The following is a 144,179-nucleotide window of genomic DNA, read 5'->3' on the forward strand; positions in this document are numbered from 1 at the left end:
CATTACACTTGACACAAAATGACTGGGAAAAGAGCTGAAAATGTGCTTGAAATTAGGGCCTACATAAAAGGTAGGTCGCTACTCGGCATGAAGCTTGTAGATATTCACCGTGAGGTGTGCGACATTTATGGGGAAGGTCAAATGTCTCATAGGACTATTTGTAGGTGGGTAGCTAAATTTAGGACCGGACAGCAGCAACTCAAAGATGCTGCTCGCACAGATCGTCCTGCAACAACTACGTCGAAAGGTAACATCGAAAAAATCCTCAGTTTGCTAAATAAGCATGCCCGATTCACCGTAAGGCAATTGGCCCGACTGACAAACTTGTCGTTAGCACGAGTTCATGGAATTTTGAAGAAACACCTAAAACTTAGAAAAATAAATGCAAGATGGATACCCAATTTGTTAACAGATGAACAAAAGAGGACCCGTGTAACAATGGCAAAAAAACTTCTGAACATGTACCTAAAATACAGCAAAAAGGTTTTTGAAAATATAGTTACTGGTAATGGAACCTGGGTTTATTATTTTGAACCAAAGCGGAAGTATTTCAACCGAATTTGGGTCACCAAAAATGCGAGACGCCCAAGTATTGCCAAACGAATACGAACGGTGAAGAAGGTTTTGTATGTATTTTTTTCACTCACAAGGGTCCAAATCATTCAATTTCCGGTACCAAAAGGCAGTACGGTCATAGGAAAATTCTATAAAAAAGTTGTTCTAAGAAAATTGAAGAACTACTACAAAAGTCGCCGCCCCAAAACAGGACTTAAGTACCTCCGACTTTTGCATGATAATGCACCCGCTCACAAGGCACGCATTGTGACCGAGTTTTTGGAGTCAGAGGTTACCGTCCTTCCACACCCTCCGTTTTCGCCAGACCTGGCCCCCCTGCGACTATTTTCTGTTTCCCAAACTTAAATATCATCTGTCTGGAAAGAGATACAAATCGAGAAATGCCCTTGGATCTGCATTTTATCAGTATCTGATGGGTGTTCCCATAGAAGAGTATGAACAATACTTCCAAAAGAGGATTGACCGGCTCAAAAGGTGTATTCAGGCTGACGGAGAGTATTTTGAAGGGCAGAGCAAGTTAAAATGATCAGAACATTTGCAATATAGGAGAACCGATGCAAGTGACATTACTTTTGGAACACCCCTCGTACATATACAATGACTAAAGCTGAAAATAGAATCACAAGCCAAGTTAAAATTTACTAGGGACATATTGATAGATGGGAAAAATACTTAGATATACGCCTAATACTGGGTGTTGTTAAACTGGGTAAGGGAATTAACTTATGTTCACCCGTACTTCGACCTTAGACTAAGATATCGATAGTTATTGGACTTGCCACATAGTAATGAATAAAATTGACGATATAGTAATATCCTTGAATTACGAAGTTGTTAAAAGTTTGAACAAAAAAAAAATCATCTACAAATCACTTACAATTTCAAAACTTGGAGAAGAGTGGCCAGTGGATATCTCAGTTAGTGTGACTTTTGATGAAATCGCTAAAAAGTGCGTTTCAATCTTAGGATCCTGCTATTTCTGAATTATGTCCGACGTTTTGGCTTGTATGCAGAATACCAAATATGGGCTGTGAGGTATTTTCTGGTATAAAACGCGGCTTAATGTTAGTAACACAGATAGTTTTATTTTGCTGCATTGAAAGCTGTCACATATCCAGTGTTCCAAATAGACATAAGTATGAAGGGACATGCCTTAAGAGGTACATCACAATGTCATTTAGGTTTAAAAAGATAATAACGTCTATAAAATATCATATGTCTAAAATATTTATGTTATTAGATTCCTTATGTTTCACATCAAATCTTACCGCATGACTAACGCAGAGGAGGATTTAGATTACACAGTTATATTTAAAGGGAGGTAATTCAGTCATAATGAATTCAATAGAAATGTCTAATCCAACAAGCGATTACCTCCCATAGCATTACACTAGCGGGAAGGTGCGGCCACTGGCACCAGATCAGAAAGAAAATGCCTCCGTACGTGTTATACCCTACCCCTAGGTATTCTATAAGAACCATGGTCATGAACGGGAAAGTGCACTAACCCGTTTCAATCGTACATTTCTCAACTTAAACGCGCAGTTCGGTGAATGGGTACCTAGTATATTGAACAAGCGATAATTTATCTTCCATCGTGCACCAGTCACATTGTCTCAATATTCCATATTGCTGAGATTATAAACATATTTTATGCTTTCGTCAACGTTACAGAAAAAACTTGCTTGAACTTCCCTAATGAACATCCGGTCTAGAGGTCACGGCAGTGCGCACATGTTTGGCGAAACGTAAACAAACAAAAACAGATTTTTCAAAAATCACAATTTTACACTAAAACTCGAAATGATGAATGAAATTCATCTTGTATATGATCTTTAATTTGAAATCGTACATTGGTCTGCATCTGTTCTTTATATTTTATTCATTTTGCACATTTTGCTGCATTTTCACATTTTAGCGAACACGTGTAGTAAAATGACGATTGACATACATTTTTACAACAGCCAATCAGAATCGTTTTATAATCTAGAACGGAACTTCACCAGGGAAGTTCAAGCAGGTTTTTTGTGTAATGTTGAAATTACTATAAACTACGCGTTGTTTTTCTAAGATAAAATGTATTGAAAAAATGTGACCGGTACACAATGGAAGATAAATTACCACTTGTTTGATATCCATAGTACACATTTACCCCACTGCGTGTTTAAAGTATGAAATGCGCGATTGAAACGGGTTAGTATATTTTTCCGTTCACGACCATGGTTCTTATAGAATACCTAGGGGTAGGGTATAACACGTACGGAGGCATTTTCTTTCTGATCTGGTGCCAGTGGGTGCGGCGAAGTTAATAATTCATAAACACTGGATAAATTGCAAGTTCCAAACTTCGCTTGGGGTGTATAATTCTGTCATGCGAGGAAGTTCTACACATGCGCCCTATCTTGATTAAATATTGCTAGGAGGGGCACCTGGGTTTTTCTCCTCCATCAAAAGCTTGAATGTCGCCACATGCCCCTCGCCGTTGTGGGTTTGATACAAAGCTAGAGGTATAGACCTCTTTCTTACGAGGAAGCTTTACGGTTGGCCTAGTGATGTATATGCTCGCCCGTGCCTTATAAATGCTCGCCCGTGCCTAATTCGTGTTCGCCAGTGCCTAATTAATGTTCGCCCGTGCCCAAATAAATGTTCTGAAAGATATCTGTGGTCTTCTTCAGCCAATACCGTCCTTGTAAGTGTAGCGTGATATTGATAGACTTGAATGGAAAATATACGAGACCAACTCATGCTGCAGAAATTTTCACAAAATTACATCACATCACCCACTCCCTCTCACAGAATGTTTTTCTTTATGCATTTCTGTAAAACCCTCAAATAACTTCACAGGCCTGGTATTTTTATACGTTTTAACACCAATGTGAAAATTGCTCGCCATTTAAACACCAACTTTAATGTCTAGTCGAGATATCGCACATCAGTAACACGTACTTGCTAAAATGTTTGCCATTTTTCGATTCATAAATTATGCACCTAACTGTATGGATGACATGACGAGCTTATTTTTCTTATTTTTAGAAATAAACGAGTGTGTTTTACGGCCTGTAAAAGCCATAGATCATAGACCAACATTAAGACGAAGCAATGTTTTAGTTTTGGACACTGACTTGGGTTAAGGCTTTATGTCTCTACATAAGCACCAAATATGCATACAGCAATGTGTATTGTATAGAAAAAAATTACAAGCAGGCAGTATATAAGCATGGCGAGGAGTAAGGCTATTACTTAAATTTTACTGCTTATTTCACAGAAGATTTCTGTCACATGCCTTACAGTTGATTTCTGTTGCATGTTTTAATTTTTCTGTTGCGTATTCTAAATTTGATTTCTATTGCTTGGCTAACAACTCTTTAAAGGAAGTTTCTTCATAGTTTACTGTCTGCATGATCCACTAGACTTGCTGAAAAAACAGTCTAAACTTCGAAAAGTGGCATGTCCATTATCACGCTGATTCTTTGAATAACACAGAATGTACACTACTTTTTACTTGGAATAGTAGACCATTTTACAAAAAAAAAAAATCCAAAAGGTTTAATATTTTTGCCGTGTACCACAAAATGTTAAGATGCAATTACTAGTATTTATGTGTAAGCAGTATTCAGATATATCCTTTGTGTAAACTAGTCATTTTTATAATGATTTATAATAACATCACTTGTGTAATAAAACATAAATATGAAAGTGGATTTAAACTTTGTTTCAATTATTCTAGTATTTGACGGGCAGCTAACTGAACCGGTATAGATTCCTCACCAGCACTAATCTGTGCCCGACACCAGCAATAATCTGTCCCTGACACCAGCACTAATCTGTCCCCGACACCAGCACTAATCTGTCCCCGACAAATATCTTACAACTTCCCCACATTAATCAAAAGTGGTGGATAAATGACCTTAGATGTTATTTGTCTTCAGGTCATACGTCTCGTCCGGAATTCGACCCTACAACCTACACAGTGGAGGTATTATGCTCTACAGATTTAGCTTAACGTTAGTATGCTGGATGCAATACGTAAATGAATAATATTCACTCAAATATTTGTCACGGAACTAGATCTGATTACAGTAATGGGACAGGCTCGAGTCTTGGTCTAGTAGGAGTTTCTTCAGAGCACGTGTGTTTGGTACAAATATTAAATAACTGGTCCAATCGCACACTTGCATCACGACTTTTTCCCTTATTAACAAGGCTAAATGTATTCACCACCCAAGTTTGATCAACGAACGAAAAAAAATATATGAGCCGTGCCATGAGAAAACCAACATAGTGGGTGTGCGACCAGCATGGATCCAGACCAGCCTGCGCATCCGCGCAGTCTGGTCAGGATCCATGCTGTTCGCTTTCAAAGCCTATTGGGATTAGAGAAACTGTTAGCGAACAGCATGGATCCTGACCAGACTGTGTGGATGCGCAGGCTGATCTGGATCCATGCTGGTCGCACACCCACTATGTTGGTTTTCTCATGGCACGGCTCATATACAGACAGATAACACACTACTTTCGAATCTACATGTGAAATTTCAATCTAAGAGAACTTTATAATCTGCTTCTTTGATCATAATTATTTCATTTGCATAATTGAATCTGATAAGCAGTTTGGTACATCATTTCATTAAAAGGACACCCCTTGGAGTGTTTTTAACGTTACTCGTGTAAGCGTATTTCATTGATAAAGCACTACACGAACTGCTTGATGAATAGAATTAATCTTGGACAGATTTCTATATCATTTTCAAAAGACGTTTCACTAATTTGTCTTCCTTTTTGAAATTTAATCTACCCGAAAATAAAAACAGCACGTCTTGTGCACAGCGTTGAATTTTTGATTGGCATAACATATTAATCATCTATTTATAACTGTAAAATATGTCATATTTTAATCTAGCATTGCACCCTGCAGTTGAAAAGTCGGGTTTAAACCCTTTGTTTTTATCATCCCATGCACCCGTGATTTATAGTACATTGAACCACGCATAAGTGGGAGGAAGGACACGTAACTTCCCTGGTGGTTTCATTTTTTTTCACTTGAAGTGACTGTACATTTTTCCTTTTTTTTTTTTAAATTTAAAACAGTAAAGAAAAAGAAAGAACAGATGATACACAAGCTTAATCGTAACTTTGTATACTTTCCCTGAAAAAGACTTGATTTTGGTGCCACTTACCTCAAAATTGCCTGCACGAATAGCCTTATTAATGCCAGAGAATCGTGAATCATCGATGTGGGACTTGAAAGTGCCTTTGTTGCCACTTGTGTTACACAGTCACTTGTCTTGAGCAGCCAATTAGCTAACTCTCTAAACTGACCCTTTGTCATAATGTCAAGACTTAATTTACGCAGCCACCTGCCTTGAAAAGCCTAATTGTATCTCTCCAGTTTCTGACCGTTTAGTACATCTTTGACTGTATGCTGTCGTAGAACCGATGCTCGAAAGATCATGTTTGAAAACTGTGCTACCAAAGAACATTCTCAACCTAAAGCCCCGATCTCGCATTCCCGGTGACGGCCCCGGTTCCTCCTGGTAAACATTAGCCGGTATACCTGGACGAACCGTGAAATTTTTTTGCAAAAATATAAGTTGGATCTCATATTCTCGACCGTGTCCAGGTTAATCCCCGATAATGAAGCAGAATCTACACTTTGACCCCGGCTTAGTCCCGGTCTGACACCGGATATCCACGGTGATTGTTCGGCGTAAACCCGATTGATCCCGGTGTAATCCCGAGTGACCCGGGTCGTAGCCGGTAGTGCCCCGACGACCGCAGGTAGCATTCCGTCATATCCCGGCTGTGATCCGGTGACACACCGGCGCCTACCGGTGCTTACTCGGTTGCATATAAAACAGGACGCAAGTCGATCCTTAAAAGTTATCTTGTAGTTACTTGAAGCCAAACATCAAGTCGAAGACCAAGAAACCTGCCAGAAAATTGCCACCAGTGGGAAGCTAAGTTGAAGACGACTGTACTGAGAAGCAAACACAGAGCCCAACGGACGAAGACTCTTCTGGAAGGCAAAAACCTCCCTCACCAAATAGGATTTTCACAGTGTTTTATAAACTATATATCATATTACCGTATGTCACCTCAACTTCACCGTCTGTTACCGTCGTAGATCCGTAACCTCACCCTCTGTCACCGTCGTGTGGCCGGAATTACACACCTACTTAAACCCGGACAGTCCGTTGTGAAACGGGGTTCTATCGGACTCAACCGGTGGTTAACCGGCATTTTTCCGTCTATAACCGGGAGTTAATCGGCGAATAAACCTGGGCTTACCGTAACTTTCCTTAACCCCGCCAGTACAAGACGGAGCCATACCGTGCTTTGCCTGCGCCATGTCGTCCCGGGGCCGGAGTTCGCCGCAGCTCTACCGTCTATAAAGTGATTGCATGTGACCCCGGATTACCACGGAATATCACAGTAGACGCACGGTAGATATCCGGTGTTACCCCGGAAATTGCCGGCATTGCGCCGATGTTGCATGGAATATGCCGGTTTTGGCCATCGTTCCCGTTGATTCCCGGTTGTATTAAACACTTTAAAACAACCGGGGCCGTTTGCCGGTTCGACAAGGTTTATCAAGAATCTTCCCGAACGTTCACGGAATCGTCATGGTTGTACGCCGGTTCAACAAGGTTGAACAAGGTTTATCCCGGACCACTGAACCGGGATAAACCGGGAGACCAAACCGTGACAGCGAGATTGGGGCTTAAAACACACCACAACCAGTCTACTTCCTGAAAACAAGCTTATATTTGTATAGTTTTCAGGAATGCCTCTGAATGAAAAGGTCAACTATATTTATAACATTTTGTATCTAAATAAGATTTTAAAAAATGTAAATAGCGGCTAAAATTTAAAAAAATTTTGTTTAATCATGGGTAGATAATAGATTGATTGTCCAAACTATTCAAACTGAATTTTTGCGTAATTTGTGTGTGTGTGTGTGTGTGTGTGTGTGTGTGTGTGTGTGTGTGTGTGTATGTGTGCGTGTGCGTGTGTTCGGGTTTAACGTCTTTTTAAACAATTTTTCAGTCATATAAACGGCGATGTCTACTTGTAGCAGTGAGCACAATGCCCAACTTTAAAGTGCTGCCTCACTGGAATATCACGCCGTAGACACGTGGCATGATACCCCACCCACTCACATTATACTGACACCGGGATGACCAGTCATTTTGCGTAGTTTCTGCATGTATAGATCTATATAATTTGTATTTTACACAAAAAGCTCGATATATAATGGAATCAAGATATTTTCAGTTATAGAGATAGAATATTGTTTTCTTAAATATGAATTATAAATTCTTCTTCCTATGAATATATAAAACATACAAGGGCATATCTCATGTTGATATCTAGGCCTAAAGATAAGATAAAACAAATGCGGATTTGGAGATTTATTCATTTTTTCCATTCTCTTTGACTCACAGACAGCGAAAATCAGTTTGTCTTTTCAATTGTCATATTGAATAACTTACTATGTCTTAGAAATTCTTGTATTACGTACTTACATTGGTTATACTTAGGCATTTTGTCACGCAAACCCGTAGTTCTAAGCTTTCAAGGATGATGCTATTCGGTGTCAAATTTCATCTTCTGTCTGGCACTTTATTGTTCAATTATTTGCGATATAGACAATTATCAGGCACAGCACGCAAATATGTCTGAATTGTGCTATGAGAACGCTCTGTGCAAAATGTTACTAACACTTTAACTAAAATTTGATTAATGGAAATTTTGCCATGTAATAATTTCTCTGTTGTGTCTTGATATCAGCCTGGGACTAAGATCTCTAAATATACTGTTCATTTAGTTAAAAAACCCACACTAAATGACGCGCGGTAAAATGGTACTCGCATAAGGGAGAATTCAAATAGGTCTCCGCTTATGTTACCCCGTAGAGGATTTTCGTTACTTTTGTTGGCTATGTTTAATATTTTCAAAGTATTTCATCTTCAAATTATCATTGAAGCTTAGGTCATACACCACCACTACCCTTCGTGGTTTGACATTTTTAGCTTAGATGTACAGTGTATAACGCTTGTTCTATCGTCGAACATGACCCGCATTTTTCGTCTGGTTGTTATTTAGAACTGATGTTGTTCTTCGAGAATTTGTAACCTACATTTAGCTAGGAATTTTATATGAGTTGTATCTTTTAAAAGTTTGAAATATAAGAAGCGTGTTGATGCGGAGAAGATTTGCCAGCATACAGTATACAGCATTGTTGACAAAACGAAACTGATAATATTATTAGCATTATTATAAATATTGTATAGTTAATACGGAAAATAATTTTTGAAAGTCTCGTATTTCACTTTCAAAACTAACTAACACTGACATAATAATTTCAAATGTTTGAAATTACTTTATTTATTACGCCTAATTGATTTTCATACATCGTATAAACAATCACCCTTCTTTATTGTGTTGATTTGCCCCTTTTTCATAAACATTAAATCACTGATGTTAAGATAACTTCCACCTGATTTGATTCTTTTCATTAAAGTTTACAACGACAAAAAACAGGGCTGCACTAGGTTTTGTGTCGGGTAATTAGAAGTTGAACTTAATTCAAAGCGGGTATGTCAGATAATAGGTAAGAAAAAGATATTTCAGAAAAACAAATAAACTGTTAATGGTTTTGTGTGTTGAATTTCTTATTAATAGTTTGATGAACGAATGATGCGGAAGTAGAAACATTTCATCCGTTTGAAAATAGTTCCAGTGTCGGTTTTGCCTAGGTTAGAATCTGCAACATGAATTTTTAGGACATTTTAATTTTAAACAAATTTACCTGAATATTGCATTACATTTAAATGGTCTGAAGGATGCTATTTTATTATACAGTGCTGAGATCTTTATATTGTGTTTTTCAGATCATCTATGAATCTGAAAAAGTAATCCTTATTTGTTAAGAAAGGTCGTGCAATTTTATACTTGTCCAGTTTCCCTTTAGAAACAAGCAAGTCGCACAAATACCATCCCGACTAGACGGATTTGGTAAGTCTATTGTTGCAAGAATCTGGTATGCCCGATTCCGGTAAAAATGATAACTAGACTATAAAGAGCTTTATGACATGCTGACATAAAATTGAACTGATTCTTTCCTATCGAAGTATATACGACGCCTGCTTTAAAATGGCATGCGATACGCAATAAACAAGCGAGAAACTGCCTTTTGATTTACGAAACAGATTTGACGATCCAAGACTTAAAAATCGAAACTTTAATAGAGACTTATAATCATGATTAGGAAAGAAAAATCGCTGGTAAAAATACTTCAACACTAGGCACGTAGCTAAGTTGGAAAATATGTCGTCTGCCTCAACGCTTTAGCGCGCATCTTTGTCACCTATGAGTTAAGAAAAGTGGACATTTATAGCATTTTAGGGGACATTAATGTGAAATGTAAGGTTCTTTCGAAGTTCCGCAGTCTTTTGGCCTATTCAAAAGTGACTATTGCAAAAGTATTTACGATCCAAACTTACGAATCCTGTATTACTAGAGCTTTGAAAAAAATGTGATTCATTACATACTATGACAGAACAAAGAAATCACGCATGTCATTCTAAAGACACTGCGTAAAATATCAATACTTTTTCTATGCGGAAAATGACTGTTTATTTTTTCTCGACCAATAATTTTTGCACAAATTGAAATAAAATTTTGGAGTAATTAAAAAACGCGCAGTGCAATGTTACAACGCTCAACACAACCATTTTCTTCGGGATAGTTCATGAGTTATCCTAAAGACGGAATTTATGTTATTTAAATAGAAGTAATCAAAATTTATGAAAATTATTGCCAACTGGTTTAACATGATTTGGATGAATAGGGGACCCTTTCATCGAAGCAGTTGGTAGCCTTTGAACATAATGGACCTTACTCTAGTACTTTACACGTTCACAGGTAAGTGGTTATCATTTTTATCAACGAATATTTTATGACCTCGCATTTTATCTTTAACAAAATCTTCGAGAGAAAAGAAAGAATTAAACACACTATAAACTGCCTGTTTGGATTCCTATTTATTTAATCAGAAATAGTTCTGATAATTTACTTTTTCGGGTGTATGTCTGTATTTTTTTTAATCTTAAGATGCTTTATTATACTCCGCTATTTATTCTTGTTCGATTTTTATCAACATGTATGATACAGGAAATGATAGTGGATTTCTTTTTAATTCTGAATGTATTTAATCCATTAAGTAGTATTATAATTGGAACAGTTCAGTCGTTTTGTACAGAAAAAAAAAACATAATATAAACGTAAAATAATAAAGCGTTGTTACACTGATAAAAATGACCATAACTTGGACTTAGCTAAAATTGTTATATATTTAATTTATCAGTTTGAATAATTTAATTTGTTTTAAGAACAGTACAATTAGAATTTATCATGTTGTTAGGTTACAATGAAATATATCTTGTTAAACTTAATTTCAAGACTAGAATTTATATTTTATTTCACCAAAGAAAATCATCAGAAACAATATTTGGACTTTTTCAAATTAAAAGATTAGTATTTATGATAGCTTTATTTTATTTATTTACATTAATAGACGAGAAGATTAGTCGATAAAATATATAACTTTGACCACTTTACAGTGACCTCGTTCCATTAAGAATATTGAGGGAAAAAAAGAAAAGAAACTTATTATTATAGGCATACACTTTTAAACAAGAAGAAGAAAAGAAATAAAGTTCCTAGATTTTTAGTCGTGATTTATAATAAAATACACGGAAGGGATCTAACGAGTGGTTTCTTTTTCATTCAGATCGCTTTTTGCGCTTTGTCATATTGTGTTATAATACAGTGCACAGAATAAATGAATTTGTAATAAATGTTCATAACATGTAAGTTTTATCAATTACGATGCATGTTATATGAAATACTTTCTCCGAAGGTCATTTCTACGGCGTGTTTCTATCATTAGCACCAAGCCCTTCATTGTATGCATATCGTGCAGACACATAGGTTCAAAATTTGTCTAATCCATTGACATTTTATGTACGTTAATGCAAAGACATGCCTTTATAAATGAGATGCATTAATTTAAAATCAAACTTGAAAGTGTATTTATTCTTTGAATTAATTTTGCTGCATCAGCGTACAAAAATCACTTTTGGTCAAAGGTCATTCCGTTTTTGTCTGAGCGACCTATGCAAAAAAACAACAATAATGTCAGGAGTTATGTTTTCCAGGACAGTGGCGCACAAAATTTGATTAATGCACTGCTTTTCAAAGAAGCTTACCTTTACCCGGCTAAGTTTCTAAAATGGATTGGTCCATCATTAAGTTTGAGCCGTACCACTTGTTAATCAAAGGGGTGTTCACTGAAAATTTACTGATTGATTAGCAAACAGTGCAGACCATGATCAGACTGCACGGATGCGCAGGCTGATCTTGGTCTGCACTTGTCACAAAGGCAGAATCACAAGCCGCCAGCAGGCTAAAGGTTAAGCATATAGAGGATATTTGTTTGTACCAGTGTAAGACTGAAATATCTTTCACGACTGAACACCAGATGCAATATTTTCACGAGTGGCAGAGCCACGAGTGAAAATGTAAGATATGGTGTAAATGAGTGAAAGATATTTTTGTCTTACATGTATACGAATTTTCTTTTTATTTCATATTAAATTTACCCATTTTATAGTTTCTTATTAGAAAATACCAGATATATTTCACTCTGATATTTCGATAATTCACTGAAAAACACTCTAATGAATACTAGAACAACATTACTGTTACAGGCGTACAAATATATCTTGTTAATATTTCGCGACTTATAAGTTAACAAAACCGTTTTAAGGTTATTCTTAAAGCATTATATATCTAAAACACAAGAGAAAAAAATATTAATAATTAAAAAATCAGTAATACTGATTTGTTGTTTTAGAATCAAGACAATGGAGAAATTTGGTGTGTATTTTTTCAGTCTATCCATATGGTTATACATTATGTATTTTTTATAAAACGTGACTTTTTAAATATTGTTTAAATTAGGTATAGAAATTGTTCTACGTTAGACCGGTCAAAATAAGAACTCTGAAATACTGGCCCCGCCAATATTACAACTGTGTCTTCGTGCATTGAGCGGGTTCAGTTAAAAATCTGTTTAGTGCACAAATCTAAATGACTGATTCATTAAAATTATGATGTCAACTGATTTTATTTTGTTGTTTTTGCTGACTTTTCCAACTAGATCCCAAACATTTTATGAATTAAACAAAACCTTTGCTACACAAACTTCAGATTTTTTTTTCAAATTGAGTTGAATGGTGGACTCAAGTTGTGTAAAATAAATGACTTCATTTTAACAAATTTTACAATGGTAAAAATCAACTATAAATAACAAGACCCCATGCAGTCAACAATAGCAAAATACTTGCTTGAAGTGTAGTATACTTTATTAAATCTAACATTTAACGGTTTTTATGACCACTATTACTTACTTACATCTGAAGATTTGAAGCAATATTTGTATTATATAATTTATACCAGTCCGTTGAATCTTTGGGAACATTGGTAAGAAATAGTAGTGCCGTGATGGCTACACATTCACGCTTAAACAACTGCTTAAAATTTCTTGTCTCGGAAAAAAACAACCCAAAAGACAATTGAAATAGAACATTACTGGATCATTTTAAGATTTTGTAAGTCCAAATTGTTTGATAAGTTACGTAACATACCCGTCCGTGAGGCATTTTGGCTTGAGTTAGCCTAATTTGTATGCTCTTGGTTTTTAAGCATATCTGTGATACTTTAAATTTATTATAGTGTTTTCAAGCTTACAAAACAATATATTATAAGTTTAATTATAGTACCGCCAAATGCAAGATCACGTGCAAGTTAAATAAGTTTACACGTGCATTATGTGGCTCAGTAATTTGCCAATAGTATATGTACGTAAAGCATCAAAGCAGATGGTTAGCTGTAACAAAATGTCAACATATCATTATGACTGGATAAATTACTCAAGATATATTTGAAATATGAAAGGGTCTATAGTTGGGAAAGTCTATTACAAATAGTGCAATGCATAGTAAGTTACAATGTTTTATAAGATCCCTAATTTTGGTAAAATTAAAGTGTTATTTATGCTTTTTTTGTCGTAAAATGCAATATATACTCTGTCTAGTATTAAATTTGTATTATTTTTTGCCCACACGCAGGAGAGAGACTTAAAAATATGAAACGGAACTCCTTGTTACATCATGAATCATTGCACTTTAACTTTTTTTGCACAGATAAAAGAAAAAATACACCTTAAACTTGTTTTTATTGGCCAATAAAAAGAACTTCCGGTTAACCACCTACACGTCACTTGAAAAAGCGGTCAGTTCATAGCGGATTTGAATATGTAAATTAGTTCATTTAAATACATGTATGTAAATAATCCAGTTATCTGTATTCATTATCATACCCTGTTTAAGACGCACTTATGTTGCATTAGTTTTATTAAAACCAGTGTGAAATTTCTAACTTTCATTTCAATTTCAAACCATTACCCAGTTATACGGTATACATCGATTATTAATCTATATGACTTCATGAAATAAAATTTCAAAACAAAAATAACCAAAAAACTAGAGTCTATTCCAGATGTACAACGTAATTGATGAATGTTAACATTATAAAATAATTTGAGCCGTGCCATGAGAAAACCAACATAGTGGCTTTGCGACCAGCATGGATCCAGACCAGCCTGCGCATCCGTGCAGTCTGGTCAGGATCCATGCTGTTCGCATGTCAAAGCCTATAGCAATTAGAGAAACTGTTAGCGAACAGCATGGATCCTGACCAGACTGCGCGGATGCGCAGGCTGGTCTGGATCCATGCTGGTCGCAAAGCCACTATGTTGGTTTTCCCATGGCACGGCTGATTTATAAAAACATTGACGTAATATCGTACTCCTTACATGGAGCAATTTACTTGTGAGCTCATTACCTTTTTCTTCATTTTGTTGATGTAGTTTCATATAATAAACTAGACTTAGTCATTTCCATCTTTTTTTTGCATGCGTAGGTTCACTTTTTTGTCTTATGATCTGATCAATATGAACGATGACAAACAGTGACCAGCTCGGTTCCTTTTTTATACTGGATCTGAAATGTAAAATGTATTACCCAAAACACTGAAATGCCTATTACAACAATGACCCTACAATATGAATGACTAAACACTGTCTACAACAGTTGGAGCATTAAAGTAAAGCCCCATCTACATATCCCTAAGATAACGCCCCATTGACCATAGCCCTCAAAAGTAAGACTCGTAACCATAAATAGTGAAGTTGATCGAGTCTCTTAGAAAAGCGTTCTAGATATGAGCCGTGCCATGAGAAAACCAACATAGTGGGTATGCGACCAGCATGGATCCAGACCAGCCTGCGCATCCGCGCAGTCTGGTCAGGCTCCATGCTGTTCGCTTTTAAAACCTATTGGAATTGGAGAAACTGTTAGCGAACAGCATGGAGCCTGACCAGACTGCGCGGATGCGCAGGCTGGTCTGGATCCATGCTGGTCGCATACCCACTATGTTGGTTTTCCCATGGCACGGCTCATATGATTTGGACTGTAAAAATAGTTTGACCGTCACAGACATACTTGCAATACGTGAAGTCATATTGTTGCGGTATTTGATAGGGACTGACTGTCATCAGCATTATTATGTAAAGTTAGCGCATTGATTCTGCTAGAAAATATGTCCATGTGATAAAATAAGCCCATCTTTCTCTTGTAAGCTCTAATCTGTGATATTGTTCCTTGTCATGATATGAAGTCCCCTAGCAAATATGTTCGCGTTGGACTATGGGTATTCTATAAATTTTGCATCCATTCAGTTTACTTGAAAAGTTGGCGATCTTAGGGAATCGTGTCAAGGCTATAATATCAACATATCTATATAATTTTGACTATTATGAGTATTAACCGCCAATCCATTCAATAAGTGTGCCATTACATGACACCAGAAATAAATTTTCGTATTTTATTCTTTAACTTTTGACTTTGGCCCTACAAAATTAAGAATTGATCTATAGACAAGTCAATAGTACACACTATTGACTGGGGATATATATAAGGAGTCGTGCTATAATAGCACGTAACTTTGGAATCATGGCCTTTCAGTAAAAGTTGACCATCCCTACACACATACACGTATATCCTACTTGAAAAGATGCTCATCCTGCGACAGAGGGCTGACGCTGTTAGACTGACAAACTCCGTGCCAAAAGCAAAAACTTGTAATTTCTCTTATTAAGTTTTGAATAATTATTTTATAGTGAGAAATGCTTTGCTATAAGAGTTATAATTTAATTGGCCAGGACATTACTCAACACGACTGAGCAACCAAAATTAGTATCTTATCAATTAAAATAATTTTGTGTACATGCTGAAAAAAGACTAAAAAAAAACAACAGCATTTCAATTAATAAAATGCAAAACACAGGAAATAACTAATTTACCTGTAGGCAATAAAATTTATGATTCTCTGACTATAATTAGGCTACATGTCAAGTCTACAGGGGTTTTATGGACCCTTATCAGACTGGACCAGACAGGATCTTGTATATTGGGGATTAAAAAGTCTGGTATTGGGGGGGGGGGGGGGTCACTTATATAGGAGATTTTCTTTGCCTTTAACTGTATCGGCATAAAGATGTAGTTAACCATATATAGTGCTGATCAATGTCGATGTTAGCATGTATTCTTCTGGGAAATCTGCTCAGTTTTAAACACAGCGTTTATGCTGTAAAATCAGCGATAATTTTAATATGTATTTTGTTCATCCTTTGATGCACTGGCTATCTTTGACATCGTTCCATTCCTACAGACACTAGTTGCCAACTTTTTCTTATCTTTCACACCATTACCACTAATCACTTCATACACGCACATGAATTTCACTAGAAAATTTGTCCATCTTCAAACTCTTTTTGTGTCATAACAGTTATGAAAGTGACCCATTCTTGCATGTTGCCAGTCTAAGTCAAAATGGACAGCTACGGCTTAGAAATTATACATTCGCACACACATTCTTTTCATAATTTGCCTAATCTTAGACACCGCGGTAATGCCATCTCTACCATAAACTGTTGCCCATAAACAGACTAAATAACAAAAATAATCAATAAAGCAGCAATTCCTTGACCCATGAAAACCGGACGGGAAAGAACCCAAACGGTATTATTTAAAAATTATTAATGTCACTCGATCTTCCCTACAATCCAAAATATTTTATTGTGAAAAATGAAAAAAAATCAAAACAGGGAAACATAATTCGCCCGGAGAAAAAAAGGCTTGAGACCTTATGGGCGTTTAAGGTACAAAAAGTGTAAGTACGCAAAATATCTCAATGGTCTATATGCAGCCACAGAAACATTATGTCATGACACAGACATTGGGTATCAGACAACAAATATCTCATGAGATTTTGTAATTTTCATTAGTTCAAAGCTGGTCACGTGGTGATCTTCTACATTTCTGAGGAGGGTCACTGTATATTTTCATGTCAATCTAGGCCATAAATAAGTGACCGATAAAACAAAATAAGTGTAGGGTTTGATAGTGACCCTCCATGGAATATGATAAATAAGGTACCCCCTACCCCATTTATCATACTGGCCCCGCACATTTCCGTGGAAGGTCACAGTCAAACCCAATGAATCGATGATTGATAATGTAGCCTATCATGCCCAGTTCTTTCTTTTTTTCTAAAATAGAAATGAGCCGTGCCATGAGAAAACCAACATAGTGGGTTTGCGACTAGCATGGATCCAGACCAGCCTGCGCATCCGCGCAGTCTGGTCAGGCTCCATGCTGTTCGCTAACAGTTTCTCCAATTCCAATAGGCTTAAAAGCGAACAGCATGGAGCCTGACAAGACTGCGCGGATGCGCAGGCTGGTCTGGATCCATGCTGGTCGCAAACCCACTATGTTGATTTTCTCATGGCACGGCTCAAATAAGGCTAACCCATACAACATTTACACATTTAAGATTTACGTGTGAGTTTTTGTTTTTATGGGAAATGTATTTTTTTGTTAGAGCCCATTATAAGAGCTGTTGTAGTTATTTTTACTGGATTATACCGAGGGAAGGCGCCTTTCATGAGATCTAATATCGCATTGTTTTGTAACTGTTTTTCTTTTATCATATTTGTTTCAAAAATATTTAAATTAGATAAAAAAAATCAGGTAATGACACCATTTATGTGCAATGACTACACAATATATTATTTACAACACTATTTTGTAAGATACATACTGTACAAATAAAATTTTATTCGACAAATAGAGCTATGAAATCAGATATTCTTTATCTATATTGACGGAAAGCACAGGTGTTTAAATCTTAAATCACCTTTTTGTGAATGCATAACATTTATAACACCAAGGATATTTGTCACTATTTCTTACTTGCCAAGACTAGCTGAGTTTTTTTTTCTTATTACACTAATCGAGCCTTCTAAAAAAAACCTCTCTATATATTTTTGGTAATTTGTTTTCAGTATTGCAACCAGTAGATCTGTGAAATGTCAATTTCAAAAAGAGGCAACTTAAAATAAAATTACAAAAAAAACCCCAACAGATGAATGTTTTCTTTTATTCAACGAGCAAATGGCATGGGATGCAGGGTCCCTGATATATGGTAAAACATCAATTCAAATTTAAATTTATTTTCAAATTGTGACAAGAAAATAAAGTTGTATTTGTGTTTACATGGTTTGTATGCCATATAATACATTTCGCTCGTTCTAAAATTCTCAGTCATTTATGCGTATTTTTGTGACTTTTTAATTTCATACATGCAGCCTTAGTAATATGAAATTAATTGACAGAAAATATTGAGGATGCCATAGAAGTACATCGTTAACCCTTACCCTGCTAAATTTCTAATATGAACTTATCCATCTTTCAGTTTGGACAGTACCATTAACTGTTAAAAGGGATGCTTACCAAATGATACTGACTGAATGGCGAACAGTGCAGATCGTGGTCAGACTGCACAGATGTTGATCTGTTCGTCTGTCTGTCCGTTGTGTCTGCTCCATATGTATTTAACCGCGGGAAATATTTCATGAAACTAGCATCACCTGTTAACATCTTCGACACGACGTGCAGAGCGTAATAGGTCCGCGGACACAATTGGAGACTAAAGGTCAACAGCTTAAATTTGTGTCCGATCCATATTTTCTTACTACTGGAAAGATTTTCCTGAACGTAGCATCAATTTTATACTTCGTCATAACGAATGTATAACCCAGATCGCAGGGTAAAAGGTTAAGGTCACACTTGATAGTCAAAGGTCATTATTCCCTGTGTAAAATCTGCGTGTGAGTGTATTAATCACCTTTCGTGATAGCTCTAGTTTATTTTATGCCGATAACTTTCTCGTGCAACTTAAATACGTCCGATGACATCTCGTGTTGTGTTCTCCGCTTAAGAAGGTTCACTTTTGTTCTTAAATGGCCTAAAAGCACACAGAGTTAACTTTTAAGTACATTTTTGTATTCTTTCATTAAGATCTCTCTCTTTTTTTCAAACTGCAATATTTTGCAATTTATACATTAATGAAAATAATCTGACGCGTAGATAATAAAACTTAACATTACTGATATAGGGAAACCTTAAAAAAAACCTAAAACTTTCAACATGGACACAGCTGTCGACCACATCAGAAAACTGACAAAAACAGCGAAAAAAAAAAATAAAAAAAAGACTGGACCTCCTGTAGGTAAAAGATTTCTGTGGTCCTCGACTGAACTCGCTATTAAAAACGTTTCAACATTGTGCTACATACGGCCTCGTTTCCTTTAACATCTGTGATTTCAGCAAAATTCAATGTCATTTTGTAACAAAGTAAAAGGCTGTTTTTCTTTTACAAAAATCTGTGTAGAAAATAAACATTCTGGCTGGAAGCAATATAGATTTTTATTCAGTTATTATCAGTTTGAAGGTTTTATACAGTTGTAGACCATCTAAGGGTAAAGTGAGCATTGTTCTTTCACCTTTAGCCTGCTGGAGGCAAATGATTCTGCCTTTACGGCCAGTGCAGACCAAGATCCGTGCAGGCTGATCATGGTCTGCACAGTTCGCTATTCAGTCAGCAAATTTTCAGTGAACACCACTTTGAATAAATGGTATTGCCCAAATTGAATGATGGACCAGTCAATTAGGGTAAAGGTTAAACCTGGCACACTCTCGGTTACGAGTTAGACGCTCTGTCACTACAAAAATGCGTCATCTTTGAAAATTTAAGCCGTTTGTGCATATGTAAATTAATTTTCAGTTTTTATTCAAATGACTTATATGAAGAATGGAAATGCTTATTTAATGCACGTGAAAAAAAACAGACTTCAACCGAAGTATCTTCATCAGCATCATCATAATAAAACTACGATATTCCTATAAAATGCACTATTTGTTTATTGCAAACACATAAACAACGGTATATGCGCAGGGAATGCTCGGTCATTAAACACTTTAGAGTCGGTGTTCTGTGAAATGGTTTATAATTTACTACGAGATTTTACGAGCTTTTGATGAGTATTTTATGCGATGCAAGCGGCCAGGATTGTAGAATATCCTTTAAAAGGTTTTATGATGTAAACAATGCAAAATTCATTGTTGCTGTTTGGCGGGTACTGATGGGTCTGTTTTTCACAAACGCTAACTAACCAAAAAACGTTCTTTGCTTTTATAACTTTATTAGTTGCGCCTTGCTATATAGATCAAAATCTAACTGACTGGTTTCTTGTCATTTTTCAACATTCACCCGAACACGAGAATCCCATGTAGTCAACTTTAAAAACTTGTCCCGTACTCAACGTTCTGTGGTGTTGGTATTTCTGGCTTTTCGAACTCGAATCTTTGGGAAAATATGTCTTGGATTCACCTGTTTTTATAATTTGTAACCAAGGGTGCTACTAACTTAGAGTACGGCAGGTCGCTGGTTCAGTGGCCACGTCATACCAAATACGTAAAAAAATGGTACTAACAGCTTCCTTGCTTGGCGCTCAGTATTAAGAGGATAGTACTAGGACTGGTCAGCCCGGTGTCAGTATAATGAGACTGGGTAGGTTATCATGTCACGGGTCTACGGCGTGATATTCCAGTGAGGCAGCACTATAAAGTTGGACATTGTGCTCACTGCTACAAGAAGACACCGTCGTTTATATAACTGAAACATTGTTAGAAAAGACGCTAAACCCGAAACACACGCACGCGCGCAAAGCTTGTCAAACAAGAACAAATTGGGCGTACTTAACAGCCGGAAATTCACACAGATTAAAAAACACACACACACACACACACACCATGTTCTTATGTTATCAAAATGCATGACTGTTATCTCTGTATTGTCCCTGCATTTTCCACATTAGCTCTGAGTTTATCATATTGGCTCAGCTGAATTTGGTATTGTCTGTGCACAGTCCATCTAATATTGTGCCCAATATTGCATAGTTGAACAATAATAGATTTTATTAATCTTATAAAATTTAACGAGATAGTTTGAATAGTTCGATGTATATGTTAAGAATCAAATGTCACTTCTTTCTCTTGCTGATCTTAACCATCTGGATGTTGTGTGCGCAAAATAAAATGAGACACGCCAGGAGAAAACCAACATAGTGGCTTTGCGACCAGCATGGATCCAGACCAGCCAGCGCATCCGCGCAGTCTGGTCAGGATCCATGCTGTTCGCTAACAGTTTCTCTAATTGCAATAGGCTTTGAAAGTGAACAGCATGGATCCTGACCAGACTGCGCGGATTCGCAGGTTGGTCTGGATCCATGCTGGTCGCAAAGCCACTATGTTGGTTTTCTTATGGCACGGCTCAAATACATTTTAATTATAATCATAAAATCTCAGGGAAAGTATGAATTACTACTTTCTATTTTGATTTCTCATATCAAACCCTCTAAATCATTCAGTAATTATAACTTATCACTGCTGACTCATTAAATATATACGCGCAATAGCCCATCTTTTAGTCAATGTAAAATACAATATCCCCCATTTGGTTTTCGGAGCAACAAACGTCAAAATCTGTGTTTGAAATGTTCATCACTAAAGCAAATATTTGTCAAAAGAACCTTTATCAAACACTCATTACCACACAATTTAAACTAATATGTTAAAATTTCTCCTCATTTTGACTTTTGTTGTTTCTCATGTTTTTATTTAGACCAGCGTTATCGTTTGGAATGCCGATTTTATATAATGAAAGTTAGAAGCGACTTTCATTTTCTGATAATTTGAAAATCTCTGATTATGCCAAACTTTTTACATTGAATTACGTACGAAAATAAAACATGCTCAGTTAAGTCAAATAGACACAGTTCAAGTTAGTTGATGGTGTAGCCAACAGATTCCAACTTCCTCTTAAGGGTATTATATCAGGTATAAGTACGGGCACACGGGTATAACCGCCGACCTTTCGCAAGCCAACTGGATGGCTTCCTCACTGAAAACCCCGAGCAATACTTTAACACATATGTGAGAGATTCAGGAATCATGAAAATATAGTTTGTAGATACCGTTTGACACTGAGATTTATGTTTTTATTACCTTTTCATTTTAATAAGGTGAACCTGGTCTTCTGTCTGGTATGACAATCATTGTCTGAGACAATATTTAAATGGACATTTTTTGCCCCCATGAAGACTAAAAGACTAGATATTTTGTAGAAATGTTTTACTGTAGTGGTAAATAATTCCATTTCTTCTTACCTTTTTCACTGTCGATTTCATACATAAAACAAGAAAACAAATCTTAATGACGAACTGCATAAATATGAATTTCTAATTCGTCATTCGTTAAATATCTGAATATATACAAATGCATGTGTAATAACTCATTTCTTTAGACGATGTAGAGTGTAAAAACACAGTCTCCGTCTGTCGGGTCTCGGAGCAACAAATGTCAAAATCTGTGTTTGAAATGTTCATCAACTAAGCAAATATTTGTCAAGAGAATCTTTATCAAACAGTCATTACCGCATGATTCAAACTATAACATGTTGAAATTCCCCTTCTTCAAGCTTTTTGTTGTTTCTCATGTTGTATTTAGACCAGCCGTATTATTAGGAATGTTTATTTTTGTACGGGTATTCAATGTACTTTTAGTTTTGGAATTCATAAAATCTATAATACCGACAACTGCAGTTACTTTTGTGATATGATTTTATACTTGATGCATTTTAATAAGTTAAACTTGTTTATTTTGTAAAGCATTGGTAACAAATCTGAGTACAAAACGAAGCACTGAGTAAGATAAAAAGATGAAGGGGCTTTGAACGCGTGTGCAGGTTATCAAATGTTGAATGATAAAGGACATATCTCTCACTGAAAATGAATATTAGGGAAATATATACAAAATACAACTATACGCGCAAACGGTCATACAGAAGTCTCTAAACTTATTGTACTATCAACACTGTATTAAGCAGTCGGCCAATAGAACAGGACGATCTGGCTTTTAAAGACGGGTGGCTGGTAAAGAAAAGTTAAACAAAATCAGTTCGGAAAGTTAGCTGACTAGTTGCTTTAGGTTGCATAATATGGGTGGCCGCTAAGACAGGTTCGACTGTACATATATGTGTCGATTTAAATTTCAAATTTGATTCAAATTTTATATTATCATGTAAAACGTTTTAAATAGATACGAAATGTAAGATTGTCCATTAAGAGAGATCATTACTCTAAAAACAAGGTTGTTTGCAGAATGTATTTATACCGTATTTTGTACACGAAAATTTCTGCTAAGTCACGTATATTTAGTATTATTTTGTTAATAAAACGTTAGAAACGCTACAAAAAATTGAGATCAACCAAAATATTATTCTGCAAGGTTGTCTATTCTAACGCGGCGACTTACATACCAAACAATGTCTAGGTGCCCTCTTTTGAGAAACTCGCACACATCTTTTATCTGTATACAAATGAGGAAATTGTATCTTTAAGACATTATGAACTTCTGAAATATTATCCCTGTAAAATACAAAAATGGAGTAAAACGTTAGAAACGGATGTGAAATGATTTTAAACAATATTTCACATATTTCACATTTTTGTCAGATAGCAGTTTATATATCAAATACTTGTATAAATAAAAAAGATCCAAATTATTCACCCTAAACTATGAACGAAATATGACTTGCGGTCGCGAAAACCTGCAATTTCATTGAATCGGATATTAGACCCTCTTTAAATAAAATAAACTAAACTTTCGTTGCAATAAAAGTGTAAGCAGCGTATTTATTTTACAATTAAAGACTTTACTGATCTGATCAAATTTCAAAAAAATTACAGTGCATATTATACGCCGGAATTAATTTATCAATTAGAAATTTATCAACTTCAAGCATTTGTCAGTTTTCGATTTATTTCGACATAATCTAGACTTTCGTCGAACTCATTCTATTGAACTGTTAAACTGTGGTTAACCATTGGTATGCATGTTAATTACGAGAAATATAATAACTCTTTACATAGCAGATAAAAGGAGTTATAAAATACTTTTAATTTTTAAAAGTAATTAACATTTCAGTTTTACTATAAAGTTATGCATGAATCCATATTATAAAACAAGATTCGAACGGTGTTAATTAAGTGATCTAATTGTTATATACGTGCATGTATTCTATAACAAATACTAGTCAGACAGAAAATAATCTAAACTGGTAATATGTTGATTTCTGTAGGTGGGCCCTTGTTTTTATTTCATTGTAATACCCCAAATTTGACATTTCGGTGGTATTTCAAACACAGAATGTCTGCATTTTCAGAAATGTAAACAAGGCTCATTGCACATGAATTAATGCACATAATGTACCAGAAGATGCCATTTTGAAGAAGTATCTTCATTATGAGATGCACGACCTATAGACCATGCTGTTGTTTAAACATCATTTATGACCATTAGGCATACAAAGCCTGGCTATGTTTTGCATAGAGCAAAGCTATTATTTTGTAACGTTCAGCGTGCATCTCGAGTTCTCTTATTCATTGTATAACATATAGCGACTCTCTTTGATCAGTTTAACACATTGAACTTTTTACGCTGCACTGCGGAACATTACATTTATATTTTCGATGTTCCTATATATGAATTATGATATAGATACTTACAGATAAAAACAATAAAAGTGCCGAAGAATGCTTGCAGTTTGTAATCAAACAATTGTATATTATAAGCTAGTACACAAACACAGTTTAACAGGTGTATCGCTTTGAGGAATTATTGACGCAACAAATGCGCTTCGTTTGATATTTCAACTGGAAAACAATTAATGCATATATCTTTATGATCTTCTATATTTTGATCAAATATTTAAAACAATGTTACTCCTAATAGAGCCACGCCTGTAAAGGTCAATCCATTTTCCTCCACGACTGATTAATCAATGGAAAGTTGAAATATCTTTACAATTAGAATAATTTACATTTTTCAAAAAAAAAAAAAAAAAAAAAAAAAAAAAAAAAAAAAAAAAAGGAACAAAACTCTCCTTTAATCAGTAGTGTGACCGTGAACTACGGCAATGAATAAGCAAGAATTAAAAAGTTCGCTTGGTATGCGTTTGCACGTAGTTGTCTTGAAAATGAAACGGCTCGACATATTACAGAGGTTAGATGTAGGTTAACAAGAAATCAATGGTAACGCTCTGACATACGAAAATAACAGCTCCGGAAACTTCTCCGTTAGTCCGTAAAAAGTCAAAACTCTGCCAACACGCATGAGCGAATCTCAATTTCAGTGTCTTTGTTTAAATAATTAAAGTTGACACCATTTTTTTAAAATCGGTTATACCAATTTTATAGTACCCCTTTCATGATGAAAGCATTTAACCTTTAGCCTGCTTTTAAAGTCCGACTGCTCTGGCGCCCGCTTTAAGTGCGGGTAGGTCGTGGGTTCGATTCCTGGCTGCGTCATACCAAAGACGTGAAAAATGGTACCAGTAGCTTCCTCGCTACATCTAAGCATTAAGTGACTATAGTTCTAGGACTGGCTAGCTTTGTGCCATTATAATGTAACTGGATGGGGTGTCATGCTACATGTCTATGGCGTGATAATTCAGTGAGGCAGCACGATAGACTTTGACATTGTGGACATTGCTATAAATAGACACTGTCGTTTATATGACTGAAAATGTTGAAGAAGACGCTAAACCCGATCACACACACGCATGCACGCACGCACGCATACACTTAATGTCTGATAATGATAATAAATAATAAAAATTTATAAGAAGATCCTTCGGAAGCATAAAATGCAACCAAGCCATATAAAAGCAAACTAATTTTGATTGGTTCTGTTCATGAGAGGTAATAGAAAATAAAGACCACACTAAATCTGAATAAAAGTGGTTTCGTTGAGGAGACCACAGGAACCAACACAGGAACCAACATATTAGCATTAGCATCCTTGTAAATTACAGAAGAAAGGAAGGCATTAGGGGCGTGTTTAAAATGATAAAGAAATCCAACATTGTATTATATCAGTCTCGTTGAAGTTTTCATCTCAATTGCGGTGCAGCTTTACACACTATTAGGAACGACAACTCTTGCATATACAGAATGTCAGTAGCCGATAGACTAATCTTCTTTGAGACTAAAATACATTATTGATGTACGTGCAGTGTCAGGATAAATAGTTACCTCATCTTTCTTTATCTTAATGTAACCTTAACATTCAATTCATAATAATGTAATAAAAAAAAAAAAAAAGAAAAGAAACGTGACCTGAGATTATTCCTATAAGGCTAATGATGTAAAATTACACTTCCAGTTCAGCCGAACTTCTGTTTTACATTAGACTTTTTTTGGTGTATGAAAAAGCAGTATAAAGGATAATGGTTGACGTTCATCTCGGTACCGCTAGAATCGTGGTCATGCGGAATATTGTAGGACAATATTTAATCCGTAATATTGTAGGACATTGGGTGTGCCTTTTTAGGTAGAATGATCGGCCTTGACCAAAGCTCTGACGAAGCTTGAACCGACAGCTGTGATGGGCATGTCATGCAAAGAAAACGGCCGAGTGTTTGACTTAAACTCCCAGTCGCGCATGCCCAAATGTTCAGAGTTAGAACATAACCCAGCATGACAACCATAATATATTACTTCCAGCTAGTTTTAGCCTTTGAAGTGCTTTAATATGGTTTAATCGTCAGATATGATTCTCACAAGGGTTTTAAAATCCAGACAGATCCATTAAGACACTTAAGGCGTGTTAAAACGTAAATTATTTTCTAAAATCGATCGCCAAGTTTCAGACAAATAGGCTGATTACCCGGCAACGGGTTGAGAAATTCACTCCTCGTCGTTCGAGACTTTGTCAACGGGACTTTGTCAACACAGACGTGTAAATATGATATATCAGTTGAGAAATATTTAAGATAGTATTGATCTGACGTAGAAAAGATATCATAATTTACCCCCAAGATCATAAATCAAAGTAGTGTTTATCACACAGACATGCAAATATTTTTCAAAAACAAAAATGTAAAATGCAAACGGGATTTTAGAAAAACATAATCTAAACACACTAAATACTTGAGCTAACCCATGTACCTGTCTGAATGACCGTTGTTATTGACGCATTAACTTTGCGGGACCTTCTTTAATCTGTATGAAATGAACAAACTTTTAGAGAAGTGGGCTAGGGGGTCAAGAACAGTGTCACTGCTGAGATTGTAATTTAATACAGGGACCTGGATGCCCGACCAGTTAGGGGCACTTGCACTGTATGTTTTCGGCATAGCTGTGTAACATGGTTTTTGACCTATTTTTAGAGCAATGGGCACGGAACGGGTGTGTGTTGAAAATATAAATAACCCATACGTCAAGTAGTTTTGATAAGCCGTCACTAATATATTGTCATTTAGATATACCGCTTAGTATGAATATTTGCAAATTTCTCATTAAATAGCGCTATATAGATGTATTTACTTCACTTCACAATCCATACCATCGACGCCCTTTAATTTTCTTGTTTCAAATTTCTTGTAGTATAAAATCTGCTAGAGCAAAAATATTTCGAATTCGAACTTTCTATCTACACCAATGTATGTTGCTCATTATACATCACTTTTGTGAAAGCGATGAAGTTGTCCTTATTTTTTTGTTATATGTTTTTGGCGATTAATTGGATGCTATTAGAAAATATGCCATCTGAGCACAATCTAATGAAGCTAGAAAAGTGCAAATTTACGTATCGCCATGGTTACTAGAAGCTATTATAAGAAATAATTTGAAAAGAAAAAATTTAATAATTAAAAAAAGCGAATAACATATTTCATATTTGTAATGTTTGTGTTTTTTATTCAAATATTTTTGGGAGTTTACCGACTAACACCAGTAATGCATGATCATTAAGCACGTGCTTATATCAGTGATTATAATGTGCCCATATTGAAAATGATTTATTTGAAATTTGTCGCCATTCTTTGTTTTAAAGAAGAGAAGAAAGTTGGAGCTTGAGAATGACATGTTTGTAATCTAAACAAATGAAAGGCTCCATCGGTTTATAAAGGCATAAACTTGTTTAACATTATATGATGAAAATTTATCATTTTCAAGGAGACTGTAAGGTCAGTTAGTGCGCCAAACCCATGCCTGTTTGCTCGGGTCATGCTGTTGGCGATATTTCACTGTCTTACTTGGGCGCCCCTGCTGCTAAGAACTGTTTAATGTAAGAAGAATATACGAGACAAAACGTATCTTTTTTTTTTAATTTCAGGTCTTTTTCACATTACATACAGTCGTTTAGAGAACAACCTGGTTCAGATCGACCTGCAGCGGTCACGAGTTCGTGGGTACAGCCAATATGTACATTTTATTCAAAAACCCACATGGACTCGCACAGGGGCTTGTGACAGCCAAGCTGTAGTAAAAATTGATTTCTCAGGACCATATAAAGGGGCAGAACTCTCGTTACACTATGGAAAATCTCCACGCTCATGGACGTTAGATATTTCAGATTCTCCAACAGGTGATGGTTACGGTGGCGACGATGGTACCACCAGCAATATGGCTGAGGTTCAAATCCTGAACCGGCAAATGCGTATCTATGGCAACACTCTCCCTGGTTACATGGATGCCAGTAGCGATGGTGGGTTGCTTATTAAAACTATTGACGGATTTGCAACTAAAGGATCAAAAGCAACAATAAGTGTCAGTGACGAACGAGTTGAGTGGAGTAGGGGCAAAATAAAGGATAAATTAGAGTCAAAATTTCTGTTCACACTGAACGGCCAGGACACGTTATATGGTGACATAGATCATGACGTATTCTTTGGATTTAATCGTGTTGTAGCTGGAAATTTTCGAAATGGATCTGGGCTGTGTTCCGTGGCGATTAAACTGATTACGTTTCCAGGTATGTTTTATTTAGATTTAGATTTCTATGTAGTGTAACATTAAAGTGCACTTGATAAAGCTTCTTTAAATGTTCCTCTATTATAATTACGCATTAAAAATCACACTTAATCAAAAGAAAAAGTGAACAATTGTAAGATCATGAAAAACGTTTCTGTTTTTCGATACCATGAGGCACAGCAAACGTTTTTTTTTTCAATAATACAGAAGAAAAACTAAAACATAGAAAAAAGTTGAAATCAGGAAAATTAAGTTTCTTGTCCATCTTGAACAAAAAAAAAACATTTAACATAATCGAAAGATAATAGCAGACTCGACTTGACTAAGTTTGTTCATGGGAGGCAATGATATTATGCGAAACCCCCTTAACACGCCTCTTAATAGTGGTTTAAGCGCATTTTTGTTATTCAGAAATATTGAATGGATTCTATTACCTTAAAGGATCAGCATATATACATCTAAAATTTTTTATTATTTGAACATCTACTGTGAAAGAATGCAGTCAGTATGTGCCTATGAATCAATATAGTTTTTATTTCAGAAAGGGACGAAAGGACCAAACTCGGGAAAGAACTTTAAAAATAATTATGTTTGTTCCTCTTCCGCGACCAGTTCCATTAACGAGTAGGTAGTCTTTTAATAAAAACGTCTTAATAATGCGTGATGTAAAATGTGTCAATACCTCTCGCATTTTATTAGTCAACTGTCTCGATAGCTTAAAGCACACACACAAAAAAAGCCGTGGACTTGCACGTTATTGTGATTCAGGTTTAATTTATGTATTAAACGCTTGCTACCGTCTGTGTGTTATATCGATGTAAAACTAATTATTTAGCTAAAGTAATATTAGAAAAAAATGTATATAAAAATTCTAGATGGAAATTTTTCGGCAGTGTAAAATATTAATTACCAATTTCATTGAATAATTGTATGTAAAATTCTATCATGCAATTCACACTTAACTGAAAGGCATCCGTTCACAAAAGGGGAATTACCGCTATACCCAATAACCCGTATATGTCTATAAAATGTATGGAAGGCCGGTCCGGCACTCGAATCAAAAGTGCAGTATGCCGGATACGATAAAAATTAGTTAGAAGATATAAATTGATCGGAACACAGATGATAGCCCGATGTACTTTTAATATTTGCTGTAATGCTACAGCTATGTCATCCTCTGTGTGCAACCTGAGAATCATGCTAATTGCAAAATTTTAAATGAGAAATTATTGCTTTGAAGTATCAAAGTAATTTCAAACGTGATTTTTAATTAATTTAGTTTAGTAACAGGAGACAATCATACGAAAATGTGTACAATATTTGCCGCGTTCTTAACGCACTCGTAAAACACAAGTAACCCGCGATGGAAGCCAGCCCAGTTTACCTCCAGGCAATTTAACATTCCACATTTTGTATTCAAGCCTTTACGCATTTCGCATCCTGACATTTAGCGGTTAATACAACACACATCGGCCTTCCATAAAAATATCACATAACACCATCTGCTTTAACTATATGCGTTACATTATTTAAAATTACCAGTATTTAATTCACTATTTTGTCGGGATGTTTTTGATACATTTTATGATATCGTAAATAGCACTTCATTCGCACGAAAAAATAAATGAATTCACCAGTCGCGATATTATATCTTTATTTTATCTCCGTGAATTCCCACCTCACAATTATTCAAAAGCATTATACGTCTACTGTGAAATTACTTTATAGTAGCTCGTCTTGATATCTGGATCAGGAAAATATACTTAATGTGTGGTCTTTGTTGAAATTTACACTAAATCATTTATTTATATGTAGCCAGACGTTCTCAATTTTTTGCGGATATTTTTTTTTCATAGGAAATTCATCTTTTTTGCCTCATTATTAACAATCAGAGAGATTTTGCACCCGTTGTTTGAAGCTGTTTGTTTAGATTTTAAGGTACGGGCAGACCTTTGATTAAGTTAAGAAAAAAAGAAATAAATTTGGACAAGAGAATAATGTACGGGCAGCCATGTAAAGTCGGTCCGGGCTGCATACAAGCAATTCTTTTTATGCTCCATAGGCTATTTTTGTTGTGTTCAACACTATCCAAATGGAGACTGATAAAATATTTTTATTGGCCAAGTTTTAGTTAACTTTTGAGTAAATTAACTGTTCTTCCACGAATACACATACGTCCGAAACAAAGTTAACACAGGCTGATAGCCCCCGCAGTCTTTCTTAATAAAAAACCCCATTAACTTACATAGAGCATTGGAAGGTAAATAAAACATTTTTTATATAAATAGAACATGTATAAAGTTTAGGAATAAAGGGTTATTAATATCCATCACTCACCCGATTTATTGTATTAAACGCGTTGTAAAAAATATAGGGGACTTTATCCGCCACTGCGAACAAATTTTGGAGGGATTTTTGAAGGATGGGGAGACTTTTGCCGGACACTTGCACATACTAAGCACCTGTGTTAATTAAGATTTTAGAAAGTTTCCACTTTTAGTTACCATATCAACTTATCTTTCAAGATTGAAGATTTTATCAGCCACGTGTAAGTTATCACCCGGATGAAAGCATGCGTTATAATTAATATCATTTTCTGCGGAGCTGTTGTCATAAAAAGCTATTCAAAAAGCGCATAACTTCTGTAAAACAGTCGCATCTCATTCGTTTTTCACTACCCGTTTAATCAAAGTTAAAACACGTTACCGCCACATCTTGACAGCTAATTTATCTACAGTGAAATGAAGCGCCCTAGAAAATTTTGTTGTATCACCGTTAAAATGTTTATTTTTCTTTTGATTGAGAACCTGATATATCTAAAACTTTTAAGGTTTTCTCATCACTTTGAATGGAATTCCCTCAAACAAATGTGTGCATGAGTATCAAACGTAAGTTCAATCATTGCGGCAAATAGTTTCACAGTATCATCACGGCTTCGCGCAAGTATCTGAAAGGAACACTACATTTTGCAAATTGAGAACACACACACACACACACGCACGCACGCACGCACGCACGCACGTACGTATACACACGAGAAATTGGGTCCAGATTTCCACCAAGGACCGGAAGTGATTTTTTTTTACCGTGATAGGCTTGATATCATGTAAACTTACATGCAATAGGTCTTTTCCGTGGTAAAGGTTCCTTTCAGTAAGTTTTGCTCTGCACTGTCCGAGCAAAGGGGTCTTATTCATGTAATAACGGGTCATAGGCTATCATAAAACGATTCTGTAAATGAAAAATTTCACAAGACTTTGACGTACATTAACTACAGTAAAAACAAAGCAACTTTCTGATTTGCCGTTTTTCTTTGTCTGTCGGGGTTTCCCTTTTCAAAATTCTCTGCGAAGCTGCCATTTTTCATTACTGCCACTGAATTAAAAAAATGAACCAAAACAAAACAATAATAAAGAAAAAATGATAAAGAATAATGCAATAAAATGACCGTAATAGTATGTTCTTACCTAATTGTGAAATCAGTTTGGAATGCAAAAAAAATCTTCTATTATGCTATTAACCATTTGTGGTCATATATTGGTGTAGACTAAGCTATAGACATAACCACATCTAAAAAACTAACCCATCCCTCAAACTTTGCTTAATCACATTCAACAATCTAAATTGGATTACTCTGAATACTTGAACATATATCATCAAAAAAGCTTTTTTTCCCGTTGGTAGTCAAATTACTTACAAAGTCCTAGTAGCCTAGTACATGTGAAAATAAGTTAATATGAATACAGATATATACAAATATATATATGCATCGTTGCGCCTACATTAATGTTTAACATATTGCCTCTATACCTATTTTAGCCACATCTGATATGAAAAGACCTATTTGTGCTGTTTTTTTTTTAAATAAACATATGAATGTCAGGATGGAATTAAGTAGTGTTGGGAAGTGTGTGACTTTTAGTGCCGTTTGAATGAGTTTTTTGCCGTCGTAAAACGTCAACCGAAAGCTATGTTTACAAAGAATGTATTTTTTGTGAAAACTATATTTATACGCTATAAAAATCACGTCTACGCTGAAGATGAGTGACAAATAAATTATTTTGTGTGTTTCTAAGGTGAAATAAGGGCAGCCGAAGTAAAAAATATGTCAGCAAACAGTCGAATGTTTGAATATTCTGACATACACTAATGCTGAATGAAAACACAAGAATAAACAACTAAATCGTAAACTGGCATTCATGTAGTATTAAATACTTGTTAATGTTTTTTTTTTCAAATTTATCTTTGACACATATTATGTATATGTTTTAAATACTTGCACTGAATTTGAGTAAATTCTTGTGTACCATTTAATAGTCGGTTTTATGAGACGCTTTCCGAATTATGTTATTCAGGACATAAAGAAGGCGAGTTCGCGTTAAAATGAGCCGTAAACGATTTTTTTTGTAAACTTCCGCCACCTAACAATTGTAAACGAACTTTTAAATTAGTTGTAACAACACAAACCTGCATGAATTCAAGTTCAGAACAGGAGAAAACGACATCAGTTTCTGTGTAAAGTCCTACAATACATATGTTAAAATATATTTATGAAAAAGTAATTATGAAAACAAATGAAGAATGTAATTAAAGTTGGCAGCTCGTGTTACCCGGTTCTTTAAACATAAAATATCCATTAACTGTTTTAAAAGTATTTGAAACGAAAGTTGCACAGCAGGTTATATAAAGGCATTGCATTAAATAAGACAGATACTTGTAAATTTTACCTTGCGGTATATCAACGATATTATAAAGTTCCATACTGTATTATCTTTTTGAAAAAAAAAAACTTACAAAAATATTCGAAGTGCCAACGCGCATCAATTCTAGATCGCAAAAAGATATTAGCGATATTTTATTAATATCAAGAGAAAGCCTTAATGTTATCTAACTTCGACAGTATACAAGTTATTTTGCCAAGTTAAATGTTGTGAAATTTAGAAAACTTCGGAACTAATTGGCAACGATGGATGCTATAGCCTATACGGATACGAAAACATATTGTGAAGTTATCGGAATGAATAATCGCACAAAATGGCTCTAGACGAGGTTCGAGATTTTATTATAGGGAACGTTAACACTATTGATATTGGAGATCAAAATATTTTAAAGTTTTAAAGAAAAGAAAAAAAAAAACGAGAATATTTGTGCAGTGGTGTGAAAAAATGTTAATGCGGAGATTGACTGCACTTGGTCATTTTTACATAGCATGGATACTCATTCTGGAATTCTTCATTATGACTTCCGGTGGGAGAAACACGAGGCGGCGTTCAGGTAAAAATCACCCGTTTTAAAACGTATAACTCGAACTTTGATATGTCGAACACGTGACAAACATATTTTGCCACCTGTCTCGTAGAGATAATTGTTAAGTCATAATATTTAAGTGGGATTCCGTTTATACGAAATTATTTAGAGTTACAAGGTACTGGAACTATATGGTTAACTTTAATGCCATTTAATTTTTATTTATTATGAATTTAGTGGTAAATAGGAAGAGAAATGCACATCCGTTTACGCCCGAGGTTTAAATATGTGTAGGAAAATGAAACTTCGTCTTTTGACATATGCAGACGCTTCGAGCTGTTTTTGAAAACTGCACTTTATCTCTGTAATTCCCAAAATGTTTACATGTGCTATAGATAAACAGCTAATAGCCTTGATATAGACAGGTATAAACAGTCGACAGTTGGCGTTTGTTGGAGTGCAATCGTAATACTTAAATTACGATAATCCGCAATCAGTTCAAATATACGTCCTACTCATTTGCTTTGTAGTTGTATGGTACTTGTCTGTGTAAGTGATATCATTGTTTTTTTTTTCACCTGCTTGCCATTTTTGTCCGTCTGTCTGTCGGTCATTCATTCTAAGTACCGCCTATGGTGTTTGTCCTCGTGAGGTCAGATATAAACTTAATCAAAAGGACCGGATATTAATTATTCACTATAGCTGTTTTGTCCTTTCACGTGAGGTCACAGATAACTCGTTACAAATGACTGAATTTGGAATTTATCAATATTTTCTTTGTGAGATGTTCAAAATAACGATTATTATAAAAAATATATACATGTCCTGCCCTCGTGAGGTCACTCATAACGATTAGTGTGAAAAAAATATACCTGTCCTGCGCTCGTGAGGTCAAACATAACGATTAGTGTGAAAAAATATACCTGTTCTGCCCTCGTCAGGTCAAACATAACGATTATTATAAAAATATACCTGTCCTGATTTTTACAAATCATGAGTGTGTGCATGTATGACCATGTAAGGAAATAAGTGAACAACATGGTGTTCGCATATGATGTTATATCTTTTTACTTCAGAACCAAGTCAGACCAATATTTGCCCACATATAAATTTTTTATACTAATTTTAGCATTAAAAATATCATATCCTTTAATTGGCCAAGAGTGCAAATACGAGACATAATACGTTTAGGAACTCGTGAAGTTTACTGTCTTGTTGTTTGTTTTTACATTTTCACTCAGCTATTAAAATTCCTATAAAATACAACGTTTCATTTGGCATACCTTTGTTATTAAAATGATCAATCTGTTTTTACATTATCAATAGTTCGTTGTTACGAATATGCGCTCATAAAGTTATCCTCAGACTGTAAAGCCGCATTAACGCCAAGGAAATAAGCCAATAAACTATTATTTTGACTTCGCAACTGATCAATTATTTTCTCCCTTGTAAGAACCTAAAGCAATGAATGTCAGTTTCAAGTGTCAATTAATACATCTTACGTATAGTTATATTGCTTTTCGAGCAGCATTTTCACTCTGTTGTTTCGGTAATAAACGTAAGACTAATTATGCCGGCGTATTTTTGTAGATATAAGTGTAAACAGGTTTTGATTTTGATGAAAATGAATTATTTTGTTACAGGTAGAATGCGATCTTTTACCTGTAGAACGAGTATTTAAAATGCCGTATAAAAGTACTTCCCGTTATGTCAGTCGGCGTAAGGGAAAACACAAACACCGAGACAATTGTCATAGCGTTTAATCAACTGTCCCCTGTAACACCAGTTTTATAGTTTTTCACATTCATTTTTCCCCTTGTCATTTATCTAGAAACGTGAATAGAATATTATTTTCGTGGTGTATATTTAGTGACACTTCTGTTGTTAATATGGTATAGTTACCATTGGGGAACTCCGATTTTTATATGTACCTAGCTTGTTTTATTACATAAGTATATTGCAATACGATATCACTAGAATTATTTACTCCATAAAGTTAACGATGATGCAAAATGTAACGTAGAAGTTACTTTGATACTTAAAAGATTTGTTCACTAGGAAGCGGCTGGCCTGTGTAGTCAATTAGCTTAAATATGGGCTCTTCTGTGAAATTTAGGGTCAGATCTATGCATTTAATTGTTTTGTGGTATCTGTATTATCTATACAGTAAGTCGGCGCTATATGAAGCAGCCAGCCAGGGAAGCGACACAACGAGGCTGGTTAAAGCACATGGCTGCTTAAGATAAAGTTGAAATAAGGACAAAAAAAAAAACACAAAAAAAAACCCCCAACAAAAAAAAAAAAAAAAAACATTTGAAAAGTTAGCAAACTGGCTGCCTAATGCAGCGGGTGCATTGGTTCATTCCTATTTTGACCGAGCACCGAAATATGTGTTCTTATCAATCATACATGGGCTTATTAATCATACATAGGAATATTGCACCTATCATATTTACAGCTTAAAGTCACATCAGGTCAGACACCATGAGCGGCTTTAAATGCCACAACTTTTATCCTGTAACATTAACATGACCTATCATTGACCTTATATAGACAAATTTGGCCTTAAACATTGTAATACAAAGAGGAAAACTACTGACCATTATTCTTTTGCCGACTGATGGTCGTACAAAATCTTTTCGTTCATATGTACTCGACATTAAGTTAATATGTTTCTACAAGTCTCCAAGCGTAATTCCAGAAGTGAACATTTTCCAAGTTCTGAATGGAATGTTCTGCCGTATTTACGTAAACATAATGCCATGCAGTAGCCGGTCCGACATTAGACACAAAGGCATGTAATAGTCAGCCCAGTAAGACGAAGTAATAGTACCATGGTACCACACAGTAGCTACTCCGATGTAAATTGCAATTCCTATATTCCTTACCTCCATCATGTTCCAAAGTCACAGGGCAATTAAAATAAGTAAGTTATCCCCGCCAAGTGAATCCTAAACACACGCAATGGCAACAGAAGGCAAGATGTGCAAGACACAAAACTTCTCCTGTAAATTTACATAAAAAAGAAACCTTAAGAACCAAGAACACATGTACCAATGCCTTTGCATAAGACTTTGTATCAAGGGAAGCACAATTAAGTGCCCAAAGTAGCGGGCCAGATCAAAACAGCTCTTTCCCGGTGGATTTTAAGAATTACCCTTCATGCAATTGTCTGCCTGTTACGTCAGACACATTGCGGAAATTATAAACAACTATAAAAGGGTTGAACACTAAACATGCGGTGCCCTGCTATAGCCAATATGACATGAAAATAGCTTTGTAAAAAGTGTTGAATACTAAACATGCGGTGCCCTGCTATGGCCAATATGACATGAAAGTAGTTTTGTAAAAGTGTTGAACACTAAACATGCGGTGCCCTGCTATAACCAAAATGACATGAAAGTAGTTTTGTAAAAGGGTTTGACACTAAGCATGCGATGCCCTGCTATAGCCAATATGATATGAAAGTAGCTTTTTTAAAAAGGGTTGAACACTAAACATGCGGTGCCCTGCTATAGCCAATATGACCTGAAAGTAGCCTTTTTTAACAAGAGGACCATGATGGTCCTGAATCGTTCACCTATCCCCACATGACCCAGTGTTGAACTGAGTATGACGTCATTATTTCTATTATTTGACACAGTGACCTAGTTTTTGAGCACATGTGACCTAGATATCATCAAGATAAAAAATTCTGACCAATTTTCATGAAGATCCATTGAAAAATATGGCCTCTAGAGAGGTCACAAGGTTTTTCTATTATTTGACCTAATGGCCTAGTTTTTGAAGACACGTGACCCACTTTTAAACTTGACCTAGATATCATCAAGGTGAACATTCTCACCAATTTTCATGAAGATCTCGTGGAAAATATGGCCTCTAGAGAGGTCACAAGGTTTTTCTATTTTTCGACCTACTGACCTAGTTTTTGACCGCACATGACCCAGTTACAAACCTGATCTAGATATCGTCAAGCTGAACATTCTCACCAATTTTCATGAAGATCCGTTGAGAAATATGGCCTCTAGAGAGGTCACAAGGTTTTTTCTATTTTTAGACCTACTGACCTAGTTTTTAACCCCACGTGACCCAGTTTCGAACTTGATCTAGATATCATCAAGATGAACATTCTGACCAATAATCATGAAGATCTCATGAAAAATATGGCATCTAGAGAGGTCACAAGGTTTTTCTATTTTTAGATCTACTGACCTAGTTTTTAACCCCACGTGACCCAGTTTCGAACTTGACCTAGATATCATCAAGGTGAACATTCTGACCAATTTTCATGAAGATCCATTGAGAAATATCGCCTCTAGAGAGGTCACAAGGTTTTTCTATTTTTAGACCTAATGACCTAGTTTTTGACCCTACGTGACCCAGTTTCGAACTTGATCTAGATATTATCAAGGTAAACATTCTGACCAATATTCATGAAGATCTAATGAAAAATATGGCCTCTAGAGAGGTCTCAAGGTTTTTCTATTTTTAGACCTACTGACCTAGTTTTTGAACCCACGTGACCCAGTTTCGAACTTGATCTAGATATCATCAAGGTAAACATTCTGACCAATTTTCATGAAGCTCTTATGAAATATGTGGCCTCTAGAGAGGTCACAAGGTTTTTCTATTTTTAGACCTACTGACCTAGTTTTTGACGGCACGTGACCCAGTTTCGAACTTGACCTAGATAGCATCAAGATGAACATTCTGACCAACTTTCATAAAGATCCCATGAAAAATGTGACCTCTAGAGTGGTCACAAGCAAAAGTTTACGGACGCACGGACGGACGACGGACACCGCGCGATCACAAAAGCTCACCTTGTCACTTTGTGACAGGTGAGCTAAAAAGGGTTGAACACTAAACATGCGGTGCCCTGCTATAGCCAGTAGCTCCTTTGTGTAAATCGCAATGCCCTTAAAGAAAAGGCAGTGCCGTGTCATAGCCAGTAAGACGTAAAACACAACAGCCAATCCAAATTAAACGCATTTAACAAGGATTATGGAAGGGCTTATCCGCTGCTTAACTTCTAAATGACATCTACAATGCTTAACGGCATGATGTAAATTACATTCTTAATGTGATATGACATTCTTAATGTGTCATCAATTCATAATATAACATTAACATGCCAATGTAGCATTGACATTGCTTTCCAAATTACATTCTTAGTGTGACATGATATTCATAATGTGACATTACGTTTTCTAAATTACATTTTAACTTCTACTGTCCTTCCCAAGGTTAAAAGGGCGGCTATCAGGGTGTATGGTCTTGGAAAGTTAAAATTTAATTGGGCGTTGCCATGTGCTTGGCTTTATGGACTTTATAGACTCCCGGTCTTGATGACTCGACCACCCTGAACGCGAGACTGCTCTACCACACGGTTGACAATGTTTAAATCCTGCGTTAGGCATTATTCTCGTATATTTTGGACTATTGGTATTACGAGGCCACTGTAAGAGTCGACTTTACAATATGGCTTGTGTATACACTTATAAACTAATTTTATGTTAAAATAAAATTAAATGTAATGTCACATTAACATTGCCATGTCGCATCAAGTTGAAATCACATTAAGAATTTCATTGCACATGAACAGTGTCATGTCACATTAAGAATTTAATTAGGAATGTCGTTAAGCACATTTATAAGTTAAATGGAAGCAAGAAATGTAAATGATAATGTTGTTAAACGATGTGCATGTACTGGCGAATAACCTCAACTTTAAAAAGCAGACAACCTTACGTAAAATGCAGTACCCCACATAAGCCAATTTGACGTAAAATAATAGGGGCTTAATACCATTTACAAAACTATTTATATTATGTAACGTTGTTAAATTAATCAAAGAACTGCGCCCGAAGTAATTTGTTCTTAAGAAATAAGTGATAACTTCCCCACATAAACAACGACGGATTAGGAATAATTTCACATGTATTGTCTTCTACCATTATCCGTGTAGAAAGCTTGGACTCATTTCTATAAGAGATATCTTTTTATCAAATTTCATAACATTTTCATCTCTATTTTCAAGAAAGATGTAATACCGAACATGTTAACAAGTTTCATTGTGAAAATTCGAGATTTTAGAGAAATATAGACATTTAAGTGAGGCCACCCCCTACCCATTTTCTGGGCTAAATTTAGGCTCTGTGGTCGCTTCATTGTACATTTTGGTAAAGGTTTCACCTGTATGCATTATTTTTCACTTTGATTCTGAAATATCATTCATTCCGTCATGAATATGACTCAAATGGACGCATTTTGTGCATTTTCACACATTCTGGAGACAAAATATTGGCCTTTCTATTGTAGAAATTGCTGCCAAAATAGGCGCATCTACTCAAAATATGGTCAAAATTCAATTTTTTTCAAATTTAATGATTATTTTGCATTGAAAACATCATTTTATAACATATACAATCGATTTATGACTATGAAGACTAATTGTGATGTGTTTCGAGAAAAGTCTTATTTCAGCTCTTATAGGCTATATACCAATAAAAGAATTTGTTCTTTGTTTCATATAAAATTCAGCTACTTCAGAACAATTTTGTTACAGTTTCTAGATTTTCACTCCGTCGTAGACCTATTTTCCACAAGATATCCATACATTTGCTTCAAGAAAACGAAAAGAAAAAGGGGTGTTGAATAGTATGCAGTGAAATGCAAGTCAACTGAAGTCAGGTACCCTCATATTGCCGCATTTCAGAAAGCGGTCCGCAGAATAAACACCCTACTTTCGTTTTCAAGTAAACAACTCGAAAACATGCGAGTATTAGCATGAAACGTGTCCTATTTTATGTAAAATTCATTCCACGAGTGAAATAATGCCCATTTGGCCCCCGATTTACGCGCAAATGCGCGAAAAATGGAAAAATTAGGATTTATTTATTAGGGACTTCTTTCGACTACACCACGGAAGCACATTTTGGACCGAATAACTGCATTATAACCTTCTACAGACCGTACCGTAGGGATTCCCTTGAAAATGGGCTTGCACTTGCTTTGCTCATATGTTTTACAAATCAAGTTTAAGCTTATCTTGTATATTCTAAAACTTATCTCCTAATTCCTAATTGTCAGTATCAGAAAAAACACTTACGAGTGGAATAAGCCAGACACGTTTATTATTCTAATCTATATGTATGTAAAGAAGATGCATCCTACCTAAAGACTGCACACATTGTATTGGTAAATCATTAGGAAGATGTATTAAACATATCCTGCCATTATTCATATCATTTTAATGAGGTTATATGCGTTCGGGTATGGAAATATTCTAACTAATAATTAAGATTTTTTTTTCAAGTTGAATCTAAGTTAGTCTACAAACAAAATGTATTGGAAATGTTAAAAATATATCTTAAGGTCATAAATTTTTGTCTACAGAGGCCAACTGTTCTAACTTCATGTACTGAGCCAACAGTCAGAACGACGAATTCTTTCATTTGAGGAACCTGTCAAAATATCCAGCGTAAGGCCCGTTACCGCCCATGCTTGTTTAGTGCACTGTTCCTGTACGACAGGTGTCCCTCCGTGCCTGTGTAGGTGTGCATCCGTGCCTGTGTAGGGTAGGTGCCTGTCCGTGTCTGTGTAGGACGCGAGTCCGTCAGTACCTGCGTAGGGCAGGTATCCGCTCGTGGCCAGGTGTCCGTCCGTGTCAAACCCTTCTTGTTTAGGGCTAGTGTCCGTCCATGGTTAAACTTATGCTCGTAGCGGCATCACAGGGTCTCCCCTCCCTCCGTCGTTCAACCTGGAAAGTCGCAGTACGATATAAATTGTTTTGATGGGACTGAAACCCCAAAGATATTCAGTTGCTTAGTATTAAGAAAACAGAAAATTGATTTACCAGAAACTAGTAAAATGAAACGCTTGATCGGAATTATGTCTGTATTCACACTGCGAGCATCTTGTGGCAATGAAACTATGTAAACTAGTTGCTTCACGGTGGGCTAATTATCGTATCCAAATTACCTGTTTTAAATGTTATTTTAATTACCTGACAGAAAATATTTTATTTTCTGGTGCGTGACGTCACTTGGTACTTAATGATACATTTATCGTTATTGCATTCAGAAAAGAATGTTGACGGATAATCCCGGAAGTAATTTGCTACAAAGGCCAGAATACAATTTTCCCCATTGACATCCGCAGTGAAACAAGGGACTATGTCGATTACATGCTCATTGTGTAAAGTTAGACACTTAAAATAATCATTGAGCTGTTAGATAATGCAAAAGGTGATCAAAAACTTATGTAACCTTTGGTTGAATACTCAGACTTTAATGGGAATCAGCATATAGAGCTGACCAGCGAATGGTTATTCCATAATGACTAGCTTTTGCAAAGCCTGTGACTATATGCGTATAATTACTGTCCGTTAGGTTGTCTTTATATATACATGTACTTATACCGTTCATTTTGTTACCACTAGGTGTGGTAAGCGAGCATGATATTGATTTACGTTGGAACTTGGATGGGATGAAGAGTGTTTGCTTATACCTTCTAGTCAGTTGTTTTAAAAACTCTTCCAGAGCAGTATTTTGCCACTCACTGTTCCAGACCGGTGCCCTGCTGTGTTCAGTGTTATGTGTTTGCTTAGTCCAGAGTGAAGTCCTGAAGAGTGAGTGCTTATACCTTCTAGTCAATTGTTTTAAAAACTCCTCTACAGCAGTATTTTGCCACTCACTTTTCCAGGGCGGTGCCCAGCTGTGTTCAGTGTTATGTGTTTGCTTTGTTCAGAGCGGTGCCCTGCTGTGGTCCATTGTGTTTGCTTTGTCCAGAGCGGTGTCCTTTGCTTTGTTCAGAGCGGTGCCCTGCTGTGGTCCATTGTGTTTGCTTTGTCCAGAGCGGTGCCCTTCTGTGGTCCATTGTGTTTGCTTTGTTCAGAGCGGTGCCCTGCTGTGGTCCATTGTGTGTCCAGAGCGTTCCCCTGTTGTGGTCCATTGTGTTTGCTTTTTCCAGAGCGGTGCCCTGCTGTGGTCCATTGTGTTTGCTTTGACCAGAGCGGTGCCCTTTGGTTTGTCCAGAGCGTTGTCCAGAGCGTAGCCCTGCTGTGGTCCGTTGTGTTTGCTTTGTCCAGAACGATGCCCTTTGCTTTGTCCAGAGCGGTGCCCTGCTGTGGTCCGTTGTGTTTGTTTTGTCCAGAGCGGTGCCCTTTGCTTTGTCCAGAGCGGTGCCCTGTTGTGGTCCATTGTGTTTGCTTTGTCCAGAGCGGTGCCCTTTGCTTTGTCCAGAGCAGTGCCCTTTGCTTTGTCCAGAGCGGCGCCCTGCTGTGGTCCGTTGTGTTTACTTTGTCCAGAGCGGTGCCCTTTGCTTTGTCCATTGTAGTGCACTTTGCTTTGTCCAGAACGGTGCCCTGCTGTGGTCCGTTGTGTTTGCTTTGTCCAGAGCGGTGCCCTTTGCTTTGTCCAGAGCGGCGCCCTGCTGTGGTCCGTTTTTTGCTTTGTCCAGAGCGGTGCCCTGCTGTGGTCCGTTGTGTTTGCTTTGTCCTCGTTGTCTATCAGCTTTACTGTGTTTGTTTTAATGTACATATCTGTTTTGTGTATAAACCATAAAATGTACTACTGTAGAGTTTTTTTTTGTTTTGTTTGTTTTGGGTTTAACGCCGTTTTTCAGCAGTATTTCAGTCATGTAACGGCGGGCAGTTAACCTAACCAGTATTCCTGGATTCTGTACCAGTACAAACCTGTTCTCCGCAAGGAACTGCCAACTTCCCTACATGAATCAGAGGTGGAGGACTAATGATTTCAGACACAATGTCGTTTATCAAATAGTCACGGAGAACATACGCCCCGCCCGAGGATCGAACTCGCGACCCCGAGATCCGTAGACCAACGCTCTTACCTACTGAGCTAAGCGGGCGGGCACTGTAGAGTTTGAAAATCTTGAAGAACTTGGTTGTATTTTTTACAAGGTTCCGCATTGCAACGGTGTCGATAGTTATTAGTTCATGCTAAATTGATAAAATACTGATCTGTATTTTAGCGTTCGCTGCCTTGCAAAAAATACAAAATATCATCTTGCAAAATCGGACACACTGTTTAGTGAAAATAAGATAAACCTCATTTGATAGATAGGTGTACGGGTGGAGAAACCTATAAGGTTACAAATACATCTAAAACTCATTTAAACTGCATCAAATATGCAAACAAGTCGCGCCGCAGGTTATAAACAAATTATGAAACGCTTTTTGACAATGATTCGTTTGTTAAGTATTTTTATATTATTTACTTCGCATTTAGCCCTTAAACGTACTTTATATCAGTATTTAAATAACATTATGATTTAATGTGTTTACAGTATAGCGTGTCGTTAAAGACCATTCCTTGAGAATTGATAGACTGTAAGTGGATTAAACTGGAACAGGAAATGAAGATCTGTATAATAAAACCAAAATATTTACATTCTGAATATAACCCTTAATATATTTACCAGTTAAACCTATTTAATGGGATTCACATTAATAAAGTACGGTTTTTATGACAATACTTAAATGACAAATAAAAACATGTCACAATGAAATTATACCAGTGCTGAGAGACTACGGTAAACCCTGTCCCAATTTAGGAGATAATAACAGGTGTTGTAATATATTTTAACAATCTTCAGTCATGAATAGGAGATGAAGTTAGGACGTTTTAATGCCATTCTCATCCTTTTGCGTTTATGGTGCCCACGTTTTGTTCTAATTTCTAAGAATATGTAGGTCCTTTGATGTAGTTTCAGTATTAAAATGTGGTTCCTGTTACAAAAGGCCTTTCAATTCTGGGGAATAGTCTTGTTTTATCACCTTTTCAAGAAAGCATCAATTCGGATTCTTTATAGGTCAAAACTTTTATGTCCTTATTTATTTTCGACCATGATTTTTCGGTTTTCGGTATTCATTTCATATAATTCGTCGTCAGTCTGGCGTCTTTCACTGAATTGATCATAAGCACCCTTTCAGCACCCTTTCATACTCTCAAGTATGTTCGGATCAAAATCTTGTCTGCTTTAGACAAGACAGAGCAAACATTTAAAAGACCCCTTGATGAACCTTCACTAAAGCCTTACATGAGATTTCTCAGCAGCATTCTATAACGTTTTGCCGAGACAACATTTTTCCCGCTACACGGATTACGTTTTGCCGAGATAACATTTTTTCCCGCTACACGGATTACGTTTTGCCGAGACAACATTTTTCCCGCTACACGGATCATGTAATCACATTATATAAATCCTCCTTAAAGTCAAAGCTCAGAGGTAAGCTTTTTTGACTATATTTGAGGCTACACATGGAAAATGAACATAACATTCCATTCTAGAGGTATACAGCGTATATGTGTTATAGGGTTACATGAGGCACTGGCTGTTGGATCTATACAATGTTCCAGTCGGTTCACTTTAACAAGTTAAGCCTAATCTCTAGGGTCGTTGTTTACATAGTTACATATGGAAATGTTTCTTCGAATTTATAATGCTTGATGATAAGACAGTTCACACTGACCAATGAGTATAGATCCATTTCTAAGTCTGTACAAGCTGGGACACTTTTACTAAATATGGGTCTTAAATAGAAATGAATAACTAAAACAATCTCCCATAAAAGTATAGGGCTTGAAGGTAAACTATTTCATATATGAAGCATTGGCTAGTGATCCATTACCAAGTTTGTTCAAGCTGGGTCATTCGATCAGATATAGATGTCAGTCATATTACGTACGTTACATTATTGAAGTTTGCAAAAGTGGACCTACTACGACCAAATTAGGAATTAGGGGGCGCCACAGAGAACAGCGTTTTACTGTACGTTATGATATAAAAAGTTAAAGTCTTGAAAGTAAAATATTCCAACATTACTGTAACTTTGGAGAAGACGATTTTCCGTATGTAATTATGTAAAAATAATGTCTCCTGTAGTGAGCCTATGTTAGTCACAAAGACCCAGCATGATAAAAGGTTTCAGGGACCATTAGCCAGTGCTTCGTGTAAAGTGCCTTGCCTGAAAGCCGTGAACTTTTCAAGAAGAATATATTTAAAGCTTGCAATATACCATTCTATGAAAATCTCCGATACAGTAATGACCCGTCTTGAACATTAAGGTAACTGATAATCAGTCAATGCTTCATGAAAAATGTCTTACGGGCTTTGTACTTTTGGAAATAAAGATGTTTTAATATTCCATATGTAACTCAGTGTGAAAACATTGACCCCTGTGATGGCGTCAAATCTCCAAATAACCTGGCAAAAACGAACGTGCTTTGGAACAACTAGCCATTGCGAACTACCCGTCTTGTACTTTTTGAGAATACAACAATGTATGTCTTATTTATTCCTCATAAAAACGCCGGTCGCTATGGTAGCCCAAAGTGTATCCTACCAAACGTTTTGATACAATGTAAGGACACTGCAAACAAAAGTTTAGTGAAGATCAATCAAGGAATTCATTAGAAGTTGGTGGGCTCTGTTTTTATCGCACATAAAATGCAGCCAAGACGAATAATTGAACAAGTTTGAGATTCAAGGATTACTCTGATCACTTTAGGAAGGCAGTTTTTTCGTCAATTTTAAGTATACTTAACGAATATTTCTATGAAGCAATAAATACCTGGATAAACAGTTAGCAAATGTGAATTACTATTAAGGTTGAGTATTACGAGGGAATGCAAACTGCATCTCAATATTATTGCATAAAAAATGATGATCTGTTTTGTATAACCTCTCTAAAATAAAATAGTTATCATTATAATATGTTTCCAATATTTACAGCACATTTTCCTAATGATTTACAAAACACTGATACGATGTGTGCAGTCTTGAGGTAGGGTGCACCTTTTAACAAATATATCTTGACGTTAAGATTAGAATAATAAACGTGTCTGGCTTATTCCATACTTAAGTGCTGTTTTATTTCTGATACTGACAATTAGGAATTAAGGGGTAAGTTTAGATATGTACTCTTACGAAAAACCGTCTTGGTTCGTAAAACTTATGACTTTTATTTCACATGGGTTTTTCTAAGGTAGGACATAGAGGTTTAATCTAAGGATAGTTCGATCCCAGGGAGAGACTATGCGCTTCGTGACCATTAGACTCAAGATAAAAAACTTGAAGTCTTTTGTACCCTAAACTGTCAGTTTCTTGCGGATTGTTTTCGGAATCTAGGAATACTTTGTATTCTATTTGTATTGAGATCATTCACTGTTATGTCCAAACCGAGTATGGAAGATTTTTGTCGAGCCCGCTTGCGGTGAGCTCGACTTAGTCGCTACATTTGGCGGTTCGGTGTGCGTGCATGCGTCATAATTTTGACATGAATGGACCAATCTTGTTTATATTTGGCATGAATGTTTACCTCAATGAGAAGGCGTGTTATGCACAAACCCCATGTTCCTATCTCAAAGGTCAAGGTCACAGTTAGAGGTCAAAGGTCAAATTGAAGTTTCGCCGGAGCATTTCTTCTTCGTGTATGGTGGGATTTTGATGTAACTTGGCAAGAATGTTTACCATTATGAGACGGAGTATCATGCGCAAGAACCAGGTCCCTAGGTCTAAGGTCAAGGTCACACTTGACAGGTGGCGGGCTCGACATTCTGCCCGTGGGCGTACTTGTTATTTAAAACATGGCATTGCGCATTACGGAGAAATGACAACTGCGGGATATAAAATTCACTCCAAGGAGGTTATGTTTAATGTCGAACAGGCAGCTTTAAGGCATCGGGTTTATACACTTGAAACTGAATATGAATTACGAACACCTATTAAATTATTCTAAATAATTCTAAAACTAAGGCCTAAATAGCTATTTTATATTCCATCTCTTATATGTACACTTTTAAATATCCTGATAAGATGCAACTCTTTGGACTCAGAAGTACTGTCAAGAAGAATAGAATGTCCGTCAAACGACAAAATGTATTTGTCGGTAGATTATTAAGGCCATATCGTCTAAATAGGGTTACTGTCAGGTCAGGCAAATGTTATGAAATAATAGTTGTGACTTTTAAAGCCACTGATTGTGTCTGACCTTATGTGACTTATAGTTATAACATGATAAATATAACACTCACACGCATATTAATTGATTATGAACAGAAAATAATATTCTGGTTTACTTTAATTTTGAAACAGGTATTCGGAAATTGACATTAAATGACCAAAGCGTTGATTTTATCATCTATATTTGATGCTTTAGTTTTCAGGAATATATGTTGAGGTAATTTCTCTGCTATTCTTTGGCGTATCACCGCTTTTTGTTGCCTGAACAAAATACTACTTTGAAATAATTACATTTGCTTTTGTTTAACATATTATTCAGTTTTTTTAGGGTTTTTTTATAAACAAAGTTTTGCAACTGGCAGAAAAAAAATCTTTGAACGTTGTTAAGGATTGTAAAGTTGGGTTAGAAGAAATTTTACTTAATATTATGTATTATGCCACCTTCTTTAGGCTGAGGCAAGAACATAGATGGTTTAGTATTTCAGGGGCATCAGTCATTGCAGTCCTTTAAATAAACATCTCTGCCGAAAAGTCCTCTTAAATAGCACTTTTTGAAAAAAATACATCTCTGACTCTGTTGAGATGAGGCTAGAAAGAAAAGGGTTTTCTGAGAAAACATCAGTGTCAGTATGAAGAAATAATAAACTTTAATACAGATTACTTGATCCCAACAGACATTGTAAAATAAAAATGTGGTAAACCACAGGTCGCTCAACACGACATAAACGAAAATGTTGCTGGTTCGGTTCACGGACGGTAAGTCTAGGCATTTTCCTCCTTCAAGACAATGCTCCAGCCCATAAAAGTAGTGTCTTTATCAACGTTCTGCTCAACACTTCAACACCTACCATATCGTCCAGATTTAAGTCCATGTGACTTTTTTCTATTCCCTTGCCTCAAGAATATTTAGTACGAGCGGCAGTGCCCTTGGAAGCGCAGTCCATCAGTGCTTGAAACAGATACCAAGGGCAGACTACTCTGACGCGTTGGTATAGGTGTTTTTAGGTAGATTTTCTCGTTTACTTGTTTTTGGGGCCCAATAACAGAACCTTTTGATCCATCCTCGTATATAAATTTATGATTTTAATTTATTTTTATTATGCCTCAGTTGTACGCCTGTCTAGGTAAAATAATAGTGTTCAAAGAATCGGAATGTCGCGAGGTCGATCCCTTGCGTTTCTGTCAAAGTTATTCTCCACCTCCACCGCTTGTTAATGCAGAGAAGTTGTATTGTAATTTTGGTTAAATTCGCGATTTTTTTTATTTTGCTCATATTTGCAAATATTCAAGATTTTTTTTTTGAAAATAAATATGCATAGTGAACTAAAATTAAAGAAAAAATAAAAAGCTTCGCGAATTCTTATCTCCGCATATAAAGCTGATAACCATAAAATTGTTAAGTAAAGCCAACGCGAAAATTTTCCAGTCAACAGTAATTAACAGATACAGGAAATAGATAAGTTAATTAAATTCCGTTACTTTACTAAAACTCTATTGAAAAAAAAAATACACAATTTCTGGAAAGAATTCCAGAAAGTAGACGTTTTATTTATAAATTTCATTGTTCTGCACTCTAAATATTTTGACTCACCAGTAAGAAAATCTTCATACAATAATGGTGCTGCCAAGACTCATGATAAGCTTTTCGTCCCCACTTTAGACATCTTCAATCATTCAAGGATGGATATAAAAAATTGTGTCTCACACGGGAACTGTGCAATGATTCATACGCCAAAATTGTGTTACCTTAAACGCCACTTTTGCAAAAAAAATTGTCAAAGTACATGCATTCTAAAGAGGCATCCATCAGTTTTAACCGAGTCGCTTGAAAATTTAATTCTGAGAGTAGTTCATTTGCAGTTGTAAAAAAATTGGCACAGGAAAATTGCAACGCTATTTAAAACCATAGTTTCCTTATAAGAGAGTCTTGATTTAATACATAGAATTACAGACGCGTTATTTTAAGGAAGGAAAGTGACAACGTAGCACTACAACGATTTAATCAACCACAAATTGCAACATGGTTTTCAGGACGCAACATTGAAATGTCATGCTGACGGTGACTGCGTAGAATATGAGATGGTGTTAATTTTTATGCCCCCGAAGGGAGGCATATAGTTTTTGAACCGTCTGTCTGTCTGTCGGTCTGTCAGTCTGTCGGTCTGTCCGCAATTTTCGTGTCCGGTCCATATCTTTGTCATCGATGGATGGATTTTCAAATAACTTGGCATGAATGTGTACCACAGTAAGACGACGTGCAGTGCGCAAGACCCAGGTCTGTAGCTCAAAGGTCAAGGTCATACTTAGACGTTAAAGGATAGTGCATTGATGGGCGTGTCCGGTCCATATCTTTGTCATCGACGGATGGATTTTCAAATAACTTGGCATGAATGTGTACCACAGTTAGACGACGTGCAGTGCGCAAGACCCAGATCCGTAGCTCAAAGGTCAAGGTCACACTTAGACGTTAAAGGATAGTGCATTGATGGGCGTGTCCGGTCCATATCTTTGTCATCGATGGATGGATTTTCAAATAACTTGGCATGAATGTGTACCACAGTAAGACGACGTGCAGTGCGCAAGACCCAGGTCCGTAGCTCAAAGGTCAAGGTCACACTTAGACGTTAAAGATCATTTTATATGATAGTGCATTGATGGGCATGTCCGGTCCATATCTTTGTCATTCATGCATGGATTTTAAAATAACTATGCATGAATGTGTGACACAGTAAGACGCTGTGTCGTGCGCAAGACCCAGCTCCATAGGTCAAAGGTCCTAAACTCTAACATCGGCCATAACTATTCATTCAAAGTGCCATCGGGGGCATGTGTCATCCTACGGAGACAGCTCTTGTTTCACCCTTATTTAGTCCCCTACTGGTTGAAAACCAGTTTCGGGGACTGTATGAATGCGCTTTTCCGTCATTCCGTCTTTCCGTCATTCCGTCATTCTGTCATTCCGTCATTCCGTCCGTCCGCAATTTCGTGTCCGGTCCATAACTCTGTCATCCATGAAGGGATTTTAATATTACTTGGCACAAATGTTCCCCATGATGAGACGACGTGTCATGCGCAAAACCCGGACCCCTAGCTCAAAGGTCAAGGTCACAATTGGAGGTCAAAGGTCAACAGGGCTTTTTTCCTGTCCGGTCCACAACTCTCCCATCCTTGAAGGGATTTTAGTATTACTTGGCATAAATGTTTCCCATGATGAGGTGATGTGTCATGCGCAAATCCCGGACCCCTAGCTCAAAGGTCAAGGTCACAATTGGAGGTCATAGGTCAACAGGGCTTTTTTCCTGTCCTTTCCATAACTCTCCCATCCATGAAGAGATTTTAATATTACTTGGCACAAATGTTCCCCATGAGGAGACGACGTGTCATGCGCAAAACCTGGACCCCTAGCTTAAAGGTCAAGGTCACAATTGGAGGTCAAAGGTCAACAAGGCTTTTTTCCTGTCCGGTCCATAACTCTCCCATCTATGAAGGGATTTTAATATTACTTGGCACAAATGTACCTCATAATAAGACGATGTGTCGTGCACAACTTTCAGACCCCAAGCTCAAAGGTCAAGGTCACACTTAGCAGTCAAATGTTGACATAGCATGAACAGGGTCTGTTTCGTGTCCGGTCCATAACTCTGACATTCATTAAGGGATTTTAATATCACTTAGCACAAGTGTTCCCCATGATGAGACGACGTGTCATGCGCAAATCCTGGACCCCTAGCTCAAAGGTCAAGATCACAATTGGGGGTCAAAGGTCAACATAGTTTTTCCTGTCCCGTCCATAAATCTGCCATCCATGAAGGGATTTTAATATTACTTGGCACACATGTTTCCCATGATGAGACGACGTGTAATGCGCAACACCCAGTACCCTAGCTTAAAGGTCAAGGTCACACTTTGAGATCAAAGGTCAAGAGGATTTTTCTCCCATCCATAAAGGGATTTTAATATTACTTGGCAAAATGTTTTTCCATGATGAGACGACGCGTCATGCGCAAATCCCGGACCCCTAGCTTAAAACATCATAATAAGACCATGTGTCTTGCACAACTTTCAGACCCCTAGCTCAAAGGTAAAGGTCACACTTAGCAGTCAAATGTTAACATAGCATGAACAGGGTCTGTTTCGTGTCCGGTCCATAACTCTGCCATCCACGAAGGGATTTTAATATTATTTGGCACAAATGTTCCCCATGATAAGACAACATGTCATGCGCAAAGCCCAGACCCTTAGCTCAAAACTCAAGGTCACAATTGGAGGTCAAAGGTCAATAAGGTTTTTTTCCTGTCCGATCCAGAACTCTGTCATCCATCAAGGGAGTACAATATTACTTGGCGTAAATGTTCCCCATGATGAGACGACGTGTCATGCGCAACACCCAATACCCTAGCTTAAAGGCCAAGGTCACACTTTGAGATCAAAGGTCAAGATGAGTTTTTTCCTGTCCGGTCTATAACTTTGTCATGCAAAACAGGAGTTAGATATCAGTTGGCACAAATATTCCCCTGGATGAGACAACATGTCAGGCGCAAAACCCAGGCCCAAGATCTAATGTCAAGGTCACACTTAAAGACCAAAAGTCAGACACAAGAATGATTTTGTCTGGAGCATTTCTTCTTCATGCATGGAGGGATTGTGATGTAACTTGGCACAAGTGTTCATCAATATAAGACGGATTGTCATGCGCAAGAACCAGGTCCCTAGGTCTAAGGTCAAGGTCATATTTAGAGGTCAAAGGTCAAATTCAAGAATGACTTTGTACGGAGCATTTCTTCTTCATGCATGGAGGGATTTTGATGTAACTTGGACCAAATGTTCACCACCATAAGGCACCCTTGTTTTTAGAATTACGTCCCTTTGTTTTACTATAAATAGATTTTATTGTAACTTTTTTATTACTGGCGGTAGAGAAAAATCAAGACCATTTTCTGTGGTACAACATGCATGTTACATCCAATTTTTAGGTGTATTTTTGACCTATCTCTACCTGGTAAAGAGTTTCTTGTGGATCTTATGGACTTATATTATATAGATTTTTTTAAAGATTAATTTCCCTTTGTTGTTACTATAAATAACTTATATGATAATATTTTTATAATCAGCCAAAACAATTCAATATGAAAACAACTGGGTGTTTATATATGCACATTTTAATCCAAGTGTGTTGTTATAACATATTGTATATATAGTACAATATTGTTTATACATCATTGACAGATATCAGTTCATTATGTTATACTGCAGTAGAGAAAATTAGGTGCCTTCCAGTAGGAGACTTTGTATTGCATGGCAATACTTCATTCACTTGTTTCTATTGAAGTAGACAGGGTTTTGTTCTGATATTTTTCTGACTGATATATATGATAAGCTACAACTGAAATAAAAAATTTTAACAGAGCGCTTTATATTATCGAGGAAGTATAAACTAAAACAAAAAGAACTAAAATATCAAAATTCAGCAGCTTTTAGAGTTTTTTTTCTTCTAATTTTATCTCTTTGATGCACGATGATCCCAATAATTTTTCTTTCCATTTTGAAACATTTTTGTGTGTCATAAAAACAGGAAAATATCTTTAAAATTTTAACAGCAGATTTTTTTTTATATTTAAATACGTTTATTTCCATTGAAAAATGTGGGTGTGGTAATTATGTAAAAAAATGAAAGAGATTTGTTAGTGACCTTTATGCTCATATAATACTGATATCACCTTGCATTCATAGTATCCTGTAAGACCTGAAATCCCTATAACATTAAGTGGGATATTATATGTTTTATAAAGTACCCCCATTTTTTCAGTTTTACTTAATTTCAGAAATACTTTAACAGTGGGCCATATGAAATAAAACGAGTGCGGTAACATGTGCTTTTTTCTGCCCTTATTTGTCTTAGAAACTAATATTCTTCAAGCTCACAGAGTATGAAAAAATCGTTACTGTAGAAAAAATTTGATCCTACATCCTTACTAAAAATGCAAAATGTTTTTCAGGCAACGAATGCGCAAAAGGGACATTACAATGTCATCCTGACGCTGACTGCATAGATTCAGTGCGAGCATCACGATGTAAATGTAAAAAAGGTTTCTATGGGGATGGAAATAATAAATGTGTAGGTAGGTGCCTTTTTCAGTTGTTATTCCAGTTGTTTAACTAAAGCTTTCACGACGACATTTACTTTTATTAACTTTCATGCCATTTTATTCCCCCTGATACAAAGCATAAGGGTTCTTTATTGGATTCACGCACGTCCGTCTGTTGGTCCGTCCGTCGTTAGTGCCCGCGCCATACCTTCTTAACCGCTGAGAATATTTTTCATAAGATAAGCAAGACGACGTGCAGAGCGCAAAACGCAGGTCATTAGGTTTAAGGTCAAGGTCACACTTGGAGGTTAAAGGAAAAATAACTCAACGTTATGTCCACTCCATATTGTCTAAACCGCTTGAAAGATTTTCATAAAACTAACATCATTTGTTTACCTCACCAAGACAACCTGCAGAGCGCACAATACAGGTCATTAGATCCAAGGTCAAGATCACACATGAAGGTTAAGGACAACTAGCTGAAATTCGTGTACACTCCACATTTTTTTAACCAATGGGAAGATTTTCATAAAACTAGCATCACTGGTTTATCTCACCAAGACGACTTGCAGAGCGCACACCTCAGGTCACTAGGTCAAAGGCCAAGGTCACACTTGAAGTTAAATTGTCAGTTAGCTTTAATACTTGTTTGCTCCATATTTTCTTAATCGCTTTGAGGATTTTCATCAAACTAGCATTAGTTATTTACCTCATCAAGACGACGTACAGAGCGCACAATCTCGGTCACAAGGTCAATGGTTAAGGTCACATTTTGAGATCAAATGTCGAAAGACTTTTATTCGTGTTCCATATCTTCTATACCGCCAGGATGCTTTACATAAACTAGCAGAAAAACTAGCGCAAAAGCTGTGTCATCAGGTCCAAGGTCAAAGTTAGCTTGGAAGGTCAGATATGATGATCGCCGTGTTTTAAAGCGGATAGCTCTAGTGCTGAAGAATGAGAAAATACGATGCTTGGCAAATAATCTGTATGGTATTATGTCTAAAATATTTGCTTGTTTCAGTGTAAAGTCTGTTGCTCATGAGTGAAAGATAGTATGATCATAAGCTGACGTTATCAGTTACTGTATAAAAGGAAAAGTTCGCGACGTAAAATGTTCGCGAATTCATGGATTTTGCGAAAATATCAGCCTGCGTAAATTTCGACTTTCACCAAGACACGTCATTATCATCAAGTAAAAGTTAACCATCTTAGCTTTGGCACTTCAGTTTTCAGCGATTCGCGAATATTTTCGCTTGCGAAACGTCTGGTATCGGCGATTCGCGAACGTTTTGACTGGCGAATATATCAAGTTATATAGTAATAATCTGTACTCTACCGAATTTAGTAATGGCAAATTATAGTGCCAGTCATTTGTTGGATTGTGATCATTCACTGCATATGTTTTTTATGTACGTTTATCAGCCATAGTATCTAATTGAAAGGTCTATCATTTTTATTTTTTTTACTTTTAGCAGCGCTAACAGTGAACAAATGTATAACACCTTGCTTTTGATATTATAATACATATTCTACTTGAATATCTAGATGTGTCTGTGCTTGTAAGTAGGTGAATACAAATATCTTGAGTCTGGTGGTTCGCAGATAACCTGAATGAAATAAAAGAGATACGTGTAATTAAACTCAGAGGTGGCATTTTGAAACAGACATCATTTTTTGAAAATATTTTCGATGATATTGAATTGATTTATAAAAGCGTCTGTGCTATCGTTTGGCATTCCATGTTTTTGGCGCAAATTACCGTTTGCATTTTTTAAAATTACCTGTCATTTGGCATTGCGTTTTTGGCTCAGTATTTACTTACATTTTTTTTTCAGATAAGAATGAGTGTCAATATAAAAACGGGGGCTGTGTACATTTTTGTCATAATTTTAAGGGTAATTATACATGTGCGTGCAAAAGCGGCTTCCAGCTGGATGTCGATAAAAAGGATTGTATAGGTAGGTATGCATTTTGTAATGCTTTCAAAATTACTTTTCAATATTGTTATGGATAAAAAAATTTTTTCATTTAAACGTGTGTGTAGACATACACGATGTGAAGTCAGATAAATGCCAGAAAAATATCCTGGACACTTCAGCAATATTACTAGTACATATTACTTAGAAGGTTGTTTTTGTTAATTCGTCGTACACCGTTATGCTTAATATGTGAAGGAGTCATCAAGTGTATTGAAAAAAATGTTTTTTTTGCACAAAATATTACTTATAGCTGCTTAAGGGAGACAATCTTTATAGCGGTAAACTGTATTTTCTATTAGCGTTTGCTTCCCCTTAGCGTCTGTTGTGATATTATGATAAATAATAAATTATGATATGATGTTCTACGATATGGTAGTATTTAATATGACAATACATTATATGATATGCCATGGCACATGCATGAAATGATGTAAAATCATATTGTACCATTTAATTAACTAAAAATATATTTACAGTGCTTTCACTTGGTCTAATCACTGATACGTTTCATGATAAAAATTCTTTAACAATTAATGCAAGTGTCAACTGTTTTTCTTGTTTTATCTTCAAGTTCTTGGACCAAATTGTAAGGTTCGGTGGCTGTTAGGATTTATTGACCTGGGATAAATGATTTCCACCTTGGGCAATGCAATATCATTTTTCCCGGTCAACATATTCTCGCCCTCCTCACTAAAATACAATAATAGTATAGAATGATTTTATGTTGCAGATATTAATGAATGTTTTAAAGATAAGGGCGGATGCCAACACCAATGTGTTAACACTGTTGGTGGGTATGAATGCCGATGTAATAAAGGTTATTCTCTAGAAGAGGATGGTAATATGTGTAAATGTGAGTACATTGTATATTATCTTTAAAATAAAGGCTACTTTTATATCTAAGATAGTTTATTACGTACGATATTTTAAATTAATTTTCGCAAAAAGGTTTATTTACATATTTACAGCTATTGGTAGACATTTGTTCATGTGGAATTCTGTTTAATAAAATGTATCGTATATGCATCATTTCTAAACTATATTCGCAGAATTCAGTATTAGGAGCGATTGTTGTTGCTGCTGATTAGAACTAATCATTTTCAGTGGGTGAAAGCTGGTGTCAGAACCGCCAAGGTTGCGAACATTCCTGCCGAACGACACAACAAAATACAATTGTGTGTACGTGTAGAGATGGGTACAAACTACATTCCAATGGCAAAAATTGTCTACGTATGTATTCAGACTTTTTTATACAATATATCATATATACTAAGCTTTAAGTAATTGTGTATATATGATTAAATGTAAGTATATTTTGCTCATGGATGTGGATCCTAGCTGCTTTTACGTATTTCATTCCCAGCAAAAACGTTTGTGCGCATAGATTATAAAAAGAACATTTGTGATTCCTACTTCCTGTGTAAAACTATGACACTAACACCTATAAGCAGGAAGCAATATATTCGCTACCATTGCAGACAAGCATATTGTATTTACAGGAAACATGGTACTGAGGCAGATAGTAGGGATGGTGATAAGAATTCTAAAGATGTTTTGGGATAGGCAGGATTGCCAAAAGACACATGCTTAAGAGCCCTTTTTTGCATTTATATTTTATACACTTGAGAACTCTTTAAAAGCCGATAGGCTAACGTCATATATGTTGTACCGGCGCTTACTTTCAGGAACCTGTAGGGCTGGAAATGGAGGTTGTCAACACAACTGTTCGGACACACCAAATGGCGTTCAGTGCGGCTGCGCAGTAGATTACCTACTTACAGCGGACAAATCTACTTGTATAGGTGAGGTTCTAGGGGTAATGCTAACAGTCTGTAGTCTGTTAATTTAAATTCTATTCATATACATAAAGCAACATAATTCTTATGTGACACTTTGGATTTTCTGTTAGCTCTCTTATCAATACTTACTGAATATTCAAGTACATTACCAATGCCAAAATATTGCATGAACGAAGAAATGTCAAACTGAATATGTTTACAATTTGTTCTGAAAGCAAGTTAAAATGATTTAGCTTTATTCCTGTAAATAAACCGTTTATACATCTTTGAAAAGTTTAAAGTGAAGGACACACGTTTTCGTATTGCCTTTTCTCATAATCAGCGCCTCTGTGCGAAAACCAACGTCAGGGCTTTGCCTCCAGCAAGGATCCAGATTATTGAACACCAATATTGTTCGTTTTTCGCCCCATTAATACTGTTCGTTTATCGCCAAATCCATCATGTTCGTTTATCGCTACATCCATACTGTTAGTTTATCGCCACATAAATACTGATCCTTTATCAGTTTCTGTATATGTATCCAACTGATAAACGAACAGTATTGACCCAGTTTAGACTGCACGGACATGCAGGCTGATCTGGATCTCTAAACTTGTCTCAAAGCCCCAAAGTTGTTTTGCACAGCGGCATTTACTTGTATTAATAAAAATAATTATAATTAGACGTGTCAAAAAAGCATATAAAACGTTGAAAGCCTACGTTCATTTGCTTTACCCTTCTCATGCTGGAAACGATTGATTCTGCCTTTGCGACCAGTGTAGATCTTGATCAGCCTGCACATCCGTGCAGTCTGATCATGATCTGCATTCTTCACCATTCAGTCAGTATCTTTTTAATATGCACCCCTTTTAACAGTTAATGGTTCTGTCCAAATTGTAAGATGGGCAAGTTCATTATAGAAATTTAGCAGAGTAAGGGTTAATAAAAGTACCCGAAAGGCAGATTTAGATGTATCTATATTTACTAGAGTTTACAGTTACAACTTCTTAGCTAATTTAAAAATTAACACCTTTATATAGGCATTAAATGTACTGAAAAAAAACAAGGATTATAGAATCTGATTAAAATGCTATAATTTGTGTTTTAAAATAATAATAATAATATATCTTAATGTTTTAATTATCAGGTTCGCCATAAAACATTTAAAGGAATTATTCATTTTCCAACTTATATAGAAGAATTTTAAACAAAAAATGTACTTAAACGCACTTTAAGTGTTAACTTGTAAACATATAAAAAGTAAGCTAAATAAAGCCCTCTGTTACTTGACGAAATTGTAATTATTTTCTTCGACTTTAATTACATTATTTGCTGTCGAGTGGTTTTTAATGCCGATATGAAAAGTTCTCGTTGTTTCAAAGCTCCCTACTATGAAGTTACAATTAATTTATATGACATAATCATAATTTTGCCATAAAAAAAAAAGAATAGTGCTCAAAAACCGAATGAATTTAGACACGAAGTGCGTTGTTTTTCCCATTATAAAATAATGAATGTTAACGTACCGAATGCGGCTTCCTCTTTTGATATTTTAGCGACAATTAAAATACCAGAATTAATTAAGATGGAAACACATACTGTAAATCATACTGTATGAGCAGAATTGCCTAACTAGCTTCCGAAAAGTGACACGAATAAAATATAAACGTAATAGCTAAACAGTTAACTTTCTAGTACAGAAGTGACACGAATAGAATACAAATCAGCCGCACCATGAGAAAACCAACATAGAGAAAACCAACATAGTGCATTTGCGATCAGCATGGATCAAGACCAGCCTGCGCATCCATACTGTTCGTTTTCAAACCCTATTGCAATTAGAGAAACAGTTAGCGAACAGTATTATTATTATTATACCAGATTTGTTGAGCGCCCTTTTCATATGTAATATACGTTCAAAGGCGCTTTACAATTAAACATGTGACACATCGCAGATATGTAGGAAAATAACAAAACATGACATATGCAATCCAAAAACTGAAACTGAACAATTTGATTAAACGCCTTTTTTATAAATGATATTTTCAATGGCGTTGTACATAATAATAAAAAATAACAACAATATCATAAGACTGCGCGGATGCGCAGGCTGGTCTGGATCCATGCTGGTCGCAAATGCTCTGTGATGGTTTTCTCATGGTGCGGCTCAAATGTATTAACTTCTCTCATAACTTTCTTGTGAGAAACGGTAGACGTACAAGTAAAAATTGAAACTTTCTTATACATTTTTTTTTCATGATTAATGGAATGTGTTTGGAAAGTATATATCATCCATATAGTTAAGCCAAAGAACGTTTTGAACCCTTTGTAATCCTTTTGTTTACGACCGCCTGTTGCACATATAGTTTATTGTTTGTTGTAGCTAAAAATGGCCATTTGCATTCGATATTTGTGCTACATCTATTGTGGTAAATATATATCAAGGTGTGCCCATTTTTTACTGTGTTAATGATTATTCACATTAGTGCTATATTCAATATCCATACCTTAATAAAAGTGAAAGCCTACGGGTAGACATCACTTCATCAAACAGCAATGTTTAGAAAGTACCAAAAATAGTAAATCAGTTTCATTTTAGTTGATATCATTTAAATATGCTAATAATAAAGTACAACCAATAGATCATCTTTTTTACGTAACACTTTTACTCAGTTACTAACACCGCTAACACCGTAGAAAACGTTTCCTAATGTTAAAGTACATAACATAAATACGTCCTCGGATTTCAAAAAAATGTTGCTGAAATGTTTCAGCTACATGTATGGTAAACAATGGTGGTTGTGCAAAGAAGTGTAAGGACGAGAGTACCGGCCCAGTTTGCTCTTGTCCACCAGGATTCGAACTTCATCAAGATCAGAAAAGCTGCCTAGGTATGTATCTAAGTCTTTTATTTAAATGTTTGATATTGCGTCAACGTTTTTTGTAACATATTTGATTTTACCTATGGTTTAAATACTGAAAATGCTAAAAGATAATTATTTCTGTCAGGAACTATTTTCTTACTATTAAAACTTCAGTATAATAAAGACAGCTACTGTATTTTACCTTTCAAGTTGGATATCTGGGAGTTTCGTAGTATAATTCCAAGTATATTGTCACATGCGACTAGCCCTTTGGCTGCACCCGTCCTCTTCATGTAGTTTATATTCTCGAATTCATTCTGCGTTTGTCCAATCGACGTCCGTTCCTAAAGAAAACAAAACCGTTATTTGAAATTGATTTCTATTAAAAAGCACTAAAATATATTGATTGATGCAGCTGCTCAATAGATGTAATAATAAGTGCAATGCCCCTATTGTCCAGTAGCTCCGACTTAAGCGGAGTTGAAATGAACATAACAACACCAAGCCGGCCAACTCTTGCATTATTTTCTTAATCAGGATGATGGAAACATATTTTATTTTGTAAACCTGAGCTCATGCGTTCCTTATGTATATAAGTACAATTAATATCAGTATGAATGTCCATATATATCGAAGTACACATGGCTGGAACAAAACTTCAGGCGCCCCTAGTGTGTTCGGCTGAACAATTGTGTACTGTACTATGCAGTTGATACATACTAGCATAGATAGCGATAAAAAAAACTAGCAAATTATGAAAAGAAAGCAAATTCGGATAAATATTAAACAAAGCAATTGTAAACATATACAGTTAAAACTCGTTATCTCGAATTCCAAGGGATAGAACATTTCACTTCGAGATAACCGGAATTCAACTCAAAATGATATTTTATGAAACGTGTTTTCAGGACGGGAATTGAAAATGCATTTGAGATATCCGAAATTTTGAGATACGCGAATTCGAGTTATCGATTTTCAACTGTACAGTAAAACAGTTCTGTGTTTTTACTTAAGATCAAAAGCGTAAACATAAATTATAACTGTGATGCGCATATAATCAAAGAAATGGTTGTACATGAATCATACTCGTATACCTACTTACAGTCCATAAAATAAACAAACGTGTTTGTAAACATGGACGGTTCCAAACGGAAGGGGAGGAAGCATTTTTTAGAAATATTGATGGCAAAATACAATACATATCCGTAACCCTGACCAACCTATAAACCGAGCGAGTCTATTTTATAAGTACAACAACACGATTGACCCATTTAACGAGTTATATAGTGGACGCAACTTGACCCCGATGGTTGACCTTTGCATTATAATACATAATAAGGCACAACCTATTATTGAAAAGGAATGTACGTAAAACACGAGCTGCACGAGGAAAAGGAAATATAATTTTGTGTAAATATAAATTAGTGTATTGGAAAGTTTTAACTGATCAAATGAAAGTATATATACTTTGATACTGCACTGTATACAAACTAATTCCATATAAATATACACGGCTACCCTAAACACCCTTGATTTCTATAATGAAATAACCGATATGAATAATCAGCCTAAGGTCAACCATCGCGGTCAAGTTGCGTCTACTATAATTTATTGTTGTGTATATTGGTAAGATTTGCTTGATTTACTGTTGTGTGTTTTGTTCAGATATTGACGAGTGTGCTGTAAACAACGGTGGGTGTAGCAATGAATGTGTTAATTTTGAGGGCGGATATGAATGCATCTGTCCACCAGGCTACAAGGTACAGAAAGACCAGAAAACATGCCAAGGTAGTGTGATGATTTACTAAATGAATTCATGTAAATGCATACGTCTATCCAGTTAAAATATACAAAAATACCAAAACCTAAAAAAAAGAAAGAACGAAAGAAAGAAAAGAAATAAGCAAACGAAGGAAACATAAGTATTTGTAAACAAAGACACTCAAATAGTCAACAGGTTGGGGAAGGTATTAAATTTAGCAAATTTAGCTATTTATAGCTAATATAGCTACATATGGCTAAAAAGTGAACAAAAGAACTGCACGTTTCCATTAATTGCTCTTAAACTGTAAATAGGTGCATATTAGTTACTTGCATATTAACTGAAGTTGGCATTTGTAACATTTTGGAGAAATAAAATAAAATATTTACCGATGCGTTTTTTCAGAAATAATTTCAATTTATCCTTGCAACTCACAAAGTAAATTATCTGATAAGTACACAAAACAAACATTATTTTTCACAATTTTGCTAATTTTCAGCTCTTCTTTCTTAAGCACTCTTAACACATCTATGAAAATATGTTCAGAAAGTTGTGGTTTGTGAAAGATCTGTGATATCACACAACATGTTTTATAGCTGGCATGTATAATGTGTAACCAATCCAAGGGAGGTGAAAAGAATTGAATGAAGATTTAAACTTGCACATTTTTCATGGAAATCCCATGCAATAATACAGTTACACATGATTTCCTCCTACCAGCTTAATGTCATATATAAACACTGCATTGTCATCACATTGTTGTTAGGCTAAGACAAGTTGTTTTTGTGTTCAGTGTTTGTGTCAACAATAACTAACTGACATTAATTGCAATTAAACAAAATTGTGCATACTTGTAGCATAAGCTAAACGATCAAAAATTTATGTAATATCAAAATACTTTGAAATAGATCTAGTAATGGGCAGAAAAATACTATTCAGGGGATGTTAAACTTTCATTCAATTTACATTGGCCTTAAAGTCACCCTAGGTGTTTAATACAGGCTATTGTGGTTACTGGCACAACTGGGCTTAATTCTCCAATTAAACAAAGCAATTAACAATAACTGCAACGGTAAATATTGTACTTGATTGATCAATTCTATGTAGAAAATTGTGTGGAATAGATGGACACAGTGATAGGATGCTCGTGCTGAAAATATGAGCAAGGGTGAGAAAAATATACATTTCTTTTGTTCACTTTTTAGCCATATGTAGCTATATTAGCTATAAATAGCTAAATTTGCTAAATTTAATACCTTCCCCAACCTGGTCAAGGCAGTGGACTCGTTATGACAATAGGCATATAACGTGTCTTTTCAAGTCCACATGCAATTTTGGCATTTTCCGGCATTTTTCCAAAACTGATAAAGCTAAAAACATAACCTTTTGGTGTCTTTGACAGTTTGCTTTTATTTATTCATTTTTAAAGCATTGGAAAAAATGTTTTTTTTCTGACACTTACCGATACAAATGATCCTCTGATATATACTGTACAACGATTAAAACTTAACCCTTATCATGCTGGGCACGATTTATTCTGCCTTTGCAACCAGTGTAGATCATGATCAGCCTGCACATCCGTGCAGTCTGATCATGATCTGCACTGTTCGCTATTCAGTCAGTATCTTTTTGGTAAGCACCCCTTTTAACAGTTAATTGAAAGATGGTTAAGGTTTCGATGGAGGCCTTGAGAAACAAAAATCAAACAACACCAAATCATAGAAAGAAAGAGTTGTTTGACATGAAAATTGAACAGCATGTAAAACATGTATATTACTTTACGAAACAAGTGTCAGTATACTGATATAAACATTGAATTCCGGAAAAGGGCTGCCTAAAGGGGCTCCACTTCCGGACAGTTAAACGCCTTTAAAAACTCACCATTTTCAAAGAACTGTTACACATGTTCGTTTTGATGCATTTGCAATAGCGTGCCAGTGGTGAAATTTCGCATAACAAGGTGGAACACAGTTTTCAGCAATTGTTTATCTTTATTTCTTTACAAATGGCATTCATTTTCAAAGGGAGACAACTGTTCCCGATTATTTTAAATACAAATGGCATTCATTTTCAAAGGGAAACAACTTTTTCCGATTATTTTAAGTAATCTTTGAGAAAAAGTTGTCTCCCTTTGAAAATGAATGTCATTTGTAAAGAAAAAAAGATAAACAATTGCTGAAAACTATGTTCCACCTTGTTACGTGAAATTTCACCACTCGCACGCTATTGCAAATGCATCAAAACAAACATGTGTAACAGTTCTTTGAAAATGGTGAGTTTTTAAAGGCGTTTAACTGTCCGGAAGTGGAGCCCCTTTAGGCAGCCCTTTTCCGGAATTCAATGTTTATATCAGTATACTGACACTTGTTTCGTAAAGTAATATACATGTTTTACATGCTGTTCAATTTTCATGTCAAACAACTCTTTCTTTCTATGATTTGGTGTTGTTTGATTTTTGTTTCTCAAGGCCTCCATCGAAACCTTAAGTTCATTATAGAAATTTAGCAAGGTAAGGGTTAGTAGATTATCATGCTTTTAACTTTTTGGTGAGCTTTAACTATGTATTAACTTCAGACGTGGACGAATGTGATATAAAGACATCATGTGATCATACGTGTATCAACACACCGGGTAGCTTCCGTTGTACATGTTTACCAGGATATGACAGATACGGGATATCACATTGTGCAGGTATATATCATAATTTATGTTAAAACACGGTCATGACGTCACTTCTGTGGGCACGCAGTACTGTAATTTTAATAATGGGACTCAGTACGGTATTTTCCACGTGGAGTCCAATATTTGTTTAATATTGGAAAGTTTATTTTATACTGGACTGTCCGAGGACAACGATTAATATAATATACACATTCAATTTACTCGTGTAGTCCAATACTTAGCAGTAGTAGGATTCCATACAAATACATTACTGTAACCCACTGAAATCAGTCCAATATTACAAGGTAGTACTGAAAGTAAATATAAAAAATAATATATAAAATAAAGTTTATGTATAGATGCCTAATCAATAAATTTTGAAAAAAGTGCAGCTGTCTGTTTAAGTGATGATCTACAATGAACATTAATAAGAATATTAATGTTATTTTCGTGTTTTTACCTGCAATAAAAGTTATAAAGATGTGAGAATAATTTTCAGACAGAGATGAATGTACTGACAACAATGGCGGATGTCAACACGGCTGCAGTAACAGCATTGGTGGCTTTAAGTGTTTATGTAACAGTGGATTTAAATTGCATAAAAACGGAAGAGATTGCATAGGTAAATATTTATAATAAATAACAAACCAGCTGTAAATATACTTAATTGTTGTTGTTTTTGTGTTAAATAGTGTTTTCTAATAAATTATCTATAGCAGTTTTTGTTGTTGTTGTTAGTGTGAAACTATTCCTAGTCGGGATTCGAACTAACTTCGACCCGTTACAATAGGATATAATATTATAGCAAATTCAGTGTACCAATAAAGTTTATGTACATGTCTCATGACTGATACAAAGTGATTTAAATACGAACGTAAATTATTGTAAATGACTAAGTAATAATCTATAAGCTTTGTCAAGAAATTATGCACTGTGAATTAGGGTCTGAACCCAAAGTGATAATTGTTTATTATAAAAAACACATAAAGGTCTTATTACTTGTATCGTAGGTAGCTAAAAAGAATATAAAATGGCTTTCTTTCAGGATAAAAGTGTTTGTGAACTATTTATGGTTGCTTTTTGAAAAGATGATTTATTAAAAATATTTCAGCTGAGAAAACATGCGATGAACTGAGAGCTCCGCCGGCCAGTAACCTCTCATGCAAAGTACAAAGGGAAGACACACTTTGTATACACAAGTGTAGCGAAGGGGATCGTTTTCTATCTGAATCAGATCTATCCGAAATGAGGACACATTGCGGACCTGGAACACAGTACAAATGGGATCACGAGATAAAAAATATTGAGCTGCCATCATGTTCTTGTATGTTCCAGGCTATTTCTTATTTAGTTTTATCTCCATCATCGTTTCAATTGCACATTTGATTAAAGATTGTATTCAAAACTATAATAAAAAGAAACATTCAAATACAAAGTTTTTAAGTTGTCACTGTGTTAGCTCATTCATGGTGGAAACATTGCAAGATGCATTTGCCGTCAATTTCTATTAGACATAAGCAATAATATTGTGAATTAAAAGCGGATTGCCCCTCATCGATGTGGGTTCGAATATTGAATTTTTCATGCGAGGAAGCCATCCAGCTGGCTTACGGAAGGTCGGTGGTTTTACCCAGGTGCCCGCTCATGATGAAATAATGCACGTAGGGGCACCGGGGGTCTTCCTCCACCATCAAAGCTGGAAAGTCGCCATATGACCTATAATTGTGTGATGTGAGACCCAACTAATTAAAATAAATTAATAAAAGCGGAACTGTTATACACAAGGAACTTTGTACGTAACATACTAGAATAAATGTTCTTTGAGCATTTTGAAAAAGTAAAGACATCTTTCTTTTACAGCGCAAGTAGCTTCTCCTAATTTGTCAAAGAAGGTTAGATTTAGCTTTGCAGAGAAATTTTGCAAGAAAAGAAAATCCATTCGTACACAAATGGCGCAGAACATTACTGGAATATTAAACGGTAGGTTTCCAGACACACTAACTTGACCGCTGTCAAACGCCCTGTTATTGCTCGTAGAAAGAACTATAACCCGTGAAGCATGGACTTTTAAACTGGAATTTCACTCGGAGGTTTTGTCCGTCTTTATTAACACTGTTTTATAAGGGTTTTTCATTTATTGCGATTCAAAAATATATACACGTCATTCCACCCTTTGCGGCTTTAAAAGAAAAAAAATATATTTCGTAGAAATATTCTATACATATTAACAGCTTAATGTTGGTTTAAACAAAAATAAGCATTTAACTTAGTAAAACAGAGAACATTGTCAAAGCGCTGAGGACGGAGTGTTGATGAACACAAATAATACATTAAAAAGAAACTTTTCTCGTGAAGTGATATTAGATGACATCATACGGTTATGTTCGGTAATTGGCTCTTGAAGTTCTACAATTACTATATACCCTTAGCGGAAAAGCCGTACTAGCATAAATGACTAGAAAAGTAAATAATTCTGATCATTTTTGTAAAAAATCATTTTACTATTTCTTTAGTTACTGTGCATAATTATCAGCCTTTTTTATGAAAGAATTAACCGTGTTCAATTACCACTTAGGTCAGAAAAAGTACAAATGCAATGATAACTGCCTTGTTAATGATCTCAACCTTGGCTGCAAGAGAATTCGGACTCGTAGAGGGCGTATTCCAGTGATATCTTTTGAAATTACCGTAGAATTCGACTTGGCGTATAAATCCAGAGATAAGCTTAGAAGTAAGTAATATGGTTTTTCCTTAACACTGTTTTTACATTAAGAAACATATGAAGAAATAAAAGTATATTTAAGTGAAAACAATTAAAAATCTTTGTTCATTTAGAGATCATTTGTCTCATTTTTATCTTTGTATTTTGTCCTTCAAAAATGCATTTCTGAGTTAAATGCATGTTTTGTAACTTATGAATTTGTATATAAACATACAATGAATTGTCTATCATGAATATTTCTCTAATGAACAGAAAAGTGTGATGTCCGTTGTGAAATGAAGAAAACAGAAAGGAGACTTAAGAAAGTTGTTAAGAAATTACGAACATATATCAAGAAAAACGACTTCGAGTTCAGGTTAGTTGTTATGTTTTCTTTTCAATGAAATTAAGTGAAGAGTCTTGTCATTGCAGTTAAGAGAAGTGTATTTTCAATGCAATTAAGTGAAGGGTCTTGTCTGTGCCGTTCAGAGATGCTTTCTTTTTAATGTAATTCAGTTCAGAGATGCTTTCTTTTTAATGTAATTAAGTGAAGGGTCTTGTCTGTGCAGTTCAGAGATGCTTTCTTTTTAATGTTATTAAGTGAAGGGTCTTGTCTGTGCAGTTCAGAGATGCTTTCATTTTAAATCAATTAAGTGAAGGGTCTTGTCTGTGCAGTTCAGAGATGCTTTCTTTTTAATCTAATTAAGTGAAGGGTCTTTTCTGTGCAGTTCAGAGATGCTTTCTTTTTATTGCAATTCAGTGAAGAGTCTTGTCTGTGCAGTTAAGAGATCCTTTCTTTTTAATGCAATTAAGTGAAGGGTCTTGTCTGTGCAGTTAAGAGATCCTTCCTTTTAATGCAATTAAGTGAAGGGTCTTGTCTGTGCAGTTCAGAGATGCTTTCCTTTTAATGTCATTAAGTGAAGGGTCTTTTCTGTGCAGTTCAGAGATGCTTTTTCTTATTGCAATTCAGTGAAGAGTCTTGTCTGTGCAGTTAAGAGATCCTTTCTTTTTAATGCAATTAAGAGAAGTGTATTTTCAGTGCAATTAAGTGAAGGGTCTTGTCTGTGCAGTAAAGAGATGTTTTCTTTTTAATGCAATTAAGTGAAGGGTCTTGTCTGTGCAGTTAAGAGATCCTTTCTTTTTAATGCAATTAAGTGAAGGGTCTTGTCTGTGCAGTTCAGAGATGCTTTCTTTTTAATGTAATTAAGTGAAGGGTCTTTTCTGTGCAGTTCAGAGATGCTTTTTCTTATTGCAATTCAGTGAAGAGTCTTGTCTGTGCAGTTAAGAGATCCTTTCTTTTTAATGCAATTAAGAAAAGTGTATTTTCAGTGCAATTAAATGAAGGGTCTTGTCTGTGAAGTTAAATGATGTTTTCTTTTTAATTCAATTAAGTGAAGAGTCTTGTCTGTGCAGTTAAGAGATCCTTTCTTTTTAATGCAGTGTATTTTCAATGCCAATAAGTGAAGGGTCTTTTCTGTGCAGTTAAGATATCCTTTCTTTTTAATGCAGTGTATTTTCAATGCCATTAAGTGAAGGGGTCATTTCTGTGCAGTTAATAGATGCTTTCTTTTTAATGCAATTAACTGAAGTGTATTTTAATTCATTTAGGAGATGGACAAACTTTGCAAAGGGGCCTCGTTTTTGCATTGTGAAAATCTTTATCTATATTTTATCTATACTTCGGAAATCAGCAGTTAAAATGAAAAAAAAAAGTTTCTTTTTTTTTCAAAATTTGTGTTAACTTAAAAATTGATTATTCCTCCTATCAAAATATGTTGATGAGTCTATTTTCTACAGAATGGTGTCAAAAATAGTTGATATATCCCTCCATCCCTCCTTTAAAAGTGACTCGGCATGAAAAAATATGCCCATTATCTCCAACGCGCAATACGTTATCGCTAATTACCAGTCAGCTATTGGCGAAACACAGGAGAGGTTTTCTCCCCCGCCATGACTGTCCGTCAGTCCGACAGTCACGCAAGACGGGATTGTAAGCACGTTTTATCATGTAACTTAGTACTTGCTATATGGAAAATATGCAAATTTATTTTGTTGCTAATGTAAGGCGTGCGGTTGTTATGGCGACACATAGTCCAACAAATTCGAAGAAAGTGGCAAAGTGAGATACTGCGATAATTTTAAGACTTGCAACATAGATAGATGGCAGTAGGGAGATTATGGACGTCTTTCGTGAAAGTTGGACAATGATAGGAGGAAATATAGAGAATATGCATATTATTTGCAAGAGTATGTATTAAGGTATCTTACATTTTTCTGTTTGTTGCAGCTATGCTGGTCGCACATGTAAGGCGGACAAGAACAGATTCAAATCACCAAGAGGCAATACCAATTTCTGTAATAAAAACTGGATGCTCCTCCAGGACACTTGCGGTAGGTTATGTAAGGCAGGAGAAATCACTGCAAAATTGAATTTGAAAAGTATATAAGTAAAAGCTTGTTGCAAGTACCTCTCGTGTCATATGATTATTTAGCAGAGTTTGGATGTCACTTGTAAAGTAAAGTACAAAACTGAGGATAGAAGCAAACGCTATAGCTGATTAATTGTTATACCGAGGTGCATATTGTTTTGCTGATTTGCCACTAGGTTCACACTTTGAATTCAGATTACTTACTCAAGAAGGCTCTGATCTACAGTGATCAAACTTCATAGCGCGATTGCCTATGGTCATTAAGAGATTCATATTCTTTTGAGGGTTAAAATGACATTGACCGATCATTTACTGGAGGTCACTTAGGCTTGCAGTGGTCAAAAACATTCATCAGTCAAACCAATCCGTAAATGACCCCGGTACTTTTAGAGGTCAGTAGGGCCAGAGACAAATATTACCGTAAATTCTAAACTGAAACGATTGTCTGTAGATGAAGCTTATTATTTCAGGTCAAAGGTAAAGGTCACACCATTCTTAGGTTTTCTGTAATGTAAAAGTGGGAAATTAACCTGATCATAATTCATGGACTTTGAACCAGTATTTACCTCTTCACGTAACTGCCTACTTCTCCACTTGAATCAGAGGTGGATGACGACTGCTTACAGACTCAATGTCTTCTATCTAATCATCACGGAGAAGACAGCCTCTCCCGCGGATCAAATTCACGGCCCCACGTTTACACATCATTGCAAAGACTGAAACGTACAATATTCTGTTACCGCAACAGGCTATCATGGAGGGATTTTCTTTTTCAAACATCTATTTTTATTATTTTAACAAAATATAAAGTATTCTAAATGACAAATGTACATATAATAGACATATGAACATATACTAGTTAAATGGACACATCGTGAGTATTATCCATGACTTGTTTTTCAGTTGGATGTTCTAAGGGAACGCATTATGACAAGAAAAAGAAGACATGCAGTTTATGTCTCCCAAGTTTTTACCAGGACGAAGAGGCTCAAAGCTCGTGCAAGTCGTGCCCGAAAAACCCGCCAGATGTTGGAATTTTCGGCGCAGCAAGTATAGCCGACTGCACAGGTATTACTGTTTCCATCAGAAAAATATTGTTCTATTGAAACAATTTTGATCTTTATTCACATAGCGTAATGTAAGCATAATATTTACAACCTTAAATAAATGAAGTTTCCTTGATATTTTTGTTTGCTAAGTGAGAATATCCCTTTCCATTGGTGCGTTTGAATTACATAAAATGTTAAGTTTTAGAATCGTGAACATGGTCGTTATACGAACTGATTAAAGACACAAAATATATTTCTTTCTGCCTTAGTGTTTGGTAAATGAACATGTCAATACCCTAGTTATTTTACAGTGTTATGTGAGCCTGGCCATTATTCACAAAATGGATTGAAGCCATGTAAACCTTGTCCTAAAGGTACATACCAAACGGAATACGGCCGCCTGTCTTGCCAGAAATGTGCGGGAGGACTTGATACAAAGTCTACTGCTTCCATTAGTTTTAATCAATGTGAAGCAAGAGGTATACATTACTTTTCATTAGTTCTTTATAAGTTTAAAGGTCTATTGAGCTCAATTTTCAAATTTGAAAATATAAACAGTTACTTCACAATCTCCATGTAAACATAAATAAACACGTATCTGTGTGTATACAGATTACCTTTGAGCCGCTTTGTTGAATTTGCAATACCACACAAATATATAGACATAGTGTCAATATGTAATGGTAGTAAAAAACTGGAAGCACTTTTTAATCAAATAATCAAATGACTGCTTTAGTGTTTCTAGATATTAATGTATATAGCTATATATATCAGATTTTCTAGATTTTAAACCACATCTTATGATAAAAACTACTTAAGTGACAGATCCATATAGAATATACTCAAGGGTTCTACATCCAGACTTATCTAAATATGTTTAGAACTGCGGAGTACTTCCCTTTGTTAGTAATTGTTAATAAAATGTAAATGCAACGTCGGGTTCTCAACAGAAGAGTAGCGAGGGACGATACCGTTTGTAACCGTAACAACATATCATAACCCCCAGAAACTAGTTAACTACATTGTCATTAAGAAGCAGTTAACCACTTCCTGTACTGAGGATACGATATAGCAGACCAGATACACTTAACATTTAACCTGCTAAATTTCTAAACATGATGGACTGGTCCATCATTAAATATGGGCAAAACCATTTATTATTCGAAGGGGTGTTCTATGAAAATTTACTGACTGAAAAGTGAACATTGCAGACCATGCAGGCTGATCTTGGTCTGCACTGGTCGCAAAGGCAGAATCATTCGTCGCCAGCAGGCTCAATGTTAAAATGTAACATCAGTAGTCAAATACCTCTTCTGATTAATATTCGACTTTTCGTTTCTATAGATTTTACATATATTTTCTTTCATTTTACAGAGTCATGCGATCCTGGCTATTATTATGACGTCACCAAATCTACGTGCACGGCATGTTCGAAAGGATTTTATCAGTCAAAACCCGGACAAGACTTCTGCATAAAATGCCCCAAAGATACAACAACTGATACCGATGCTTCGACTGCTCTTTCAAAGTGCAAAAGTATTTCAGTTTTTTTTGACATTATAAATTACAAAGTAGACTGTCCGCCATGATTATTACCTTTTAATATATATGAGAATAACAACGAGAATTCATTTGCAATCTTGCATATCATTGAAACGTTTAAGTTACAGCTTTGCAACCATTACACAGTATGAATATCTTGCAATTACGGAATTTCAAAGAAATAATATTGAGTAAGTTGTTATAAGGTGTACAACTGTTTATCTCATTATTAATATTTCTGTTGAAACAATTTTACTAACACAATGTTGCTATAAGGGGAAATTCTTGCTATCACTCCTATATTTTTCTATTTTCGATTTTGTATATATTTTGTGGGTTGCAGGTCACAAATGTAGTGAAAAGTTCAGTGTTGATTTCCGGACAATCTTTGTTATCACTCTGAAATTGTCCTATTTTCGATTTTATATATATTTTTTTGGGTTGCAGGTCACAAATGTGGTGAAAAACTGATTTCCGGACAACCTTTGTTATAACTCTTAAATTGTCCTATTTTCGATTTTGTATATATTTTGTGAGTTGCAGGTCACGAATGTGGTGAAAAGTTCAGTATTGATTTCAGGCGAACCTTTGTTATCACTCTTATATTTTCCTATTTTCGATTTTGTATATATTTTGTGTGTTGCAGGTCACGAATGTGGTGAAAAGTTCAGTAAAAAGGCAGTCAAAGGAATAATCCAATCTCCCAACTACCCCGGCGATTATCCGGTTAACGTGACTTGTGTATGGAAAATAAGACCAGCTAATGGTCGCAGGATTCTTGTTATTATACCTGAGGTCAATCTACAGAAGTCTGACAAATGTGGGGACAAGCTGGTTATGCGTAAATCAAGTATGTGGATTAATATGATCTTGTGATTGGCTCGGAACCTCATGTGTTTTTGTTGTTTCACATTTCTCTCTCTTCAATATATTATTGTAAGGTTCGAATTTCACTGTTTCGCTATATGCTGCCTGGCTATATTAACATTAAGGCCATATTAACACTAGAAGAATGTAAAAGTTTAAAATCATTATTGAAAAGATAAGACCGTTTGAAATATCAGAACATGGCGAATGATAAAGGTAGCAAATTGGAAGACATATTTTGTTCATAGAGGTTATGCAAATGTTAGATTCCGGGTCTCAAGTCAGTATGCACCATATTTGTAAAAGTTACAGCTTGTACAAAATTTTATTTGAACTTTTATTAACTTTTCGCATGCATTTACAGAAAATGAGTTTTCCACGGTGACGTATGAGACTTGTGAACAGGAAGACCGACCTATTGCCTTCACCGCAAGATCTAAAAAGATGTGGATACAGTTCCAGTCGGACGGCATGAATACCAGAAAGGGATTTTCTATACCATTTGTTACTTACAGTCGTGAGTTATTATACATTATTACAGTTTATTGATAATTGGACAAGAGGAGGTTGTTACGGGGATGACTTCGAATGCTCATTTCTGTGTGACTTTTGGTCACCACTGTTGCTTTCAAATTTTGACTGTTCATGACCAAACATTAGTCACAAAGAGCAGCCATTAAGCTGGAGGAGTGTACTCAAAGAAAAGGGTTTCCTATTTTGTTTTGCTTGTTATGTCTTAGTAATTTCACTTTTGCACTTAGCTTTAAAGGTTAAAAGTTACTAATTCAATTCCTTCTTTGTTTTGTATTACACACGACCACTTCATATCTGACTACGTATCTTTGTAGACCACCTATTTTCCTAAACATACTCTTGTGACAGTTCTATCACAAATTGAGAACAAAATAGACGGAAAACAAGTGGTTAAAATGCCAATCAGGGATGGTCAGCAACCCATAAAGCCTGTCGTCAATTTAAACTTTTGGTTTTGCATCTGTACATAATATAAAATGAAGATGTTATCTTATTGAGGCAGCGTAAAACACTGAAGGCTTTTATAAAGCCAGTGTCGGTGAAATATTAGATATAGTATATTTTGGGGTAAATTATTCGTGTTTTGTCTGTAATGTAAAATTTGTATATATTATTTGATTGTATGAAAAGATCAAATTTAGGGATAAAAATACCTGTTTTGTTAAGACTGATATATTGATATTACAGCGGACTACGAGCGATTAATTGAAAGTATTGTCGAGGATGGAAGATTGTACGATAGACACCAGTCAGTTCTTAAAGTAGGTTTTACTTGTGGTTGTCTTTTTTTAAAGAAATTCACGAATATCTGAATATCTGTAGTCTTTAGGTAAGGAAACAGATAAAATCAAATAATGATTTTATTAAGTGGAAAGCACAAATCAATAAAATTCAGAAAAGAAGATTATTACATTATGTATTGATATGCCTCATAAAACTTTTCCTTCAAGTAACCAAATATTATTTTCCAAACTATTCTTTTATGCTGGTAATATATTTTTTTCTGTTGATTGTTATACATGTGATCGAACCGCAGGACCCATTCAAGTGTATCCCTCCCCTTGGCTTTAATTGATAATCTCGCTGTAATTGGAAAGACTATTCTAAACAATGTATCAGCTACACATTTAAAAAAATATCCAGCTGCAGTTGCATGATACAAATTTATCGTAATTATCTTTCTCTTTACAGGACCGTAAGCTGCTACTGGCTCTGATGGAAGTAATAGCTAAACCTCAGATATATTTCCAGTACGCTAACGTGACGGACACTATCATGCCGCCAGCTTTTATCAAATTTCTGACGAAAAAAGTTATGAGATTTTTTAGTACTTAACTTTGAAAGTTAATGTTTAATGATTTATATTTTACATGCTTGTGATTTACATGAACAAGGTTTAAAACTTTGCAAATGTTGATACTGGTTATCAAATGAGTGTATTACTTTGATTTTACGTGAAATATTTTCACATGATAGAAGTGTTATGCTGTGTTGAAGAAAACTGTTTTTGACGTCAGTCAATAGATATGGTCACTGGTCACAGTAGTCTATATGACATAAGAGTGCTGCCAAATGGGAGACAAGGCATTATTTGTTTGTGAGTCTGTGATTCTATTTATATAATATGTTGTAATTTGGTGATATTGTGTAAATAGTGTGTAGAACTTTTCAAACCGCTCATGACATGTAATATAATAATATGTTATCGCTTCTTTCTTATTTAAAACGTCTTTGGGAAATTCGAATTTAAGGATTTCGTTAGGAACTGTGTGAACATTTAGAGCATATTTTCAAAACGAAGGAAAATAATACTGAAGGTTAGTTTGAATAAAATGAAAGGATGATAGTTTACTTGCAAAGTGAAATAATGAATGAACATTAATGCTATTTGAGCCGCACCATGAGAAAACCAACATAGTGCGTTTGCGACCAGCATGGATCCAGACCAGCCTGCGCATCCGCGTAGTCTGGTCAGGATCCATGCTGTTCGCTAACGTTTCACTAATTGCAAGAGGCTTTGAAGGCGAACAGCATGGATCCTGTCCAGACTGTGCGGATGCGCAGACTGGTCTGGATCCATGCTGGTCGCAAATGCACAATGTTGGTTTTCTCTATGCGGCTCATTTATCATTAATTAACAGCTGCTTCAGATATCAAAGTAATTAGATAAAATGTTTGTGACTCATAGAAACAATACTAATTGTTATAATTTGATCTTTGGTTCTGTTTTGCTAGGCATATTTATTCTCAGTAATTCTTGAAAATGTGACATTTTATTTTGATTTGTCGCCTCTGTGTAATTGGTAACAAATATTGATTGGGAAAAATTTCCATTTATGTTTCATGTACACCATACATTCATAATCATTAAGAACGAACAATCTCATTTCAGTTCTAAGTGAGTTTAGTTTAAGAAGTTTAGGTATGATTATGCAGGTGTTATATCTCTGAAAAGCATTAATTTGATGTCTTAAGCCTCATGTTGAATTGTTCTTAAGTAATGAACAACACGGCCGTTTACATAATATTTTATACCTTTTCAGTCATTTGTTATTAAAACTAAGCATATATGAGAACAATAAAAAATGTTTGAAGAATAGCCTTCAAAATTAATCGACACCAAGTTCCGACGTAAATAACGAAAAGGACTAGCCTAAAAAACAAAACTGAGGACTAGCCTCAAACTGACGTCAAGTTCCGACGTAAATAATGAAAAGGACTAGCCTTTTAAGCAAACTTACGTCAAGTTCGGACGTAAATAACGAAAAGGACTAGCCTTGAACACACTGACGTCAGGTTCCGACGTAAATAACGAAAAATAACGAAAATGACTAGCCTTTAACACACTGACGTCAAGTTCCGACGTAAAAAACGAAAAGGACTAGCCTTTTAAGCACACTGACGTCAAGTTCCGACGTAAATAATGAAAAGGACTAGCCTTTAACACACTGACGTAAAGTTCCGACGTAAATAACATAAAGGACTAGCCTTTAACACACTGACGTCAAGTTCCGACGTAAATAACAAAAAGGACTAGTCTTTAAAGCAAACTGACATCAACCGACGTAAATAACGAAAAGGACTAGCCTTTAAAGCAAACTGACGTAAGTTTCCGACGTAAATAACGAAATGGACTAGCCTTTAAAGCAAATTGACGTAAAGTTCCGACGTAAATAACGAAATGACTAGCCTTTAAAAAAACAAACTGACGAAAGTTTCGACGTAAATAACGAAAAGGACTAGCCTTCAAAGCAAATTGACGTCAAGTTCCGACGTAAATAACGAAAAGGACTATCCTTTAGCACACTGACGTCAAGTTCCGACGTAAATAACGAAAAGGACTAGCCGTTAAAGCAAACTGACGTCAAGTTCCGACGTAAATCACAAAAACTTTAAATTTGTACAGTTAACTTATCATGAACTGCTTCTTTTTTCACAGAAGACAGACATATTGAATATGGTTTCAGACCAAGATATAACACATGCTGCAATTTCAAACGTTTATAGAACACTAGTAAAAAGCAATTTCGGATGAAGGGATTCATGTTATGAATGCGGATTTCAGATACGCTGCTTAATCTCAGTTATTCGCTACTGGTATTGAATAAGAATTTCTTCTGTGTATAGCAGTTTTAACTTACAATATATATATATTTTTTGTTTTTATTACAGTCTTTTAGTATTATAATATCAATATAAAAGACTGAAAACTTAATAGAGCTTGCTTTATTTCATGACAAAGAGATATTAGGGATACCACTCTCTAGAAATTAAAAAAAACGTGGTCTAACATTGCAGATGGTTAGAATCCTGCTGTATGTCGGCAAAAGCGACGAAAAAATTGTAATATGTAACGTAAGGTTATATAAGTTAAAGATCTTTATTCAGAAATAGTCTGAAGTGCAGGCTTGACTCGACAGTATCTTATATCATTTCAGAAATGAAAAAAAAATGAGCCGTGCCATGAGAAAATCAACATAGTGGGTTTGCGACCAGCATGGATCCAGACCAGCCTGCGCATCCGCGCAGTCTAGTCAGGATCCATGCTGTTCGCTAACGGTTTCTCTAATTGCAGTAGGTTTTAAAAGCGAACAGCATGGATCCTGACCAGACTGCGCGGATGCGCAGGCTGGTCTGGATCCATGCTGGTCGCACACCCACTATGTTGGTTTTCTCATGGCGCGGCTCATATGGTTTTTCATGTTGTAATGATGTATCCTATTTTCTTTTTTCTTTCAGTCACACATGTTTCAAAACACTTTACATTTCTTCTTTTGTATAATGTAAAACTGAAAAAAAAGTGATTAATGTTTCCTTGTTTTTGTTCTTTCTTTAAAAACTTGTTATGAGTGAACAACGAGAGACAGCCGTATCCCAAGTAGTTGTATTCTGTATCAGAAAGAGGAAGGAGATCATGGTTTTGATCTGGTTTTCTGCGTATTCTTACACTGTAGTGTTTCCTGATGAAATCGAAAAGAAAAAAACAATTCATTGGCGGCATAAGACAGAACACAAAAAAAAGGAACGTATTAGCTATGAAACCTGGTTCATCTGTCTAATGTGCAACGAACGTTACATCTCCTTAGAACCAGATTAACCCTTATCCTGCTAAATTTGTATAACGAACTTGTCCATCTTTCATTTTGGACAGTACCATTAACTGTTAAAAGGTGTGCATGCAAAAAAGACTCTAACCGAATGGCGAACAGTGCAGGTCATGAAAAATCAGTCGTATCCAGCATGCTAAGGATTAAGCGCTTTTATTATTTATATTGAATGGAACCAATGATCATAAAGGAGCAGAAATTATACTGAACAAAACAGCTTACCCGCCATTTGTGTTTTGCCTTTTGATATTACTAAAAGTACGTTTCTTTTAAGATTTAGCATACACTTAAAGCAATATGCTGTTAATGAAATTTCAAAATTAAAAAATATCAAACGTCATCATATAGAATTTTTTCAATTTTACGACTTAAGACCTTTTTTTTTTGTAAAGTCACAAATATGCATTGAAAATATCTAGAATTTACAAACTTGCGAAAAACGAAATAAAGGGAAAAGACAACAACAAATACAAAGTAATGTATCCAAAACAAAAAAACCCCATCTAATATGTACGTGATATGAAGACATATTCTGCAAAAAATCAAACTCGACAACTCTGTATTCCTACAAACGGTATTCATCTGTTTTCTTTAATGGGTATATTAATAAAATGAATAACATTATATTTATGTGTATCTCAATAATTTTGATATTTTATACGTTACTAATAACATATTGATCTAATTGTGCGTTTGACTAAACAAAGAAGTAGCTTTAAGACATTGGAAAAAAAAGCAAATGGTGGGGTAGATGTTTTGTTACTAAGTGGAAGTAGTGTGAGATTTTATGACCGCCACTTGGCATATTTAAAATGCTGCTGCTGTGATAGTTAATGTAAAATCAGATACGTGGTTCTCTGGATGCACACAAAGCGCAAGCTATCAAAATAATAGCACATTCGTTATGAGTGACCAAGGTCAAATTTCATATTAGTACTTTCAAAGTTATGATCAGGACGATAAACTGACGAAATATTTAGTACAGAAGCGAAGAGTATTCGTTTAACTGGAAGTTAAGTGTCTTTTTATGGGTTGCACTGTCTCTTTCACCACCGTATATAATTGCATAATGTTATAGGAAAAATGTAAATGTGTACATGACTTGACAATGTGCCTATTTAGCGTTTGACATTTTATCAGTAATTTAACGATAAAGTAAATACGACGTACATATACATTGGGCTTTAATTTTATATATTTATAATGCTTTCCAAAAAAACATTCATTGCTACACACGCTGATTTATTCAGATGAAAATATCGAAAACTAGTTTGCTGCCAACAATAACTTTAAGTGATCCTAAATTTAAACTTTTTTACATTTACATTCTAATGCTGTGTATGACAGTGTATCATTTATCTTTTCAACATTTGAGCCGTGCCATGAGAAAACCAACATAGTGGCTTTGCCACCAGCATGGATCCAGACCAGCCTGCGCATCCGCGCAGTCTGGTCAGGATCCATGCTATTCGCTAACAGTTTTTCCAATTCCAATAGGCTTTAAAAGCGAACAGCATGGATCCTGACCAGACTGCGCGGATGCGTAGGCTGGTCTGGATCCATGCTGGTCGCAAACCCATTATGTTGATTTTCTCATGGCGCGGCTCATTTGATAAGATGTAAAAATACAAACATTAATTAGAATTTTTTTTACGTGCAGGCCCAAGATCTCTTTGCGAAGTTGGTATACAATAGGACGTAACTAAGCACAGGTTTCATAGAAGGAAAACATGTACCCTAAACTGGTTCAATAGTCTGTGTTCAGACCCTTTGTTTTGTTCACAGGAGATAACTCCTGAGGCTATTCAAATTTTGTATAATTATGATGAAATATGTTTAAGGATTTTGTGGATATTTTTGTATTCAAACAATTATACAAAATATGTAGATTTCAATTGGAAAAAAAAACTTTTCATAAAAACTTGCGGTTTTTGTCACTGACTACAAATTTTAAGATTTGTTAATAAGGTTTACAAAGACAATTTCATTTTAGCATGTACACAATTTCATTTTCTACGGACATAACCGCTGTTCGCATTTGAGGACCATTTTCGCATATAAAAGGAAAACAATGGTTTGTCTCAAGTTTTAATATCTAATATCTGATGAACAAGCATGTGGGAGGAGAGAAAGATGTGAAACTATTTTTGCTTGTCGTCTGTATCCATGGCCACAGACAACAGTTATTGCCAATTTCGTCGGAATTATAACTGTTTAGACAATAAAAAACTTATAATTTCAAGATTTAATGCTATTAGTAGATGAAAATATGGAATTTAAATGGACTGAACAACTTCATTTTGCCACATGTCATCTAGAAGAAATCAAGTAAATGCGTATCTGTAAAAGATGTGCAGAGAGTGTTAGCACTTTGTCTCGAATTTAATTGTTTAGACCAGACACTATAAATATGCATTTTAGTTTCAGGCATTTAAAGTGTTTAAAAGATGACTTCCAGACAGAATATTGAATAGATTGTAATCAAAAAAGAGTATTTCTAAATGCCATTCTGTTTGACAATAAGTTATGTCGGGTAAACAACGTGACATATTTCATGGGGCAATAACTAGGGCAAAGATCCAGCAGGAAAGGGCATTAAGTGTCCGACGAAACAGAACAGAACAAAATTTTCAAAGCCAACATTTTCATTTCATTTAACAAAAGATCAAAGGTAAAGGTAAAATTCTCGGAAGCACAGAGCACCACAAACGCAGCCACACAGCCACGCATTTGCAAAGTAGGCCCACAACAAAAAGCAGCTGTAAAGGAAAAACATTATAGACGGGTTGCTTCAAAAATCCAACAATTACATTTAAATCTTATGCAAAATATAGAAAAAGGGGAAGGGATTTGGGGTGTGGGGGGGGGGGGGGGGCGGGGGGTGTTGAATGGGAAAGTGGAACAAGGATGAATATTCCAGAGCGAATGCTACGTTCCTTAATCACAGTTACCCTAAAACGTAAATCACAGTAGCGCGCGCACGCACACACACACGCGCGCGCACGCGAACGCATACACGCAAGCACGCAAAACTAACTTACACAGATAAACAGACAAGTAAGATATAACAACCCTGTAGGGCACCGCCCAAGACACACAGACCCACAAGCACACACACGCGCACACATTGAGCGGGTAAAAACAACAATCGTGCACCGCAGCCAAAATTAAGGTGAGTACGATAACTTACTAAAAGGAGAAGGGATGCAAAAGCAAGGGAGCGCAAATGCAAGGGGAAAGGATGGGAGGGGGCGATAGGGGGAGTGAGGAGAAAGAGGAAAGAAACGCTTACAACAAACAAAACAACATATTACGCAACACGAAATACAAGACGGACAGAAAACTTCTAATGGACTCTTAGGTGTTTTATATTACCTTTCGAATAATTTATAGTATACTTTCGAACTGTCTGACCCGTTTAGAAACGTACGTTATTAATTCCATATTAAAATGTCCATAAAATCGAGTAATGCTGCGATATCTTATTATTCATTTTACGATCCAAATTAAGTTATAAAAAGTCACCAAAAATACACATTTATATCTAGAATTTCATAATATTTATGACAAAGCGAAATTACTTCGTTGTTCTGATGTAAGAAATTTGAGTTTGGTTTGATATTTGACCACTCCCGGTGAGTATGCGATATCTTTACCTTCCTTTGTATTTGTGCGTTTGATTAACTGAATTTCTTGTGACATTTGAAAGTAGGTGAAAGTCGTTAAAGGTCGTTTATGAATAAGATGTTACTTAATTAGTTCTAAGCAACATATTATTCAACGTGTTTGAGAAATTTCATAAATGTATTGTTAGCGATGAAAAAGTGTGTAATATATTTTAGAATATTTAATCAATGAAGTAGGTGCTTTTTCGAGTATGAAAACTATACCTGAATTTTCGTAACGTTACTGTTAAAAATGTGACTGTTGTTGTACAGTAATTGTAACGTTGTTGCGAGCCGCACGGGTAGATAAGGATAATAGGTAGCGTCGACTCTTGGCCCGTTTCCTGCAACCACAATATTAGTTTAGTCACAGACACGAGTTGATCACAAAAACCAGATATCAGTTATTACTGTACCTAGATGCGCTGATCTCAGCTGAGCCCAGGAAAATATCGTGTAGGACGCAAGACATGGCGCGGTTCCTCAGTTAATGATTTAATTTAAACACTTGCTTTGTTGTCAGCCGGACGGTCGAGCAGGCTGACTTGTACAACAACTAATACTAACGTAGACGACGGACAAAGAGTGACCACATGTGTTGGAAATCCAAGTGCTGTGAAAGCAATAGATGACTCCGCAGTGTACTTGATGTTGGAATGTTTTATAAGATAGAATAAAGCCAAGTTTTGGTCTATCAATTTTAATGTCATATACCTGTAAGCATTGATCATTTGCAGAAACACCGAAAAAATACACGAAGATCTACATAGCAACTGTAATGTTATTCAGGAAAAGACCGAAGTGCGTTTTATAAAGGCAAAACAATGAAATTCTGTGTAAATACAGGGAGGTGTCGGCGGCTAAGAAACAACTAATAAAATTACTTAATTCATGAAGATCCAGAAATCTATAAATGTAGTTTCTACTTGCGTCAAATTTATTTACAGACAAATGAAAAGAAAACTTTACTTGTTACAAGTTACTTATTAACAAGTATACTGTACTTGAAAAGAAATAGAAAAAAATCTAGCTATTCAAAGCATGAACTTTTAATGTAGCGAGTATTACTTAAGGTTGATTACTTAAGTATGATAGAGCTATTATAAAGATATGATTTACCAGACTGAAAATGGTAAACAAGGAATAACTTTGACTAATGCTTAAAAATTTAAATGCGTTTCAAAATGGCGTAGATCTTATTGACACTAGGATTTCCAAGCTGCGGAGTCACTTCCCACAGCGGGCAGGCGCTTAAATATCTGCCTGTCCCACAAGATCCGTCACCGCTGAACGGGTGCGGGAAAGAGGTACAAAACGGGGAGCCTACATATCCGACACCCCTCACAATACATATAATATAAAGTAAACATTTAACTTCCGATTCAAAACAATTATGTGAACGATGTAATAAAACAAGTATTATATTACAGAATAAAGAGTAGGGTGAGTGTGATGCGCTCAACGGGTATAATAGTTAAATCTTTAATCCCACACGACCCGTAGCTAGCCTAAGGTAAATTTGATTTAAACATATTTTATTCCTTCCTTTTTATGACAACGTATACAATGTACATATACAGAAAATATACAAAACATTCTAAGAAAGGTAAAAGGGTTGGACCACAAGTTCATATAACATTAATAATTCGGTCCATCCCCGAAGGTATATTTAAAGGAAAATTTTATATTATAGATTGCATTGTATTCTTATAAAAATGACAAAATGTAATTGGAAGAGAACAAAGTTAAGCGAAATGAATAACAACAATGTTGGAGAAAAAGTAGAATGATTTAACTGTAAAAATTAAAAGAAAGCTAGATAGATGGTAATATAAGAGAGAGAGTCCAGAGTGTTCCAAGGGTCGTAACTTGATGTGTGGGGTACAACTGCGTTAAGTTTATATACTAAAGTAATACGGCAGCAATCAGATTTCTTAATGAAAACGATTTGTATGTTCCATATATTTTTGTACTTCTTAAAATATTAGTGAATTTTCTTCTTCAGCATAATTTTCATCTCCAAACAAAAGAGTACGCGTATTCAGTGGATGAAAGATACGTGTGGCGTTAAAAAGTTGTATTCTTTGTAAAGCATAATGTCTACATTTAAAGAGAAAATGTTCGGCATCTTCAGTATCGTGACCACAATCACATGCAGCATTGTCTCTCAAATGATTTTTATATAAATCAGCATTTAAATTACTGCATTTATTACGCATTTGAGCATGGTAAACCGAGTACAGCCTGTCGCCAATACAAAAATATGTAGGTACAGATGAAGGTTTGTATTTTAGTTTAAGTTTTGATTTAAAAATATGAATTGTGGATGACTCTCTTATATCGGATTCTAAATCGTTCCATAAAGAAGAAGCTGATGGAATAAACGAGTTAGCAAATATTTGCGTACGACGAGCAACTGTTATATAATCATTCCTGTTTCTTAGAAGATAGGGGTACATCATTGGCAACTGTATCTGGAATAAGATTTAATAGATAGTCCGGTAATGTACGATGCTTAGCTTTATACATGGTAACGAGTTTCTGAATGTTTCGTCTATCGGACAGAGATACCCAACCAATTTCATTAAGAAGACGTTCGATAGAAACAGACCTCGTAAGACCTGTGACAATACGTGCAGCCTCGTATTTGAGTTTTTCAAGAGAATGTTTTTCGTAATCTGCACAGCCATCCCAGACTATTGATGCGTATTCTAGAACAGGTCTCATGTAGGATATATAAATCTGATTTAACGTATTTCTTTTTAGTTTGAACTTTAATGCTCTCATTGATCCTAGAATTTTTGAGGCAGATGAAAGTATATTATTGATATGATCGTGCCATTTACCATCTGATCTAAAAGTAACTCCTAAATGTTTATGACTGTCAACATAATCAAGATGAACATTATCAAAGTAAAGAGACGGTTTAACTTCAGACCCGAGAGTAAAAAATACCACTTCTGTTTTGTTCGGATTAAAAGTTACTAACCAACGCTTGGACCATCCAGCTATTTTATTTAAGTCGTCATTTAATGTACTTTCCATAGAAGCAATATCAGAGGTGGAAACTGCGAGAGAACTGTCGTCTGCAAAGAGCCGTGTTACACTAGCAAGGTTGTCTGCAATGTCATTGACATAGGTTAAAGATAATAAGGGCCCAAGTACAGAGCCCTGTGGAACACCTGCAGTGACATACTTACAATCAGAATATGAAGAACCTACAAATACCTTTTGATTGCGATTACTTAAATAATCTTCAATCCATTGCAAAATGTGCCCATTAATTCCGTTTGAAGGTATTCCTAAGGTAAAGAACACGCGCTGCTAGAAACACTATGACGTCATGAAGTACGTGACGTCATAAAACGTGCTATAAAAATATGGCGGATGCAAAACACTTCCTGGTCTGCACAGATACAAATAAACGATAACAACACGATTTACAGAGGGATTAAAGGTTAGATACTTAATTGTTTTATATAAACACATGAAACTGGGTCCCTGACAAATAAAATTTAAAAAAAAATCACCCACAGTAAATAAAAAAACCAGGGGCAATCGAGTGTAACCCGGACATAAAAGTATGCAAAACAACCAGCGCATCGCAATGTCTTTTTAAAGAAATGCATAACTTTATTAAAATTAAAACATTATATTAAAAATATTGAAATAGAAAACATCAAGTGCTGACCCTGACAGCGTGATAAACAACTAAGTAAAGTAAAGATTTATCTGGAAATTGCTTTTTTTTTAGAAAAGGAAGGGTGTAGTAGAGTTCTAATGTAATTAACTTTACCTTCATGGTACGGGTCTTGCGCATCGCTGTCACACTGCAGTGGTAAATATTTGAACCGAATCTAAACACAATAAGACGAGACATATGCGCCATTCTGAATCCATAAGTTAGGTTAAGATGAATCGAAGAACATGTAACCAAGTATGAACCGTTCTGACCTAGCTTCGAAACAAATGCACAGAACACATGCAATGCGGTGGAGACTTGTTTTAATTGTAAAGAAGACATGATCCTGCTTTTATAAAAATGTAAATGCCACGTACCAAAAACACAGCCTCCCCAAAACAAAACCCACAGCACGCCTACACACACACACACACACGCGCGCGCGCACACAAACAAAGCCAACACACGAGGACAAAACTAACAAACATAGGAAAATAGTGGGGCACCGCCTTGGAACGTTCAGTGGTAAAAACACCACTGGGGAGCTTAAACCGGTTTATGGTGCGCACCCAACCTCACTCTTACCCCCACCATGTTCCAAAGACACGGGACAGTGTAAATAAAGGTAATCCCCTCCAGGTTAATCTCTAACACACGTAATGGAAACAAAAAGGCATGGTATGTAAAAACACAAAAAAGCTCGTGTATAAATATATAAAAAGCAAACTTTTAGAACCAAAAACGTATGTACTCAATGCCTTTTCAGAAGACAGAGCAACAAGAGAAACACCATTAAGGGGGCAAAACAGGCCAGAAGACAGATATCAAAACAGTTCAGTCCTGGTAGGATTTAAATACTGCTTATCATAGCGTGCTCCCCCTCTTCCGTCAGACACAATCAGAGAGGGAAGCGTAGTGTCCAACTGTAAACGGGCTGACAACTAAACATGCGACATGTTTCAAAACAGTTGGGTCGTAACCTCTTTTAATAAAACGTTTTATAATTTATCAAATACATTTGGAAAATTACCATGACTCAAGATCTTACGAAGTTTGTAAACCACATCCCCATAAAAAACGGGTTTAGAAATACCTCCTCGCAGAAGTGTCTTTAAATTACTATTGAATTTTAAAACTAAATCGGAATTTATCTGGAGAAAGGCTAACCTTATTACACATGATTGTGTTCATACCCACATTTTAGCTGTCAGTATGGAAGGTATTCCATAGTGTTGACCTGTCAGACAAAAGATGTCTCTTAGATAATACATGCTCCCTACTTTTCTTAGCGTTTTTTGGGGTCTATAGGCCATTTAAGAATATAAGGCTCTTAACACTTTTTAAAATGGGTCTGGCTATGAATTACAACTCTTGGAAGATTGTTAATTTCATATAGAACATATAGCAAATTTATTTACTACTATATACAAAAAATGAGATATGTCCAGATACATGTAAAATTGGACTATTTTGGTCAGATTTTGATAAAAAATGAACATGTCACTGGAATTTGCTGCAGCAATTGTAAAAAAGATCACATTTTCACTATTTTGGATATATTTTGCGAAATAAAATGCATATTCAGAGCCGAAATATGAGTCCTACAAGTCCATTAAAATAGTCATTCACCTCATACCTATTTATGTTCGAAATTATACATTAATACTGCTTGACAAAATAAAATATTGTGTTCGAAATTTATATCGACACTATAAGCTATGTTCCACACGAAGAAGAATGTTTTGCTGTTCTGTAATGACCCGGTATTAACACATATGTATGTACTTCTATTTCATAAACAAGTATATTAGTTTGTGAATAAATTGTAACAGTCAGCCGTCTTTGTAATTATTTTATGTAATTTTGATACTCTCTTATAGTTAGAGTCATGGCTCTTTTGCTCAGACTAACGGAGTTAACGAAAACAGTTGTGGATTTTATAGAAGACGTGCGTCTAAAGTCATCCCGTTCTTTTAAAATCTACCGTCTCTCTTCCACCCTCTTCGCCTATCACCGTAGCTACGTCTGTCGCTGCTATTTCTATAATCAGTATGTCTGTCTCCCCATCTGTCTCTGTATCTTACTTCACCCCCATCCCTATCTTGCCTAGAATCTGTGTCCTTAATTGTCTTGTGATTGTTACGTGCTTTATCTATATCTTTATCTTCATGCGTATCTTATTGTTGTTTCGGTTGCTTTTGTTGCTCCTTGGCCTCCTCCCTGTTCTCTTTCTCTTTCCTTAACTCCCTTACTTCCTGCCTAAACTCATCCACTGTTTTTCTGTAGGTTGTTTATCATTTCAGCATTAGAGATGATTTGGGCCCCTAAGATGTTCCCAGTCCTTTTTTTATCATATTACACATGATTGAGCAGAATTTCTTCTCTCTCCTACTACTTCCCCGCGAGGAACATCCAGAACTTGAGCTCGAGCTTGAATCAGAGCTCGAGCTAGATGATGACCTTCCTCTCTTGCGTGGTTGTCTCTTCCTGGCCCGTCCCCTCACTTTCGTTTCTGCCTCTACATCTTGCTCAGTTCTATCGTCAAAATCTAACTCTTCTTCTATCGTGCCATTGGTGATACTGGTGATCTTCGTCTCCCCCTTTGTTTTGATAATTCTTAGGTCCACGGGTTCATCCATAGACTCAATCTCCACACTTCTACTTTTGCTGTCTCTATCCCCCTTTCTCTCATTTATACGGAGATCCAGTATCTCCCCCCATGTCACTCTCCTTGTTACAATCTCCCACAGCTCCTTTCTCCACGACCATCTGTAAGTCTTGAACAGCTTTCTCTGTCTCATCCTCCTCTTCTAAGGCCACAGGAACTACCGGGCAAACATCTTTCCAGTCGATATCATACTCCTTCGCTGCCTTTTCAACTATATCTATGCTTTTTCTTGGCTCCTCTCTTTTTAGCCACCAAGACATGCTCTCTTCTTTCGACAGTACTTGAATATCGTCCTCTCCGACGATATATGGATTTGCACAGCACACCAGGAACGGCCTCGAGTGGATGATACCCTTTTCCAGCATGACATTCCTATGTCTTGGGTATGTGTTCACATGCTGGTATAGACCCTCTTTTGTCCTACTACTAAATAAACAACCTGCACTAAAATGGCTGTTCTGAGTTTGGCACGTTATATTTCTAGCCGTGATCTCCGAGTCTTTCTTTCGTATTGATTTCCGTCTTGCCCTTCTTTTGACAATGCTTGTATTGGTATGCTCTACCCCTGTGATTTGCTTTATCCATAATTCTGTAATTCCAAGAGAACGACTCATAAGCAACATAGCAAATACCCCTCATAAACATAAAGAATATGTCGCCGACACCAGTATCGACAGACCAGAGCTTACCCCTCCAATGAGCTGTGTTTATCTCTAAAAAATGGTATTGAGCCTGACGACGCGGTATTTACGATAAACGACCTACGATTAAGCCAGTGACGATCTAGGGTTTCACGGATATATAAGACACACAGTGAAATTCTTTACATTAAAATTTATTACTCCTATTACCCATAACATTGTAACTGATGGTTCGTGAAGTACAAACAGATATCAAGATTATAGGGCATTACAGACATACTAAAACTATTGTGTGCTTTCTTTTATCTTCTCTCTGCTTTTTAGAATCCATCTTGGTGCACGCTTTCCTTCATATGGTTTCAACTTGTTATGGTGTACAACTTTGTCTTTCCCTTGTCTGTTTATCTGTAGAATATAGTTGATATCGGATCTTTTCTTCTTTTTCACGTTTACTGCTGATTTTTGTCTGGATGTAATTTGCTACATGAAATACAGCTTCATCTGTATCTTCTGGCTCCTTTTGATACTCAACAGCAAATCTAACCTTTCATCCCACAGACCATCCAGGAACCTTCTTACTAAGTCTTCTTGTCTCGTTCTTCTATCTCGATAGCCATGAGCTTTATCATACAACGTTTTCAGTTCTGATGCATATACCTCAGCAGTTTCTCCCTCTTTCTGATTTCTTTTACTAAATTTAGCTGCGTAAGACCTTGATGTACGCATCACCCTATACCTACTGTCCAGTTCTTTGATTAACATGTCATAGTTCTTGGTGATTTCTTTTGGTAATTGCCCAAAGACAAACTGACCTGCTGAGCCTTGTAAACGAGGGAGCAGTTGATCAAGCTTTTCATCGTTATCCCAACCGTACCTTTTTGCAATAGCTTCAAATCGACTTATCCACACGTCCCATTCATCTGTACCATGAAAGGGAGCAATGTTTAAATTAATGGGTTGTTTCCTTGTATACCTCCTTGCATCTCTGCCCTGATACTCAAGAAGACTTCTATAGTCACCTGTTTCCATATTCATGATCTGGCTGTGCACGTCGTGGTAAATATCTGGCATACACAGCGCCAGTATGTTCATTCGTGTTATGTTGTATCCGCATCGGGACTTGTCCCCGTGATAAACATTCACGTGGAGCGTGGCAGTTATCATTATAACTCCGCTGTATAGGTTGATTATCATACCTATCGCCGACAATGTTTACTTGTTGTCTCGGGTCATGTCCATTCTGATCCTCCATACTTCTGTTTCTACAATGCCTACTCTCTATGTTCGCGGCAGCAGATCTATGTACATGTCGATAATTGTATTGACTTTCTGTATTATTCTGTATATATGAATTCATTACTTCATGTTCGCGGCTATCTTTTGTTTCCTGACTATGTTGTTTTGACACTAGGTCCATTACTTGTTTGAGGACGCTGGTGATTTCCCTCTGTTGTTGTCTGAGATCGTTTATGCATCCATCTATAGGTACACGATCTTGTTGATCTTCCATAGATTTTATACTCAAAGTTTCAAACATTTCATCTTCGTCCGTGTCGATGCTATGTTGGTGATTTATCGATTTATTACGGTTGAAGGATGGGGGACGGCTATTAGCGCTGCTCTCATCGGCGGTTATGCACGAGGAAATGTTCTCATGTACCTGTTGTGATTTATCAAAAGCGCGCGAGTCACAAATGTCGTCTGCTACAGATTCATTGTCTAAAATATCGCGTTCGCGCTCGACCCTTACTGGCGAGCTTATGTCTCTATAATTGAAGGTAACTTCTGTGTCGCTATCATTAGCATCCGCCATTACGCACGAGGATAGTGTACAAATGAATAACCAAGTCAAATTCTTTAATTGTTATTTGGTTAGAATCGATCTAGGATCTATATCTTGAATCTTTTGGGTAAGGTTCGTATATTTAGATCCGCTGTTTATAAAACGGATCCCACTGCTGCCACCACAAATGTTGCGAGCCGCACGGGTAGATAAGGATAATAGGTAGCGTCGACTCTTGGCCCGTTTCCAGCAACCATTATATAAGTTCAGTCACAGACACGAGTTGATCACAAAAACCAGATTCCAGTTATTACTGTACCTAGATGCGCTGATCTCAGATGAGCCCAGGAAAATATTGTGTAGGACGCAAGACATGGCGCGGTTCCTCAGTTAATGGTTTAATTTAAACACTTGCTTTGTTGTCAGACGGACGGACGAACAGGCTGACTTGTACAACAACTGATACTAACGTACACGACGGACAAAGAGTGATCACATGTGTTGGAAATCCAAGTGCTGTGAAAGCAATAGACGACTCCGCAGTGTACTTGATGTTGGAATGTTTTATAAGATAGAATAAAGCCAAGTTTCTGTCTATCAATTTTAATGTTATATACCAGTAAGCATTGATCATTTGCAGAAACACCGAAAAAAAGACACGAAGTTCTACATAGCAACCATAATGCTATTCAGGAAAAGACCGAAGTGCGTTTTATAAAAGCAAAACAATGCAATTCTGTGTAAATACGGGGAGGTGTCGGAGACTAACAAACAACTAATAAAATTACTTAATTCATGAAGATCCAGAAACCTATAAATTTATTTACAGACAAATGAAAAGAAAACTTTACTTGTTACAAGTTACTTATAAACAAGTATACTGTACTTGAAAAGAAATAGAGAAAAAAAATCTAGCTATTCAAAGCATGTACTTTTTATTATAGCGAGTATTACTTAAGGCTGATTACTTAAGTATGATAGAGCTATTATAAAGATATGGGTCCCTGACAAATAAAATAAAAAAAAAACACCCACAGTAAATAAAAAAGAAACCACGGGGCAATCGAGTGTAACCCGGATATAGAAATATGCAAAACAACCAGCGCATCGCAATGTCTTTTTAAAGAAATGCATAATTTTATTAAAATTTAAACATTATATTAAAAATATTGAAATGGAAAACATCAAGTGTTGACCCTGACAGCGTGATAAATAACTAAGTAAAGTAAAGATTTATCTGGAAATTGCTTTTTTTTTTTAGAAAAGGAAGGGTGTAGTAGAGTTCTAATGTAATTAACTTTACCTTCATGGTACGGGTCTTGCGCATCGCTGTCACAGTGCAGTGGTAAATATGTGAACCGAATCTAAACACAATAAGACGAGACATATACGCCATTCTGAATCCATAAGTTAGGTTAAGATGAATCGAAGCATATGTAACCAAGTATGAACCGTTCTGACCTAGCTTCGAAATAAATGCACGGAACACATGCAATGCGGTGGAGACTTGTTTTAATTGTAAAGAAGACATGATCCTGCATTTATAAAAATGTAAACAAACCTTATTACACATGTGTTCATACCCACATTTTAGCTGTCAGTATGGAAGATTATCCATAGTGTTGACCTGTCAGACAAAAGAAGTCTCTTAGATAATACATGCTCCCTACTTTTCTTAGCGTTTTTTGGGGTCTATAGGTCATTTAAGAACATAAGGCTCTTAACACTTTTTAAAATGGGCCTGGCTATGAATTACAACTCTTGGAAGATTGTTAATTTCATATAGAACATTACTACTACTCGTATATACAAAAATTGAGATATGTCCAGATACATGTACAACTGGACTATTTTGGTCAGATTTTGATAAAAAAAATGGATATGTCACTGGAATCTGCAGCAAAAATTGTAGAAAAGATCACATTTTCACTATTTTGGTTATATTTTGCTAAATAAAATGCATATTCAGAGACGAAATATTACCCTTTAATAGCTATCAGTTGAAACATCTTATAGTTAACATTGTTTATGTGTTATTGTTTGCAAATCTGGGTACAAACTAAAAGAATAGGGCAAAAATAAGCTCCAGTTGGGAGAAATGGTTAAAAGTTATGTCGCGACAAGTATGTTTTGCCGAAAATTGCCACAGTGACCCGCGTTACTGAAAATGACTTAAAACCTTGTAAATGATTTTATCAAGCTGACACTTGGTAGTTTTCATGCAGTTAGGCTACTGTTACTATAAAACTGAAACTGAAACTATTATAGAAAGCCATTTTTTTTTTCTTAAAGGTACAATAGTACTAAATAGGTAATCAAGCAGCACTTCCGAGCTAATCGGATAATGGCGGAAAGAAAAACTCCTCAGTTTTTTCCAAACGTAAGTCGCATTTTGTGTAAGTCATTTCCTGTTTTTATATTATTGTAGACCTATACTTGACATTTTGGTAGCATTTTCAAGAATATTTTTTTTTAATTTGTAGAAATCTAAACAAACTTTGTTACACATGTGTTCACAGCCACATTTTAGCTGTCAGTATGGAAGATATTCCATAGAGTTGATCGGTCAGACAAAAAATGTCTCTTAAAAGATACTAGGCACTACGTTTTTGTGTTTATCCTTTTTTAAAATGGGTCTGGCTGTATGTTACAACTCTCAGAAGATTGTTAATTTTATATAGAACATATAGCAAATTAATTAACAACTGTATACTCTTACAATTGTGACAAGCATCTTGGACAGGTAGTGCTGCTTACCCAGCAGACTTGTGACGCTTTTTGTAAGACCATCACCTTTTTATTAGACTACATTTTGTCATGTTTTGGAGTGCTGTTTTACGACATATTGTTGGTATTCTCATAAGATCTGATTGCGCCCCACTTGTCGCGGAAGGAAGAGAATATAAAACTCGACTTGTAATGCAAATTTTGTTGAGGAAATTCTATATTTATGTATTGACTATCTTGTCAAAGCAGATTATAGATGCCATCGTTCTATACTGCTATCTGATTCATTCATTGTTAAGATAACTGTATCAATTTTGTTTTGATGAAAGCTACATTTTTTAACTTAATGGGTCAATCTGATTTATTTCTGCTTGTGAACACACGTATGGATCATATCACATGTATTTTGATTTTGTCGACATAGATTTTTGTACAAATTCGAGAGATTTATGGGAAATCTTTACAGATACTACTTAACACTGAACAAAGGCGGCAAAAGTTTGTACTTTATGTGTAAGCAATCCTTGAATCCAGAATACTTTGTTGAAAGCTCTCTGTTATAGATACTTTATGTCAGTCTCTTTGTTTTGCTTTCTGCGTTACCACAAAGACATTTGTTTATCTTGGTTTCTTCGTTACCATTTTCACTTTCTTGTTGTGGTTATAGAATCGACTTGCGGCATTTAAAGGAACATCAAGCTCAAGCGTATAGTTATTGAATTTAGAAAGTCTTTCTACTGATTTAATGTTAGTGTTTAAACATTTTAAAAAGAAGGATATAACTGAGCATGTGAAATACGTAACATTTAGCCGTTTCTCTCTTTTTTTAGATTGCTGCCTATATTTTTAGGTTCAAATGGCTATTATTAACTCTTATCATGTGGGACACGACTGATTCCCCCTTTGCGACCAGTGCAGATCATGCTCTGCACTGTTTACCATTCAGTCACTTATCTTTTTGGTATGCACCCCTTTTAACAGCTCAAGTAATGGTAATGTCCAATTTAAAAGATGGACAAATTCATTATAGAAATTTAGCAGGGTAAGGGCTAAGGGGTTGATCTTTTTCGTGGAAAACTGCAAGATGTTTTATATATTATGCAAATGCAAGTATGATATGGCTTGCATGAACAAACATCATAAAATCCAATTCTGCTATTATTTTTCTTGATGGCATGCTCTATTTCAAAACGATCTTTTTGAATGAAGACTAAGACTTTGTATCTCCTATCCAAGCGTCATAAATGCACGCATATGCATAAGAGGTAAATGAACTTTAAAGTGAATGAAATAAAACTTTAAGTACATTTATTAAAATTCGGTTCTAAATAAGGATGATTCTTCCCAATAGTATTGGTTTAGATTTCAAACTGGTCGGAGGTTCGCAGTGAAGTTTGCTAGATTTAATGGTAAGGTATGCATGTGCGCTACATTATATGTTAACTGGAAGTGTTTTTTTAAAAAAAAGATCGTGTTTTTATACCGCTAGAGTAGATATAAAGTATTTGAGGCATTAGATGGCTATATTGGAATCACGCTTGTCCGCTCGTTCATAGCGTCCGCTCCGTATCTTCTTAACCACAGGGAATATTTTCATAGCACTAGCATTAATTATTAGCCTTATCAAGGCATAATAAAGGTCACTAGGTTAAAGGTCAATGTTAGACTTTAAAGTCAAAGTTCAAATAGCTCGACTTCGTATCGGCTCAATATTTTCTTAACAGCTTGGAAAAGTCTTAAGCCAGCTAACGCTGAAAGCGTTCAACGATTCCGTAATGTTACCTGAAATCTCTAACTGGACCGAAACAGATTTGAATGTCTCAGACATCAAAGGGTTAACCGCATTAATGAAATTAAATTATGCCAGTTGCATTCGCTATTATCAAGAACGACGTGTTTTATCGAACTGATGAAGTATCTTTGTGACACGTAAAAAGTGTGAACATAATGTAAATTTCAGTACAAGTTGTTTATAAAAGGTCCCAAAATATTAACTGGTTTTGTGTCATACATTTAAACAGAATGGAACTTAACGATGCTATATGTCTTATATTACAGTTAGTTTTATCCTGTGCTGTCTTTGATCTCATCAACACGCTTACGTATACTCAAAACGCATGCATGTGTCATAACATAGAAACTCAAAACAATTTGTATTAACCCTTATCATGCTGGACACAGCTGATTCTACTTTTGCGACCTGTGAAGATCATGATCAGCCTGCACATCCGTGCAGTCTGATCAAGATCTGCACCGTTCACCATTCAGTCAGTATCTTTTTGGTAAGCACCCCTTTTAACAGTTAATGGTACTATCCAAAATGAAAGATGGACAAGTTCATTATAGAAATTTAGCATGGTAAAGGTTTGAAGACTGTTAGGAAGCATGGGAAGCAAAGAACGCAAACTAGCAAAAACAAAACAACACCCCCCCCCCCCCCCGCAACCCCCTCCCACAAAAAAACCCCCCAAAGAAACACAAAAAAAAGCAAACAACAAAAACAACAAAAAAGAAAACAACAACAAACAAATCAACAGAATACCTTGTTTGCTTTCTCTTATGAAATGTGCATCCATCCCTATGGCCAGTTTACATCGGATTATGTGTAACTGTCTGTTATACAGTTACACTGAACGGACCCCTTGGTCCAAAGGATTGGCAGGACTTAACAACGCTTAGTCAAGTAGAGAGTGACTTTAGTGGACGGTAGCATGCATTTCCACTACCGTTCATGAACAGACTCAATCAAACCGAGCCTGCAACATTTTCGTTTTTGTCGTGTTGAGCGACCTGCGAAGTTTCCACTTTTCTCTATTTTATTATCACAGCAGCGTTGTTTGTGCCGTGTGGCGGCCGTAAAAAGTCTCCCCGTACATTCAATCCGGGCTGTTATATTTCGATCTTCTCAGATCGTTCAGCACGACTTTTATGTCGTGTTATTGGTACTGTTTATTTTCTCAACATGACCATTTCGGCCTGGGTGTTTCCAATACTCCCGCTTTCATATCCTTGGGTATTGTTTAATCACCCCTTGGATATGGTGCCTGCTTTTTAATTTTGTCTTTTGACAGTTCCTGTGATACACAGGCTCCATAACCACAGATCCCCTTCCTAAATTCCAGTTGGTTTAGTTCTGCCCATTGTTTTCTCGTTTGGGGCAAACCCTTTACTTTATCTGGGGACCAAACGCCGCTCTTCATGGAATTACACGCCTCAACACGTGTATCATTGAAGGTTCCATGTTCACCGCCGTTTGATTACATCTGCGGATGTCTTTAAATTGCTTTTTGTACTTTTACCATGTGTAAACGTTGAGTTTTGCTCAACCCGGGCAACCCGGGGCTAGAGGGCGTGGACGGTAGCATGCATTTCCACTACCGTTCATGAACAGGCTCAATCAAACCGAGCCTGCAACATTTTCGTTTTTGTCGTGTTGAGCGACCTGCGAAGTTTCCACTTTTCTCTATTTTAAACAGCAGCAACGTAAAGACTGTGATTGTAACAACTAAGTAAATGTACTTTACTTAGCCAATAGAACAATAGTAGACTCATTCTGCTCATCAAAAGTAATGAAATATGCAACGACCCTTACTCCCCTTACGCCCCGTCCCGTATTATCGGCTTAATCGGAACTCTTATTACACAGTAAAACATCGAATGGATTATACAAACACAGCGGGCAAAACTTAAGTACGGGTGGATTTTCATGGCCATAAAGAGACATTTTATGGTTAATTAAATACTTTGAAACACGAACACTGAATATTGCAATGGACTTGACTCACTGTGCCAGGTATGAGGCTGCATAAAGTGAAGAACACCTTCTCACGTCATCTAGCAATGAATACACATCTTCGAATAGATTGTTTGATCATAGAGGACAAAAAATAGTACAATATCAAAATGGAATTCTGTTGTAAGATGAAAAATGTCAGTAAAGGCTATCAATAATGTCCTCAAGTAGTTTCATCTATTATGAGAAAAGTTTAACAATATAAAGACAGAGCAATTGTGATCATTTAAAGGCGTATTTAAGTTTGTTAATGTGTTGTATTGTGTCAATCATATGATAATTACCATATGTTTATTGACAACTTGTACCAATGCCAGTTTGATGATACTTTTCTTATACCTTTAACAAGACGATTACCTTTTGTGATAAAACAAAATTTTACACCAAATTTCATGTGGCATCACCCTAGATATTTAGTAGCATTATTTGAGGCTGGACTATTTTCTATAATTCCAACAATCTTGACGGTTGGTCACAACAATTTGCTTTAAATGTTTATGCAAGATACTGAATTACAGAAATGGTTAACCCCCTACAAAAACAACAACAAAAAAAACAACAACAAAAAAACCAAAACACACACACACAAGGAAAATACAATTATGGACTGCATAAACTGAGCCTAACAACTGCTGTAATAAGTGTAATAGGCAACTAGGGAAGGGGAGGGGAGGGTATTCTGAAGTTGCTGTATAAATGCTGCAGAAGTAAACGGCATATTTCTGACTACAAAATATTTTTTTATGCTTTGCTCAGCCGAAAAATAAATGTGTTCGGTTACCATGCTAGTATTTGATTTTTTTATTGTTCTGACAGATATATCATACATGATGTTATCTTATAATGTATATCTATATTTTTAATATAAACGAGTGGTATGAAAACCCGTTTCTAACCTTACCATTACTTTACTTTGTTGCGTTTTGTGCTTTCAAACGCATAGTCTTTGGTTGCAAAGGGTCTATGCGTGCAAGTGATTTTTTTTACAGTAATTCTACATGTATTATTTTACATAAGATTGGTCGCTTGTCCAAGCTGTACTTTCTAATCTAAGTTTAATGATAGGATACATATGCTTGCATATGAATTATTTGAAGCTATAAATGCATGCTTATTTGCCTTTATTCCTACAGATATTTTACTTCATATATTATTGCTGTTATCATTTTGATCTTTCGTACTTAGCCCAGTGTTTATTTTATAGCCATTATAAATTAATATCCATGTATAAAACGCAACTCATTAGCAAGGATCATTAAAATTGCGCGAGTTCATATGTATAGCATGTGTGTGTAATTGATAATAAATTGTGTGTCTTATTCCTGGGTTTCATTAAAAGGTGAAACATGAAGAAATTTAGTGCTTGAAGTACGCTATCTGTTTTATGTAATAACTGAAGATAAAACCATTAAGCCCACACAAAAGGAGCTTTGGGAAGCAATAAGAAAAAAGTTACAGGATTGTTTTAGTACATAACATTGAAAGTAAACCTTTAATTATTTAATTTTTACGTTCTCACGTTTAACTTTGAAAGTTGTCAAAATAAATATAGTGCCTCTAATATGAGGTTAAATGTAAGTACAAAAACAACTTTTATTAAAACACGGTCACAGCAGTGCTTTTTTGACTAAGAGTGCTGCCAAATGGGGGAAGGCAGTGCGTAGTAAGATTTATATGAAATGTTGCTTTTTGGTTATGATGTGTAAATAGTGTGTAGAGCATTCAAAACTTTTTATGCATGAGAAGTTATACAACAATATCATAATGCTTCCTACTGCTGAATATTACATGAAAGGTCAATGTATCTTCAATATTAACAGCTGCTTCAATGTCATTAAATGAACTGTTTGTGATTCTCACAGAAAAAAAAATCACAGATGTAGATGAATCTTCGGCCCCATTAATTCTAAGAAATTTCAGATAATTTGGTAATTTATTTTGAACTAATTCCTTTGTGTAATTAGTAAGGACTATTAATGAGAAAAATCGTGCCACAAAGCCTTATGTACAGGGTACTTTACAATACCCATAAACACACGATAACCTTTCATGATATGTTTTGTTCGGAAGCATGGAGGTGACATCGGATATTTTTATTTTAATTTATCTCGTGGCCACGAGTTATAACTATGAAAAAAAAACGAAAACCAAACATGTTACCTCGTCATGAGATATAACTAAGAAAAAAACCCAACAATTTCTTAATTCGTGGCCACATAATATAACAAAAAAAAACAACAACAACAAAAAAAAAAAAAACAAAACGATTTTTGCTAATTCGTGGCCGGGAAATACAACTAAGAAAAAACAAAAAACGATTTTTGCTAATTCACGAAATATAACGAAGAAAAAAACAAACTACTATTTTTTGCCAATTCGTAGCCACGAAATATAAGTAAGAAAAAAATCCCCGAAAAACCCTAATTAGCAAAAAATCGGTTTTTATTTTTTTCTTAGTGTCATTATATAACTCCAACGCCATCTGTGCCTCCAAGGTATTGATGTATACGGAAGCATGGAAGGGACATCGGATTTTTTATTTTAATTTATCTCGTGGCCACGAGTTATAACTAAGAAAAAAACGAAAAACAAAAGCTATCTCTTGGCCATGAGATATAACTAAGAAAAAAAAATTCTTAATTCGTGGCCACGAAATATAATTCAGGAAAAAAAAAACGGTTGTTGCTAATTCGTGGCCACGAAATATAACTAAGAAAAACAAAAAAACGATTTTTGCTAATTCACGAAATATAACGAAGAAAAAAAAAACAAACAACTATTTTTTGTCAATTCGTGGCCACGAAATATAACTAAGAAAAGAAAAAAAAGAAGATTTTTGCTAATTCACGAAATATAACGTGAAAAAAGCAAACAACTATTTTTTGGCAATTCGCGGCCACGAAATATAACTAAGAAAAAACAAAAAACAAAAAACAAAAACAAAAAAAAAAAAACGATTTTTGCTAATTCACGAAATATAACGACGAAAAAACAAACAACTATTTTGTGCTAATTCGTAGCCACGAAATATAAGTAAGAAAAAAAAAACGAAAAACACGAACTAGCAAAAAAAAAATAAAAAAATCGGTTTTTATTTTTTTCTTAGTTATATTTCTTGGCCACGAATTAGCAAAAATCGTTTTTTTTTTTTTCTTAGTTATATTTCGTGGCCACGAATTAGCAACAATCGTTTTTTTTTCTTAATTATATTTCGTGGCCACGAATTAAGAATTGTTTTTCTTAGTTATATCTCATGGCCACGAGATAGCTTTTGTTTTTCGTTTTTTTCTTAGTTATAACTCATGGCCACGAGATAAATTAAAATAAAAAATCCGATGTCCCTTCCATGCTTCCGTATACATCAATACCTTCGAGGCACAGATGGCGTTGGAGTTATATAATGACACATATAATGAGAAACTTTGTTTGATATAGTTTATTCAAATTTCATTAAATTTATTGTAATAATGCATATAATAATACGATAGGAAGAACACACCTTCGTATGCCTTTCTTGTTCTCCGTACTACCTCAAAGTGCCATGTATGCCACAAGGAAAACCTTCCAAATAAAGCCAGCAAATTATAAAGTATAAAGGTATATTTTAATCATTTTATACTCATGTATATACTGCGGAAGGCTTAAGCCTTTGCAAGTACCCTAATTTTTGGACAACTATGTAATTTAAACCTTTTGGAAGTATGCCTCTTTCTCGTAATTCCGAGCCTTCTCATTGATCCGAGCCTTGAAAATTTGCACTAACAGCTATTTCCTGTTTCTGAATTTTATGTATGTTGTGGAAAATCATATGACAGTTAAACAAGAATAAAAAGAAAACAGTATTACTAACATTAAATAGAAATATACACAAAAGAAAATGTTGGCACAAAATTTGCTTATCTAAAATCACAGGGGTAATATATAACCTTCTTACAGAAAACAAACTACTTATTGTAAAACCTTTTTGTCTACAAACATATTTATATATCGAGAGGTGAATGCGACAAAGTGCTAAGTGCATTTCATGAAATTTTACAGGAGAAGGAAAAAATTTCCTGTTGCTTTATAATTCTGGCAGTTGTTGTAATATTTTTAAATCTGATTGAAAACAATTTTATTGTTTTAAATCTAGTGGAATGTTTAAAGAAATGTCTGACAGAAAAGAAATTTTAATCAAAATGTCAGTTAGAACTTTTTCGCACTGTAAATAGATACAAATTTGCAAAAAGCTAAGCGCGACAAAATTCTAAGTGATTTTATATTTTATTGTTAAAGGGACATAAAATTCATCATTTTGTACCCAGTTTTTTGTAGTGTTTGAAATCATTGAATAAAATGAACCTTACTAAAACCATGTCACTTGAAACTTTTTCGCAGTCATTTTTGTTTATTATTAAAAAAGTTTGTGAGCTTGAAAAGAGTCTAAGTGACATTATAAGTAAGCCCTAAAATGTATAGGTCATCCAAAGTTTTTGTTTTTGAGCTTATATTTCTTTAGAAGGAAATATTTTTCATGTATCTAGTAAAACAACATGGTGTTTGATGGCTGGACACAAGAAGTGGGTCCTTTAATTTCTTTCACAGTAATCAAAAGTAGTGTTCACTGTACAGAGCATACTAAACATAATGAATGAAACTGCTTTATCTGCTGATTATCTTTTCAATAATACATGAAAATATTTATCACACTTAGAAATAACACATAATTGTTTTCCATTTTATTTCTTTAAAGCTTTCAAACTTCAGTAATTTCTCAGACTCACAATTACACTGAACAAAGATGGCTAGCCAATCACAATGTATCTTTATAAAATTATATTCTTTGGCTTAGTTAGTGTATCAGTTTTAAGAGAATTATAAAAACTGTATTTCAGACATGATATTTTCCTCAGAGTTTAAAATTCATTCTTATATGACTAGCAATGCATTAATCATCACAACGTTATTATGTTAACATCATGTCAACGTGATATTTAGCACCATGTATGCATCCAGAAATAGTGCTTTCAAATTTATTCAATATTTTACTTAATAGCGTTTTTAAAACGAAACGTAACATTGCACATCTGTCTAGATTAATTAATAAATCTGGTATATTTGCTTTAATACAGAATAATTTGCCATCATTTTCGTCCAAATTGAACTCTTCCGCAAGACGTATTACCGGTGTATATAAACAAAGGAGCGTGATGTCACAAGGAAACAGTTCCATAATATTGATCTAAATTTTACGACATAGACGTATTAGAAAGGAAATTTTCTATAGCAAAATTATTTATACAATCTGGCAGTTATAATTGTTCAAAATAATTTCAATCGAGCTGCGTCCTCGTGAAATTATTACACATGATGTATAACCGCCCATCATGCATAAATAGTGTTGAAACACTGCTTTGGTTTAAATTAATTCTTAATTACTGTGTCACTAGAATTAAATATTTCTAGAAATATTTACAAATGTTGGACAGCTGGTATTGTTCAGTATAATGATTTGATTCAGTAAAACAGATCTCTTTCAATAGCTTCAATAAATTATAACTGTTGAAGAAATACTTTGTGCAGGGAAGACCTTAAAAAGAAATAAGGCCATGGGCAATGATTTTATTATGAATGAATATTTGATAGAATGTATAGATATTGTTTCGTCTCACCTTTGTGATATCTTTAATGCGGTATTGAACTCCGGTTTTTTTTCCTGACAAGTGGACGGAAGGAGTTATTGTTCCTGTACATAAAAAGGGTGAACGTAATGATGTAAAGAATTATAGGGGTATTACGTTAATAAGCTGTTTGTCTAAGTTATTTACAATAATACTGAATAAACGAATATGTGCTTTTTGTGAGGATAACGATATCATTTCTGATGCTCAGTTTGGTTTTAGAAAGGGTCGATCTAAGCACTGAACTGTAGGAACCAAATATTAAATGTAATGTAATATAGATATAGCTAGCAAACAGATACATGTATGAACTTTTCATCCTCATGTAAGTATAAACATTGTATATGTATATTGCTGTTTTATGTATGTATGAAAAGTACATTGTATCTGTAATCTGTAAAGTATATTACAGTGAAGTTCTAAGTAAAATTCATTTGTAAAATGTATGAACGTTTCATATTGATGTAAGTTAAATCAAGATATGTGTACATACATGTACCTGTTTTATGTATTTATGAAAAGTGCACTGTATTTGTAATGCTTGTAAACCGTAAAGTATATTGCTGTGGACGTGTAACGTAAAAAATACATTTGTTAAATGTATGTAACTGACGACAATCTTTATAAACTTATATCTGTTAAGGTTTTTCTTGTGTATCCTCTATTCCTCTATTGATAATTATCTTTAAATGTTATGCTGTACATGATATTTAAACTATAACCAAATCACATGTCAGATGTTAAGTACCACGTGATTACTATATTAGCTGAAATATTATTTGTTATTATACCGATGATGTACCCTGTACAAATCAAATAAAGTATATGTTCTGTTCTGTTCTGTTCTCTTTCAATAGCAAAATGTTTTTTTCCTGTTAAAAAAACTGTTTACAATAAATAATGTTTAAACCATCATGCATTTTCCTATTCTGTACTATTATTAGATTAATGTTGAGTACAGAAAACAGTGTTTCAATTTATTTTTTGCCAAGTGAAGCTTCAGTACTCCATTACTTATTGAGAAATATACATATAAGTTGAAAAGCTTGTTTCTAGATCAAGCCTCTCAAAAAAATCAGTATAATTAAATAACTTAACCTGACGAAATAATCTCTTATAAGAGTTAAAGTCTCTGTCATACTACACTATATAGTGTTTACGGATTTTTAACGTAAAACAAAATTTTCAATCTGTTCGTGCCCATTCGCATGCGTTTCTTTTCCGTTTCTCATGCGGCACCTGCGCTCATTGTCAGGCGAAATTCGTTCCAGCCGGTGGAAGGTTTTGAGCATGTTCAAAATTTAGAACGTATACCAGCGGACAAAGTTGTCCGTTAGATGTACGGTAGCAATGCGCTGATATGCGTTTTGTTCGTTACTCGTGCGTTCCCTATTCTGAACTTGACCGGTTCACATCCATTCTTGTCCGGTTCTCATTCGTTCTTGTCCGGTGGACCTGATTCACGGCCGGACTACTACCGGACATGCAACAGATGTAACGTATGTTCAACGGACGATAACTGACAAGAACGTTTTGTCAGTTTCTCATGTGTTGCGCTTTTGTTTTACGCGGTACAAGTCCGTTACTAGTACGGTGATATTCGTTAATTGAACGTTGTTTATCCTGTATATATGCGTAAATCTTGCGGTCATTGTGCGTTTTATGCACCCCATACACCAATCACGAGGCATCGAGCAGCAGCGGGGGATGCCTTTCGTCACCGGATAACTTTCTGCCTCAATTTTTATATACGTTTGGCGTCCGTTAACACTATATGGTGTAGTGTGACTGACACATAAGGAGTTAATGTCAATCTACTCCACATTGCCATTTCCGTGCAGTGCAGGTCATGCATACTAATAGCATACACTACAAATCAGACTGTCATTGTATAACATAGATTCCACTTTAATATTAGGTTTGGACGTTTCTTCAAGATATATTAATAATTTTGAGTTTTTATTTGGTTACAAATATAGAACAGTTTCCAGAGGTGTAGCTTTATTTTCAGTGTGGAATTGTCAATCATATTCTCTGTGACATATGCTGGCCTTAACCAACAGTCACTTTAGGTGACACTGAACCTTTTCAATATCATTAAACTTTGATTCCAAAGATTTCATTACATGTTTTATGAAATTCTCCAGATATCACTATAATTATACATGGCAGTTAACTAACAATAAGATAAGATACATGTGTTCCTAATAATTTGCTGAAAGCCCTGGTCATGCAGTCATTTCAGTTTCATCATTATAGCAGTTACTGTAATGACTGTGTTAAATGTCATTGTACACTACTGATGTAAAAATTGTACAATCATGATTATACTGTACTGTTTGTAATCTAAAAACTCATAATAATATATGAGTAAATAGTACACAGATTTCCCTAAAAAACCTACGTTTTTCTTATCCAGAGCAGTAATCACCAGAAGCTCAGATATATGCATTCATCCACTGTTACTGGAGACATACAGAATATGTGGTTAAGATATTTCAAAAGACACCTGACAAGGTTTAAGGTATTAGGTCACTAATAGTAATGCTTACAAAATGGCCTTTGCTTGGTATATTCTGAAAGGTAACCGTGTTTTGCACTATTTTGCAAATTTTAAACAACTTTTACCGTGCCATTTTTTATAAATTTTGAATAACTTATGGTATCTCCTCAAGCTCAAGTAGAGACAAATTTCAAAGTGATAGCCACTATCCAAAACGTTTGCAGAGAACTCATTTTACCAATAATTTCAGTCGAAGAAACATCAAACTATTGGTAACCAATTATAAAACACAAAATAAAAATGTTAATATCATTTTTTCTATGGTGCCTCCAGTAAACTGATTTAATGAGACAGAATTCATACTTCAACATTGAAAAAATAAGGTCGAATGATGAGTTTCTGTTTTGAATTTTGCTTACTCCATTTAAAATTAACCTTAGGGAAGACGTAAAACCTACCTAAATTTCTTCCACAATATATAATCTAAGAGTGAAAGCAAAATAGAGAACTTTCATCATGCGTAACTCTATATTTTTAAAGATGTGTAACTCTACCCCTTCTGTTTAAGTAGTAAATTCTCTTTGAACACCAAAAAATCGCTTATAAGATTCATCTTTTTCCATTTTTGTACAAAACATCAATAATAAGTCTTGAAAGAAGTAAAAACTTACTAGTAAAAAAGGAAAATAAAGAGAAAAAATATTGGTCCCAGTAGGGCTTGAACCTACGCCCCCTAAGAATTGCAGTAAAAGTAGGTTTACGGTAGGAATTAAATACTCTTTAAAAAGGAGGTTCTCTATTAGTGATCTAATACCTTAAGTAAACTGTGAAATGACAAAAGGATGAGCGATGAATCTAAATTCCAGGCCAAGATGAACTTATTCGTATATTCTTGTGATTCAATTATATACTATGAAAATGCTACAGTACAACTGTGATTCACATTAAACAAGAACTGTACAACTGTACAAACAGTCATAACTTGCAGATTGGTCACACATTAAACTGGAAGCCACCTAAAAACCGTAATACACTTTCCAAAATTATATAATTAATTTACAAAAGAAAAATAAAATATGATGATTTGTCAGTTTCCTCATATTAGTTGTGTGCTAAATTACACAATTGTTTTTAGTATTCATATATTACAATGTAGTAATGTACTTTTTGTTTTGTGTGGTAACAGCACATAAAACACATGACATGCTGCTGGAATAACAATAAGGTCATTTTATTTGGTAGGCTTCGTAGGATCAGATTCTCCCTAAGCTGTTGCAACCGAGTATACTGCTTGGATCAGGGGGTGTTTCATTTGTACACCTGACGCAAGAGGCAAGATTTACAACACGTTAGTCAGAACTAGTGCAGTTGTATATATAGAAATACTTTTTGAGTTCAAATAATTACATTTCACTAATGTATACATTTCCCTGTCCTCATTTAGATTAAAAATTTTTAGTGAATGAGACAAATGTTTGAAATAAAAAAAAATCAGATAATTAATTTTCATCTGAAGAACTTTAAATGCATTCTGTCACTTAGTACCTTTTCACAGTTAACAATACTTGGTTTATAGCCACACATTTACTGTGGAAAGTAACAAGTGATAAAAAAAGAAGAATAAAACTCAACTGTTTGTTAAAAAAATTAAATCCTTTATACCAGATACTGATAACGATATCATACCAAACTAAATGGCACAATTATTGAAAAATATTTGTCACTTGGTACATATACTGAGTGCCAAACTTAATATATTTCGGTGCGAAAAAGTGCCAAGTGACGTAAGGCACTTAGCATTGTGTCGCATTCAAATTGTATATCATTTTCACTTAGCACTTTTTGACAATTTTGTTATAAATTCATTTAATGACTTTCTATAATATTGATATTTTAACATTTTTACAGGACATGAGCAAGGTCATAAACAGTTGATATATGAAAAAAGTGATTTTTTAAAAAATGTCACTTAGCACTGTGTCGCATTCACCCCTCGATAAATGTTCTTAACTTTAAAAAATAATCTTTTCCAAAAAAAAAGCCTTAGTTTTTGAGAGCTAATACCAATGATCACAAGTCTTGGTTCAACGAGAAAGCATATGGCTGTTTCAGAGGGTGGGGGTCATCATGTGAAAGCCAAAATTATTCATTGACAACAACCCTTAGAATTTTTCTTCATGCTGATTTTTTAAGTTTAGATGTTGTAGTAACAAACTATATGAAAACCTCTTTGATCGCGGCCGCGATCATATAGAATAGGACAAGTATATATGCGCGCTGGTGAAAATATTTCATGATGGACCTGTGAATTCTTTACTTATGGGTGAAACAGGTCTCATAAGCGTAAATACGACTAGCTTCTACTGATTATAAAACATACCGTACGATTTGTTGTGAATTAACTGTTGTTGTTCTTTTAGTAGTTCAACCGCCACCCTTGATTAAGAGCAACATTTAAAAAACACGTTTTTTTCATCCTCAAGTAATAAGTAAGTAGACTCGCCCAGTTTAATCAATCTAGACGCATAATCTAACTATACATGATAGAGCGCCTATTTCACCCGATTTACATGCGGAACATTTTCACGCGTTTCGGGCTTTATCGTATGTTTAACATGGGATTTTTGAACTTGGAAATGTTTGTCTCATTGTTTATTTTTTTTAATAAAACTGTTACTGCTTTCATTCTCTACCACTTTTTTTCCACCCTTGCCTGAAAAAACAGTAATGAGTTTGTACACTCTTCAGACAATTGTGCTCTGTTGAAATTTAACCAAACAAAAGTTTACCTGCATAAACAGAAAGCATGATATGTCACCATGCGCGGTTCCAGACGGGGGAGGGGGACCGGGTGTCCGGACCCCCTCTGGAAAATCTTTAAAAAAGGAAAGAAGACAAGAAGGAAAGAAAATGTTTTTCGAAAAAAGGCAACATTAAGACTGCATGTAAAGTATATGCGGCTGCTGCTACATACGACCCCGACATAATTCATATTATTTATCTAAAAGAAACTAAGAATTTTACCTTCAAGAAAGCTTGATTTTATCATTTTCCCAAATTTCAGGTTAGTTCATAAAACTGTCCCAGAATGCAAAAAAATGAAGTGCTAAATTTCAAAATTTCCAGGGTGGGGGGGGGGGGGCGGTCAGGGGATCGGACCCCCTCTGAGAAAATTGGCTATGTCCGTGCATGGTCACTATACCTGTCCAGTACTGGACATTATGGTAAACGCTTCTTTCCTGCACAAATGACAATTTCGCAACTTCTGTCCGGTTTGTACAAATTTCTGGCCGCGATAAACCATTTGACTTGTTACAAACTTGAAACAGTTACTGACAAGAACTGAAATACCTGTTAAGAGACTCGGAATAACGAGAAAAGGACATATAGAACGCAAACTAGTAGAACACCTTATATTTCTGCTCAACATTCTAAATTCTGTCTTACATTGATCCTAACTACAATAGCTACAGGAAAAAAATAATCAAGAACCACTGCATAACTTAAGCGGAATAATTGACCTGTGGTATTAATATATTGTCTATATATTTGCTTGTTTAAAAATAACGTTATTATTTTGAGCAGTTCTTTGTTGTTAGTGGGCGATTTCGGTGTAGTGTTAATAAAAAATGTGCGTTCGTTCCGTTTCATTTCATTCGGTTTTGCAATGCTGTACATTTGCTTATTAAAGGGCATAACGCACAAGAATACAGAACATAACCTACGATTTATTCCAGAAACTGAGTGCATCACAACTGATTTTGCAATGTCATGCTTACTGTATTTCAGTTTTAATTTAGCTTTAATAATTTACATTTGCGATATAATTGCAGTCAAAAGACTTGCTCGTTTACATGCAATTTGCAGTGTTTGATGTTTTCATTTATATAAGAAGAAGGAAATGAAATAGAACTGTATTTGCCATTTAACGGATCTACGTCAAGATTTCATAAATAACACGAAGCAAACGCTAAAATAACCTGGATGTCTTATACCATATCCGTCAATGGTTGCCAATCAATGCCAAGCTTCTGTTGCTAGGTAACGTTAAGAGGATACGCCTCCAAACTAACGTAAGTTTCGAAATGCAGACGAAAACATAGTAGTTAAGAAGCAAAGATAGTATAATCTGAGTAGATTCTGTAAACTTTAATTAAAAAGACTCCCATTAAGTTGTAAAGAATATTATAGAGAATGTATTTACTATATCACAATCACAAGGTACATTCATGATGGAATATGGCCGTACTTTATAGCTCTTTATATAAGTCCCAATATTTGTTCACAATTTTGTCTGCTATGGAGGTATGCTTTTCTTTTGGATACTACATGTTATATTCTGTCGAAATTCTTGAGACGAGATCCTCAAAGAATTTGTCGACCTGAAACACATGTAGAATTTGCTAAAAACACCGATTAGTTCATGAACGAAACATGACTGGGACTAGTACTTGTTCATTTGGATTTGATTTTTAATTCGTGAACTGACCCACCCACGAAGAATAGTTCCCTATGAATGTTTTTTTTTCACAATATATTCTAATATTATTAGCCATTTTTGACAACCATTCAGTCAAGTATTTTCACCAAAAAAAAAAAAAGAAAAAAAAAGGGAGAACAAGGTAGTTGTTTGTGAAAAAAACATAATTATTCCGTGATCAATTGATATAAAATCGAGTTTCAGGCTGTGATAACGTACGTGTTTTAACAGTTGAAAACGTGCATAACACATGGTCTAAACACATTTACGACACTTGTTGCACTCACAAAAAGTCATCACAAATACTTTGCGCTTGTGGGCGCGGAGAATAAAGGTATCAACAACGTGATTATGTGTTTAGACCAGCTAGAATGCTGCATAATGGTTGCAACATGAATTGGTAAATTGCAACATATGAACATGTGTATATCTAAGAAGCTACATCAGTTACTAACAACACAAGGTAGAGCTTTGCGAATTTTCAACATAATATTTCTCTAGTGTTACAAAGTTGTGTTACTAACCACAGGCACTTGCTTGGGTCAATAAAATACATACAATGCAATATTACACCCCTCAAGCCTCCAAATCAACTAAAGGTACGAAGGTCTGATGGCACGAAATTTTAATCGGCGGTGTTCTCGGCGACCTTTTATTACTGAGCACGTAATGTGCAACTGGACCCCTATTGCGGCCGAAAGAGTACATATTTATCTATCGATTTAAACCAGTACCGTATTCTCATCACGATTTCTGTTTGAGATATAATAAACTTTCTTCGCCGGAGTTTGGTACCCGCTCAGCTGTGAAACATTTATTGCCATAAGTTCTGGTGTCGAACGGTTAGGTGACATACGGAGTTAAATGAGTTTTTATATTTCTTTGGTGAAAATGAAAACGAAAGTAATATGTTTTATATCAAAATTAAATATAATGCGCTAATATTTTATATTGATAGAATAAAACGTTTATGAAATGAGTATTCACAAACTACAATTTAATGTTAAAAGAAAGTTTACTTAATTCTGCAGTTGTCTGTGATACTGTTCGTTATGAAATAGATACCGCACAAACGAAAAAAAATAAGTTTCACTAGAAAAAAAGAAGCAGAAAAGAAATCAAGGAGCAGAAAAGAAAGCAATTTGTGTCGGACATCACGTGGAAAATTCCTTTGGTTCTCAGTTTGATGAATGAGCCAGAAAAGGTTACCTTTTTCGTGTGTAATAATTTTATTTTAAACATTGATTTATTATATTGTATGCATTATTATTTGCCGCTTTTATTTCATATGATAGGGGTATAGGCCATTTATTCAAACCGTAATTCCGGATACTGCTTTGTAAAGTTAATTTATGCTAGTTTTTAAACCAATTTTATTGTGTTACTTTTATTGATTGTAAATAAGTTTTGTACTACCACTTCTATGTAAACATTTGTTAAGGTTTATGTTGTGTATCGTGTTGTTATTATGTCGCTGTTTCTATGTAATAAGTTTATAACTCGCACTGTAATGGATATATCAGATTTTTCTGATAAGGAACGCCCCCCCCCACCCCCTTGGATATTAATTGTTGCTATGTCTCACAAGCTTTCTTCAAAATGGCGGATACACATGATGGATTCTCTTTTATAAAGTATCTAAATCTTCTACTCATTACCGTAAAAATATCAAAAACCTGTCGGATCACGCGCTAAATGAATCATTTAATAATTATACTTAAGGTTACATTAATTGCATGAAGAAAAGTGATGAAATGTAGCTGTTAAATGTCGGTGTTGATAAGGTCTTCATAAATATGAAAGTCATAGAATTTGATAAATCTGTTTATTTTGGGATCGCACAAAATGTTCACAGACTATTGGTATAAAGTATAATATAATAAAAAGAAATCCCGATACAGTTGCGTCCTTGCAAAGATGTATACGTCTATAAATAAATTAAAGTTGAATCTGTTGATTTCACTGAATAACATCTGCGCGTTGTAAATTATATATGTTCGTGCATGATATATTTGCTTTTACGCAACCGATATATTATGATTCAAAATTTCATTCATTTCTATATTTGCGAATAAGTACCAGTATATTATTTAGATGTGAATTCAAATCATTGTATTTTATTTTAATATCTTGTATTCTTCTGGAGACTGGACTGATACTGTTACCTACAACATCGTTATGTGTGGAAATTCTGCAATATGTGTGTATACCTTCTGAAGGAATGTCCCGCGGTTTGAAAAAGTTAAACATTGGTATAGTAGCATATCGATTGTCAAATCGGTGTTAATCACTAGTAGAGGGTGCCTGTTATAAGTTGTAAATGATAATACATGTTTTCATTGAAAAGGAGTAACTAATCTGATTCAGCAGGTGTTTTTCAATATGCGACATATTTACTCATGTCATTAATTAAGTTATCTTATTATTTGATCAGTCAATGCTACAAATTGACGTATATTTTACAAGCTGAAATGAACATGCTACATGGGGTTTCGAAATTATTTATCACATGTGGTCACTTCTTTCATATTTCTAGATGTCATATTTACATTTTATATGTAAAGCATCTCTTTTTTCACTCTTGGGCATGTCGAGAATGTAAAAAAATACTGTTTTTTTTTTTATATAGAACTTTACAGTCTGTAGGTACATAGTTACGGTAAGCTTGTGAGACACAATGGCGCTCTAGCAACAAAGTCTACGGATCGAAGGATAACGCTTTATCTTATTGGCCAATATTATTGGTTTGATTGACAGATCGGATCCATGCATTCCTCATAGGTACAAGGCTCTGTCATGTTAACGTACGCATGGCTATGCCCATTTCCATTTCTCTTTCAGAAATCAACTCCAAACTTATTACACAGTACGTACGTCTGGAATAAACAGTGTCTTATATTTTTAGTTTTATACTTTGATTTTATTTAAGTAAAGTATTTATGCCTTTAATATGCACAATTACAGTCAAACGTTTTACAAACGTCACCTAACAATTAGGCTAAAACTGGCCTTTGAACCAAGGTGACATGCATTTTGAAGTATCCTTGCTTTATTATCCCAATGTAGGTTTCTTACAGGCAGATCTTTAGCAATATCAGACCAATTTTCTTTCTTGAGAGGTGGCTGATTGCACAACATTGACTGTTTGTCCTTCCAAAATACCAGTTGATCAGTATATGACTGTAAAGGTGTTTATAGTAGTGAATTGTTTAGTCAATAATCATTGCTGCATATTCAGACCCTGTTCTCCTTAGGAGGAGGTGAAGAAAACAACAACAACAATATGCTCTAAGTAAATACACCAGCGTAATCACTTGGACTATAATTTTCTTGTTCCTTTTAAACTATGAGTTTCACGCCCCTAGGCGGAATAAAATGATGGGTGTTGTGTTTCATTCATTGTACACCTTGTTCCATCCTCATCATTTAACTTGAAAGTAGCATATAGAGCCCACATTATGATTAGACATTTATCAGAACAATGGTCTTGATAACATCTGAGCTAGGTTTAAAACTCAGTCATTTCGAATGAACAACGATGTAAGTATGAATTTAAGCACAACCTTTTGTATGAAATGCATTTCATTCCATAGGTCAATTTCGCTTATGGATCAGGATCAGTCAATAATTAGATCACTAAATACAACAACAAAAATCCTGCTCACACTTCAAAGGCAATGTTGTTTTCTCCATTAGACTGTATGTTTGTCTGTCCACAAGAAAGACACCGGTATCGTTATATCATCTCATGTTCTATCAGTCTTGCGTACACTGATCTGTTTGGCGCTGAGTTTCCTTTAGCTGCATCTTGCAGCAACTTTCGTACTTGTGAACTCTGTTAAGGCACTAATAATCTCTTAAGGTATGACCCATGTAATATCTCCTTTTAAATAGTATTCAGTTCCAAAAATAAATCTACCTTGACTTAAATTTTTCAGGGGGCATAGGTTCAAGCACCACTGGGATCAAATTGTTTCCGTTATATTCCCTTTTTGTCTAGTAAGTTTTTACTTTTTTCAAGACTTAATGTTGATTTATTGTCCAAAAGTGAACATTTTTCATTTGAAAAGCGATTTCTTGCTGTTCAAAGTGAATTTACCTCTAAAACAAAAGGAGGCAGAGTTAGAAATCTTTAAAAATACTGAGTTACGTGCGGTAAAAATCTCCATTTTGCCTTTATCCTTTAGATTACATATTGTAGAAGAAATGTAGGTAGGTTTTACTTCTGCCCCAAGTTTATTTTTGAATGAAATTAGCAAAATTCAAAATAGTCCAAAGGACTCTACATACATTTTTCAATGTTGGATTTAGAATTCTGTTTCATTAAATCCTTTTACTTGAGGCACCCTAGAAAACTGATATTCATAGTTTTATTTTGTGTTTCATAATTGTTTACCAATAGTTTGACGTTTCTTTTATCAAAATTAATGGTATAATGAATTCTCTGCAAACATTTTGGACAGTGGCCATCACTTTGAAATTTGTCTCTACTTGAGCTTGAGGAAATATCATGAATTATACAAAATTTATAAACACGGCACGGTAAAAGTTGTTAAAATTTTGAATACAAGTCTCTCACTGGATACAGTATATTGCTGTAACATTGTTTTGAACATTTGAAATATTCACCATTAGGGTCATACCTTAATTTTCAAGACTACTAGCACACGAAATGGTGGACTTTTAATATATATTAAACGTTTTGTCATTTTTATGCCCCCCTTTCGTCCGTCCGTCCGTCCGTCCGTCCGTCACACTTTTGTCCGGAGTATTTGATTGAAACTTCACATACTCATAGAGACCATTGAGACAAAGTGCAGTATCGAAAAAATCATAACTCTACCCTACTTAGTTTTTGAAATATCTCCCTTTATAATACAAAATTAGGCTTGTCCGGAGCATTACTTGAAAAGTATAAATGGCATTTCATTGAAACTTCACAAAATGATAGAGGCCATTAACGGAAAGTTCAGTGTCAAAGCACCATAACTATACCTTACCTAGTTTTTCAATTATCGCCCTTTATTCAATTTTCTTCTTTCTATTATGTTCTTTAAGATAGGTTCACTGAATTTTTTTTCTCATGCTTGACCTTCTAAAAAAAGAAATGATTAACTTTAGATGCACATTATAACTTCAGACCATTTTAAAGGGTTTAAGAAGGGAATCAGTAAATACCTTCTAAACGTTCTTATTGAATTCTTCATGTGAGGAAGCCATCCAGCTGGCTTACGGAAGGTCGGTGGATCTACCCAGGTGCCCGCTCGTGATGAAATAATGCACGGAGGGGCACCTGGGGTCTTCCTCCACCATTAAAAGCGGTAAAGTCGCCATATGACCTCCTATCATGTGTCGGTGCTACGTTAAATCCAACAAAAAAACAAAACAAAAAAAAAAAAACGTTCTTCAGTATGATTGTAATTAGTTATGCCAGGTAACCAATATGGCATATGTTCATTTCATTTTGTAAGTGAAAACTCTGTTGAAAAGTTCTAAAATAAACAAAAAGATCCAGTAAGACATCACGCATTCCAAGTCCTCAAAACCATAAACAGTGAATGTACAATCAGGCCTGTTTACTTCTAAATTCCTCTGTGTTTTCTTTTTGAATTTACCTTTCAACATTATATCACAACCTACGTAACTGTTGTTTTATATGTCACATTTTCGTAATTTAATGCGCCTTCAAATAATGTAAACTTATTCAGCAGAAATAGATGACATTTACCATTCCATATTATGTAGATGTTATACTGTAAAATAACAAAAGGTCAAGTAGAATATAAGCCATTCTTTATACTACCGACACTTACTACTAATATAACTTATATAAAAACTGCGGCATTCATTAATAATTGATGAAATCTCATTACTGGTAATTAAGAAAGTCTCTTGCACGTCGGAAGTTGACGCTTTCTGTAATTAGTATTTATACAGAAGATCCAATATAGTTGTTGAAAATATTATTGGATAACAACCGAAAACGTACAAATACTGAAAGATGATAACATACTAATATTATAGTGACGCCAAATAAGGGAATTGATTGTGACATTTGAATTTTGTTGTTCTAGGTATTGACATACAAAATGCGTATGTCAAATGCTACATTTATCTAGAAACCTTCTATGGAAATAACCGTATATACTAAACCGTATGACGTGAAATGTATTTCACAGAATGTCTGAAAAATGTTATTAAAATCTCCGTGTTGTTATGTTTGATAAAAACGTAGTTTTTACCAATTTACTTCACATTAATCTTTAATCGGTACAGATGTGAGACAATGTCGTATGCATTCTTAACATTGAATATTTGATTGATACCTTATGCTTATTTCAGGAAATAATCTAAGATGTTCTGATGGTATGAAACACTGTTTTTTTAATATAAGTAAAACATTTGATATTGGTATTATAGTATGTGTTTCATACCATCAGAACATCATGTGGGATAATGGGGTTTTTCTACCAAATAATTTGGGATTAAATTATGATTAAATACGATTTTCTCTGTTCTAACTAAAATTATTAACATTGTGTATTGTACAAAAGAAAAATATAATTTGTTGTTGTTACCCTATTGACAGGTGAAATATCCCTGGGCCTTTTGTCTATCATAATTAAGTTGTAGATATGTCGGAGATAGGGAATGGACAAAGTTATGACTTCAAGTAATATGTTACCTTGACAGATTTATATCAGAAAGCGACTAGCTACATGGGCCTGGTATCACGAACCTGTCACTAGAGTAGCCATTGACATATACCCTAATTAGTTTTCCCTCTATATAAGAAACGTCAAAATGTTTGTAAGTTAGTTAGCCTTAGACTGCCACTGTGGTAATAAATAAAGTATACTTAAAACGTTAAACTTGTGTTGTTACGTGTCACATCTTTTTGTGGAGCCGAGGCCAGGATCAGAACCGAAGTACTTCAGAAGATTGGTGAGTGTTGATTTATTCCTTTGTACTTAGTATTGTTAAAGATGGCAGACCAGAAATTGCTCAAATCTTTCAAAATCTGGGGAACAGTTACGAAATGTCTCTTCAATATTGGGAACAAAGGGTACGGCACAGGTTGTACATACTTTTGATGGGGATCCAAAAAAATTAGATATTGGATGAAAAGCATAGACAAATACGGGGTTTATGACTAGGCTAGATGGGAAAAACTAAAGTTAGTTGCGTATCAATCCAGCAGTGGCGCTGTTAGTGATTATATTCAAAGATATCTTCGCGAAACCCTGGGAGAAACATGGGCAGATCTATAACAAGAATTAACCACCCGTTTGCAGATATTCAGGATTCACAACATGCTTTTAGTCTCCTTAGAAAATAAAACAATCTCCTGGCGAAAGTGTTCAAATTTTGCAGAAAGAACTTCTCTCGCTGGCCGAAGAAGCATTTACTGATCATCAGGGTGACAATGCTATTTTAGAAAGACAGTTAGTGGGATTTCTTATTGACGGTTTCTACATGATTTTTTTAAAAATGAAGGTTTTAAGAGATAACCCAAACACACTTCAGGCTGCTATTAAGGTTGCTATGCAAGAGCAAAATTTAAGGGCAAGATTTGATTTGAGAACAAACACTTACTCTGGAACAAAAGCAGAAACAAATTACGAACCTATGGAGGTTGATCATGTAAGACCGCAAAAGAGTTGTAGATTTTGCAAAAAATCTGGCCATCTTGTAAATGAATGTCGCCTTAGGCAAAAGCAAATAAATTCTATAGCGCGTGAGAAAGAACAAATTGCGAAAGCGAATGGTTTTCAATCAAATAACTGGAAGTCGCGGGTAGAATGTTGGGGTTGTGGCAAAATAGGACACATACGTAGGGAATGTAGGAATACTAGGAGATACTACTCAAGGCAGCAGGAAAACTCGTTTTCCTCCTATTATGATGAAGCCGGTAATAGGAGAAAAACATATAGGTCAAACATATAACATTGCTATTGTGGAAATCCAAACTCTTGTTTAATTAAGATAGGAAAAGAAAATTTTAGAAGTCTTATTGATTCAGGAGCTGAGGTCAGCTTAATTGCAGGAGAACATAATATGTCATTGTCAAGAAACCAAAACTTTTAGATAGGACCGCAAATCTTCAGTCTGTTAGTGGAAGTAGCTTACGTTGTGACGGGTCCGTAGTATTAAATTTCAGGATAGGAAATAAAAACAAATCACATTTGTTTTATGTTGTATCAAATATAAATAGGAATGTAATATTAGGTAGAGATTTTCTTTATCAACATAGGGTCCGTCTATATTACGATCTCAAGTGCATTAGAATAAATAACACCTACATCCCCTTAGAAGATGAATCTCATATAGCAAGCATCGTTAGGCTTCAAACTAGCACGGTCTTAAGACCTCAAATAATTAATATAGTTAGGGGACGGCTAAAACTATACAATGGCCTACGGGCGGGAACAGAGTACGAGGTAAAAGAATATCAAAATGCATTTTTTCAATCAGAGCCAGGGCTTAACATAATAAACTCAGTTGTCAAATTACCACATGAAAGAGTCATACCTGTTCTTATAATGAATAATACTCATAAAACAATCCGATTATTGAAAAATTGTCCTATTGGTCAAATTGAAAAAATAGATTCGACCGAGATCGCATCGGTTAAACAGGTATCTGGAGATGGCGAGTCACCTGACTCGGAGATCTTATCTGAGATAAACGCACCTACAAATTTAAAGATCTTTTACAGATTGGTTAAGACAAATATTGATTTGTTTGCTAAAAATGACTGCGATTTGTCAACGACTGACACTGTCAAAATGCATATTGATGTAGGCAATCACCCGCCAATTAGAGTAAGGCCATATAAAAACCCTTGAGCCTAAGCAGTATATGGAAACTGCAATTAAAGATATGGCCAAGGCAGGGATTATTGAACGCTCACATAGTCCCTGGAGTTTTCCAGTAGTCATTGTAGACAAAAAGAACGATAATTCCAAGCGACTGTGTATAGATTTTAGGCTTCTTAACAGGGCCACACGAATTACGTCTTATCTCTACCAAATATTGATGGCATTTTAATCCTCTTAGAAATAAGTCTTATTTCACCACCCTTGATTTACGCTCGTCATATTTCCAGGTCAACTGAGAACGAGAAGAGTCAAAGAAACTGACAACTTTAGTGCAGATTACATGGGTTCTTGGAACTTCCGGGTAATGCCTTTCGGGCTCGTCAATGGCCTGGGGTGTTCCAGTCCTTGATGTCTAAAGTTCTTGAAGGCTGCGAGGGCTTCGCTATCAGCTACCTTGACGATATATGTGTCTATAGTTCCAGTTTAGAAGAACATCTAAGGCATGTACAAATAATATTTGATAGATTAAACAAACAAAGCTTAAAACTCAAATGAAGAAGTGTCAATTATGCAACCTCAACAAAATACCTAGGTTTTATCATAGATAGGAAAGGTGTAAGGCCAGATCCTGAAAAAGTTCAGGCTATAAAAGATATACCAGTTCCAAACTGTGTGAAATCCGTAAGATCGCTCTTAGGAATGACAGGATTTTTACCGTCGATTCTGCAATGTGGTATGCTGAAATTGTGGAACCGTTGGTTAATCTTACCAGAAAAAATGTTAAATTTAACTGGACTCCCTCTTGCAAACTGCATTCGAAAAAAATAAAATCTAGCTTGATACAAATACCTTACCTGTCATTCCCAGATCCTAACAAACCATTTTACCTGTACACAGATTGTTCAGATCTTACCCTAGGGGCATGTTTGACACAAAAATGTGATGATAACGAGGTGGGAGATTTTAACGGGGAGAAACCGATATTCTTTCTTTCACACAGATTAAACCCTGCCCAAACAAGATATTCCGTTATAGAGAAGGAATGTTTTGCAATACAGTACTTATTAAATAAGCTTGATTACATAATCCACGGCTGTGATATCACAGTGCGGACAGACCATAAGCCATTGGTTTACCTATTAGAATCTAAAATGCAAAATAAAAGAGTACAGATGTGGGCCCTCAGTATCGCGACTATAATTGTAAAATAGAATATATACCAGGCAAGAAGAATGTTGTAGCAGACTTTTTGAGCCGACCCCCAAAGTCAGATACACCAGTTTCCGAGGATGGGAAACTGTCAGACACGAGATCGATATACCTGATAACACCTATTAAGATACGCGAAGAACCCTCTGCTCAGGTCCCAGTTGAAATCAGTACAATAAATTCAAACCATGTCGACCCAAAACAGGTTATCGATAAACAAATTCTCCCGCAAGACCTTCCCTTGGACCCTATCCCTGATTTTGACAAATTCAACATGGTTGAAGAGCAAGAAAAAGATTCCGAACTCTCTCAATTGAAGCAAAAACTCCGCCTTAATCAGGCATCAACAACAGAATCGCAAAAATTTTTAGAGTCAGAAAACATACTATATTACTTGTCAAATGCTAATGAAAATCCTACCCTTAGGTTATATGTTCCGGAACACTTACGGAAACTGGTTATCTTTCATTATCACGACAACAATGGTCATGCCGGTAGCCAAAGGCTTTTCTCAACACTAAAACAAAAATATTATTGGCCAAACATGTTTAAACAACTTCATAGCTATGTTGCAAAATGTGTTCTTTGCCAAAGTAGAAACCTGTCAAAAATTAAATCCCCCATAAATCCAGAAACAGACTGTCCGCCTTTTCCATTCTCGGTTATATCACTTGACGTTTGCGGACCCTATCCAAAAACCATGTCGGGAAATAAGTATATAATCTGCTTTATGGATAATTACTCTGGGTTCATAGAAGCTTTTCCTGCACCCGACAAGAGCTCCGATACGTTAATCCACTTGCTACTTAATGAAATATACCCTCGCTACTCTTGTCCCCTGAGAATCATCACTGACAATGGCAGTGAATGACGAGCTCGCTTTCGAAGATGCCTACATGAAATTGAACATTGAACATATTAAAACTACTACTATCACCCGGCCGCAAATGGTATGAATGAAAGGTCACGCGCCACTATAAATAACATCCTTTCAAAACAGGCCCAAGAAAATATCAAATACTGGGATATGTATCTTAATCTGGCACTGGCTGCAATGCGATTTTCCACTTCTGAAAGTTCCAAAACCACGCCCTACTTCCTCCTTTTTAACCGTGACCCAATTTTACCCATAGATAACCTATTACGCCCTAGAAGGAAGTACCACGGTGAATGTTTTCATAAGATCATTTTACAGGAACAGCATCGATCTTTCCTAAACGTCCGCCGCGAACTGAAATTGTCTAAACGTAGACGTGCTAAATATGCAAATAAAAGTGCACAAGATGTCAAATTCAGTATAAACGACCCTGTTTACTACAAAAATTTCCAACGCCAGAACAAACTTGAACCAGAATGGCGTCCCTACTACAGAATAATAGAACAAAAATCCCCCTTAACCTATGTCATAAAAAACAATTAGATAACACTGTTGTGAAAGTTCATGCCGAACAAATTAGACATGCCAACATTGATGAATGGCCTGTTCCCAAACCAAACTCAGATCGACCCTTAAGAAAAACGAACTATGTTGTCTACCCTGAAGATAGCAGCTCTGATTCAGAGAATAACTCTGCTTCAGCCACCGGGTTACCTCCTATAACAAAACGGGTGCGCATGCACCGGGAAGATTCTGATAGTGAGGATGACATTCCGCTAGCAGAACTACAAAAACATCTTAGGAACAAACAACTCCAGGAACAACAACACCCAGTTAATCACCCACACCTAACTCAATTCAACCCCTCCACAGATTCCGATTCAGATATGCAAACTGCGCCAGAAGATGACGAAGAAAAAATGATCATTGACTACTAAGTTATGATTTTTTTATATAGTAAACATTTAGAAATGTTCTCACTATGAAGTTTACTTTTATTCTTCAGAATATTCAGGATGGCTGTTACAATTTTTGACGAGACCGACTTTGTCATTTTCACAAGAAACTACCCATTACGGGTCAGGACTGCTCTCTCTATGCTAAGGCGCGTCGCCCTGCAAGGTGTCACCTTGCCAGACTCCATGGCATACGACATCTTGGAGGATGGACTGGCACATGGTCTGGGGAGGTTTATTTGCAGGAACTTCCGCGGAGTTTCTGCTCACCACCTTCTCCGGGCCATGGAGGAGCTTCGGCTGCAGCTCGGATTTTCCGGCTTTGTCAGGGATACGATCCGCCATGGAAATCGCCGTACCCTACGGGGTATTGCGCAGGACGTCCTTCGTGATTGGCCACACGAAGTCACGTCTTATGGGGTTAGGATCGATCCTTTGGCTTTCAGACGTGAATTGCGCCGACTCCCCGAACTCCTCCGAGCCCCCATCCTTCTGCAGAGGGACCTTGGCCTGTGGGGCTCGACAACGGTCCACCCTGTTTCTTACGTAGAGATGGACCTTGCAGGATTCAATTCCTAAGTATATCATTTGGAAAATATTTTCTCACCTATTTCTACCCCTAACAATCACGTTCCTGTTGTTCATCACTATTAACACGTTAAGTTACTGTGGGCTGGTTTACATAAAACTTACTTGATTGGTTTATTGGTTTACAATGAATGGGAATTGTATCTTACATGACAACTTACACATCGCTAATCTATTTTTTTTTTTTACTTTTTCAGCGACACGCCAAAATCATGATTTTTCCCTTACTTTTCTGCTGCCTAGGGGTCATACAATGTCTAGAACTTTATGAAAATGTTGTTTTTAACAAAGTCTCCAAAGTTTCTAATACAAAATCCAGTTGGAATGTCGCGTTGGTTTTAGACCATTCTTCCTTTGAAACATTCTTAGGCAAAATACAAAAACAACTTGTTTTGGCTGAAAATGTTACAGCATCAATGCATACCAAATTTTCTACTCAAAATCAAGAGGGACGGTTACATTTTGATGTCCCCGCCATTCCTATTTCTATAAAAAACGTACTAGGGGAAATTTCTTACTTAAAAGAGCAGTACCACCACCTGACTTCCAGTCTTACTGACTTTAATCACCTATCTAGTCGTGAGCGTCGATCGATTCTACCTTTAGGGGGTGTCTTTAAGTTTTTGTTTGGCACCGCTTCAGATTCTGATGTCTCTACTATAAAACACAATGTTGTCAAGCTCGCAAAAACACAGAAAAGTATAATTCACATTTTAGAAAATAATTTGTCCATTCTAAATGTATCTCGAACTCAAATCTCACAAAACCGCCAAACTATAAACGACTTAATTACTTCGGTTGAACAATTAGAACGAAGAACCAACCTTTGGCAATCAAAGATGGAAAAACACCTTGAAATAGTTCAGCAGTATAGTATACATTTCATAATTAGAATTATTCATAGATAACTTAAAAATATGCTCTACATGCAACGTTACATTTGAAGATTTTAAAAATCAATTAAATATGCTTAGCACAGAACGAGTAACCCCTAGTCTCATTTCTCCTTTACACTTAAAAGCTCTGTTATATGAATTTTATCACAGGTCCCACAAACTTAGTACTCCCTGCAAACCCTTCTAGTGAATTATGGCGTTTTTACGAATTCTTGCATTGCTCTACCTTTATGTTGATAAACAAATCATTGTTAAAAATATCAGTTCCACTCCTTGAAATAAATAATAGATTCGACATTTTTGAAATTTCAATCTGGAAACGCCTTATATAGCAACAAATTCCACCGAACCAAAGGATGCAAATCCTTCTGACTTAACAGCTGTTTACGATTTAGAATCAACTGCCATAGCAAGTAATGCCGAGAGAACCCAGTATGCCCTGCTCACCAACGAGGAATTACAAACTTGTAAACATAGTTTAACGGGGTTCTGTACTTTTCGTTCGGCAGTTTACCCTATCAATCTCTCAAAATTATGTGTAGTCGCTTTATTCATTAAAGATACTGATCGTACCTCAAAGTTTTGTTCTGTACTTGTCAAGCCAAATAGAAAATTACCTATTGCTGATTATTTGTTTCAAGGATTTTGGGTTATTTCAACAAAAACCGATATCAAAATTGTAATCATCTGTAAAACACTTTCAAAAAGCTATTCTATTGTAATTGCTAAAGCGCCTTTGAGTGTTGTGAAAATTGAAATGAACTGCAAAGCATACAATGATTATTTCACTTTAGGCTCTTGGTATCAAAAGTCTTCAAAATTTAACATAAAGAATGAACTAGAGACGTTTACCTTCCCAAATTTTTTGGTAAACTGTCTATGGCGCCCGATCACGCACTCTCACCTCAATAATTCTATTATTCAGTTGCCCCCTAAGCTGGGCTCCCTTAAACAAATCCGTATGAGTCAATTGATTAACGAATTAGAGTTCTTACGCATGAATGATATTCAACAATACGATGTCTTTCCTGTGTGGGCTATCATTGCAATATGTGTAACTGTTCCTCTTATTTTATTTTTGGCACTTTGTATTTACTGTTTTTGCAAAAAGAAACGTACAATTAACCGATCTGTCACCGGCAGCAAGAAAGGTACTGGGAATTTCAACACATCTGACTACGGCGTATATTCGAGGGCGGCCACCGCAGACGACGTGGCGTGTACACATACAGTGGCGCCCGCGTGTTGGTTCCCCGTGCACACGATTAAACCCTTGCGTGGCACCATTCATAAACGTTTCACGTTACACGCTTAGTTAATCGTGCAACCAATCAAATTAGTTTTAAACCGTGTAAGCGTGCGAAAGCGGGAGACGAATTTTTTTGCATTATACGCATGCGCAGCGTGTAGATTGGAGATGGTAAAGCGCACGCGCAGCTTGCGTCGTCTGCATGATGCCTGTGTTTTTTAACTTTTGTTGCTTCCATTTCAAAGTTTAAATGGAATCAAAACATATTTACTATTTGGTCTTCCTTAATTACAGATTAAAACTTTGTCTTTAAGAACAAATATAAAAGTTTTTGTTTTTTTATGTCATATCGTTTCGTTCTAAACAAGTGTTAAAATACATTTTTAATTCCATTTCAGTGAACTTCTCTATTATTTTAAACACAGACTGAACATACAAGCGCACAACAAAAATGAAATCAAAAGAAACATACTGTATATGAACAGATAATAAAAAGAAGTACAAGATGAAATTATCCATATATTTTCAAATGCCTCGGTGATGATCTTATACATTTTTAATGGATTTTGCTGCGTTTTTAATCCGCTGTTACAAGGATGAGTGTATACCTAGTTATCAAAATTATTCTTGTATGAAATATTTTAAATAACTTTTGAGGCTGAATAATTATAAATATTTAAATTACGCTGAGACTAAGCTCTGTCACAGAATACAGGCTAGATTATTCACATTAGGGGAAAAATACAGTTTTTATACGGGAGCTAGATACATTTTTTTCTTCCTAGTATGTACTATAAACTCTCATCTGTCTAAAAATCAATCAAAAAAGAACGGGAGAAATGCGTAATTTTATATTATAATATGTAATTTATTATTCAACTATAATATTCAACGAAAATCAAAAAATTTATCATAAGGCATGTCTCTAAAAAATATCGTAATAAAAAGAAGAAACATAAGTTCTTTTCGCAAAATTGTACATACACTATCATAGTTACTAAAACTTATACACATTTAAACATGCGCAGAATTCTACTCCCGCTAAAAAATTAATGAAAACCGGATGACACAATATCCCATCCTGCCAGTCAGAGGATCAAAGTGCAATACCGCCATTGGCGAAACGTTATGTGTTGTTTGTGATCTACCTAATCAGAATGACAGTCTCACAATTAGTACATTTTAGTCTCGAATAGCTTCGGGCAATATCTCTATATTGCAAATATTGGGGTAAATAGAAGAACAGCTGTTTAAAACTATCTTCATGCAGTTAAAACCGAACCCTTCTAATAGAATAAACGCACTAAGTCTATGTATCAATTAAAAAAAAAACGAAAAAAAACCACTCTTTTTTTGTAATTAAACACCATAGTGTTCATGCGGGTGCACTTTGTCATATATTTGGGGAAAGGAATTCAAATTATGTGAAAGAATGGAAAATTTTGCGATAAGTAATGTCAAAACGGACCAAATATATTTTGACTATGTGTTCGTATTATGGGGACCCTTTTCATTCTCGTGTAGGGATAAATTTTTATAAAATATCACCTTATTTAAGTCGTCGGTCCACAGTTTATGCTATTAACTGGTCTAAAGTACAACGGTATATTTTCCTGTACTGAACTCGTAACTTGAAGGAAATTTATTTCTGACCTGATGCAATTATAAACTTGATGGACCGCTTGCCGGTAAAAAAGCGGGAAAATATTGCCCGAGGTCCGAAAAAGTCATTCATTAAACTTTAACAAAAATGTGTTTTAGTGTGTTTAACATAATTATCAAGTTTTCAAGTTTTACTGTCAAATCGGAAATTACGTTCAAAACATTAGAAAAACGCGGGTTGGGGATGATTTTCTCGTCAGACGAAAAGCTTTACTGGCTAATAAAAATATAAACGTATTAGTAAGACTATTACATACCTGACTTATACATTTCCTAAAATTTCAAACAGTTGTAGACCTATTTCTGCAATACAGAGTAATGTATATTTCATTGATACAAAAAAAATGGGAGGGGAACCGTAATAATTCGGCCACAGCAAATTTTACCATTTGCTTTTCCATCTAAATTGCTATTCATAGTTCTGTGTATTTGGTCGTGTTTGGCGGCAGAACGAGAAATTTCTCCAGTAACGAAGGTTCGATTATATAGTTTTCATTTTTCTTTGAGATTTCATTAGAATTTACAGACTTCAAAGATGATATTGTGACAAAAGAGAAGGCTCAATCAGATGATATGTACGTCGGATTGCACCACTTGAGATATATCTATCCAAAGAGCTATAAAATAAATGTATTTTTATAGTTCTTTGATCCATCTCTTTCCGAGGGGGCGTACCCTAGAAATAGCATACAGATTGTAACGCACGCGCATATTTGTTGACTTCAACGACACGAACCACTCGGCCAAAGAGCCCACCACCCCCGCCCCTGCACACACATCATGATCAACCAATGTGTAGTTGCACTATGCTAAATTATCACTTATATGACATCTGGTGATTTTAACTTGAATACTATTTTCATGTTTATTAAACAAATCAAGGGCATAAACTGCATTTACCTGTCAAGTGGGATAATACGTGATGTAAAATGTGGTGATTCTAGCTTAAATACAATCAGTATTATAAACACCCAGACTGACAGCCGGACGGGCAACACAAAAACAATGTTCTTCCGCTTTTGGCAAAAAGGAAACAGTTTCAGATATGACCTAAATTGAATAAAGATTCTCGTGCAATTTACTTGTCTCATCACGATTTCAACTTACCATTTTCGAAAATGACGCATTGGACCGGGAAGAATTAAGTACAAAATGGAGATAATTTTAAATGCATTCAACGTAGAAACTGTTCTTGTGTACTGCTCTGCATCTCATGTAAGTTAAACTGTCCCGAGATGTTCTTAGTACTTTTGGACAAGAAAATATTAGCTACATAAATGGAAATATAATCCGAGTACTCTTCAACACAGACATCAGGTTCTTGTAAGATGCACTTCGTCTCAACGATATCTATGTGCATCTTTAGTTTCAATGAAACGTCGGCTGTACATTACAAACTTTTTGCAACATCGATCTGTCGGAAAACCGATAAATTTGCCTATATAAGCTATATTTTATTCTGTATTCTTAAATTAATGCGTAATTTTGATACATTTTTTAATTATTCGTTTACAAATTGCGTTATCTATTATTCTTTTTAGTCCAAAGATTGCACACATTTAGCATAATATAATTTAATTGTAACATATGTTTTAAAACTACCGTTTGATATTTACTGTGTATTACAATACATTCTCGCATACCAGAGGTATATCGTGGTTTCCCGGATGAACGTCTCGGGATTTTGACGGACCTCTGATGGATGAGAATGATTACAATATTGCCTAGGGGTAAACAATATCCGGTCAGTGTTGTTTCAAATCGGGTCATAAAAATACGTCACCCCAATTACCTTAAGTGATACTGTTAGGTATTTGTATGGTTTTTGTGTTGATATGTATATATTTCACTTTCTTCTGTCGTTTCTATAGTCTTTTCCCTTTCCTTCGGGAGTTATTTTTATGATTTTTACCCTTATCTTATTAATCGTATGACAGTAGGAAATTTAGAATTCACAGCAATATATTATACTTGTCCATCTATGAATTTAGATTATACCATAAATCGTTAATAGATTTGTTCCGTAAATATTTACTAAGTAAAGATCCTGGCCCAAATTTCATGAAAAAAACTTAAGTAATTACTATTCTAAAATTGAGCTATTGTTTAAGTTATTGTTATTTAATGCTGATTTTTTTTTTAATGTATTTATAGTTAAAATATACTATGGTAGTAGTATTTGTCAGCAGTACTTATTCAAGTCACGCAAATATGATATTTCTATTTAAGCACGATATTAGAAAATTAATCCTTACCATGCTAAATTTCTATTTTGAACGTGTCTATCTTTCAATTTGGACAGTACCATAAATTATGAAATGAGGTGCATACCAAAAAGTTACTGGCTGAATGGCAAACAGTGCAGATCATGATCAGTCTGCACGGATCTACACTGATCGTAAATTTATGTGTTAGATTTTTTTAAAGAATGTTACGCTTTTAAAATTCTTTAGATGGCCTATTAATATTCTTGAATATTTATTTTATTTACAGACTGTTTCTTGTGTGTAAACATTTCTTTTTTTTTTTTGTACATAGAAATATGTTTAACATGATGTTTCATGTATTGAAAAGAACGTAAATTTATGTGTTTGATGTATAAAATGTAACAATTTCTAAATATTTTAGATAACATATTGATTTTCGTATTCTTAAATATCACATTTATTTGACAACTGATAAAGTATAATATAAATTTTCGACACTTTAATATTATCAAAACTCCATTCAAGTTTCGCAAACCGCCCACTAGAAAATGCATCAGAAAATGATCAAAGCTGTTAATTATCGACCCCCTTCCCCGTGTTACTACAACAACAACAATTAATACGGAAATCGACGAATGCATCTGGTAGCGCTGATATTGGGATTATTGATGTCGTGATAGATAGAGCTGTCCCGCTTTATGGGCGATATCGGTCAGTTAATTCCCCTGATAAATCAGGTGCGCGTATAGGCGGCGCTACATGCGAATAGGTCCTAGAAAAGTTTGTATACATTATTTACATCGTTATTCAGTCGCTGTCACTTCAAAATATTAGTAGATTTGGAAAGTATCCGACAATGTCATCAAATTTCAGCTGTTAATCACTTGAGCAAAATTTGAGTGAAGAGCTTTATTCATATCTATTGATATTCTATGCTTTGAAAAATAACATACTTAGTAGCTGTAAGGACTGTTTTAAAGTGCATTTTTCTGTGTGTCAGTTTATTTATGGACTGTATTATTGTCATATTTGTTAATTGTGGCAATAAATGCTTTATTTAGCTTTTAAATAGTTTTTCAATATTAAATGCCCTCCTTGGAAAATCCTTTTGTCATTTTGCAAGTATTCAGAATATATTCTTTAAATAAGGATCAGTATAGACAGTATATATTGCTAAAGTTACAATTTAATCGGAAAGATCTGCATACACAGCTTAATGCAATGAGGTCTTGAATAATATAGAAATTATAATAATAATTACTGTAAAACGTTAAAATATATGCCCTTGTGATAAGATGTCCTTTCAATTTTCCATCAGCCCAGTTAATTATTACAGCTGTTTTCTCATATATTTTATGAAAATATCATCCATGAGGCATAAATGATCTCTACTGAAAATTAACATATCTCGTGTTAATTTTAATTTTATGGTGCTGCCTCTTTAATTTTCAGTCAGTTCAAATTTACAGCAATTTGCCCACATAAAGTGAAATACAAATTTCCAATAAAATGGTCATTGGTTCAGTCTCAGATTTTTGTCAGTGCTAAAGCATTGCCTCTTGAGATAACACCCCAACAAATAGTTGAAATGTTTTTAATCAACAAAAAAAACAGACACGTTTGTTTCTTAACTATAGAAAACAAAGTAGAAATATTACAAGAATGTCAAAATATGAATCTTTACATATTATAAAAACACCCGGAGGATTTTTAATATACAGACCACAGATTTGTAGAGCTTTGGAAATAAAAAAAATGTGAGACCTATTAGACATTATGTCAAATCAGTGTTAAAAGTATTAAGAAAACTTATTATACACATTACATTAACATCAGACTGTCCAATATGTAACATCCACGTGGGAGCAGGAAGTGTTAAGTCTGCTTCAAGGACACATTCTTTAACCCCTTAGAGTTAACAGGACACATGGCATGCACATTTTTATGATAACAATCAGTATGCAGCCAGTGGATAGGAAATTTTATGCAAACTTAAACATTGTCTATGTGAAACAAAGCATCCATACAGGGGTAAATTTAGCAATATTTCCAACTAGCTAAATTAGCTAACCCCGCTTTGCTCACAAATTAAATAGAAATGTGACTCGCTTAAAAATAAATGCTACGACACTATTTCAGTTATATATTAATGGCCAGCATTTTGATGTGAGGCTATAAATTTCATGTTAAAAACAGAAGAAACAGCTATCTAAATAGATGATATTGATAAATTACATGATTCTATCTTTTTCAATAATTTAATCACGTTTTTAACACTACGATAAAAGCCGAGAGTACACCGCATGATAGGACCTATTCGCCCGTAGCGACACCTGTTAAATGATTTGGGAAGATAACTCGCCGAATGCTGCTATTGGTTTAGAGATGTTTCTAAAAGTTGGAAATGCATCAGTAGCAAAATGTGAGTAAAGGTCGAACGGACAGACAAAGCGATATAAATATCTAAAATCTCAACATGAAACATCAACTTTATTGATACTATAAAATATTATTTATATCGAAAGAAAATACAGTAAGAAGCAAAATAAAACAGGAACAGCTACCTTTACATGTTTTAAACACGTCATGTGATAAAAACCAATGTATCATCTATCCTAAAAACACAAAATATTTTAAAGTAATTATCTTTTAAAACAAAAATATCATTTTCGTAATAAGCAACCTCTACGTGGTGCGTTTTCCAATTACAAAAATAAACCAGAGAGCCATGATGGCCCTGTATCGCTCACCGGAGTACCATTGCTCAAAATGATATGATCAAGTTTTGACATAGAGGGTCCTAGGCTCAAATGCTGCATTTTTTTACTAACACGATATTCCTTACATACTTATATATTCGTTTACAAATAATAAAGGGAGGTAATTTGTCATAAATTCAGTCAAAAAGTTATCTACCCTGATTGTTCGAGTCCATCTGATGCACAAAGACATTTCAAATCAGTGTCTTCATTGGTTACTGAGATACAACCATTTTAATTTGAAACAAAGGGAGGTTTTTGTTTGTTTGTTGGGTTTAACGCCGTTTTTCAACAGTATTTCAGTCATGTAACGGCGGGCAGTTAACCTAACCAGTATTCCTGGATTCTGTACCAGTACAAACCTGTTCTCCGCAAGTAACTGCCAACTTCCCCGCATGAATCAGAGGTGGAGGACTAATGATTTCAGACACAATATCGTTTATCAAATAGTCACGGAGAATATACGCCCCGCCCGAGGATCGAACTCGCGACCCCGAGATCCGTAGACCAACGCTCTTACCTACTGAGCTAAGCGGGCGGGCTACAAAGGGAGGTAATTTGACATAAAATCAGTCCACACTATCTACCCTGGTTGCCTCAGTCAAACTAAAACAATAATGACATTCCAAATGAGTTCTATCAACATCCATTTTTATTAAAATCAGGGGAGGTAATGATGCATTGGTATATGCATGTAGAAGATACAGAGTACAAGCCTATACAACAATATATTAGTAAAGTATTTATATCGATAAATGTTCTATCAAAAGTTACCTAATACGATTATTTCTTACCATGAAAGACATAAATAACGTTTCAAACAAATTCATTTGAAGATGCTAAGGTGTCCTCATTTAGATAAAAAATAAAGGAGGAAATTTGTCATAAATTCAGCCAATATGTATCTTCAGTGATTGTCCAAGTCTGTCTGTTGACATAAATGCAATTTCAAATCATTATCTTCGTTGGTTACGGAGATATATCCATTTTAATTTCAAATAAAGGGAGGTAATTTGAAATCAGTCCATAGTTACCTACCCTGATTGTCTCAATCCAACTAATGACAATAATGATTTTATTTTTTTATTTTGTTGGGTTTAACATCGCGCCGACACAATTTTAGGTCATATGGCGACTTTCCAGCTTTTAATGGTGGAGGAAGACCCCAGGTGCCCCTCCGTGCACTATTTCATCAGGAGCGGGCACCTGGGTAGAACCACCGACCTTCCGTAAGCCAGTAAGACAATAATGAAATTTCAAATAAGTCCTATAAGTACTTACTGATATAAATCCATTTTGATGACAATCAGGGAGGTAATCAGATATAAATAACTCATGGAATCCAAGATTTATTGTGTTGAAGCTATTTTGGAAGTTCGTATCAAGTCAAACCATAAAAGAAATCTCTATATGGTTGCAAAGGCCAACATAGCCAATTTTGGACCTTTGTGGGGGCCATAACTCATAAATCCATGATGGAATCTGCCCAGTTCAAGAATGGAACCAAGATCTTGCGGTGTTACAAGTTGTGCGCAAGTTTAGTTAGAGTAAAATCATAATGAAGCTGCTATTGTGCAGACAAGGTCAAAATAGCTTTAATGAGTCAATACTCAACAAACTGTCTACGTGGTTACCTTAGCGCGAAGTGATATGTATTGTATTCGTCTGTTCTTGTCTCGCTTCCCCTATATAAATTGTCGTCTGCAGCAGTGGCTTCGCACATTAATTGTAAAACAAGCTTAGCTTTATAAAAACGCTAGTATGTTGCTGTTGCTGACTTAACGTCGTAAATAATTTTTTAACATTTTTAAATCATCGCTCTACAATTAGACACAATCACAGCACTGTTAACGGAATCGTGTGCCATGATAGCTCAGTCGTATGGCGTCTGCCTATGGATCGAGAGCTCCGGAATTTGAGCACCACCGGAAGGAGAGACAGAGAAAATGAGGTCACAGTTAGGCAGAGTAGCTGGTCCAGCCAAAAGCCTTTATTCCTGAAAGATACTATCTTCAGATGATGGTAAAAAACTGCAGCTGGCCGACGTAGTGACTTTCTTCTCGGGGATGTATTCACACAGCTTCTGGTTCGACGCAAGATTTTTTTTTTCCTTAGCGGGAACATCATAATCGAGTTTCTTCTCTCCACAAGCGAGATTTCCGGACTTTATCGCAGATTTCATATAAAAACTATCGTAATACCGTCTCGCCAAAGCGGGCCGAAAACAGTCAAATAGTCTATCACAACATAATATCAAAAGAGTTTCCTGTTGGTGGTTTTGCAGCTGCCTCCGATAAAATATGCATGCAAATATCATTTTCCCGTGATGCAGAAGTAAATTTCCTTTCTCACACTGCCAAATGTTAACTTCTTCTTGTTACCTTGAACAGCATCATTTGATTGTTACCTTGAACAGCATCATTTGAATGCATACGTAAATATTGTATCATCGTTCCTACGAAGAGACACAACTGTTTTACTTGCCATTCGAAAGCACCTTCGCAGTTTGGTTTATCCGCCAGTTTTATGAAGTTATATCCTGAATATTTAAGTCTCAAATACCGATCTGTGTCAACATTTTGATGTCCATTCGCATGACTTTTTGTTACGTTTACATGACCTGTAAAAAGAACAATAATGTCGTAAATATTGTATTTGTATGACCTGCCCCTGGTAATGAGTAATAGAAAAAATAAATAAAGTAGAATACAAACTTACACCAGAAAATAGAATCAGTTATAGGACGAATTATTTAAATATCTTTTTTACAAAACAACATGGTCATACGACTCTGAATCGCTCACCTAAGTAATATGAGCCACATGTTTAGGCAAACTGATGCTAAAGAGTTAGAAAGTTGATCAGTAAATCACGTTCATGGTCACTGAAAGTCAGTTTTAAGATCAGTGTTGCCCAAGGTCTGCACTGAAAGATCACAGCTTAGATTATTGACTGGATTGTTTTGTTTTGTTTTAATCATTTTTATTTGTTTACGCTGCGCTGCGTAGTTATGACTGTTTCCAGTCAAACTAATCAAACGTAGGCCCAGTGAGATTTGAATTTTGAGACCCGTTGCCAGATACAGGTCGGTGTCTGGATTACCAAAATATTAGATTTATACGATATAATAAAAAGGATGCCTTAATTCAAGGCCCGGGTGTTAGTTTTGGAACATGTCTGGGTCTTGGCTGGAGTATTTATTGTTATTGTAATGTTTTTTAAATGTTATATCCCCCTAAATTGTGTCTAAATTGCCAAAATAATAAATAGATTATGAGATATATATTTAATTTATTAAATTTTTCATCCAGGTAAGAGCCGCGAGTACCTTTTCTTACACTCCAGAAACGCCTGAGATGAACTGCCACTGACCACACTCTACTACTTTATTTTATTATCAGTAAACTTTTTAAAACTTTAAAAACACATCTACTAATCCACCGACAATTTTTGACAGTGACGTCATTTTGTCAACAAACTATAAATACCCAAGGTATATCCCCAAACAGATGTATTCTTATAATAGATAGAAATATGTCCTTATCATATCAGAAACTCTAAGTGAAGTATAGACCAGTGGATGCGTTGGCTACTTGTCACGCAGGCGATGTAAGTTCGAAACCAGTGATAGACGAGGTATATTTTATGTTGTTTTTTTTTTGTAGCAAAAACATATATTGTTTGAAAGACCAGTTACATTTGCTTTCCTTGACTTGGATTTTTTTTTATATGTTTTCCTTGTTAGTTTTTTTTTTTTTAAATCACCAATCATTTATTTTATTATGAAGTATACCAAATGTTAATGCCACATATGCCTGTCTCACCGTCAGTACATTGTGTTTTAGAATAGATATTGCTTTCTCGTTATTCTCCAAAGGCTCGTTACAGTATAGCCATTTTAGCCATTTAATGTGGAGTGAAATGGCGGACGTTTTCTATACAATTCTGTACACATAATTCGTGAAGAACTAGAAAATCAAGATAACTATATAGCTGAATAAGAAAATGCCGTGCGGGAAAAAAGTTCCGCCGACCGGATTCGAACTCGGTACCTTTCGGTTACTACGATAGCGCGGTTATCCTCTGGGCTACGTATCCATAAAGACTATAAGTAAAGAAATATAATGATAGTCCAGTACAATATAAGGTAAACATTGGAAAGTAAACACAATATGACGTCACTGTCAGGTATCCCTGGTCGGATAGTAAAACATAGCATTTATAACGTCCGATTGTTGACAGTACACGGGTTATTTATAGATTACACGCCACGCCTACTGCATAAATGTGTCATGTCGATAAATATGCTTATTCTATATACTCGTAAACTTTGAATGTACTTTACTGATACCGTTTTACTCTATGTGCTGTCATTTTGTCATTTTTTGATGTTTTTCAGATCTGTTTTTTTTTGCACTTTATAGTCCAAAGTCTAAGTTTAATTATTATATCAATATTAATTACTTTACGTATTGTATAGAAAATATATTTACGATCGCGCTGTATGAAATTATGCGGTTGGTTTTATCAAAATTCGACCGTTTCTATGTGATTTTGCTTATTTTAATTATATTATCTTACTAAAAATGCTCTGGCCATATAGCTATATATGTTCTTTAGCGATTCTGAAAATTTGGAGATAATCTATGCATTAATAAATGTTTTACACGCGAATCCTGTGTACCCGTCGCCTAAATTACGCGTAAGAATTTTTTAGAAGTTAAAATTTACCTGTTTACTGTACCTGTTGTTTGTTTACCGACTATTGACTAGAAAATCATTCAGTAAGTTTTATAACAAGACTTCAGAAAACAAGAGGCCCAAGTGGGCCTTAGTCGCTCAACTGAAGCAAAATTTGACCTAATTAGATCTTGCTTGTGACAAAGTATTACATTTAAAATAGAATTTTAAACAAGAGCTGTCCGTAAGACAGCACGCTCCACTATTCGGCGATCTGACAGTAAAATTAATATATATCTCAACTTTAAAAGGAAGATACACTAAGGGGTATAATTCTGTCAAGAACACAAATAAGATTTATTTGGATTGTTACCAGACATGCAGATGACGATGGTAAAGATATATTTTGAGTTTCAAGTCATTATCTTATAAAGTACCAATGTTATGCCCAGAAAACAAAATCTGTCAAAAAATTAAGGTATGAAAGGGGCATAATTTTGTCAAAAATACAAATCAGAGTTATGGGGATTGTTATCACACATGCAGATGATGATGATAAAGATACATCTTAAGTTTCAAATCTTTATCTTATGTTGTAGTAAAGTTATATCCACAGAGCGAAGACTGCAAGAATGAAAGGGGCATATTTCTGTAAAAATACAATCAGAGCTATGAGGAATGTAACTACACATGCAGGTGATAATAATAAAGAAATATTTTTAATTTTAAGCAGCTAAAGATATGTCTATATAAAACGAAGCTTTTGAAAAATAACAACATGAAAATAATTCCATGTCTAACAACTTTTTGACCTTGACCTTGGGTATAATGAGACCAGCCCCATGCACAGTCTTTGTTTGTATGCTGGACAATGTTAATATGAAATTACAGTTAGATATAAGTTACAGTAACAAATACATGACAGAAAATACAAAAGTTGCCGAAAACCTTTAACCTTAAAAATAATCTAAGTATAAACACCTTGGTGACCTTGACTTTGGGTATAAGGGCGCAGCTGTTTGTATGCTGTGTGCTATGCTATATGTTATGTGAAGATACAGTAAGATATAAGTAACAGTAACAAAGATATGACAGGAAAACAAAGGCTGTCAAAACATTTAACCTTAAAAATAACCTAAGTATAACACATTGGTGACCTTGACCTTAAGTATAATGGGTCCATTACCTGCACATATTTTGCTTTTATGCTGGACAATGATTATATGAAGTTACAGTAAGATGTAAGCAATAGTTACAAAGATATGACACAAAAACAATGGTTGCAGAAAAACTTTAATCTTAAAAATAATCCAAGTATAACACCTTGGTGACTTTATCCTTATGTATACCGGCCCAGCCCCTGCACATATTTTGCTTGTGTGCTGGACAATGTTTATGTGAAGTTACAGTAAGATATATGCAATAGTTACAAGTATGACAGAAAAAACAAAGATTGTCGAAAAACTTTAGCCTTAAAAATAACCTAAATATAACACCTTGGTGACCTTGTCCTTATGTATAATGGTCCCTGCCCTGCCACATACTTTACTTTGCTTGTATGCTGGACAATGTTTATGTGAAGTTACAGTAAAATATAAGCATGATAAGCAATAGTAACAAAGATATGATTATACCCTTTTCTAGTATGATGTCAGATGTGAGACACAGCACAAGATTCATTTGAATATATCTTTATTTGCTGCCAGACCTTACAGTGCTCAGATGTGGAATTGCACACACATCTGTAACAAAAAAAAATGCATCAAATATAAATTTAACCTACAAAGCTGATAATAAACTTTTTGTCAATACCAAAATGTTTATATATTCAGTCAAAACAAATCTAATGTACTCATGACAATAAATGGTAGTTACAGAACTTACACTGAGTTATAGATTTTATTTATCAGCCTGTAATCAAGTAAGGCTTTAAAACAGATTTTTTCATTTTCACTGAGAGACTTTTTCTCTTAATCAACTAGACTTTTCTTCAGATAAAATTTACATATTAAATATACTTTAAACATCAGCAAGAGCTAATGTTATAGATGAAATATTACAAAAACAACCCGTAATGACAATCCTATGACAACTAGTCATAACTAATACTAGTAGAAGCAATTACTTTAAACACTGTTATGAACACATATTACAAGGTTGTAATAAGTGCAGTCAGACCGGGATTCGAACCCAGGGCCTCGGAATACCTTTCAGATATTCTACCAACTGAGCTACCCTGCCGCCTACACACTTTCTCCCCGTTTAAATATTCAAGTCCTATACCGTGACATATTTCCCCACCATTTTGAAATTTGTCCTTAAATTTTTTTCAGCAGGTACTTAAGTATATATAAGCAATTACAGGCATAGGAGACTAGCCAGTGTAATACCATCACTGTCCAAAGCTGGGCGCCAAATGTCAAAGGGTGAGAAAAATGTGCAGCCAGACCAGGACTCAAACCTGGGGGCCTCATAATACTGTTCTGATGCTCTACTGACTGAGCTACACGGCCGTCTACATTCTTTCTTGCTGTTTTAATATTCAAGTCCTATACCATAACATACAATACCCGAATTCGGTCTAGAGTAGAGATCCGGGCTACTCCAATTTGATGTCATCCTAGGAAATATTGAGATATTTTTTCATAACCTTAGGACAGCCAGCACATATTTATGCAATCTCGCCAGGCATATAATATATATATGTTTTTGACAACACAAAAAGTGAGTCACTCAACCTTAAGCTTTTTGCGGAAGAAAAGAAAATGAAAGTAGAAATGCTAAGCTTGAAAACGAAAGCCATATTTGATTCGGAGATATTCAGGGGTCACGCGCAGGGGTCACCCCATCTGGATGCTCATGGTAACAAATTGAAACTAAAATTACCTGGGCTTTAGTACGGCATGTCAGCTTTTCATCTACAAAATGATAGTTGAGCTCAGATAACCACAAATCCCAAATGGGTCCGTCACGGACCAAGGGTACACTGATAATTTTAGAACTGCATCAAATCATTCAAAAGGTTGTTTTTGATGTTGTCTGAGAGTGTCTGTATACATGTATGCCTTGGATTTAAGATATAACCATATTTGAGAACTGCAGACCTAGACATTTCAGAAATATTTTCAAAATTAATTTTGTGTAATTAAATGTGATTCTATGGAAGCGTGAAAGGGTCATCAGACGCTAATATGTTTTATTACGTTAAGGCTGCGGAAAGGATATGGCCAATAGCCCCATGACGTGTTTGTAAAATAAACTGCATTTAAGCAAATCTGTATTAAACCACATACGCATGTTTAACAGTTTCAAAAGCTATAAATATGTCAAAATATAACTATTCAACTAATAATGTCGAAATTTTTCTCCTTTCTTTTCCGAGGTGAAGGTCACGATTGACTGGTTTACAATATGGTCATTCAATTTCATTAGCATGCAGCTTGTTAAAATAAATGATGGAAAAGTACCGGTCAACATCAAAATGCTTCCGGTGAATTGAAAGAAAGGCAGAGAAACGAATTGTCGACTTATTTTTGGGGTATATTATAACCCTAAAGTACGTCACTTGTATAGTTCTTTGAAAACATGTCCCCAAAGGCAAAATTCGCAGTGTTCGAAATTGAAACTTCACAAATTTATGTGCTGGTGTAATCAAAAATAAACCCCAGATGTGTGTTTAAAGGTGCTGATTTGACTGTGATTTTTTTCTAAACCAGAGGGCTAGATAATTTTTTTGGCCAATGTATTTAATCAACATATTTTATTGTGAATGAGTAAAATGGTAATATCTGAAATTGACTACAAGTAAATTTAACTCTTAAAAATTTATAAATGTGAAAAAAAAAAACAGAAATCAGTTTTTATAACATATTTATTGGGTGTAACACCCATGCATTTGTTTGCAGTTTAGTTTCAATTCATCATTTAAGTTAATTTGCTTCTTTTTTTCCCTTGGCTTGCTTTGGCTTCACACTCACTACCGAATTGTTCACTTATACATCTTAGAAAGAGACATTTTTGTTTATTCCACACTGGAAGTTGATATTTTAAATCACGCCACTTTAAAAATATACTACCGTACCATCAGTATTAATTCCCAACTATTTGTATACACAGACATTGATTGTAAAAAACAGTTTAACCTAGGTTTATAGAGTACCATTCATTGCGTGTTTATGTTCATGTGGAGAATTATAATTATAATACTGACTGTGCTCATGTTACATAAAGCATCCAGACGATTCAGATTTGTTTACGCCAATAAAAAGTCATTGCGGCATTTCTGTTATTTCATATAGATCTACGTTTTTATATGCTTAAAAATTATCAGACATGCATATATGCATTATTTCCACAGGTGCTAGACACATAACCAAATATTTACATATATAGGCCTATAAGTAAAATATTTGGTTATGTGTCTAGCACCTGTGCATTACTTCAAAGCGTAATTTACACTTTTTTTTTATATATGATCTGCCTACTGTGTGTGCTCTACTGGGTGTGAAGTTCTGTAAAACAGCTTCCCTTGACCAGTGTTGACATTTTAGCTGTTTAGAGTAATATAGATCTACGCCCCTGCACTGGTATCACTATTTGAAGGCTTAGCATCATGAAAAATGGAATACATACACTTAATAAAAGTAAAATGAGGTACAGTACCTACCGCAGAACTAGTAAAACCAACATGAATATTTCACTTTTCAACAGCTGATGACAACACCTTCGTTGACAGCAAATGGTGTAAAATTATTAAAGGGAAGTCACCACTGTTAGTCAATTTGATGTAATTAACATTTGCGCGCTTGTATTAAAAATCTTTCAAATGCGCGAAATTATGTGAGATACACTGAAGCTATATTTTATATCTGTGTTGATCATACTGTACATAGTGCTCAATTAAAATCAAGCGTAACTTTGTTACATTTCAACACTTACTGATGGAAATTGCGAATCCAAATTCTTGGCGATATAGAATTTCAGGGTCGCGCTTTGATAAGCAGTGGAACTGCCGTCTTTTTATGACGTAGACAATATCTACTATATCCTGTCTACACTACTTTCCGGGTATACTGTTTACAAAAAAAAAAATCTTTACGGAAATTATCAAAAAGATAAATTTCAAATCAAAAATAAAATTTGAAAGAAATATCATATATCTTTCAAACTAGAACAGTAAGCCGATGAACACTTAAATCCATTGCACGCTGAGCATGCTATTTAAACTGCTCGGTTTTGCACGCTGGGCATGCGCATTAACCTTCTCGGTTTGGCACGCTGGGCATGCGCAGGGGAACATTTATTTGCGCGGCAGCGCACGCTGCACGCTGAGCATGCGCAATAACTATTTCTCGTTTATGCACGCCTTTCTAACCGTGCAACACGTTTCACGTTTCGCCTTCAACACGCGAGTTGCTCGCGTTATCACGCAAACTCGGGGAACAAACTCGCAGGCGCCACTGTACTACACTTGATAACATTAAATTGACGCCCACTGCTCCTGATACTGGAAAAAACGACCAACGCAGCACACTTATCTCGGCACTATACCCGTTACTTAACAAGAAAACAGTTAACTAAAGAAAAAAACAAAACAAAAAGCATACTGCAACCAGACCACACATTACCATTACGTTCATATGTGCTTGGACTTTGTCATGTCAAATTTATAAACATTTCATCTAACAACCCTAAGGCTGAGCAAGTATTATATAAATTACGAAAGGAACTTGTACAAGTTTCAGTGACTATATACTTTATGTAAACTGTATCTATTGTGCCGCTTGCAAATTAACTGAGATGCAATATCAATGCCGGAAATAAATAAGTAGACGAACGAATAATTACATGTTCTAAAAGATACATTACAGATAATTAACGAAGCACTCACAAACGACCATCCTACACAAACCTACTTCCACAGATACGACAGTATTGACCAGAAGGCTTCTGCAGAACGTTTTCAGCAACCAGGAACACCAACAACCGACGACGAGCTAGACCAACCCCCTTGATGATGTTCGACCACACCCCTTAGTGTTTCGACCAGAGTATTTTAAAATAAAGTTATGTACAATCCTACGCATTAACGCTTACTTTATTAATTATAACTATCGCTAGTCAATTCCACCAACTATGTGCCGAACTTTCAACAAGTTATAATTCATTTAGCATAATTCGGAACACTCTTAACAACATATCATAATTACAAAAAAATTGTAAATTCGGCTATTGCATTATCTAAATTATGCATTATTTAAGAAATGTACATATACCACCATAAATTTATACAGTTGCTACCAAATTCAATTTTATATTTTCAGCACTTATGGAATGTGTGTCACTCATGCCAGACTCTAAAGGAAAAATCTCTATATAGACAGGGAGGAAAGATAAAATGCCTACCGCACGCTGCACAGTAAACGTGAACTACGTACAAGTAAACACTGTGGATACTACCGAAATGAATATTGTACCTAAAGATGTCACACCGGGAATACTGTGAACTATACACAATACCTAAAGATGTCATACTGTGAATACTGTGAACTATATGTCAGCATACTGAAAATAAATAACATTATGCATTCTATCCTTTTCCCATAGTTACAATATTAAATCGTTATCATACTATATATGTGTTTATTTGTTTTCAAAATTCTTACTTTCGTACATTCGTTAAACGTAGATTGAGATTTTTCCTTTAAGTCAGTTGGACCTAATGTAAAAAAAAAAAAAAAAAAAAAAAAAAAAAAAAAAAAACACATATTACTACTAATAATAATAATGTGTGTTCTTACCATAAAATATTGCTTGAAACTTTGTACCTGTGTTAAACTTTCCTTTTTCAGCTTGCTTTGTTGTATTGCTCACCGAAGACTGATGCTCCAACCAAAAACTACCCTCTATTTATTTGCAACCCCCGAAATTAATTACGAGTAAAAAGTTTCATTTCCGACTTAGATAAGAAATTAGTTGAGAAATTTACTTCCTAATTGACATTGGGTAATTATATAGGTGAGAAAATTGATTAACGAGTTGGGAAATCGTAGCAATTATCTACTAACTCGAGAAAACCTGTCCCTTGATTTCAATTAAGGCTAGAGCTGACACTAATAACCGTTAAATCTCTTTCAAATCGACGGAGCATCCGTTCTCGGTAACATGTAAAAAAAAAAAAAAAAAAAAAAGAAAAAAAAATTGGTTTATATATCTTCATATTGTCGCATTGTTACATGCAAATTATTCTATTAGAACAGAAATATATTGTTACATGTATAATATTCTTATATATTCCTTCACTACTTGTATATGCATTCTCATTGTTACATGCAAATTATTCTATTAGAACAGAAATATATTGTACATGTATGATATCCTTATATATTCCTTCACTACTTGTAAATTTATTTTTTTGATTATATGCATTCTCATTTGTTACATGCAATTTATTCCATTAGAACAGAAAAAATCTTTTTCCGGCGGGTAACGAGTGTGGGATAATGGGGTTTTTCTACCAAATAATTTGGGATTAAATTATGATTAAATACGATTTTCTCTGTTCTAACTAAAATTATTAACATTGTGTATTGT

At 35.2% G+C, this 144,179-nt stretch overlaps 1 protein-coding gene across 2 annotated transcripts; it reads left to right on the forward strand.

Annotated features, from left to right (window-relative positions):
* The first annotated feature begins 9,845 nt into the window (after positions 1-9,845).
* Positions 9,846-78,784, forward strand: LOC123536510 (signal peptide, CUB and EGF-like domain-containing protein 1). Of its 2 annotated transcripts, XM_045319726.2 has the most exons (23): positions 9,846-10,503; positions 28,344-28,982; positions 54,214-54,336; positions 56,142-56,264; positions 57,016-57,138; positions 57,390-57,515; positions 57,971-58,087; positions 60,838-60,954; positions 62,593-62,715; positions 65,264-65,380; positions 65,850-65,972; positions 66,462-66,674; positions 67,211-67,330; positions 67,926-68,081; positions 68,325-68,427; positions 70,339-70,442; positions 71,384-71,548; positions 71,841-72,008; positions 72,904-73,065; positions 73,718-73,921; positions 74,303-74,455; positions 75,160-75,233; positions 75,664-78,784. In XM_045319726.2, exons 1-23 carry the CDS (start codon positions 10,470-10,472, stop codon positions 75,805-75,807), a joined length of 3,531 nt encoding a protein of 1,176 aa, XP_045175661.1. In that variant the 5' UTR covers positions 9,846-10,469; the 3' UTR covers positions 75,808-78,784. The 2 variants fall into 2 exon arrangements, with proteins under 2 accessions (XP_045175661.1, XP_045175662.1); XM_045319727.2 differs by lacking the exons at positions 9,846-10,503; positions 28,344-28,982 and adding an exon at positions 32,853-34,255.
* The last annotated feature ends 65,395 nt before the right edge of the window (positions 78,785-144,179 follow it).

Source organism: Mercenaria mercenaria, chromosome 17, assembly GCF_021730395.1.
Source record: "Mercenaria mercenaria strain notata chromosome 17, MADL_Memer_1, whole genome shotgun sequence".
Taxonomy (NCBI): Eukaryota; Metazoa; Mollusca; class Bivalvia; order Venerida; family Veneridae; genus Mercenaria; species Mercenaria mercenaria.

Coding starts and splice junctions, on each gene's coding strand:
- LOC123536510 (XM_045319726.2), top strand. CDS start 10,470: ATGGACCTTACTCTAGTACTTTACACGTTCACAG. Junction 65,381..65,849: donor CGGGATATCACATTGTGCAG/GTATATATCATA, acceptor AATAATTTTCAG/ACAGAGATGAATGTACTGAC. Junction 73,922..74,302: donor GCTGGTTATGCGTAAATCAA/GTATGTGGATTA, acceptor ATGCATTTACAG/AAAATGAGTTTTCCACGGTG.